Source organism: Uranotaenia lowii, chromosome 2 (genome assembly GCF_029784155.1).
Source record: "Uranotaenia lowii strain MFRU-FL chromosome 2, ASM2978415v1, whole genome shotgun sequence".
Lineage (NCBI taxonomy): Eukaryota > Metazoa > Arthropoda > Insecta > Diptera > Culicidae > Uranotaenia > Uranotaenia lowii.
In genome coordinates this window covers 32723702-32867880 of record NC_073692.1, presented here as the reverse complement: position 1 = coordinate 32867880, position 144179 = coordinate 32723702, and the positions used below count along the sequence as shown (strand labels likewise).

Sequence of the window (144179 nt, the reverse complement as noted above, 5' to 3'; positions counted from 1 at the left end):
CAATACACCGAGCAAATTTAGAATTTTGTGCAGATTTTTTAGGTGAAGGTCAGATACATGTTTCTTTAATAGGAAATATTTTTCATAAAGAATCAATTCCATAATGAAAATCCAGTAGATGATTTTTCTAAAATAATTTGAGATATTATGTATTAAACAAAACTTAGTAAATTAACTCAAATTCTACTTTATATTTGTAATTTTGAAATTGAACTTTGAATCCGTTACCGAATTTCTAAACGATTCCTGAAATGTATAAATAAAAATACGATTTCTGAATCTTAATTCCAGATCAGAATTGTTTGAGCCAAGTTTTAGAGCCTTCATGAATCTATTATTTAAATTCTGTAGTGCTGATTTAATCTTCTTTCTTTTTTCAATTATTTATTTTTAATCTGTATTGTGAATCTGAATTGAAATGTGAATTTCAAATGATGAATCTGAATCTGAGTTTTCAATTTTGGATTGTCGCTTAGAAGCTTTAAATGTTTAAGTTTTGTTTAAGGTTGAAGTTTAAGAACTTCGAATTTGATTGTTAAACCAAATTTCTATTTTCTTTATTTTCGAAAAACTATTATCAAAATATTGAAAATGCATATGATTTTCGATAAACATGATTAAAATTTGATATGAAATGCAAAACCGGGTTTGAACCAGAGTTTCAAAGCAGCTTTTCATTCCGACTTTTTTAAGATTATCCCAACTGAAAATCAAGAATCCTAAACTAGATACAGAATCAGAAATAATAGAATATGTAGAAATAAAATTTTGGTTATGGGAATATGGAACCAGAACCTCCAAAATGGGTTTGATTTAAAATTTAATATTCAGACCTGAATTTCTATGACAAGGTTACCAGATTGCCTGGCTTTAACCGGGTTGACCCGGATTTCATTGGAAAAACTCGAGTTATGCCCGGGTTTGTTCTCATTCTCATTCTTCAATTAAACTAAAAAAATATTATGTTTTAAATTTTGTATTATTCACGCGTCCAAAATTTTTAGAGCAAGTTTCAAAAAAATAATCTGTAAGGTTTTTTTTTAAAATTCTTTCTTGATTTTGATGAGAAATGCGTAAGTTTTAATCGAAATTGCCCAGTTTCGACTGGATTTTGGTCTACAATTCTGAATTAAATACCCGGATTTTGCCGGGTTTGTCCGGCCAAGATACGTGCTGAAAATTTTTTGACAACCTTATTCTATGAACATATGAACATTTTTTGAAAAACTATAACAGAATTTTGAATTTGGGATGGGTTTTTGAGGTTTTGGCGTTAGTTTTTAGTCTAGATTTGAATAACTTTGCTCTTGAATAACTTTGCTCTATTATTACAATTTGATTATAAATTTAAAATTTTGAGTGTAAAGTAGAATACCTCGCTTGCTTTTTTGGACCCTCATGGCCATGCTTGAAGATCTTTTTTACCACTTTAAAATGTTTTCCACACGAGAAAATTATTATGAAAATATTTACTCCAATATGTTAATTGTTAGAGGTGATTATTCTTAATGCCATTTTTTCAGAGCAATAAACTCTCAAATTAAAAAAAAAAGTTTTCCAAAATGTATCTTATGGGTTCGCTTGATATCTCGAGTCTAAAAAGGTTTTTTTTTTTCTAAATGTATTATCCTTGACTAAAAAAAATACTCAAAAAAGGGCTTTTATCGAAAAAGAAAAAAAAAATGCGCCTTTAAGTATGCAATCAAGATCGGATTCTAGACTAACTTATTCCTTTTGTCTCACATTTATAAACTGTGAAATGAAAACTAATATGGCCAAATAAGTAAATGAAACTTTGGATTTTGCATGATTTTTGCCAAAGCTAAGTGCATCCTGAATAAAGGATCAAGTCTCCTTTAACTTGCAGAATATCACAATTGTTTTAATCCCACGAAAACGCTTCTAGCTCATTTATCGATCTAACTTTTGCAGCATTTAAACTACGCTGTCCAAAAAAGCAAAAGACAACTTACTGCATTTTTCTTTAAAAAGATATGCAGAAAATAGGAAAAGGAGATCAAGTATCCCCATTCTTCCCTACCCTTAACAGAGCTCGAGATTGATCGGAAAAAAGTAAAATAAAGATATTTGTCCATAGACCCTTGAATAAGGCAAAACTATAAAGATCTTTGAAAAATTACCTTTCATGTTCAATTCAAGATAAAGGTTTTATTTAAATTTCTTCGGAGAACGCCTTTGGTAAAAAAAAGTCTAGATTTTTTTTCCAAAATTGTTATGTTTAGAGTTGTGAAGATTTTTTTTTGGGAACATTCATAATAAATTTTTCTTCTGGGCAGTGCCTAAATAAACTGAATTTATTTGGGCTCATTTTTGAATTCCTCAAAACCTGGGGTCTGAAAACTTCGTTTTGGTTAGAAAAATCTACGATGGTTTTTTGCAGAATTTTTAAGTATCGTTTACTTGACTACATTTAAACTTTTAGGTTTGTGTGGGAGAATGGATTTTTTTTATTTTTTAAATAACAAATTGTCACAAAAACCATGAGTTGGTTCCACAGAAGAAACAAAAATGGTATTGATTTTTCAGTTCAAAATATTTATACAAACATCAAAGTTTGAATTTATTATGTAAACGTTACTTAAAAATTCTGCAAAACAATCATGAATGAGTTTTGAGCCAAAACGAAGCTTCTAAGATCCCAGTGTTTGAGAAATTCAAATATGACTCCAAATCGACTCAGTCTAGTACCTAAACCATTAATAATTTTACTTTCGGTTTTTAAGGAAAAACTAAATTGGAAAATTCACTAGCCTCAGGAATCCAAAATCAGACGTCTTAGAAAATGTATCTTCATTGAATTTATTGTTTAATGCTCTGGGAAATTCTTCCCTCAATTCCTTAGCCTACACGCAACTTTAAAAGTAAAAATAAAATTGTAAGACTTGAAAAACGAGGATGAAGTTATTTAAAAAGGTGACTTTTTTTTGCAAAAATAAAAATAATTACAGAAAACAAACCTGTATCAATCAAGAAAGGAAAAAAAATACTTTTGAGATTACATCCCTGTTTTCGTTTTCATCGAAACGTTCAAAGCTCGCAATCAGCTGATTTCTGGTGTAAACTTTCGTCGACATCAACTGAGAGAATGAGTTGCTGTGAAAAGCTTTCAGCCGATTTTCCCCTCCGGAAATCGCTTTTTACTCTCTTTTCGTGAGCGACCCGAGAAACTGGTTAGTGTTTCGGAATGTTACAACCGTTTCAACATTGAAACTTTGAGTGTCTTTCGTTTGAGTAGGTGTTTGAAAAGGAAATACAAAACTGTAACCTCGACTGATTGAGAATCCTCCGATTCCCTTTCGCTTGTTTTCTGACTTTTTCCTTATCCTTGCTGAGTCGTAAGTTTTGGTTGATTTTGCTTATCAGCAACACACATACCCTTTGCTACCACCTACAAACGTCACCGTCTACAGATTGCCGTGGCCGATTTGCAACGCTTGCCACTCACTCAACTCGAGCCGCCGCCGGAAATGGAGCTGATCCGTTGAAATGGTCGGAATAGATCCGCTTAATTTGGACTCCGACCAATCGAGTGATGGTCAATCAAGATTGATTGGATTTGTTCCCGACTGACTAACAGGATTTATCGTTTTCCTCTATTTTGCTTTGCCGAAGAACGATTTTGGGATTAGATCAACACCGAGGAATAGTATCAGAGAAGAGTGTTCCTTTGTAAAAGATACTATTTTATTGCTTTTTTTTGTGTCTTTTTTTGTGTCCTTTTTTGAGTCCTTTTTTGTTTATTTTTTTAGTCACTTTTGGCATTTTTACTATTTTTCTGATTTTTGTAATATTTGTAATTTTTGTAATTTTTGTAATTTTTGTAATTTTTGTAATTTTTGTAATTTTTGTAATTTTTGTAATTTTTGTAATTTTTGTAATTTTTGTAATTTTTGTAATTTTTGTAATTTTTGTAAATTTTGTAATTTTTGTAATTTTTGTAATTTTGTAATTTTTGTCATTTTGGTCATTTTTGTAATTTTTGTAATTTTAGTAATTTTTTTGTCATTTTTGTCATTTTTGTCATTTTTGTCATTTTTGTCATTTTGTCATTTTTGTCATTTTTGTCATTTTTGTCATTTTTGTCATTTTTGTCATTTTTGTCATTTTTGTCATTTTTGTCAATTTTGTCAATTTTGTCACTTTTGTCATTTTTGTCATTTTTGTCATTTTTGTCATTTTTGTCATTTTGTCATTTTTGTCATTTTTGTCATTTTTGTCATTTTTGTCATTTTTGTCATTTTTGTCATTTTTGTCATTTTTGTCATTTTTGTCATTTTTGTCATTTTTGTCATTTTGTCATTTTTGTCATTTTTGTCATTTTTGTCATTTTTGTCATTTTTGTCATTTTTGTCATTTTTGTCATTTTTGTCATTTTTGTCATTTTTGTCATTTTTGTCATTTTTGTCATTTTTGTCATTTTTGTCATTTTTGTCATTTTTGTCATTTTTGTCATTTTTGTCATTTTTGTCATTTTTGTCATTTTTGTCATTTTTGTCATTTTTGTCATTTTTGTCATTTTGTCATTTTTGTCATTTTTGTCATTTTTGTCATTTTGTCATTTTTGTCATTTTTGTCATTTTTGTCATTTTTGTCATTTTTGTCATTTTTGTCATTTTTGTCATTTTTGTCATTTTTGTCATTTTTGTCATTTTTGTCATTTTTGTCATTTTTGTCATTTTTGTCATTTTTGTCATTTTTGTCATTTTTGTCATTTTTGTCATTTTTGTCATTTTTGTCATTTTGTCATTTTTGTCATTTTTGTCATTTTTGTCATTTTTGTCATTTTTGTCATTTTTGTCATTTTGTCATTTTTGTCATTTTTGTCATTTTTGTCATTTTTGTCATTTTTGTCATTTTTGTCATTTTTGTCATTTTGTCATTTTTGTCATTTTTGTCATTTTTGTCATTTTTGTCATTTTTGTCATTTTTGTCATTTTTGTCATTTTTGTCATTTTTGTCATTTTTGTCATTTTGTCATTTTTGTCATTTTTGTCATTTTGTCATTTTGTCATTTTTGTCATTTTTGTCATTTTTGTCATTTTTTTCATTTTTGTCATTTTTGTCATTTGTGTCATTTTTGTCATTTTTGTCATTTTTGTCATTTTTGTCATTTTTGTCATTTTTGTCATTTTTGTCATTTTTGTCATTTTTGTCATTTTTGTCATTTTTGTCATTTTTGTCATTTTTGTCATTTTTGTCATTTTTGTCATTTTTGTCATTTTTGTCATTTTGTCATTTTTGTCATTTTTTTCATTTTTGTCATTTTTTGTCATTTGTGTCATTTTTGTCATTTTTGTCATTTTTTGTCATTTTTGTCATTTTTGTCATTTTTGTCATTTTTGTCATTTTTGTCATTTTTGTCATTTTTGTCATTTTTGTCATTTTTGTCATTTTTGTCATTTTTGTCATTTTTGTCATTTTTGTCATTTTGTCATTTTTGTCATTTTTGTCATTTTTGTCATTTTTGTCATTTTTGTCATTTTTGACATTTTTGTCATTTTTGTCATTTTTGTCATTTTTGTCATTTTTGTCATTTTTGTCATTTTTGTCATTTTTGTCATTTTTGTCATTTTTGTCATTTTTGTCATTTTTGTCATTTTTTGTCATTTTTGTCATTTTTGTCATTTTTGTCATTTTTGTCATTTTTGTCATTTTTGTCATTTTTGTCATTTTTGTCATTTTTGTCATTTTTGTCATTTTTGTCATTTTTGTCATTTTTGTCATTTTTGTCATTTTTGTCATTTTTGTCATTTTTGTCATTTTTGTCATTTTTTGTCATTTTTGTCATTTTGTCATTTTTGTCATTTTTGTAATTTTTGTCATTTTTGTGATTTTTGTCATTTTTGTCATTTGTGTCATTTGTGTCATTTTTGTCATTTTTGTCATTTTTGTCATTTGTGTCATTTTTGTCATTTTTGTCATTTTTGTCATTTTTGTCATTTTTTGTCATTTTGTCATTTTTGTCATTTTTGTCATTTTTGTCATTTTTGTCATTTTTGTCATTTTTGTCATTTTTGTCATTTTTGTCATTTTTGTCATTTTTGTCATTTTTGTCATTTTTGTCATTTTTGTCATTTTTGTCATTTTTGTCATTTTTGTCATTTTTGTCATTTTTGTCATTTTTGTCATTTTTGTCATTTTTGTCATTTTTGTCATTTTTGTCATTTTTGTCATTTTTGTCATTTTTGTCATTTTTGTCATTTTTGTCATTTTTGTCATTTTTGTCATTTTTGTCATTTTTGTCATTTTTGTCATTTTTGTCATTTTTGTCATTTTTGTCATTTTTGTCATTTTTGTCATTTTTGTCATTTTTGTCATTTTGTCATTTTTGTCATTTTGTCATTTTTGTCATTTTTGTCATTTTTGTCATTTTTGTCATTTTTTGTCATTTTTGTCATTTTTGTCATTTTTGTCATTTTTGTCATTTTTGTCATTTTTGTCATTTTTGTCATTTTTGTCATTTTTGTCATTTTTGTCATTTTTGTCATTTGCATTTTTGTCATTTTTGTCATTTTTGTCATTTTTGTCATTTTTGTCATTTTTGTCATTTTTGTCATTTTTGTCATTTTTGTCATTTTTGTCATTTTTGTCATTTTTGTCATTTTTGTCATTTTTGTCATTTTTGTCATTTTTGTCATTTTGTCATTTTTGTCATTTTTGTCATTTTGTCATTTTTGTCATTTTTGTCATTTTTGTCATTTTTGTCATTTTTGTCATTTTTGTCATTTTTGTAATTTTTGTCATTTTTGTGATTTTTGTCATTTTTGTCATTTTTGTCATTTGTGTCATTTTTGTCATTTTTGTCATTTTTGTCATTTGTGTCATTTTTGTCATTTTTGTCATTTTTGTCATTTTTGTCATTTTTGTCATTTTTGTCATTTTTGTCATTTTTGTCATTTTTTGTCATTTTTGTCATTTTTGTCATTTTTGTCATTTTTGTCATTTTTGTCATTTTTGTCATTTTTGTCATTTTTGTCATTTTTGTCATTTTTGTCATTTTTGTCATTTTTGTCATTTTTGTCATTTTTGTCATTTTTGTCATTTTTGTCATTTTTGTCATTTTTGTCATTTTTGTCATTTTTGTCATTTTTGTCATTTTTGTCATTTTTGTCATTTTTGTCATTTTGTCATTTTGTCATTTTTGTCATTTTTGTCATTTTTGTCATTTTTGTCATTTTTGTCATTTTTGTCATTTTTGTCATTTTGTCATTTTTGTCATTTTTGTCATTTTTGTCATTTTTGTCATTTTTGTCATTTTTGTCATTTTTGTCATTTTTGTCATTTTTGTCATTTTTGTCATTTTGTCATTTTTGTAATTTTTGTCATTTTTGTCATTTTTGTCATTTTTGTCATTTTTGTCATTTTTGTCATTTTTGTCATTTTTGTCATTTTTGTCATTTTTGTCATTTTTGTCATTTTTGTCATTTTTGTCATTTTGTCATTTTTGTCATTTTTGTCATTTTTGTCATTTTTGTCATTTTTGTCATTTTTGTCATTTTTGTCATTTTTTGTCATTTTTGTCATTTTTGTCATTTTTGTCATTTTTGTCATTTTTGTCATTTTTGTCATTTTGTCATTTTGTCATTTTTGTCATTTTTGTCATTTTTGTCATTTTTGTCATTTTTGTCATTTTTTGTAATTTTTGTCATTTTGTGATTTTTGTCATTTTTGTCATTTTTGTCATTTTTGTCATTTTTGTCATTTTTGTCATTTTTGTCATTTTTGTCATTTTTGTCATTTTTGTCATTTTGTCATTTTTGTCATTTTTGTCATTTTTGTCATTTTTGTCATTTTTGTCATTTTTGTCATTTTTGTCATTTTTGTCATTTTTGTCATTTTGTCATTTTTGTCATTTTTGTCATTTTTGTCATTTTTGTCATTTTTGTCATTTTTGTCATTTTTGTCATTTTTGTCATTTTTGTCATTTTTGTCATTTTTGTCATTTTGTCATTTTTGTCATTTTGTCATTTTTGTCATTTTTGTCATTTTTGTCATTTTTGTCATTTTTGTCATTTTTGTCATTTTTGTCATTTTTGTCATTTTTGTCATTTTTGTCATTTTTGTCATTTTTGTCATTTTGTCATTTTTGTCATTTTTGTCATTTTTGTCATTTTGTCATTTTTGTCATTTTTGTCATTTTTGTCATTTTTGTCATTTTTGTCATTTTTGTCATTTTTGTCATTTTTGTCATTTTTGTCATTTTTGTCATTTTTGTCATTTTTGTCATTTTTGTCATTTTTGTCATTTTTGTCATTTTTTGTCATTTTTGTCATTTTGTCATTTTTGTCATTTTTGTCATTTTTGTCATTTTTGTCATTTTTGTCATTTTTGTCATTTTTGTCATTTTTGTCATTTTTGTCATTTTGTCATTTTTGTCATTTTTGTCATTTTTGTCATTTTTGTCATTTTTGTCATTTTTGTCATTTTTGTCCATTTTTGTCATTTTGTCATTTTTGTCATTTTTGTCATTTTTGTCATTTTTGTCATTTTTGTCATTTTTGTCATTTTTGTCATTTTTGTCATTTTTGTCATTTTTGTCATTTTTGTCATTTTTGTCATTTTTGTCATTTTTGTCATTTTTGTCATTTTTGTCATTTTTGTCATTTTTGTCATTTTGTCATTTTTGTCATTTTTGTCATTTTTGTCATTTTTGTCATTTTTGTCATTTTTGTCATTTTTTGTCATTTTTGTCATTTTTGTCATTTTTGTCATTTGTGTCATTTTTGTCATTTTTGTCATTTTGTCATTTGTGTCATTTTTGTCATTTTTGTCATTTTTGTCATTTTGTCATTTTTGTCATTTTTGTCATTTTTGTCATTTTTTGTCATTTTTGTCATTTTTGTCATTTTTGTCATTTTTGTCATTTTTGTCATTTTTGTCATTTTTGTCATTTTTGTCATTTTTGTCATTTTTGTCATTTTTGTCATTTTTGTCATTTTTGTCATTTTTGTCATTTTTGTCATTTTTGTCATTTTTGTCATTTTTGTCATTTTGTCATTTTTGTCATTTTTGTCATTTTTGTCATTTTTGTCATTTTTGTCATTTTTGTCATTTTTGTCATTTTTGTCATTTTTGTCATTTTTGTCATTTTTGTCATTTTTGTCATTTTTGTCATTTTGTCATTTTTGTCATTTTTGTCATTTTGTCATTTTTGTCATTTTTGTCATTTTTGTCATTTTTGTCATTTTTGTCATTTTTGTCCATTTTTGTCATTTTGTCATTTTTGTCATTTTTGTCATTTTGTCATTTTTGTCATTTTTGTCATTTTTGTCATTTTTGTCATTTTTGTCATTTTGTCATTTTTGTCATTTTTGTCATTTTTTGTCATTTTTGTCATTTTTGTCATTTTTGTCATTTTTGTCATTTTTGTCATTTTTTGTCATTTTTGTATTTGTCATTTTTGTCATTTTTGTCATTTTTGTCATTTTTGTCATTTTTGTCATTTTTGTCATTTTGTCATTTTTGTCATTTTGTCATTTTTGTCATTTTTGTCATTTTTGTCATTTTTGTCATTTTTGTCATTTTTGTCATTTTTTGTCATTTTTGTCATTTTTGTCATTTTTGTCATTTTGTCATTTTTGTCATTTTGTCATTTTTGTCATTTTTGTCATTTTTGTCATTTTTGTCATTTTTGTCATTTTTGTAATTTTTTGTCATTTTGTGATTTTTGTCATTTTTGTCATTTTTGTCATTTTTGTCATTTTTGTCATTTTTGTCATTTTTGTCATTTTTGTCATTTTTGTCATTTTTGTCATTTTTGTCATTTTGTCATTTTTGTCATTTTTGTCATTTTTGTCATTTTTGTCATTTTTGTCATTTTTGTCATTTTTGTCATTTTTGTCATTTTTGTCATTTTTGTCATTTTTGTCATTTTTGTCATTTTTGTCATTTTTGTCATTTTTGTCATTTTTGTCATTTTTGTCATTTTTGTCATTTTTGTCATTTTTGTCATTTTTGTCATTTTTGTCATTTTTGTCATTTTTGTCATTTTTGTCATTTTTGTCATTTTTGTCATTTTACTTTTTTCTGTAACTTTTTTTTAAATTTTCAATTTTTTCCTATTTTTTTTTGTAAGATTCGCATAAATCTTCACTCTTTAGAGATAATGTTTATTGCAGGCGTTTTATCTTCTTGCCTCTTGGGACTCCAGTAAAAAGGGGACGAATTCTTCTCAATTCAGCAAGACGCCAATTTCAGCAGACGACGACGACGACGAGAATGACATTTAACGATGTCATTGGCACTGTCATCGGTCTATCTCAGTTATTTTATCGGTTTCTTGCATTGGCATTGTACCGACTGAACCACCAACAATATTCAACACAGCATTCGATTTGGTTTCTAACTATGGATTGTTGTAGATTGGGTGCTGTTTTACTCGCTGTAACGAGACATTTTCTCGATTTTGGTGAATGAATTTGTGTGGCAATATCGGATGCGGTGATTGTGCGGGAAATGGCTCATGATGAGGCTAATGGTTATTGCTAGCTTTCTCTTTCTCTTTTTTTTTTGTGTCTCTTCACTTTCGGGAGACTTTCGGTGCTTATCGGTTGTCGACAAGCGACCAGACCCATAACCCGATTGATGATTGACTGGTGCTAATGGATGTCGAAATTGATGGAATTTGATGAAGTAATAATGGCCTGGCTGAGAGTTTTCCCCAATGGACTCATCAAATCATTCAACTTCCAGAGCTTAAAGTTTTTCGAGGCTTCAGTGTCAGTAAAATACCAAAGAAAGACTTTAAATGATAGTAAATTTTAAATTCTTGAAAAGGATGATTCTGGAATTTAAATAACAGACCAAATCTAAGTTCACAATCAGGGAGTTTAAATGTCACCTGTTGTGGAAATGGATGAACGAAGCACGTCTCCCTTGGAAGTAACTGCCAGCTAACACCCACTCATGATGCAAACCGAAGTCTATTTGTTGTTGGGGTTTGTTGGAAAAGTCTGCTTCCGTTCGAGCGTTTGATATTCATGGCACGTTGCTTCGAAACAGGAGTTGCTGTTGGTTGTGATCAGGTTTTGGAAATGATACGTACTATGGTAGTTCATTTGTCAAAACATCGAAAGAAACGTTTTTTTTTGTGATTGTTGCGAAAATGTTAAAGATTAAAGTATCTGTATTGAAGGACAAATTTTAAAACCTCATCGCTTTAAACTTCACCCAGAAGCTTAAAGCCCATTTGGTAGTTTACTTGGAGAAGTTTTCAAACCATCTGCGAGTATAAGGATGTTAAATATTTGTAACTATAAATGCTTTACAATATTCAACAGGGTGATTTATTAAGGTTGCCAGAATTTATTCAGGACGTATCCGGGCCGGACAAACCGGGCAATTGTTGTATAAAAACCTGGCAACATCCGGGTATTCGACTTCAAATTGACGATCATAAATCCAGGCAATATCCGGGCAAATTTTCTCAAAACTTAGAAATTCCTCAGCAAAAATCAAGAAAAAAAATTAAAAAATTTTTTTTTTCATCAAAATTGATGGATAGATTTGGAACCGTATTTTAGGCTTCCGAAAAACCTTTCATGATTATTTTTATAAAACTTGCTCAAAAAATACGTTTTGAACATTTTTGTTGTTTTTGTTTTGTTTAATTTGCCAAGTAAAGTGAATAAATCCGGGCAAAATCCGGGCATTTTTCAATGAAATCCGGGCAACCGGGCCGGGCCGGATTGTTCTCAAATTTAGTATGAAATATCCGGACAAACCCGGATAAAACCGGGCAATCTGGCAACCTTATGATATATCCATTCGTTGATACCACTGCGACCACTTGTTAGATCTTTTGTAGCATTACTCCGCGTCATTTCTTTTAACTATTTGCTTCCAGATACACTGCCACTATTGCCAAGTATCAAGCGAACTCAGGTAGAGCAATTAATAAGCACAAACATATGTGAGATCTGAAGTGCAACCTTACGTTACCTTAGTTAACAAACAAAAGACGTCCAAAGGTCCCAAGTAACAATTTTTGCTTTATTATGGTCAGCAAAACATCGTTTGGACTATAGTATTAATCTTCATAAAATGCTAAAGTGCATTCTATAAAATCACCAGAACTCTAATAAAGCTAAAATCTGGCTATTCGGCTATATCCTAAAAAGTCACCATGACCAAATTTTATATGCTTCGATAAAATCATTATGTTGTAAAATTTTGGTCACCAATGCTTTAAAAAAGCTTCCATCAACCTCCATCAACATGGCATCATTCTGTGCCCTTCGATTTAGCAATCAACATGGCGATATTAAATTCAAAAATTTAAAGCTTTATTTAGGTCATGGCTTATTAGTTTTAAAATGGTTTTATAAGAGCCATATAAAAAGCTAAAATTAGTCGTTTCTCTCGCAAGCCAACCAATAACACGCTTAGAAATAGTTTCTTATTTCTGAGTTGTGACAGACTTTTGGAATGAAAAGGGATTGGTTGTGCATGACCAGTGGAATAACTCATGAGTTGAAGTCAAATTTCTTTGTCTGGCGCCATCTTGAAATCCAAGATGGCGGCTTTCGCTGAATTTTGCAATGTTGTAAATGACTTAAAATCGCATGAATGGTATTGGGCTAAACGACTAGAAATCGAATTTCACTCTGAGACACCATCTTGAAATCAAAGATGGTGGCTTCCGCTGAATATTTAAAATGATTTTAATCACTGAAAATTTCCACATTATGGGTAATGCGTGAAATTGATAAATGAGAACAATTGCTCGTTGATCTTTTTCAACTAATACCCATATTGTAAGGGTTTTATGCGATTTTCAGTCATTTACAGTATTTTAAATTTGAGTGGCAGCCGCCGTCTTGGATTTCGAGATGGCGTCGGACAGCGAAATTCAACTTCTACTTGTTTGGCCCTTTCACCTTATCACCTTATACCCATATTAAAGATGTTTTATGAGGTTTTCGGCAATTTATAGCTTTGCAAATAAAAGAGGAAGCCGCAATCTTGGATATATGATGGCGTCAAGCAATAATTTTTTCCTTACTATTTTGGCTCTTTCACTCAATACTCATATTGTAGAGATATTCACTTCCGGTGTTTTGAAGTTTTCAAAAAAAAAAAATATTTGTATTTTTTTTTTTCATTTTCACTCAAAACCCACAAACATAACTTTTCAAAAATACGCATTAATGGGAATTCGAAATCAAATATATGCAATCTGATCTGAGCGTGTTCTTTTTTGACACCTTGACCGAGAACTGTCTCTAAGTTTTATGGTTAAACTAAGTTCAATAATTAAGCACTGGGTGCTTTAATAAAACATGAACAAGAAAGCTTGGAGCAATTTTCTAAGTTTGTCTTTTATTTAAGTTTTAACAGAGCATTGATAACTATTTCGGTATGTTTAGTAGAAGCTTCATTAGCGTTTTCAAAACTATCTGAAAACAAATGGTCGATACAAGAACATTAGCATTTTGCATGACTATAATAAAACTGTGGCTGGTAAACGGTGGATAATGTGCAACACGAGACCCCATAGTGGTCATATCACCTCTTATTCACAACTCCTATCTCTACCTCCCCGCGGTGCCGGCTGGGGTGCGAGTAACCTAAGCGGAGATCGGGTACCCAACCCCGGTGGATGCTTTGGTCGCATGCAGACTGAGAAGGTGGCCGCACGCGTCTGTTCCCCAGGTCAGGGGCGGCGTGCAACAACAACCGAGCGTCTGTTCTCCAGGTCAGGGGCGGCTCAAGCAGCGTCTGTCTCGCAGCGAGCGGCTGAATCTATGAAATGCGGCTCCCGCCAGCTAAGGCCAAGATGGCAGCCCCATCGCGGGATAGGGACTTTAGGCTAACAACCTACTGTTCCCGACTTGAAATTGTTACGGAATCCGAAAGAAATGACCGACCTGGAACTTTGGCAACGACTTTTAGCATGAAAACACGGACACGAATTGGAACTTGGAACGTTTTAACCCTTGCCCAACAAGGCAAACTGGAACAACTTGCTAGAGAGGCTAGCCGCCTCAAGCTTGAAATTCTGGGACTGAGCGAAGTCCGTTGGCCTAACACTGGAGAACACAAGACACAGTCCGGGCAAGTCCTGCTCTACTCTGGCATACGAAGAGAACATGCTACTCGAGAACGAGGAGTTGGTTTTCGGTTAAGCCCGCAGGCCTACGTGGCCCTCATTAGATGGGAACCGATAAACGAAAGAATAACCGTAGCCAGATTTAGAACACGGGTTAGAAACCTTACAATGGTCCAGTGTTATGCGCCAACTGACGTTGCCGATTTGCAGGAGAAAGAGCAGTTTTACAGTCAACTGAACAGCGTGGTAGAGAGAATTCCGAAGGGTGACATTCAAATCCATTTGGGCGACTTCAACGCAAAGATTGGCTCCGACAATCAAGACCTTGAGCGCATCATGGGGCGCCATGGCCTAGGACAGATGAGCGAAAACGGAGAGCTGTTTGTAGAATTTTGTGGCAACAACAACATGGTGATCGGCGGATCGCTCTTCCCCCATCGACCAGCACATAAGGTCACTTGGGTATCCCGAGATGGCCGAACAGAAAATCAAATTGACCACATCTGCATCAGCCGAAAATGGAGAAGGAGCCTTCTTGATGTCCGCAACAAGCGAAGCGCTGACATTGCATCTGACCATCACCTCGTCCTTGGCGAGATACGACTGAGAGTTGCGCGTGTCCAACGGCGCGATGAGAAAGTCGGGTGTCGATACGACGTCCGCCGGTTGGAGAATCCAGAGGTGAAAAGGGCATACGTTGAACAGCTAGAATCCCGAGCCTCAGAGCTGCCGACAGACGGAACAGTCGAAGAACAGTGGTGTGGAATCAAGAATGCCTTTATCACGACGAGCCATGGTACTCTCGGTAAAGTTTGTGGAAGAAGAAGTGAATGGATGTCGGATGAAACTTGGAGGATGGTCGATGATCGGAGAAAGGCGAAAGTCGGAATTGAGCAGGCATGTACCGGGTCAGCCAAAGCAGCCGCCCGCTTACGATATGCGGAGCTGGAAAAGGCAGTTAAACGAGCTTATAGACGAGACAAGAGAGCCTGGACAAACTCCCTAGCCGAAGAGGGGGAAAGAGCCGCCGCCAATGGAGATATCCGATTACTTTATGACATTTCTCGCCGCCTCAGTGGTGCAAGGACTAATGCAAGAATGCCGCTGAAAGACCGAGCAGGTCAGTTATTGACCGATCGAACAGATCAGCTCAAACGATGGACTGAGCACTTCGAACAACTCTTCCGAGTCACGAATAGCAATGGCCAACAGAACCCGCAGCTTGAAGCGCCAACAGTAAGCCGCATAAATGGCGTCAACTCGGAAGCGCCCTCGCTGGCTGAAATAGAAGCGGCAATCAAAAACATGAAATCCAACTGGGGGCTAGTGATATAGCTCAGTTGGCAAGTCTGTTGTCTCCTGAGCCGATGTCCGTGAGTTCGAGCCCAAGAGTAAACATCGAACACAGTTGTACCGGATAGTTCTTCAATAACGATCCGCCAACTGCAACGTTGATAAAGTCGCGAATGCCATAAAGATTGTAAAACGACTATAATCGAAACAAAAAAAAAAAAAAATATGAAATCCAACAAACACCTGGGATCGATTGCATCCCTGCTGAAATGCTGAAAGCCGACCCTGCCCTATTAGCACAAATGTTGCACCGTCTTTTCGCTGACATCTGGGATACTGCAACATTCCCGACCGATTGGATGCAGGGTATCCTCGTAAAGGTCCCGAAGAAAGGAGACCTGACAGAGTGCGGTAACTGGCGAGGCATAACGTTGATCTGTACAACCCTCAAAGTACTCTGCAAAGTGATTCTGAACAGGATCCAGGAGAAAATAGACGCTACACTCCGACGGCAACAAGCTGGATTCCGATCCGGACGATCATGTGTGAACCACATCACTACGCTACGAATCATACTGGAACAAATCAACGAATTCCAGGACTCTCTTCTGCTGGTGTTCGTTGATTTCGAAAAAGCATTCGACCGACTTAACCATGAAAACATCTGGGCGGCTCTAAGGCGACGAGGGGTCCCAGAGAAACTAGTCCATCTCATCGAAGCACAATACGAGGCATTTTCGTGCAAGGCCTTGCACGACGGTGTCTTGTCTGATCCAATCCCGGTAACTGCTGGAGTGAGACAAGGATGTATCTTATCACCGCTGCTTTTTCTCATCGTAATGGATGAGATTCTGACTGGATCGATCGACTGTGCACCGAACCGAGGATTGCCGTGGAAACCTTCATCAATGGATCATCTGAACGACCTTGACTTGGCTGACGATATTGTTTTGCTCGCCCAAACGCAACCGGATATGCAGAGCAAACTCGACGACCTCACCGAAAGTTCCAAGGCAGCAGGTCTCAAAGCCAAGACCAAGTCGATGGAGATCAACAAAGCAAATCCCTCCAGTTTCATGGTAGCTAGGCAACAAGTTGAGAAAGTGGAGTGCTTCCAGTATCTTGGTAGCCAGATAACGCCTGATGGTGGTACCAGGAAAGACATCGAAACCCGGATCAGAAAGGCCCGATTTGCGTTTGCGAGTCTCCGAAACATCTGGCGGTCACGCCAGATCTCTCTACGAACAAAAATCCGAATCTTCAACTCAAACGTCAAATCCGTATTGCTGTACGGGTGTGAAACTTGGTGCACATATGCGGTGACGACGCGAAAACTGCAAGTATTTGTAAACCGCTGCCTGCGGAATATCATCCGCGCTTGGTGGCCTGGAAACTGGATCTCGAATGAGGTATTACATCGCCGGTGTCATCAAAGGGCGCTAGAAATCGAGATTCGGGAACGTAAGTGGAGATGGATTGGGCACACGCTGCGAAAAGATGAAAACGAGATTTGCAGAGAGGCTCTAGAATAGAATCCAGAAGGTCATCGAAGAAGAGGCAGGCCCAGAAACTCGTGGCGGCGAAGCCTAGCCGCTGAAATCCGAACTGTCGACGAAAATCTTGACTGGGACCAGGTGAAGACGCTGGCTCCGGATCATCAACAGTGGAGGTCTTTTACCACGGCCCTATGCACCGGAGGATCGGCGCGGGAGCATTAAGTAAGTAAGTAAGTCAGCTAATTTTTATCCATCTGAGTGCACTGCTGATTGCAGAGAGAACATGACGATGATTTAGGATGACAAAAGAAGAAATTGATATTTATTCCGGCCTAATGAGTTTAGCTCCGATTTTGCCAGTGCCCCTAGTGACAGGGTTTGACTTGAAGGTGCTGAAAATCAGTGTCGCAAGTACGCTAGTTCAAGCTACTAGTGTTAGATTTACTAGAAATTCGTTAAGCTTTCATTTCAATCTCGATACTTACACTAGTAGTTTGTACTAGCGAGTTCGCGCCACTAATTTCGGTCACCTACAGTCAATCCCTTTAAAAAGACCCCTCTTTTTGAAATCTAAGCTTGACGATTTCTAGCGGTTCTATCACCAATAACTTGTACTAGCGTACTCGCGACACTAATTCCGTCACTTACGAATTAAACCCTTCCACAAGAGGACTGATTCTTTTCAGAATTTGTCCTGGTATTAAATTGTCTGTTTGACTTATTGTATTGTCAGTTTCTAAAAAAAAAATCAAGTTTGTGCTGTCTTTGATGCTTATCAATAGATTCAGAAGTCATGTTTGAAGCCTTCGGCGAAAGTTATAAGATACATTTATCCAAACTTCAATCTAATGTCAAAGTCCGCTTATTTGATAAGTTTTTTTTGTTCGTTTAACGCTCAAGAGAATATTTTATAAATAAAGTGAAAGATAAAAAGAATATTTTATAAATAAACTTTGAAAGTAAAGTCAAATGAAGTTTATTTGATTTGAAATTGAATATAGTGTTTGAACATTAAAAAAAAAAATAGAAATACGGAACGTTGACAGCTTAAATGCATATGAATTGTTAGATTCGTTTCCGATCTTATTCTTCTTAACGTGTGGAATAGGATGTGGTACATACCAGTTAATAGGAAGGAAGAATAAGAATAAATGATTTAGAAATCCGATTAAAATGATACCAGTTTCGGCTTATATCTGCTGAATTGTTCGGTATTTTAAGCTAAATATGGTTTGTATGTAGCCTAATACTTCAAGCTTTTCCTTGGATAACTTAACGTACATAAATTTAGCTCTGTATTAGAAAATATTTAGAGAAAACGTTCGAAATCACTAATCGAATTCCTACAAAAAAAAGAGGTTTTCGCGATGCACTTGGAGAGAGTGTCTCTATCACGGACATCTCTTTGGTTGAACATGCAGGGTGTGACCAAGAAAGGGATTCTTGTAACAGTTGAACAAAATTATATTAGTGAAAGTGTAAGATGGAGTGTTCCAGCAAGATGGTCAGCAAACAGTCGGTTTCTAGCAATTCGGGTCCCAGCCATCCAGGTTCCAGCCAGCCGAGTTCCAGCCAGCCGATGAAATCGATGGCATCCCGCAAGCTGTTCGAGAGGGTGCTTTTCAGAGAAACCGACGACATGGACATTGAAGACGGCCCTGGTTACGACATAGGAAAGTCAAGATTCCTCTCTACACGTTGCAAAATTTGCAAAGTTACTAAATCAATGTCGTTCAACCCCTAAAATGATCGCGATTCATTCACCTTTTCTGTTCATGAAAAGCATCAACATTGACGGTATGGTAGCAAGCAGCCAAGAAGTGATTTTGGAAAAGGATGAAAACGGTGGGTATGGAAAAAAGCTACAAGATGAAAGCACAATTACCGTTGATGCGGGTCCTGCACTTCGTAAAAATGTCAATAAACATCTTGAAGGAATTTTTCATACATCATTTCATCGGGTTTATCCGGTGATGAGGGTGTTTTAGGTATGTAATTTGTTTCAGATGAACCGGCTCTAATCGTGCATCAAAACATTTTCGTTTCAGCTCACACCTTTTTATGTGAGAATATTAAGCTTATTTGAATTCGACTCTTTTGATGGATGAAATTTCAAAAAATTATAAAATAAACATTCAATATAAGATTATTCATATACACAAACCAGTTTTTATTTAAATTTATTCCTGAATATACACTTACTTGAAAAGGGTAGCTCAGCAAAAAGATTGATGGTTTTTATTACCTGTAAGAAAAGAAATGAATAGAGAATGTTAACTTTTCCATTTTGATTATCTATTTCCAAAACCCAAAATTAAAAATCTTAAAGAAATCATACAAAGAATAAAAAATCATGAAAAAATAACTCAATTTGTTTCAAATGGGCTATATTCCAAGCATTATTTTAATTGTAAATGGGGCGACCGGAAAAGTGGTGGAAAGTAAATCACTTTAAGTCAAACTTTCTCTGGTTGAATGCTTCTGATCGTGACTCGGGCATTGCAGTTCAAAAGGATGAAAATCAGCCCCCCAACGAAGAGCGACTGCAGCAGCGATAAACGGAATCCCGATGTGGGGGCAAATGTCGGTCAACGAACGGAACCGGAAGCACCCGGCTTGTCCGTTTGCCTTTCTGTCCCCAACAAACGAAAAGTCGTCAGTCATCGGGCGTCGGGCCAAATGTTGGCTGGATCGAGGATGCAAACTGTTCGCGACATAGCGGAAATGGAAATTTAATTAGGGTTTTTGCTTCCGCATTCGAAACTCGGCGCTCGGCGTGTCGTCGTTGCGCCGGCCGTCTGAATGCCGGAGTCCGGGTTTCATTTATTTCAATCTTTTTCAATTTATGAAAAGTGCTCGGTATTTATCATTTGCCTCCGGGCGGAAAATTCAATTGTGTTTGATTATACCTTCATTAATTACGGTGGGAGAATAGAACGTTAGCTAGATAAATGTGGCGGCAAAGATGGTGCGTCTAGATTTGAGATGTACCGAAATGAAAACGGATTATGAATTTACTTCAAATGAAAAAAAAAAAAAGAAAAAGCATATTATTTGATCAGTTTAGATTCCTTGACATGACTTTTTTTTTTAATAAATTCTATTATTGAAATGTACATACACACTTCATCTTTTCTCCTGTGGTCAGGACGATTTTGTTCTGTATTTTTAACAGAAAATAACAGGGCAATTTCAAGACAGCAAGAGTACAGAAAATCAACAGTCAAATATACCTGTAGGATGTTTTTCATAGTTTGTGCGGTATTTTGCCTGAAAAAAACGTAGGAATTATTTAAGATCACTTACGCCTTCACCACGTGGTCAGCGATTCGTAAAGTTATGTTAGTCGGAACTTCAACGGCACAATGTTTTGTTTCGTTATACAGTTATTCCAGAAATTACTAAGGTTTTTTGGAATCCACAATTAGCTCCTTATAAGATACGGTCAAAATTTGGTCAAGGGAAAACGCGTGTAAATCGGTGAAATTGTTTATTCCGAAAATCAAATTAAATTTCTTTTTCATGTTTAATTAATATAAAATTCAGGAAAAATATTCAGTTAGGCTTCCACTTTTCCAAATCCGAATTGCCGAGCCTTACGCTTAACCCCTGCCATCAGATTTTGTACAGCCACCTTGTCCACCTTCTTCGCCGCAGAAAGCCAGTTTGCCTTGAACTGCTGCTCGACCTTAGCAGTTTATTTTGGTCTTCTTTAGGTTCCGCTTGACAATAGCCCAGTATTTCTCAATTGGGCGAAGCTCTGGCGTGTTGGGAGGGTTCTTGTCTTCGGGAACCACCTGCACGTTGTTGGCGGCGTACCACTCCATGGCCTTTTTACCGTAATGGCAAGATGCCAATCCGTCCAAAACAGTACGGAACAACCGTGTTTCTTCAGGAAAGGCAGCAGACGTTTATTCAAACACTCTTCTTTCACATAAATTTCTTGGTAGACAGTCCCGGAAGCTATGAAAATGCTGCTTTTCAAGCCACAGGTACAGATGGCTTGCCAAACCAGATATTTCTTCGCGAAGTTTGACAGTTTCATATGCTTGAAAATATTTGCTACCTTTTCCCTTCCTTCTGTCGTATAAAACTCCTGTCCCGGAAGCTGCTTGTAGTCGGCTTTGACGTAGGTTTCGTCGTCCATTACTACGCAGTCAAACTTCGTCAGCATCGTCGTGTACAGCCTCCCGAAATTGCGCTTTGGCCGTCGTATTTTGTTTATCATCGCGATTTGGAGTCACTACCTTCTTGTAAGTCGATAGTCCGGCTCGTTTTTTGGCTCGATGCACATATTCTGTAATGAAATTTGGCTCAAAATTCTGTGAAATTATAGATTTTTCTGTGATTTTGGGAACCTTGAATAACACTCGGCCACTAAATTCACATTTTTCCAAGGTGCAAAGAATTTGAGAACCTATTACGAATAATTTGGGTGCCCTGAATTCAAATATTGAATTAGATTTTTTTTCTATTGGATTTTATTTTTTATATAACGTTTGAAATAGAATAGAATCATTTAACAAATTTCTGCATTTTTTTTTTAAAAACCTACAAAATTTAAAATGAAGTTTTTTAACTAATGATCTAATTTCTTCAAGACATCAAATGATTCTGTGACAAAAGTTTTTGAAAATTTCCATTTGTTTTCTCTACCCCATTTGGTTTAAAGCGGGAATTATGAAGATTGTCAAAAAAGTTTTTAACTTAATTGAATTTTGGATATTTTTCAAAGCAAACATCAAATCGTTCTGCAGGATTTAATGAGTTTGTTGAATTAAGTACCTTTTATCAAATATAAGTTATATTTGATTTTCAATAAAATTAGTTAGTTATATTTGATTTTCAGTAATATTAGTTATATTCACTGGTGATAAAAGTTTTCAATTTTTTTCAAACCTGTAAAATTTTACCGTTTTAGATCATTTTTCATTATTTTCATGAAAGTTGTATTCCTTAATTGAAAAAAGTATATTTCAGTTCGGTTTTCTATTGATAATTTTCAATGATTCATTTCACTCAAAAGTCAACTAAACTTCATTCTAAAACTCATAAACAGCATATCTCCAAAACAAAAGGTGACAGACAAACTCAGGCAAAAGAAGAGCAGGGACGTTAAAATCTACCAAATTTTTGCAACAAAAATTTGGTCCAAAATGAAATTCTTTAAATAAGACTTTCAAATGAAAAGATATTTTTATTGAAAAATTTCCTTCTAAACTATTTAAGACATATGTTTATCATTTCCATAATTATTAAATTTATATCCGAATGTTAATGAATCGATTTTTAAAACCGATTTTTAAATATCGATTTTTTTATGTCAAACTTTTGAACATTTTGTAATATTTTTGATAAGTTAGTTATTGTATTTCAATCAAGGCTGATAAATTTCAGTCAATTTCGTTCTACCCGACCAACGTCTAGTAGTCAATATTATCGAAAGAATATCAAAGTCATCTACGAGTTGAATGACCAAACTACAATGTCGGTCAGGCAGCAATGTCAATATTGAATGACATTTTAGCACTCCACTCGCACCACACATACAATCATCTTTCTATTTCAATTTCTGGTTGTTTTGGGAGAGATTTTACGTTATAAGTTGCGTAAAAGTTGAAAAAATGTTGCTGTTGGCCGTAAGAAGAAAAAAGTCGAAGCAAGCATGATGTCGTTCATTCAACTTGGTCATGACATTGTAAGCATATGTCGCTGACCAAAAATCAGTATCGCATGACATAGACATGCAAAGCAGTATCAAAGTCGGCTGACATCGGTTATCTGACACTGATAATTTGCAGCTCTGATTTCAATGCTTGTTTTTGTGTTCTGAAAATATAATCTTCTTGGAAGCCAATAAATCTGAATTTTGGATGAGAAAAGCAAAGTTTTTACATTTTGTCCCTTCCAGGCCCAAAAATATTGGGCCAATATTCCAGAAGAGGGCGACAAGTGCTTAAAATTTTAGACTGCAAAACTCACGCTCAGAAATTTAAAAATGGTTTACTGTTTTTCGTTGTTTTAAATCATCGTTCTTGAATTGATAATTTTATTAATTAATTTATAAATAGTTTGGAAAATTACTCGAATTAGCAGCTGTAAAGCTAAATTTTTAGGCGCAATCATAAGTAAATTAGTAACTATATGTAACAATAGACTGAGTCGAATTTGGGTCATTTTTGAATTTCTCAAACCCTGGGGTCTTAAAAGCTTAGTTTTGGTCCAAAACTCACCCATGATTTTTTGCAGAATTTTTAAGTAACGTTTACATGAGTAAATTTGAACTTTTCGGTTTGTATGGGAAAATTGAATATTTTGTACTGAAAAATCAACATAATTTTTGTTTCTTCTGGTGAACCGAGCCTGCTAATGGTTTTTATGCCAATTTATAAATTTCTTACAGGACATTTTCCGCTGAACAACTTTGTCGAACATCATAACTTCGTATCTTTTTAGACAAAAAAGTTATTAGCTCTTTAACAGGTGTATGTCTTTTGGCATTGATAAACAAGAAATTCAATTGACACCACTGCTGGGTGCCTAGCGAAGTATTGCAAGATCACTTTTCATACCATACTTCGTGGGGCACAAGCAGTGGTGTCAATTGAATTCATGGTTTATCAATCCAAAAAGACATACACCTGTTAAACAGCTAATAACTTTTTTGTCTAAAAAGATACGAAGTTATAGCATTCGACAAAGTTGTTCAGCGGAAAATTTCCAGTAAGAAATTTATAAATTGGCACAAAAACCATTAGCAGGCTCGGTTCCACAGAAGAATAAAAAATTATGTTGATTTTTCAGTACAAAATATTCAATTTTCCCATACAAACCTAAAAGTTCAAATTTACTCATGTAAACGTTACTTTAAAATTATGCAAAAAATCATGGATGAGTTTTGGACCAAAACGAAGCTTTTAAGACCCCAGGGTTTTAGAAATTCAACAATCACCCCAAATCGACTCAGTCTAATGTAACAATAACAACAAGTAACTATATTTATAACAAAACTAGGAATTCCTTTTTTTCTATCAGTTCCATATTAATCATTCGAGAAATCACCCATTATAATTACAACCTGTTATTAGTCAATGATAATTAGCTGTCAGTGATGCATTGAGTATGTTGTTTTACAAATTTTTCAACAATCATTAAAAAGAAATTTAAATGAGGATAATCAATAATCAATAATCAACAAATATTATTAATATTTTGCTGAACAATGAGGCCGGAACAAATTTAAAATCCTTCTTTTGTCACTAGGAGTTGGAACATCGCGAAAAACAAACACAATGGAATAAATTGCACGAAAGCTTGTATGCAACAAAATTGAATACTATATCATTGCATAAAACCTTTAAATCAAGTAATTTTTTTAAAGAAAATCCAATAAAATCAAGAATACAAAAGGTTAGAAAACTCCTATCTTCCAAAATATGTTTTTTGGTCTTGTTATCTTTCGGATATTTGAGATTTGTTTTCGAAATTTACATTAAATACATCAAACTTTATTAATTTCTCCTTCGGGTTTTTTGAAGATTTCAAAGGGAAGGGGGGGGGGGGGGCTGTGTTGACAAAAGAAGAGATTGAAATTTGTTTCAGTCTTATTAATCAATGCTAACTTTTAAAATGAACTTTATTTTTTAATTGGGGTATGATTTCTTTTCAAATCTGGTGTAATATTTGATACATTAAAATTGATTTGAATCGTATCAGTAAAACTTATTAATTTTAAGAGCATATGTGAAGGTCATACATAAGTAAGAAACTGATTTCAGAAATCAATTTGCTTATAAGCTGTGAATTTTTGATATTTTTATTATTTCTAGCTAAATTTGAATTTAGAAACCATTTCGCTTAAATAAGCAAAAATAAAAAAGAAATATTTAAAAATAAAAATAAAAATAAACTAAAAAAACTAAATGACAGTTTTTTGTTTGATTTTGCGAGTGAATGAATTCAGGCAAATTCCGGGCAACCAGGGAGGACTGGACAGTTTTCAAAAATTTGTATCAAATATCCAGGCAAGTCCTAGTTAAACCGGGGACAATGACAAGTTTTCAGTAAATCGGCTTAAAAAATGACTAATTTTGGCAATATGCTCCTTACCGGCTAATTGTTTTTTTTTTTATCCCATGAGATCAACAGAACAACATCCATTTCATCTGAAAATGGGCGCCAAAATTTCCACCATAAAGATAGATGAGCATCATGAGCTTCTTGCACCTTCCTTCTCTTGGTGATTTGAATGAAAAATAAATTTATAGGAAATTGGCTGCCAAGACTTCAAAAAAATGCATGTTAATCGGATGAACTCTGCAAAAGTAGTCGTGTACGTACATTATTTAGGGTGGCAATGTATGAATGGGAAGAATTCAATTATCGAATTTCGAAAATCAACCATACATATTTGGTAGATTGACCCAAAAACTGACCTCTGTTAAATTTCAGCTCATTCGGACTTGATCTAGGGTGCCTCAAAGCGCTAAAAGTTTAGGTTTTTTTGACCCTCAAAATAACCAAAGGAAATCGGAAACATCGAAATTTTTATTTTAAAGCCAAATGATTTAGAAATTCATGAATCGTAGAGATCTGGTGTTATCTCAAAATAACTTGTTTGGCCAAAAATAGACTTCCTGAGATCGATCGTTTTTTGAAAATTCGGAATTTGGAAGTCCCAAATAGTCGATTATTGTTCATATTATTTTTTTAGGTAATACCAGATTGTTCGTTAACGAATGCTAGTGGACTGTAAAACTAGCTATGAACCACTTTGCTTCTTTTCACTGGAGAACACTTTGCTCCACTTCCACTTTCCCACCGTGGGGGAATCAGTTTTTTTCTCCCTTCTACGGGGTTTCGGACGGGTCGTAAATCACGACGTTTTCGATTGGTGGTTGGAACAGAACTTATCATTTATTTGCCGTTTGTTTATTTCTTCCAGTTCGGCTCTCTGGATCTCGCTCTTATGCTCTAACGGTGTAGCAGTGAGACGTGAGAAATTGAGTAGTTAGACCGTTAGCACGTCTCACTGCTGGGGGTTCTACAAATTACGAAATTAAATTTCATTCCAGAACACAGATCTCAACTTTTTATGCATTTCTTAGTCATTTGGCATCAAAATACAAAATTTTGACTTCCAGATTTTCTTTAGTCCTCCCTTTGGTGATTTTTGAGGGTCAAAATGAATTCCGATGGAGCTAAAACTTTGGATAGGTCGGTTTTGGGCCAATCTATAAAATGTATATGGTCGGTTTTAGAAATTTGACATTGATGATCCATTTGGCTGGTATCCTAACGCACATACACTGCCGGCCAAAAGTTTGGGATCACCCACTAAAAAACATGCAAATTTTGATCGTTCCTATCTCAGCCGTCTTAGGTCATATTGAAAATCTTCTGATCTTATTTGAAAGATAATGAGCAATATCTATCTCGGAGGTATTTTGCCCAAATATAATGTTTTAGTTTTCAACTTAAAACTTAACCTAAACTTATAACATTTTCAAAAAATCGCACTCAATATTCAAAGCCGATCATCTCAGGATAGGGTGGACCAAATCTCAAAATTGGAGTGGGATTAGAATTCCTGTTCTTTACTTCTCAAAACACAATCAAAAAAATTTGAGAAAAAATTCAAGAATGTATTTTTAATTAATAAAATAGACACTTGAGTTATCGTCCAAAAGTTTGGGATCACCTCTTTGTATGGCGAGTTTGGGATCATTCTTATAAAAACATGCAAATTTATTTTACTCATATCTTTCTCATCTAACATCGTATTGCAGATCTGAAGGGTTCATTTGGAAGCTAAGGAATTGTTGTTTTTTAATAAATTCATTCAAAAATTATATTTTGAAGTGATAACCATAAAAAAGTCACCTAAAATTAATTGTTTTTTTGAAAGTTCCCGGATTTTTTTTATAGTTCTCACCTTAAAATATAATTTTTGAATGAATTTATTAAAAAACAACAATTCCTTAACTTCCAAACGAACCCTTCAGATCTGCAATACGATGTTAGATGAGAAAGATATGAATAAAATAAATTTGCATGTTTTTATAAGAATGATCCCAAACTCAACATACAAAGGGGTGATCCCAAACTTTTGGACGATAACTCAAGTGTCTATTTTATAAATTAAAAATACATTCTTGATTTTTTTCTCAAATTTTTTTGATTGTGTTTTGAGAAGTAAAGAGTAGGGATTCTAATGCCACTCAAATTTTGAGGTTTGGTCCACCCTATCCCGAGATGATCGGCTTTGAATATTGAGTGCGATTTTTTGAAAATGTTATAACTTTAGGTTAAGTTTTAAGTTCAAAACTAAAACATTATATTTGGGCAAAATACCTCCGAGATAGCTATTGCTCATTATCTTTCAAATGAGATCAGAAGATTTTCAATATGTCCTAAGACGGCTGAGATATGAACGAAAAAAATTTGCATGTTTTTAAGTGGGTGATCCCAAACTTTTGGCCGGCAGTGTATATCTATACGCCTCTATTTTTTATTTATAAGATTATCAGCATGTTACATGATGATACATCTGGAAAATAGCAATAGAACTGTACCCTCCTTACCATTTATCCTATAGATAACTTAATGCAATACCATGGGCTGTTGAACTTTCAAGATCAAACTGTTCGAACTGTTTTCAGAGTGCCAACCCCGGGGAAAAACAAAACCAAATGGCGCCAAATGAGTGTAATAATCTGGCAGATCAACAATCCTGTTAATGGGGAGCAGCGCCCCCAACTCGAGCGTCGAAAGTAACCTAAACGCCCTATCAGCTGTAATAATGTTCGGTAAATAATGACAATCGCAGCCATAAAGTACGGTTCGATGAAAATGGCGAAAGTTTTCTGCAAGCTTCAGCGAAGCCGAGCTGAATAAATGAAGCGTAAACAAACACAAAAAATAAAGAGTGAATCACGGTCGCTCCTGCTGGGTTGTTCAGACTCCGAAAAAAAGGATGGCAATTTAGCGAAGGATATAACCAAATTTGTACCGTTCCAAAAAGCCCAAAACATTAGTTTATTCAAGCTTTCCCCTTTTTGCAAATACGTACTACGACGAGACCGGAAAATTTTGACTTCACTCGTCGCGATTTACGCGATTTCCCGCCGCGCCGGCAGCCAAAAGTTCTTCTTCGGCAAATAGACTGCTCAAAGTTTGTTAATCTTCGACCTCCCCCGGGCACACGCGTCTGGGGTCGGATTGTCGTGCTGCTGCTGCTGCTCTTTAGCAACCTCTCAAAGTCCTGCTTCCAAAACAAGATCACAAACTAAGAACAGCCTGGCAGCAGCAGTTTATTTACTTAAGAGATTGAGATTGGGTGCTTGCTGCTGCCGGGGGTCTTTCAACAATCTCCGGATTTACGGCAAAAGTTGAATGTTGAATTCTTGAATGGAGGGGTGATTTTTTTCTGGTTTTCTACTGATGTTGGCAAAATGTTGATGATGTTTTTGCGTTCGAGCTGCCCATTGAAATCCGATTGTTTGATGAATTAGCCAATAAAAACGGGTACCAGCTGGTTCATATCTCGGTGGTTCTGGTATTTCAGTTTCTGGTATGTTGGAGGCTGACACCACGAAGAAATCTTTAGCAAAATACTGAAACATTTCACGATGGGGAAAAAAGTGAAGAAATTCAATATTTTCCCTCCTACGTGTCCGTGTAATGTCCGGAAAATCGATTGGATATATTTCAAGACGCCGACGGAACTTACGAACGGGGATATAGTGCCTGATACGTCTAGATGTGGATAACCTTCTCCGGAATACTTATTAAAAACTCCGACCACTTGTTTAAATCAAAAACCAAGTTTTATTGTAACAAAAAACTGACTACTTTTATTTTAGTAGACCACGATGTAAGAGGAAACCTTTGGGCGATTAATTGGAATCGGTTGAGACGATTTGTGGGAACGTCTGACCAATTCAAATCCGGCAGGGCTTGAAGCGATGTTCCAGTCAAGAAGTGACCTGGAGCTAACACCTCGTAGTCGTTTGGATCCTCGGACATTTGGCAAAGCAAGCCGGAATTCATGCAGCTTTCAATCTGCGTCAGGATGGTCACCAAATCTTCGAAGAAAAGCATCGTAGTTCCAACTTGACGGATAAGATGCAACCTTAACCGCAGCCTCCCACAATCCTCCGAAGTTGGGAGCGCGCGGCGGAATCATGTGCCACTGGATGCGTTCTGATGCGAGACTGGAGGCTATTTGTTTTGCTTCGATATCATTGTGAAGCATGTCGAAGAGGGCATTGAGCTCATTTTTGGCTCCCTAGAAATTGGTGGCATTTTCGGAATAGATGTGGAGAGGTCGACCTCGTCGAGAGACGAAGCGGCGAAGTGCGGAAGGGAAAGAAGAAGTGGTAAGGTCACCGACCAGTTTGATGTGAACTGCTTTGGTCGATAAACACACGAACAAGGGGGCAACTCTAGACTTAGCTGCAATAAGTAAAACTTTCTCATGTCCCATCGGATTTACAGTTCTCGCATAAATGCATGCACCAAATGCAGATTCGGACGCATCCGCAAAGCAAAGCAATTCAATTTCTCCCTCTTGAAAAGCATAACGATAAATTCGGAAATCAGCTAAATTAGGCAAATCTTTCAGAAAATTAGTCCACCTTGATTGAATTTGTTCTGGTACTTCATCGTCCCAATCAATAGAAATTGTCCATAAATTTTGTAGCAGGATCTTGGCTCGTACTACAATGGGTGCAATAAGGCCAAGTGGGTCGTACAGGCGCGCAATGGTGGAAAGAATGCTCCTCTTAGTTATGAAACCATTATGAATATTCGGATTAAACTCGCAACGAAACTGATCTGTAGAAGGAACCCAAGACATTCCTAACGTCTTAATCGACTCCTCAGGATCAAAGGTGTGTGGAATTTGTGATGCCAAATTTTCTAATTCAACTCCCACCAGAACAGCCGCTTCATTTGAACACCATTTACGTAGAGGGAATCCCCCCTTCAAAGCTAGTGCGTCCATATTCTCGCGTAGCTGCACTGCTTCTGCTATCGATGCTCCGCCACTGATGAAATCGTCCATGTACATATCTTCCTTCAGGGCCACCGCAGCTCGTGGATATGAGTGACCATCATTGGCAGCCAACTGGTGCAGGGTTCGGGTTGCAAGGAATGAGGATGGGGCCAAACCGTAGGTGATGGTAGTGAGTTCGAATTAGGAGATTGGTTCTCGCGAGTCAAACCGCCAAAGTATTCTCTGCAGGTTCCGATCGTTTTCGTGGATATTGACCTGGCGATACATTTTTTCGATATCGGCCAGTAGAGCGAACTTGTGTTTGCGGGATCTCATCAAAAGGCAGACGAGATCGTCCTGGATAACATGTCCCACAACCAGGGCATCATTAGGGGAAAATCCAAAGTTAGTCTTTGCCGATGCGTCGAAAACACAACGAAGTTTTGTTGTTGTGCTCGACTCTTTTATTACCGCATGATGAGGAAGGTAAAATGTGCACTGAGGTTCAGGTTCGTCTTCGCTTATTTGTCTCATATTCATTCATGAATTCGTGGTATTTGGTTCGCAGTTCAAGGTTTCTGGACAGTTTCTTCTCCATAGAAAGAAATCGACGCCTGGCGTTTTCAAAAGATTCTCCTATCATGGAACCAAAACCTTCTTTCTTAGGATATTGGACTACATATCGACCTGTGTCATCCCTAGTAACAGTGTGTTGGAAAAAGTTTTCGCAAAAATCATCCTTTGGCATTGGAACCGCTGGGTCCACTTCTTCGATGCCCAAAATTTTTGCACGGAGCGATTTATTGACTCTAGCGAGGAAATATTGCACGAAATAGCTTATATTGTATGGTGACTGGAATTTTTACCAGAAATTAACCATCCGAAAATACTTTCAACTAGAATCAAGGATGAATTTTCCAATTGAATCCGGCCACCTTTCAGGAATTCGAAGAAATGCTCTGCGCCCAAAATCAAATCCACTTTGTGGGAAATATTGAAGTTCGGATCTGCTAACGTAATTTGCTCTGGTATGGTGCAGGTGGCTGTCACAGCAGGAATGTTAGCAGTGAGGTTACGGAGTACCAAACAGTCCAGTGGAATCTCAAAATCGCCCAACCTAGTTTGTAGTTTCGTTTTCGAAGAGCAAACTGCTTCTACTCGTGACTCATCAACACCAAAAATAGGTACATCTATGGGAGTTCTTGGGAGTCGAAGATGACAAAGCCTTTCACTCATGAGATTGCATTGAGATCCGGAGTCCAGAAGTGCGCGCGCAAAATGTCGTTTGCCAACAGCATCCAGAAAAACGACGACCGCCGTGGATAACATTACGTCAACGCCAGGTGGAACGGTAGCGGGGTGCGCGGAAACCGTTGAGTTGGGGGTGGGATTTCTAGAATTTGCTTGGGATCCCGTGCGACCAGGTTGAGGATTATTTTGATTGGTGGTTGAAAGATTTTCAAATACAGGGTGTAGCAAAGTATGGTGTCGTTTTTGGCGAAGACGACACGAAAAATTCGAGGTACAATTTCGTACAAAGTGATCGCTCCTGAAGCAATTACTGCATATTTTGGATCGATTAACCAGGTTAAATTTTTCATTGATATGAAACCTTTAGAAAACTGGGCATTTGATCAATGCGTGAAACTGCTTGCATGCGAGGCATCCTGGACGAAAACCATTAGTTGCGGAAAAAGTGTTAACTCGGGAGTTGGAAGGGATTTGAGGATGTTTTGTATTTTGTAGTGAAGAAGCTTTATATTGTTTTACCGACGTTTGTGCTGAAGATATTGCCAACGATTCCAAGGTGCGTATTTGACGTATATTTATGATTTCCTCCTGTTTTCCTGTTGGAATACCTGGACAGCAGTGATTCCCAAGCCACCACATAATTGGCAGAAGTGATTGTAAGCGATTCTACCAAAGCCAATGCATCGCCTTTTAGTGCCAAGCGTAAATATTGGAACTTGTGAATGCTCGGAATTTCAGTGGAGGAATGTATGAGGGAGTTAAAAGAATCGTTGATTGTGAGCCAGTCGTTCAGATCACCATCGAAAGTTGGGAGAGAGATTGTGGGAAGTTTTACCGAAGGAATATTTACCGCCATTTGTGTTGTGTGTTGCGATGAGGAATTAGAGGTTGTTGGTGGAACTTTCGAGACCAATCCACCCTTTGTTCGGAAATATTGCTCTTCAATTTTTGCCCTGAGCAGTGAATTAGCCGCAATAAAACGCATCAGAATCATCCATAACTTCGTAGTCCGCTTGCACCTCTTCGAAGCTCTCCATTTTTAGGTCCAAAGTGTGAATCCGTATGGGTAGCTCGTTCACGTCGCGTTCCGCTTCGAAGTTGTGCAAGAAATCCTCAATTCGTTGAATCGATGCGATAATATTGCGCCTTTTCAGCTCCGTTTTGGCTAGCCTCTTCTCCACAGTTGTCGCCATGTCGACTCGTGATGCAACACTAAAATGGTATGGGAAAACCAGGAAGCACCTTTTGCTAACGGTGTAAATTTTTGGATAGACACTCACCTGTGCCTGACCAAAGACAGGCCTTGTATTTTATAATAATCCGGAACCAGGAACCAGGAATGTGATAAATATCACGGACAATTGTTGAGTTTGGGAATGAGGTTAGGGTCAAAAACCAACTCTTTCATACACCGGGGTACCATAGAAAGCAGGAAATCTATCCAATTCAGAATAATCACTTGGTATTGAAGACACGTGGTAGCACTCGATCGATCCTATATCGACCTTGTCCGATGTCAGATTTTTCTGGGAATAGTAATGAAAGGAACACAAGAAGCACCGCACAAAAGTCGTGAAGTTGTTGGAATGGTACTCACATGTACCCGTAATAAAACAGGCTTAGTAAATTATTAAATCCTTGGGATAGTGTTCCGATGGTCAAAGTGTGGTTATGGATTCTGAGTTTTTGTTCCGTCGGGTTTTCGGGACCAATCCTGGTCACGGCACCAAATTATGATACGTCTAGATGTGGATAACCTTCTCCGGAATACTTTTTAAAAACTTCGACCACTTGTTTAAATCAAAAACCAAATTTTATTGTAACAAAAAACTGACTACTTTTATTTGAGTAAACCACGATGTAAGAGGAAACTTTTTATTATGTCCGTATGGATAGATGATTGGAACGGAAGAGAGTCTTGCTTCTTTGCTCTCGACTTCTTTTTGACTTTACATTGACATTTAGAGTAATTCAAATCTAGATCAAAGCAACAACTGAACATAATTGGAGCACTTGAATTTCAAAGGTATTAGAACAGTTCAAATTGTGGAAAAATATAAAGTTAAGAATTAACAGTGCCTTTTATACCCCTAATGCCCTAATTCCCCTACATTTTGAAAAGATTCCAAAAAAAACTGATTAAGACCTGGGTGGAGCAAACAGAAATTCATTGCAGCATGATTGCACTTTTTTTTTTGGCAAAAAACTGAGTAGTTTTCGGAAAGAGTTGAAATCGTTTAAGATAAAAATTTATACCAGAACAAACAAAATCGACAAAAATATAGTTTTATGCATAAGGCATGCTCAGTTTAACGAATACTTTGTTCAAAGTTCCTAGTTGAACTTTAATTTTATTAAAAAATTTTGATGGGGTAAACACAAATGCGTGAGTCGCCCCAAAGTCATGGCTTACTTCATATCGCTCCAAATCATCTAAGAAATTTTACATATCAAAGTTATTTATAAGGCACACGTCTTTCAGCCATAAAGCTCAAAACTCACAGCCAACTGTTGCACCGAGGAAATCGTTCAAGAGAAGGAAATTAATTTTCCAGGAAACAGCAATTGCACAAATGTAAATAAATCGGTGCCTGAGCAAATTCTTTCCAAGTAATTACCATCGGACAGATGTGCAAAATTTTTCATTTCCGGAATAAATATTGCAGCAAGCTCCCGGAGATTCATTCGTACTGGAAAAGTTTCTGCTCCATTTGCCTTGCGAGGAGAAACGCATTTCAAGTAAAGGAATTCAACCCACATCCTCTCCCTGGCCTAGCACAACAATCTGCGAAAAAGCAATTTCCCCCCAAAAAACAGCCATCGCGTCTTGATGTTTTCGATGGGAGTGCCATAAATTAAAAACTCATTCATCATTTCTCACTCGTTTCCGGTTCGATTAAATGTGAACAACACTCGAGGAGACTGGTAAATAATTTTTCTCTGATGATAGATTTTTCCCTCCACATTCACTCTTTCCAGCTCAGCTACTTCTTTGAGCAGGGATGAAAAAGCTGTATAAACTTTGACGCGGAAGGTGTCGAATTATTATATTTCGTCGTTTTTAATCGTTTATCTGGCGCGAGTTTTTTCACCCACTTCCTTTGGCGGAGCAACTTTACCCTCATATTTCTGCAACTTCCAGCGAGGTCTGTTTCTGCCAGCTGATGATGGAATAAACTTTTGCGGTTTTCTTGTGCCAACATGACTGTCAGCTTTTTCCGCTTCAATGTTTTTCCCATCATCATAAAACAAAATGCTACGGTTAGTTTAATCTGGTGGAAAGGAAAAACATTTCGCTCCACACTTCATCAGCTGCTGCCGCTAGGAACAACTTGAAAACTTTAAATCATCTATGATTCCATTGTTGCAGTCATATGTTAGAAAAAAAAGAAATTTTATTGCTGTTTGACAACTTTAGCGATAAATTTACCCCGATTAGCGTCTAGTCTCATTAAATCATGTGTTGTGAAAATAATTTTAAAAAAAACCTATCTGATGAAAACACACAAGCTTCTTCAAATTTGCATCTTTAAATACGACAGAACAATGCTTGAAAGGAAGCAAAGATCGATTACTAATTTATGCAATGCTCCTCAGTAAATAATCCTTTTCAACTGTTCCCTCGGTAGATTCCGAACATGTAACGGAAAAGTACAATCCGTAGAAGGGAAAATGCTTGCCCAATATTATTCATTTCGGAGAAAGTTGCAAAAAAATTGCAATGAATTTTATCCAATCCTCCTCCTAACGATATTTACAATCAATGAAGAGGCATGAGGAAAGAAAAGTCGGATCAAATGAAACACTGTTGTATTTGCATTCTATGGGCGTTCCAGTCAAAGAGGGAGACTCTTATTCTTTTTTTTCCTGAAAAGGTCCTCTCATAATCTGAGGGTCAGTATTTTTTAACAAATTGAAAAAAAAACTCTGGCTTGAAAACAAAAAAATAACCGAATTTAACAATTTTGACAATTTTGACAATTTTGACAATTTTGACAATTTTGACAATTTTGACAATTTTGACAATTTTGACAATTTTGACAATTTTGACAATTTTGACAATTTTGACAATTTTGACAATTTTGACAATTTTGACAATTTTGACAATTTTGACAATTTTGACAATTTTGACAATTTTGACAATTTTGACAATTTTGACAATTTTGACAATTTTGACAATTTTGACAATTTTGACAATTTTGACAATTTTGACAATTTTGACAATTTTGACAATTTTGACAATTTTGACAATTTTGACAATTTTGACAATTTTGACAATTTTGACAATTTTGACAATTTTGACAATTTTGACAATTTTGACAATTTTGACAATTTTGACAATTTTGACAATTTTGACAATTTTGACAATTTTGACAATTTTGACAATTTTGACAATTTTGACAATTTTGACAATTTTGACAATTTTGACAATTTTGACAATTTTGACAATTTTGACAATTTTGACAATTTTGACAATTTTGACAATTTTGACAATTTTGACAATTTTGACAATTTTGACAATTTTGACAATTTTGACAATTTTGACAATTTTGACAATTTTGACAATTTTGACAATTTTGACAATTTTGACAATTTTGACAATTTTGACAATTTTGACAATTTTGACAATTTTGACAATTTTGACAATTTTGACAATTTTGACAATTTTGACAATTTTGACAATTTTGACAATTTTTACAATTTTTACAATTTTGACAATTTTGACAATTTTGATAAATTTGACAATTTTGACAATTTTGACAATTTTGACAATTTTGACAATTTTGACAATTTTGACAATTTTGACAATTTTGACAATTTTGACAATTTTGACAATTTTGACAATTTTGACAATTTTGACAATTTTGACAATTTTGACAATTTTGACAATTTTGACAATTTTGACAATTTTGACAATTTTGACAATTTTGACAATTTTGACAATTTTGACAATTTTGACAATTTTGACAATTTTGACAATTTTGACAATTTTGACAATTTTGACAATTTTGACAATTTTGACAATTTTGACAATTTTGACAATTTTGACAATTTTGACAATTTTGACAATTTTAACAATTTTAACAATTTTAACAATTTTAACAAGTTTGACAATTTTGACAATTTTGACAATTTTGACAATTTTGACAATTTTGACAATTTTGACAATTTTGACAATTTTGACAATTTTGACAATTTTGACAATTTTGACAATTTTGACAATTTTGACAATTTTGACAATTTTGACAATTTTGACAATTTTGACAATTTTGACGATTTTGACAATTTTGACAATTTTGACAATTTTGACAATTTTGACAATTTTGACAATTTTGACAATTTTGACAATTTTGACAATTTTGACAATTTTGACAATTTTGACAATTTTGACAATTTTGACAATTTTGACAATTTTGACAATTTTGACAATTTTGACAATTTTGACAATCTTGACAATTTTGACAATTTTGACAATTTTGACAATTTTGACAATTTTAAAAATTTTGACAATTTTGACAATTTTGACAATTTATATCAATTTTGCCAATTTTGACAATTTTTACAATTTTGACAATTTTGACAATTTTGACAATTTTGACAATTTTGACAATTTTGATAATTTTGACAATTTTGACAATTATGACAATTTAGACAATTGTGACAATTTTGACAATTTTGTCAATTTTGACAATTTTGACAATTTTGAAGTCTCCCTGTAACCCTTACATAATCAAAGCTTGCATTTTTATCATGAGTTTTTCTAGGACGATTCTATAAATGGTGTTTTTTTTTTTGAAATTCAATTAAAAAAAGACTCTTAACAACAAGAACGATGTATGTTATTTTTGGCGAAAAGCCAAAAGTTTCTCTACCCACCCTTTAATTTCATCCATCGAACGCCACTGTCCCCGTGCAGTATTATCATCATCCCGAGATTCAGGATCGTTCGGCTTCTCCACTAGTTTTTTTTTTTTTTTTTTGAGGTTCTCAATCTCGTATCAACCGTATCCGGTTAGGTTGGATTCCGTTTGGTGGTAGATAGGTACTTGGTGCAATTTGTCCCAAATAAGAGGATATTGCTTGAGCTAAATCATTCCTTGTCTCCGCCTTCTGCCAAAACTGATTGAATTGAATTTATTTAAATTTATTTGATTCGATTTAGTTCCATTCCTTTTGCCACTCGAGTGACATGATTCGGTAAATGAAGCTGGCTGGAGGTGGAGAAGGTGTTTGTTTTAGGGTACCAATTTCATTAGATTAGATTTAGCCGATATTGGATGGGGATGAATTGATTGGTGAAAATAATCTTTTCGAAATAGGATTGAATCAACGATCCCTAATTAAAATACAAATATTTATGAAAAATTCAAGAGAAAAAGAAACTAAAATAATTACAGTTCTAATAGTTTCAATGTATAAATGAAACATAATTTTCATAACAAAGAAAACACGTTACTGGAGGTCATCGTCATCCGAAACGAAAATAACGAATGACAGTTCCAGCAAAATCACGTTTCGTTTTCGTGATTCGTAGGTTCCCAGAATGTTGTTAAAGGTACACATATGGCAGAACAAAAAAAAGAAACAGAAGATGAGTTACCGTATATTGTCATTTTCGTTCCATGTTTACTGATGAGAAAAAAAAGCAAAACGAAATCAGCACAATGACTGTTGGAAAATGTTGCTCGGAATTGCCTAAACGAAACGGCAGCATCAACAGCAAAAACTCACTCCCTAGCAAATTCGGGCAATCGTAGGAGAAATGTTTTTGGTTAAGTTTTGCCTACACACGCTGACATGTCACTGATGGTTAGTAGAATTGAAGCTAGATGGCTCTAGCATCTTGTGGAAATTACTTTGGCCAAAGTTGGAAGTCTCAACATAGTATTTTTTCGCATTATTTGCTTTCTCATCATTTGATGGCATTCGTTCCGTTTGGGTAGATTTTTCATCCTATTTCCTAGATGAAAAGATAAATCCTGTATGAAAAATTGACGTGATACAGTTTTGTAATCTTGGTAAAATTCCTAACGTTTCTGACTAGCTTACATATTTTTTTTTAATTTAACTTAAAATATTTTAACCCTCAGTCGAATCATAAACTGATGAATCTAAAAAACTTAAAAAAAAGTTGTATCAATCGTGGAAAATCATTCAGGCAAATACTCAGAGGCAATGAAAGCTTCCCATTCCAAGCACGTCGTCTCGCAGTTTTCAATAGGTAAAATTTGTTATAGGTACATAGTATTCCATTGAATAGCTTTTTGTTCCCGTTTTAGCTCACTTACTCCCGCTCCAGTTCTTCTTGACAAAAATATTCAGAGAACGGCAGATAGAAATTGAGTGGGAGCAAAAAAGGCTCAGAATTACAAACCAAACACAGAATAATAATGATAACCAAACCGTCTTCGGACTTCGTCTTCGTCGTCGTCGTCCAAACAACAACGTGCCAAAGTGGATGGTCTCTGAGAACCGGAACGAATGTATCTCTTTATTCAACATTGTACCTTAAGGTCACCAGACTTATAGTAAGAGCATACAACACATAGAGCCACCCTTCTTCCGGCCACCCACAAGTGCACTTCCGCTTATCAACTGGGCCAGCAGCCCCAGTCAGACTAAATTGTATCGAAGTTTTCTATATGGTTGGGAAAATACATCCTTCGTTTCCACCCCAGATGAAGTCGAGTGACAAAAATTAGCTTCCCCATTCCACCCTCGGGAGCCGGAAAATGCAAACAATTACCGACAACCAGCATGGACATTGGCAGATACATCTGTAACGGAACGTGACCCATTCACTTTGGATCGCTATTTGTTGTTGTGGTTGTTGAATGAACATCCGCTGTCATTGATGGTTTGTAGAATAAGAAATCATGGACATTGTTGTTTGTTTTAAAAAGTTAACTACGTCAAACCGAAAAAGTGTCAAATAGTTTTTCAAACCATTTTTAAAATGCTCATAAGCCTTCACAGGCTTAATATAGGAAAAGTTTAAACTTGTACTTCATCAAATCATAATGATTGAACACTCCGGTAAAAGCTTTCTAAAAAAATTATTCATTCTGAGAAAAAAACTTAAAATGGATTTTAGAAACTTGAAGCTTGAATAATCACTTCAGCCACGCGTTCTTCAGGAAAAGATCGATTTTAAAAATCAATTCAGCCCGAATAATTTTATGTAAAAAATCGAACCCGGGGAATCCATCAACGTTATTAAATTGGATACTTGATAAAGCGTTAAAAATATGCACACAGATATATAAATAATACCCTTTTAGGAAAGTATCTTACAATTGTTACATTCTTTATCGGTTTGGAACAATATATTGAGTCGATTTCTGAGTTTCTCATACTCTGGGTTTTCAAAGCATAGTTCATTTTGAAATGAGACAGTTACGAATGCGTGCATCTAAAAAACCATTCGTTTGATCTAAATACTTTCTACGGAGAAAATAAAAGTAATTTTATGATAATTCATGAAAAAATTTAAAAACAAATTTTCGATTTTTGTAAGAATATTCTTTTTAAATCTCGATATCTCCCATAGACCGGGGCACACTTTTTCAGTCATGTCATTGATTAGTTTTTCCCACTAATACTTCGTAAAATCTGTACTTTGGGTGGCTACATCCTACATCCTCCTCCGTTTCGCTACTTTTTGGCCCAATACTTTTCATTTGACAGGAACTGAGGGCAATTCGGTGGATTCAGCAGTTTGGAAATTAACAAAACTTGGTAATTTTTGTGCCACTAAAAACGTTTTTTCTGGAATGTATGCCGGGAAAATCTGACGAAAACGAAGTAAAACCATCATAAGATTGAACTCAAAGTATTATCGGTTAGTTAAGAGACTAGCGAAAACCAAAGTTTCTGTTTTGAAATTTGTGGTTTTTTTTTACAGAAACAGAGTCTTGGAATTTGTTTGATATAAGATTTTATCATAAGTTTTGTCGTCCATCAGAAATCACCTGTCTCTTTGCCTCGGAAGCGGCTCACGAGCTCTGAAACTAACGAAATTTGTTGTTTGAGGTTATGTTTAAATGACTCATAGCTAGGCAACACTTTCAGCATATCGGAGAAAAATTTTAAGGTCATTTCAGCGATCTACACTTTGGTTTTTTTTTTGCTATTTCAATATTAAAAATTCTAGTATGAGCTGTGACTTCCCTGATGACCCTTACCCGTAGTTGCCGATCATGTGCTTCAATCCAACACATGATTCGAATCTTTGGGCCATTTTTGACAGTCTTTGCATATTTTTCAACCAACTTAGCACAGATTTTTTTTTATAATTATCAACACAGCAAAAAAAATGTAACGATGGTCGATGTAATTTCTGTGACCGACAGGATTTTCGCTAAAATATTACATCAAAATGATGTACACAACGCGAACAAGTCATGTAGTGTAATATCTCAACCTTCTATGTAATACTGCATCAAGTAGTCAATGTTATTTTCAATTGACGTTTGAAATTTTATCAATATCAAAAACTGAGAAACGGATTGCGGGCTCAGAAGGATTTGTTCTGCTGGTAAGTACTATCAAATTTCATTAAAATTCTTAGCAAAACCACATCTCCGAACTGATTCTTATATTTTTATCGTTTTTAGGCTATTTGCCCAAACCATCAATCCCAAACAAATTCGAGGCTTTTAAACATCCGGATATGAAGATAAGTATTTTGTGGTGTTCATTCTCTCAGTAATTTTTCTATCAGTTCTAGCTTGCAAACACGAGAGCTTTGTCATCCAAAGGACGCGGATTGGAATTTTCTGATGTATGAAACGCTGACCAAGAATGATTGAATGTCTATTCATTGTTCCATCATCGTGTAAGAGGCCGAAACTCAAGTTATGTTTTGAAAAGGAAGCTGATTATGTCAGAAGTTTTCAGAACTGAGGAAGTTGCAAAGCAGACGAAAAGAATTCGTGTTCTGGACGTGTCCTCCCTTTCAAAAGGTTAATCGATCGCTCAAAAAAAACATTTTTCCAGACAGCCCAAGAAGAACAAACCTATTTCTAGATTTAGATAATGATGTTAAGATAATGTAGGTGATAGTTTGACTTATATTGTTAGGCTCGAGGCTTCTCAAGTGACAAATAATGTATACAAAAATTAAACTTTAACACCAAGCTCATCTGATTAATGACAAATATTCAATCAAAAAATTATTGATGAGTGTAAGTACCTAATTCTGATTTACTTTTCAAATCCCTGAACTCCTAGAAACAAACCGAAGTCTGAACTCTGAAAATAATATTTGAATATGGACAAATTATCCTGAATCAATAAAAATTTATCCAAAAAAAGTTATGCTAAATCTAAACGACTCGTTTAAAAAAATTTAAATTATAAACAACTTTGAAAAATTGCTTGGCTTCAAACAGCAATCAAGGTTTGTTAGAGTTTATCACCGATTTTTGACATTAAACATAACATCATTCGATTACACTGATCATAGTAATACCATAGCTACGGAAAGAGAGCACGTTTTCTTTGACCTTTCTATGAGAAATGAAATTAATAATATACCAGAACACATGAAACGGTCAGTCATACCCGGTCTATTTAGTAATAAATACAGTCAAATCGATCCACGTTACATGTTCTACACTGATGGCTCAAGTATTGATGGAGGAATCGGATTCGGAATTGTGAATACTATGTATAACGAATTCCACAAACTTGCGGAGCCAGCTTCAGTTGCTGAGTTAGCTGCAATCAATCGAGCTCTGGAGCTTATCGAAGAGTTGCCAGCGAATCACTTTTTTATTTTCACTGACAGTCTTAGTTCGATCGAATCCATTAAGAACATCAATTTTGTGAACCGTCAAACGTATTTCGTTCTACAGATACGGAAAAGGCTGACAGATCTAGGGTTAAAGCTGTTCAAGATCTCGCTAGTATGGGTTCCTGCACATTGTTTCATTCCTGGGAACGAACTTGCCGATGAATTGGCAAAAAAAGGAGCAACACATGGTGCCATTTTTGAACGTTTTATTGCATACCATGAGTACTTTGCAATCGCCCATGAAATGGCTATGAGCGAATGGCAGAGTTCATGGGACGAAAGCGAAAAAGGAAGGTTTCTTTATTCAATTCACCCTAAAGTTAAAACAAAAGCTTGGTTCAAGGGATTGGACTTGACAAGAGATTTTATCCGTGTGATGTCTCGGATTATGTCGAATCATTATAGATCAAATGTACATCATTTTCGTATAAATAGGTATATCGGACACAAACATTTGCGGTTGTGGAAATTCTTATGACGACATCGACCATGTCGTGTGGGTTTGTCCTCAACATATGAATGCCAAATCGAAGTTTTTAGCTTCCCTCCAACATTATGGGAAAAATACGGATACACCAATTCGGGATATTTTGGCCCGACAGGACCTTGAGTACATGAAGCTGTTGTACGATTTCATAAAATCAAGCAAAATTCAATTGTGATGAGCATTTCTGACCCAATTCAGGTCGTCGATTGAAGGAAATCCACAAAACAATTTCTTCAACTCTCATCAAAAAGTTAATTCCTATTGAACAACCTTTTCTCATCCTTTCCTTCTTTCTTTCCTATCAAATCTTGTTTGCTTGCGTTTGTACGATTGCTTAAGCTTTGTTCTACGAGTTTCATCGATGGTTCCCACTGTGCAACATCAGCCGATCGAGGACAGCTTTCCACGGCAAGTTGGAACGCCTAGCGTTATTGGAGGTTGGCGATAAATGGAAGAGTGGATCGAATCGTTAACCAAGAAAAGGTTTCCCATCTGAAAGATGTAAAATATCACTCGGCTCCTTAGGCCTTACTGCAAATGAGCCTTCGAAAGAAAAATAAATGATTGAATAAAAAAAAAATAAACGACTCGTATCAAAAGCCTTCTATTTTTTGTATGCTCGAATCCGTCTACTACGTTACAATCATTTCGTGTAATTTTGTACATCCTATGTATGCAAAAGCTTGAACATCAAAATGATGTAATATTAGGTACCATTTGCGACTCAAGTTATGTGCACGTTTTCAATGTAATATCACAATACTTTTTTTGCTGTGAACGGTTCTAATAGGTATCGATTTAAAAATGATGAATTATGATGGAAAAGCGTGAAATCTAATGTTTGAAAAAATAGGTCGGATAATATTTTTCACAGGCAGCAAAAAGCTCAAAATTATGTATGTACGATAACTAGGAAATAAGCTATCAACAAAAGAAAGTACCCCATTTCTATATGAACTAAGTTTTAAGAGCTTCGTTTTGGATCAAAGCTCATCCATGATTTATGCAAAATTTTTAAGTAACGTTTACATTACTAAATTTCAACTTTTATGTTAGTGTAGGAAAATTTAATTTTTTGTTTTGAAAATTCAACATAATTTTGGTTTCTTCCATGGAACCGAGCATGATAATGGGTATTGTTCCAATTTTGAATTCTCTAAAGAAAATTTTCCGTTGAACAATTTTGTTGAAGATCATAACTTCGTACCTTATTAGGCAGAAAAGTGATTAACTGTTGAATGGGAGTATGTCTTTGAGCATTGGGAATTAATCAATTAATTTGACATCACTGCTGCTGTCTAACGAAGTATTGTTTGAAAAGTAGTCATGCAATACCTCGATAGGCACCAGCAGTGATGTCAAATTAATTGATTCTTTTTCAATGCCTAAGGACATACCACTGCATAACAGCTAATAGTTTTTTTTTGCCTAATAAGATGCAAAGTAACGATCTAAGACAAAGTTGTTCAACGGAAACCCATTATCAGATTCGATTCCACAGGAGAAAAAAAAGATGTTAATTTTTCAGAAAGAAAAATTAAATTTTCCCATACAAAAACAGCAGTCCAAACTTACTCATGTAAACGTTACATAAGAATTCAGCAAACAATCATTAACCAGTTCTGAACCAAAACGAAGCTTTAAAGACACCAGAGTTTGAAAAATGAATAATGAACCAAAATCGACTCAGTCTATTGAAAAAACAGCAAAAAATGTTACGAAGGACCCTGTAATTTCTAGAGATGATGTAGTATTAGGGGTTTCTGTTGCAGTTATACATCTAAACGATCTACACAATATGATTACGTCGTGTGGTGTAATATCATAACTTTCTATGTGATATCGAATCAAGTACTGCCAACTGGGGCATCATGCAACAATTTTCAACCTTAATGGCTTTTGAAAACATGAAGTCCACAAATTATCATAGCACTTGTACATCAACATTTTTAGGGTTAATGGGACATCAAATTGATAAAGTCAGAAAAATTATTGATTTCGCCAGTTTTTTTTAATTTACAAAAACATGCGATTTACATCCTAATAAGAAAAGGGGTAAGTTGCAACAAAAATTTTTTTTGATGAAAAATCAAATGAAAACGTTTGAAAATTTATAGTTTTTTTATATAGGGGAGAATGAGGATACTTGATCCCTAGGGATACTTGATTCCTTAGCTATATCTCGAAACTGGAATGTCTTACAAAGATCAAATGTTCTAGAAAAATGTGTCAAAATGAGCAAAATAACAATGCTTGTAGTTTAAAATTTTTTAACAAAATAATTGTTTGAGTAATTGAACTTTGTTTGAAAAATTTCACAAAATGTAACTTGAAGATCTTTTTTCATCACTTTAAAATGTTCCTTACATGGAAAATTTATGAAAAAAATATTTGTTCCAATATATCAATCGTTCGAGCGTAAAATGAACTTCATAATGCCATATTTTCAAAGCAATGGAAAACTCTCAACTTTTTTCAGAAAAAGTTTTCTAAAATGTTGATTATGGGTACAACTGATCCCCTAGAGTTGGGTACAATTGATCCCCCTTCCAAACAGCATATTCTTCTTCTGAATTGATCGTTATAATTGCTGATTACGAAATTAGTAATATTTATCCAAAAACTTATATTTATCAAACAATTGTCTGAAGGAAACATTAAAAATAATTAATTTTCTCTTAATTATAAAAAAAGCGCCTTTAAGTATGCAATGTTATTAGCGTTGAGACAAAGTTATAGAATTTTCTTATTATGTCTGCTATAAATTGTGAAATGAGAACAAACCAGACCAAAATAGTCAATTAACATTCTATCTTGGGGTTTTGTTTGATTTTTATACAAGGATTAGGGCTTACTGAATAAAAGATCAAGTCTCCTTCAACAGGGGATCAAGTCTCCCCTAACTTCAGAAAAATCGCAATTATTTTACTCCCACGAAAATGCTTCTAGTTCATCAACGGGTTCAAGTATCGATCTAATTTTTGGAGCATAGAAATTTGAAGTTACAAGCTGTCAGAAAATGTCAAAGATGGCGAGTTGCTAAATTTGTCCAGAAATATATGGTGAAAATAAGAAAAGGGGATCAAGTATCCCCACTCTCCCCTATTTGTGATGTCATTACCTCTAAAGTACCAGTTGCAGTAACTTTTGGTTGTTTTTGAATTAAATTTTACATTTTTCTGTCAAAAATGTTTTTAAAGAAAAAGCATATGTGTGCTGCATACATTTAGGGGTAATCAATATTTCAAAAAATTCTACTGGGTTAAATCATACAAAATTACTATTTGGATCAATATTCGGATGAATTAAATTTTGAAATTAACAAACGCGTGATGCAATACAATCATATTCCAGTATATGGAAACGAGATTTTAAAGGTCATTGATTTGCGTTTTGATGCATTTTAGCCCAGACTGGCAACTAAATTAAAAAAATATTTATTACAAAATTTGATGATTGCCCGAAAAATGATTTTATACTAACAGTAACACTAACACTACACTAACAGGATAGTAAAAAGAATATACAGTTTGTAGATGATATCATAAAGCCAATCCGTCATACTGGGTAAAGTTTTTGCTTGAGCTTGAGCTTGAGCTTGCTATCAACTACGGTCCACCTGCGACCCTTCCTGGCCAATGGCATAATGGTTGCACTCCGTGATTGGTCCGAGATAATCAACATTGCACAATGAACCAAATGAAAGATTGCTGGGAACAAGCAATTCAATCTCACTGTACAGTTTTGAGAATCTCATCCTTTAAATGAACCAATAATGACGCCGGCCAAGTCCGTGTAGTCGATAGGGGGAAGGGAAGTACAACATATGTGACGATTTGTCTGCGGATGCCGGCTATACGCCATCCCTCCACAAATCTTACGCTGAATATTTGGGGAGAAGGGAAATGTGGCATGGAAATCACTTTGATAAATGATGTGGCCACTTGAAACTTTTCCTGAAATGCCAAAGTTTCCTATTGAAATTCCTGAAGATCCTAATGAATGATAAAAAGTATCATACTGGTGTCTAATCTGAATGGCTCATAATAATATTTTGTGTTAAATTATCTATCTATCTATATATATAAAAAGTAATTTCCGTTTGTTTGTTCGTTTGTATGTTTGTCTTCAATAGGCTCAGCTGCCTTAAGGGGGGGGTAGGGTCTAACGGGTATAAAAAAAACACCATTTTCACGATTTTTTCTAGAGCTATCGTTCAAACAAATGTATTCAAATTTTTTGCATTATACAAAGCATTGTTAAAAGAACATTTAGTAATTTTTTCGTAGAAAAATATTGAAAAATGAGCCGGTGACGGAGCATTTTCGAGGATGTCTTTTAGAAAACAGAATTTGCGGTGGACACTGTATCTCAGCACAGAATCATCTGATGTCAAAAAATCAGAGCAAAATATTTTCAATAGATGTTTTTCTGGACCCCAACGTTTTTCTTTAACTTAAAAATATTTTTATGAAATTTTTGTGGCTGTTTGAAGTAAAAACTACGATTTTTCACTTAAAAATCCGCCATTTTTCACCTCTAAAATCTCCCCAAAGTAAAAAAATCAAAAAAGAAAAACGTTGGGGTCTGGTATTTTATATGTAGAAAATATGTTCCAAATTTGAAAAGAATCGGATAAGTAGTTTTCAAATGACGATGTCCACGGACTTTAAAAATGTGCTTTCGAGAAAAACGCGTTTGAAGTTTCTGCTCTTGCTTTCTTGCAGTATTATATAGGAGGAGATAAAGGCCTATAACTTCTACAGTTTTGCTTCAATTGACTTGAAAATTTGACACCACATTCTTGAAATGTTTTACAATAAGAAAATAAAAAAATAAAAAAATCGATTTTTTGAAAGTGTTAGACCCTACCCCCCCCCCTTAAGAGCTAGAGAGCTGAAATTTGGCATGGGTGCTCATTAGGACCAGGAATGATGAAAAACGGTTTTAGATTTTCGGATGACCCCTTTTGAAGGGGGTCGTCCATACAACAACGGTTTTATTCCCACGAACCAAAAGTCATGGCACCCATTTTGTGAACCGACTTTCGTTTCCGTTCGTTTCGTTGGCGGGATTATTTTCACCATCACCATATGCAGGCTATTAGAAACGACTATCCAGAGCTCACATGTACTGGATAGCAAATCAAAGCTTGCTCAGCATTAAAATTTTGAAAGTGAAAATTTTGGCGGGTGTTTTTTGTTCCTTCTACTGTTCAAAGCACATGCTACCGGTACGAGATATTTGGATGCAATTATAAGCCTACATTTTGTTTGGAAAATAAAACTAGCCTGTAGGAATATATTGACTTGAATAGTAGTGGCTTTCAAAGTGCTCTTTACCGCCGCTGGGGGGCTTTGAGGATCAACGATTTTTATATTTTTGGAATTCCTCATAGAGAAAGAAATTTTTTTTAGATTCAGAGTTATAAGTTCAAGGCTGTGATTTTAACGCTCCAATTGGAATGTTAATGGGGGATTAGAAAATTGATAAGATAATTAAATTTGAGGTTTTGAGTTTTATATAATTTGATTTCACTGGCCAATTTCTAACTTTTGAGTTATCATTGATCTATTAATGGGATGTTTGTGTCCATGAAAAAAACAGAACTAAAAAAAAACCTTTTTCATAATTTAAAAATGGTGTTTTCAGGATGATTTGCTTTCGATAACTTCTAAAAGCTATTAGTTGAACTTTCAACATTTAAGGTAAACTAATAATAAAGCAGGGCGAAATTGAAAAGCGAAAAAATACTCACATGCAATTGAAAACATAGAAGTGAGTTTTCAACATGCTTCAACAAAGTTCGGAGGTTTTTTTTAAGAAATTTTTAATTAAATGAAACTTAAATATACCATTTTACAGGGAGATCATCCATATTGAAAAGTGGGATAATCTTCAACAGATATTTTCATTAGATAGGGGATGGAAATAATAAAAAAGCAGTTTTATCTTTTGAAGATAAAACTATTCAGCCAAATCTATTCAAGCTTCCTAAAAAATGATGGTTGTAAAAAATGTTTTTCATGAAAGGATGAAGGATTGGGATGAAAATTTGTATACGAGAGTTTTGAGGCAATCAATTTCAGGTATTGAATTTAGTGTAAGGGGCCGGCAAAAGGTGGGCGTCCATATTAACGTTTCAATATTGTTGCAATATCGTCGTTACCATACATGCATCGGATTGGGATGAAAATTGGCACACGGTAGTTTTCAGGGACGAACAATCGATTATAGATGTCATATGTTTTGCCAGGGGTCTACGACAGGAGTCGTCCATTAGTTTTTTACTGCTTTAAGCAATATTGACGTTACTATGCAATAGATTTCTTTGAAAGTTTGCGCACGGGAGTTTTGAGGGAAGGAAATTAATTTCAGATATCAAAGATTGTATAAGAGGCCACCGAAAGGGGTTTAACTTTTTGGCAATAATTGCGTTGTTTTGAAACTGTCGAGTCGAAATTCATACACAGGGGTTTTTTGGCACGTTCAATTGATTTCTGATTTAAAATTTAGTAGCATACGACAGAAAAGTGAACGTCCAATATTTTTGCAATAATAACAACAATGATTTCGGAAGTGCATCTGGAAAATGCTTGACAATTGGCGTATTCATACAACAAGTTGAAAGCGAAACGGAGTTCGTATGGGATCAGCTAGTTTTATATAATTTTTTAATTCGATTGAAACATTTTTATTGAACAATTCTTAGATTCCATCAATCATAGCTCCTATTTTTTAAAAAAAATGAGCTTTCTACTGAACCTCTTATTAATACAGTCTTGAACCATTGAAGCTCCTGGAAAATAAAAATGAAAAGAATCAATCTTGTTAAGACTCGTCAACTCAAATATCATTTCTTAAAAAGCCCTCAATCGGAATTTATTTTGAACCATCAAACTGTTAGTGGTTATGAATGTTTAATTTTTTTATCTGAGTTACAAACTTTTAAAGTTTTTTGGTATTTTTTTATTTTGATCAAAACAAAAAAACCATTTCAACTTTAATTTAAATTTTAAATCTGATTGTTATCACGCGAACATGATCAACGGAATAAGTTCGTGGAAACTAAAATTTTTAAACAATTTTCTATTCTCAAGATTCAAACTTTTTTGATACTTATAAAAACTATCTTGTTGTCTTTAGTTCAGCATTTTTTATGAAAAATCTGTGTTGCAAACAAATTTTTTGCTTTTTTTGTCGATATTTTTTTTAACTGTAAGCTTCAATGTCAAAAATAAAAATTAAGATGAATAATAACTGTTTTTAAAGAATTTTTAAAAAGCTTGGTTATTCGCTGTCATTTTAAAACTGATTTCAGACTTTCTGACAACTAAAGCTAGTCAGTGTATCACAAATTAATCAATCAAATTTCCTTGATTCCTCTTTTAAATGGTCATTCTTCTACCTGAATTTAAATATTGACTAGGGATAAGTGTTCAAACTGATGGAAGGATATTGTTGGAATATTTCTCCAGTGTTGAAATTAAAAATTAAAAAAAGCAACTTGCTGTTCAATTTTCAAAAAAAAAAAACAGAATTGAAAATTTAAAGTTTATCTTAATGTTGAATATTCTCCGGAAAATGTTTTCTTCCGCTAAACAATTTCGATCCTTAGAATAAACGGTCCAAATCGTTTCAAATATGTAAAAGAATTCTTAAAAAAAACCTTTTTGCAAGCACTAAGAATTAATGCTTCTTTATATTTTCCACCAACCGCCTATTGAAATAATAAACCTATTCTATTTATATTCTATTTTGATTATTTATAGAGGATTTTTCCCAACATGGTCATTTGTCCTCTTATAGCTAGTCTTTTCTCTAATCATATTCATGATAACCTCTCTTCATGAATCTTTAGACGTAATAGATATTAAGGTAGCATAATTTTTGGTAGCTTTTTAGAAAGAAAGTCATTTGGCCGAAACGTATCCCGGAAACAAGTGGACTGTCTCACCAGCCGTCAAATATCCAAGTTTAAAAGGACATAAAGATACTTAGCTCATATTTTCCGCAAATTCTTGTGCATTAGACTGCCCCAAATGACCAGACTTTTGAAAAAGTTATCATCTCATGCCAAATTTGGGCCAGATCGGACCACGGGAAGGGGTCGCTCAACGAGCCTGAAATTTGTATGGGATTTTGAGACATTTTGTTCGAGAGGAACATGTCTCCTTCGACCGATTTCTTTCAAAAATGGGTTTTCTTGAAGCCTAAATTATGACAAATATTTCATCAGAAGGTTGCATTTCAATTAAAGTTAAGGTGAAAAAGTTATTAAGCTTAAAAAATTGCCTAACTTTTTTAAGGGTGACATTCATCACTGTTTTCATGGAGCGACTACATGTCCGACCAGGACACTCAATGTGAAATGCAAGCTGTTTCGTCAAATAATGACCGATTTTAACCATTGTTGTTGCGCTCGATTGCAATTTTTAATTTTTTTTCAAATATTTGAGTTTGGATGATATTCACTTGATAGTTCGGAAAGAAATAAGGGTGAAAAAATGCTTGACAATTTAAAAAAAATTGCATAACCACAGGGGCTTAGAAACATGACTGGACGGTTTGTGATGCCTATAAAAAGAATCACCTTCATTCATTCTCTATCAAAAGAAAGCTACAGCTAATATAATAAAGAAGTAAAAAAAATGTAAAAGGACCTTTTTTTGAAAAATTATCATTTTATTTGCACCATAAAGCGTTGGTCAATGTGTTTTTCGATCTAAAAAAATGTTGGCGGTTGGGTCTGAGAGTAACAACCATTCTGAATAGATTTTTTGAAAAAAAAAAAAATGATCCTGAATTAGGCGGAAATATGTACAAAAGACTGCCCCAAATTTGTATGGGAAATTCAAAACATGTGAATGTTATGCAGGCTAAAATTGATTCAAGTCCTAGTACAGGATCTCATGCCAAATTTTGGCCAGATCGGATCACGGGAAGGGGGGCTCAACGAGCCAGTTTTTCATCAATAACTTTGGTCGCTGTAATAATATGTAATGAATACCACCGTAAAAGGTTTAGCCCATTTTCGAAGCCTAATAAATTTTATAATCTTAATTCTTATCGAAATGGAGTCTTCAGATGAAATATTTTTCATAATTTAAGCTTTTAGAAAAATTGTTTTTAAAAGAAATCGGCTGGCGGGAACCAAAGCTTTTGATAAAAAACTGTTTTATTAGCATCAGAAATCGTCCAGTCATGTTCCTAAGCCCCTGTGGTTATGCAATTTTTTTAAATTGTCAAGCATTTTTCCGCCCTTATTTCTTTCCGAACTATCAAGTGAATATCATCCAAACTCAAATATTAGACAAACATTAAAAATTGCAATCGAGCGCAACAACAATGGTTAAAATCGGTCATTATTTGACGAAACGGCATGCATTTCATATTGAGTGTCCTGGTCGGACGTTTAGTCGCCTCATGAAAACAGTGATGAATGTCACCCTTAAAAAAGTTAGGCAATTTTTGAAGCTTAAACTTTTTTATCTTAACTTTAATTGAAATGCAACCTTCTGATGAAATACTTGTCATAATTTAGGCTTCAAGAAAACCCATTTTTGAAAGAAATCGGTCGAAGGAGACAAAACTTGTAGACGAAAAACGGGTTTTTCATGTTCCTCTCGAACAAAATGTTTAAAAATCCTATACAAACTTCAGGCTCGTTGAGCGACCCCTTCCGGTGATCCGATCTGGCCCAAATTTGGCATGAGACCTTGTACTAGGCCCAGGATCAATTTTAGCCTGCAGCGTATAACATTTCACAGGTTTTAAATTTCCCATACAAATTTGGGGCACTCTATTGTGTATCTTCTATTTAAATGTCGGAAGCTCGGAAGTGCAAAAGCGTTCTCCTCGGCTTTCTCTTAAGGTCATATCCGGATCGTTTTCAAAACTGATGGATGGCAGTCTGCTCTTAATGTGCACAGAACTTAAAAGAATTATTGTATTTTTCATATTGTATTTCAAAACATCAAATTACTTTCACGAATTTTGGCAGCAGAAAAAATTTTCGCTGCTAGCTAAACCCACTGGGTGAAGTTTTATTCAGCTTCGAAAAATTTAAAAATTTGTACGTCATTTGCTTGATTTTATAAATTTTCTATGAGAATCAAAAACTTTAAAAAACTATTTCACGATGTGAGAGACTATGTCATCCTCATTCAGAAACTGATTATAAGTTTGTAAAAAGGTCAGGTTACAATAATGATTCATATATCGGATTATTCGTTCGTCTTATAGGCAACACTTCCCTAATGACTCCCTCTCTGTTCAACTGGCAACAATTCCAGTGGAAACTACGAATTCTCTCTTCGTCGATTCTAGCAGGGAAAAACACACACGCACTGCAAGTTTTACTCTTGTGGGGCAAACCCAGGACCCGGCAACGTTACACGATTTGTCTATGTATCGTGTGACCAACATCTTTTAAATAAGTGGTCGTGAATCTCGTTTTTAAGCTTTTTTTCCTCAGATTTAAGCTTTTTTGCCTTGAGCGTAGGAGATGAAAGCTCAAATCTGAAGAAAAAAAGCTTAAATCTGTCAAAAAAGGGGAAATCTGAGGGAAAATCTGAGTGATGTGCTCCATACGGTTTGAATAGCGTTGCCGCCGCCTGGGCAAACCACGCATGGCCTACTATCAGTGCTACTATTGTGTGGTGGTAGCTACAATTCTATCTGTATCTACCACTGCAAGGTAGCGAACCCGTGAGGAACAAAAAGATGAACTGTGATGAAAAGTTTTTCAAGTTAAAATTACCCTTTCGCTCCGCATCTTTCGCCTTATTCTAATCTTCTATCCCTCTATAATCTTTCAATTCTAAAAATATTTTTTTTTTCAAAGAATATAAAATTTCCCGATATAGCCGGTTAAAAACTTCCATAAAAATAAATTTACGGTGATTAACTCTTCAGTTTAAAAGATTTTTAAGGATGATTAAGTGAACATTGATGTGTTTTGTATGCAAAAAAAATTCGTAAATAAGGCGTTGGATAGAAGAAAATTTGACAAATTTCCAGAGATGCCGAATTTTGTTTTTCCTCAAATTGTTTTTAACAGACACCGTGGATTGCATGGTTATGGTAATTAAAAACCCATTCCTCATGAATAAGGCTAGAATTATGTCGAAGAACGAAGTTTTTTTTAAAGTCGTTATGAAACTTGTGTCGGTTATGAACAATAAAGACAGAATGCTACTTCCGGGAGAGAAACCCAAATAACAAGAAAGTTTACTTCCTTGATGACGAACATACGAGATGGAGACTCCTGGTCCAAGAACGTAAACTATCATTCTATTCAACAGAGATACCACCGATATGGATGTCCCGTTTTGCTTTTCATCTTCACCCAAGAAATAGTTTCGGTTTGCCTATCAGGCGGCAAGCAATCTAGCAACGAAACCGGTCCGGTCCGGGTTCATAACAAGTTGCTGTTCTTCATGTTGTGTCCCGTTCAATCTGAGGTTATCCTGGGATAGGGGAGGAGCGGGCTATATGCGCCTATTAAGCAGAACACTGATTTAATGAAATATCACATCGAATATGTGTACAAAAACTATATGCACGTGTGCAGGAATCTGTTTTCTATACATTGGAGTAATTTTCATGTTAAAATTTTCTTTTGTTTCCAAGAAAATGATTTTATTGTAAGTGTTGTCTAAAATGTCGAACCTCAAACCGTGCGGGCTAAATGCGCCTATTTGTGTTTTGAACAAAATTTCAGTTTTTGGGCAATATTTCCGTATAATTTCATTGAAACTGCTAGAAAGTAATAATTTCCGTACGACAAAGCTGAAGTTTTATAAAAATCTATGTATATTATAATTTTATGGAATAAAACAAAAGTTAGGGTTGCCATACTATGGAGGCAGTTCATCCATGAGAAAAACTTTATCAAATCTGTTTTTAGATATTCAATTCTCTCTTAAGATGTTATTCAGAGCTTATATTTGAAGGTTCATGAATAAAAATCATTTATTTATTCTATTTAACCTGTTATTTTAGGATGGGGGCATTTTACAAACATGATGGGGGCATACACAAACACTCTATTATTCCACTATATAATCATTATTTAACCTCCACAAAAGCTGAAATATGTTTAATTTCAAAAGTTCATTTCAGTAAGAAACAAAAACCATACTAGTTTTTGTTTTAAGCTTCTTTATGTATAATTTTTAAAAGTCGAAATATTACATCAAAATGTATCAAAACCTTGTATGATTTTTTAAATTTTTTCGAGTTTGTAAATTCATAAAATTCTTTCTTGCCTTATGTTCTAAGCGTATCACCCTCAAAATGCATTGGTCAGATAAGCTGTCTAGTCAGCCATTTCATCAAACAGCCATAGGGTCATTTAACCCGATAGGCCCATTTAGGAAACCTTTCCCCTAGTTTAGTATAGAAATGTAGGTATTTTTTCTGCCTTCCATTCTCCCAGCTCAGCTCGACCGAAAGCTGACACTACTGTCAATACGAGCGATGGATGGACACTGACAGTTGGACAGCTTTTCTGTCAGTCTAGGAACGAGATTGGAATCAGTCAATGGGAGGACTCGAAAAGAATGCCGATGCTATCCGGTTGTTTGTAGAACTTGGGTTCAATAAAAGACTATGAAAAGCGGGGAAAAGAATTTCCAGTGCTGTTTTTTCCCCATTCAATAGAAAAAAAAATGAAAATCTGTGATGAATTACCGACCACAAGAATTTGCGCCAGTTTTATCTAGCGAAAATGATTGAGGTATGTTTTCTTTTAGTAATGAAAAATCTTCAAATGAATGATTTCTGAATTTAATACAGTTAACACAGAGGTTCCGAAAACTACTAGAAATTCAAATCGATAGATTTTCAAAAACTGGGAAAAAATCGAAAATTTGTAATTTAGTAGAAAGTCCGGAAGCAAAACTGCTGTGAGGTGTAGCATTTTTTTCGACCGGATTTCGTTGGTTCAGTTGGAATAAGTTATTCATACCAAGACCTTTTTCATCGACAAGCACGAATCATGTCGATGATAGTCAAAGCTTTCAGGGACGTGCTGTAGTAGTGCATTTACTTCATCCAGAAGTTTTTTTTTTGCTTCATCTTCTATGCACAATTCCCAAAAGCGTCCTCAAATTACAAACAAACGAATGCCAAACGGATTCATTTGTATGCAGCATGGATCCGAAACGTTTACTTCCATGTTTATCAGTTTACTTTTGTGGACTCTTGACAATGCAACAGCTGTGTTCGGTGTACTCACTTTCAAATTCGGAAAAAAAATATTCTTTGTTACACTCTTTATAGAAGGTTTCAAAATGATTAAACATAAACAATTCGGTCTACTTGTTGTTTTGTAAATTCAACCGATGCCAATCCAAAGACATTGAAAATTAAATCAAATGGCTCATATTTTTACGAGGATATAAACTGTTTTATTTGAGCACGAGATGCTATTCGTGATTGCAAAATAACTACCATTAAAGTGAATGATGAAATTTTAAAAGTTTAGCATTTCCATTGTCGTCCATCATCGTCAACGGGACACTTGTCATCATAAAGCTCAACTATCACTAGTGTTTTAATGGTTTTTGTCACGCCATTAAAAAATTGCCGTGCAACAGAAAGCACAATTCCGGGAACACAATCGTCGACACACTGTTTTGGTTTTCTTACAGAAAGGTATAGTTATCAGTCGATTTAGGAGATCATTCATTATGGGACTTAGATATATTTACCTTTAAAGGTACCCGATCAGGAGAGCATATCAAAATTATAACTCAAACGTATCTCACCAAGATATTTACATCTGATTCAGTTATCATTAAGTACTCAAAATTTTCGATTTTAAGTTTCTCCAATCTGAATTATATCTTATTCCGATTGACAAACTTGAATGGGGTTGAGCGCATATTCAATGATCAAGATTTTTTTTCGGATTGTCCTAAAATAAAATCATTATATCTTATTTTGATATACGTACAACTTTTTCTAAAACACGGACATCGAAGTCAACGGCTCAAACTTACATTAACGAGTTTCGCTCAACAGATTCATAAAATTGAATCAAATTTTTGGGAAACCAAAAATGGGGCATCGTTTTATCAAATAATGTGGTTTATTGACCTTCCACTAGAAAATTTTCTCGAAGCACTTATATCTTGATAAGTTATAATTTTGATATGATTTGTTCTGTCAAATATCAAACTATGCTATCTGAACGAGATATAATCTTGATAGGAGCATATCAAAAACTGATATAATTTAGCTATGATTGTATAGATTTTTTTATATAATTTGAGATATTTTAACATCCTACGAGTACTGAATTATAACTCATTTAGATAGAAAAAAAATAAGTATCAAAATATCTCATTTTGATATTATTTTGTTTTTCCCTCCTGATCGGGTACCTATCAAATCAGCTCGGCGAGTTCTGACAGTGGCTGTGTATTTGTGTGTATTAGTGTGAATTTTCACAACATTTTTTATCGGCATTTTTGCGAAACTAGGCCACACAATTAAAATGATTTTTATATTGAAAAAATGATTTTTTTCTCTCTTCAATCTATTAAACATAGAAAGAAAAACAAAATAGTTTACAAGAATTTTTTCATAGTAAATATCATAGAATGATCACTAAAAAAACATGTTCATTTGGCTTGCTAACAGCATCCAGCAATCACTAATCAATCACAAATTATACATGACGTCATAGATGCGATGGGCACACCTTACAATGTGTGGGAGGGCGAAGCTAACAGCCTTCACTCCCACTCAGATTTGCTGTCATCATGACGGAAAACTGTGTAGGAGGAAGGAGAAAGTTTCTTTTTTCCCAGACCTAATAATTTAAATTTTTAACTGATTCTGTTTACACCTGAAACGCTCCAAATCTTAAAATGTTAATATGGTTTATCACCAAGGGGTACGACCCTGAAATTAGAACAATAAATCATTGGGACTTGACTCCCACATCGTATGCTACTAAAGCGATTGTAACTTCGATACTTCGCTCAACTCTATATTCGCAAGCAAAGGTTGGCTCTGAGAAAGAGAAAACGCCATAAGGGAGGCGCGAGGACGAAGAAAACCATCTCATTTTTTTATGCCCCTCGTGCTCAGAAAGCCTCTTCAAACAAATGCAAAAAGCTCCCTGAGCACGAGCGGCATGAGAGAATTTGGTTCATAGAAGCAAATTCACTGAAACAAAATTTTATTAAAATGGTCAAATTTACAAAATTCGAAATGACAAAATGACAAAATGACAAAAGTTATTAGAAAATTCATAATTTAAAAATTGATAACCTACGAAAAAGACAGAATGTACGAATAAGACATATGTATTTGATAAATTTGATAGATCTGAAAAAAATGTCAAATTCCCAGCAAACATTTTTGTAGGTATATTTCTCAACAACTTTGTTATACGTTTCATATATATTTTAGAATAATCGTATAAAACTCGAAAAAAACAGCATTTACCCACCAAAATGGAGGCAATATATGTACATTTTTTCAATTTCTGGCTTAAACGATAAGAGTTTACGATATGGGCGATATTCAACACAATGTTCATACATACTGAAAGAATGCAAGAGAGCATAAGTTTTTTTTTTCTCTCAATGCATGCGAACCGTTGCCAGTGACCATATTTACTGCCTCTGTTATTGGGACATTCTTGCAAATACAGCATCTGATTTTTAGCAATCTGGTTGCACTGCTGGTCGCTGAGAGAACAACAAAGCTGTTTTCTCACTTGACCCAGGCGGGAGAAAGCAAAGGAACGAAACCGTCTTCAGAATCTGCAAACATGGCGGACTTTTTATCATATCCGATTTAAACCATTTAATCCGACTTCGAGTAACGATTTTTACGACCTTTAACTTGCGTTAGTAGGAATTACGCTGGGTAAGTTAATAAGGTAAAAATAACAAAGATGACATAAAATTACAAAAATAACGTAAGTTGATGAAAATTGATCTATTATTACAATTACGTCAATGACAAAATGGTCTAAAATAATAAAATTCACTATTGGACCCGAGTAAACACATGATCTAAATTTATTAGTATTATTCACCATACTCTTTTAAACGTGAATCAAAATTTATCGGAATATTGCGAAAACTGTATGAATAAAAACGAAACAGATTTTCTGAAACAAAAATTCATTAAAATTTATAAGTTCCAAAAAATTTTGATGATTTTGGCACCGTTGGGCATCGTGAAAAATCAAAACATGAACATCTGTGTATTACTTTTGAAAACGGCGAATTTAGCAATATTAGTCTAAAAACAAGAAATTTTCACCTTTCTTTTGCTAATCTCTTATCCTCTTCCCATTTATCATTGGTTCAGATTGTTGTGGAAATGGCCGTAGGTTGGCAATGAAAACACGAAAATCTTTCTAAACTAAACGCGTGTATATTCTTTGCTCGATTTTCTCTGAATAACGGAAGCAGAGATGCCTATGAGCCTGATTTTTCAGAATTTGCCTGATTTTTTAAGGTCCAGCCTGATAACCTGTTAAGCTTCGTTTTTCCCAGTTTTTTTTTCTAAATAAGCCTTATTTTTTTAGTTTTTACAGAACATTGAATGTTCCAGTTAGCAAAACTTTGTACAGATTCATTCGAAACTCAATAGAAATTCGGTGCTTGCTTATCGTCACTCCAACTTTGAATTCAATAGCTTCCTACCTCTATTGGATTGAAATCTTATAAAGTTTTATAACAAGTTTTTGAAGATTTTGGTGTCCTAAATTCGAAATTTTAGTCTGAAGTCAGTTTAAATCGGATATGATAGAAAGTCCGCCATGTTCGTAAGTTTTGAAATAATTTTTTCAGGTTTCCAGACTTCCAGACAGACCAAACACGTAACTGATAGTGACAGGAACAAACGATTCGTGGCTATCTGCAACATTGAGATGGGCGACCAAAAAAAAAAGGTCACCACTTTCTAAGGTAAGCTATCCAGACATTTATAGACATTTCCAGACATTTTTGCAAAATCTTCCAGACTTTTTCGAAAAACAGTTGGCAACCCTGGGTACGGTACCTACCGCCAGTGATGTCAACCTTCCAGATTTTTTCTGGATCTTCCAGACTTTTTGGACTTTTGCCAGACTTTTTTTTCAGGTTCCCAGACTTCCAGACTTTTGTCATTTCTTCCAGACATTTCCAGACTTTTGAGTTTCGACATGAATGTTCTGACAAAACAGTAAAAATTCAAAATTTTCGCTGCAAAATGGCAGGAAATGATTCGAATTAGTAATTGAAGAGTGAGGAATGCCACGAAGTTGGTAGTAAAACAGGAAGTAAAGCATAAAACGTAGTACCGCAGACATCACCACAATAGTCTCAGGCATTGATAGTGTATAGAATGTATGATTATGATGAAGTAATAAGTAATTTTTGTAATTTGTGTTGTATCAACATCTTTTATATTCCATAATTTGACTTTTATATTCTCGACTGTTTTCTCTATAACAGAACTTTATTTCTATTTAAATTTCCCTGTTTTTTTTAAATCTCATTTTAATTCATAATATATCTCTTCTCTCTTCTTTTTTTTATTTTTTTTCTTGCCTTTTCTATTATCTTCTTTGTTTTTGCTGTTATGTTCGATATACCATCAAACTGGTTTTCTCATTATTTTATATTTTTTGATTTTTTTTATTCCTCTGTTTTATTAATCGAAATATTTTGGTTCTGTTCAGTTTTTTTTTACTATTCATCTAACTCTTTCATTTTAGTTTTCTTTCTCTTCTCCAATTATTGGTCATTTTTCCTTTCTTCATTTTATTACTCTATTAATTGTTTGTCTTTACTTTCCTTTTCATGTATTTTCTTCTTCATTTCGTTTTTTGTGTGTCTCCAACATTTATTTATTATTTTTCTGTTCCTTTTGTTCAAGAATCTCTTCCATATTCTCTATCTTTTTAATAAAAATCAATTCTCATATTTTTTTCGTTTTCTGATTATTTTTTTTTGTTTTGCTTATATCTTTTCTTCACCTTGTTTTTTACTTTCCTTCATTTTATTATTCTTCGTTTGTCACTGTGATCATCTCTCTTTAAGAATTCTTTATTTCTATATTCATTCTTTTCACTTTTTTTCTGTTTCTCCCTCTTACTGAATTGAATTTCAAAAGTTTTAGAATCTTTTTGTTCACTCTTTATTAAGTCAACCACCAGGAAGGAGGTAGTAGTGAAGTCACCTAACAATTTGAAGTCTTTCATTCATAAATTAATATTTTCTTTCTGCAATATCATCATATCAACAATAAAAAGTATCAGAATCTTTCGGCCAAAAATCATCAAGTCCAAATCTTCCAACGAAATATTCAACCACCCGGTTCTATCATTGTTTCAAATTACATACCGAGCCTTTCATCTTTGGAGCAGTAACAAAAATATTCGAGTCTTTCATCGAAATTTCATCCAATAATAATAATCTTATATTCGGATGATCCGAGTCTTTCATCGGAATGTCAAAATTTATCCGAGTCTTTCATCGGAACAGCAAAAATAATCTGAGTCTTCCATCAGAATATCCAAAATTTTACACGAGTCTTTCATAGGAATAAAAAATTAATCCGAGTCTTCCATCGGAATAACAAAATAATGCGAATATTTCATCGGAATAACAAAAATAATCTGAGTCTTTAATCGGAATGTCCAAAAATTTAGCTGTATCTTTCATCGGAATAACTAAATTATCCGAGTCTTTCATCGGAATATCAAGCCATAACTCGCAGTCGAGATTTCTATCAGGTGATCCGAGTCTTTCATCGGAATTACAAAAAAAATCCCGAGTCTTGCATCGGAATATCAAAACGGACCTGAGTCTTTCATGAGAGTGTCCAATCATCATGCTGGAAAACTGGTAAGCCGTTCACAAGAAAAAATGTTGTTCACTTACCAACTACACCATTGTCGTGTTCTTTTACCAAACTTTTCGGATTTTTTTTTAGTAGTATTTCACTTTGTTTTGTTCGCCACAGCACAAACACAACTTTTCGTTCCAAAATTCGTCAACAGACTGACTCGATTCGTCCGTCATAGTGATCTCTTTCTCTGACTCGTTGTTTTTTGGTGGTGGAAAGAAGGTGATGAAGAAACACGCACACTAATACAGAACTTGTTATTCAAGAAGTAAAAAGGTAAACAAAGCCTAAGTCACTTGCCAGGATGTTTATGTATCCTAGGCGAGAATCGTAAACAGCAGTTGGCAATGATTTTTTTCTCTATAGTTTTCGCTGTTGGTTGTTTGTTTGGAAATGCAACTGACGTCACGAATTGTCATGGTTTCAATGTTTACAAAAAAAAACTTTTACTAACACTTAGCACGGGATTTTCATCGCCACCTGAGATGTGCATACAGGTAGCGTTCACACAACCTTTGAGTCATACACGTTAAAATGAGCTCACTGCATATTCCCTAATATACACTGATAAATATTGTTAACAACAATTTCATGTTTTTCTTGTATAATCTCCACCACAGTAATAAGTATTATTCCCTAGACTAAAATATTGCAACCTGGCGACCAAAAAAAAAAGGTTATCACCTATAAAGTTCGCCATCCAGAATTTTCCACACTTTTCCAGATATTTTTTCAAAATCTTCCAGACATTTCTGAATAAAAATGACATCACTGCTCCCGTGTTGACTTCAAGTGAGGAAATCATCATCATGTTCTCTCTGTAGCTAACAGTGCTTCCAGATATAAAAAAAATCATATGAATATTGTGTAATATTGACCAATACGAGAACTGTAAAATATTGTCGCTGGAAACGATTTTAAGGGTATGAGAGCAAAATCATGCGATCTCTTGCAATCATCCGGTAGGTAGGAATAAGGTATCGGATAACGCCCTATTAGTGTAGATTTCATCGCTTTAGAAAGAAATGAAATGAAGTACTTCCACTTTGGTAGGTACTGCTTTTTTTTTGTTTAGCTTTCATACGATCATTCTATAATGTATATGAAACGTTTATCAAAACAGTATAAGAATATAGCTACAATACGAAATTTATCATCGAAAGTTTTAATTTAAACGATTATAAATTGTAGAGATGAGATAAAGGATATGCAGAAAATTAAATAAATTTAATAGAAAATGAAATTATAGTTGCAATCGGAAGCACTGAAGATATAGTTGTGTTCAAAAAAGAATGAAATCGCGTGAAACTGCGCACTTCCAACTTTGACAAGCTGCCATTTCTCTCTCGAATGATATTTTGTCATGAACATTTCACACAATTTAGTTCAACTATCCAACTATCACTCTATAAAATTTGAAATCTTTGCAAAGCCGGGAACAAAGATACAGCTATTCCCGTAAAAAAGGGAAATTTGAAATTGCTTCACTAAATTTGCTGTATCTTTAACAATTTCATTGATAAATCTTGAAATTTGGTCCAAAGATTTAAAAATGTTTGATCTAATATCAGGTCAAGTTTCGTCAAAATCAATAAACGTGATCAAAAATAGGGCCGGGTAGAAAATGAGGTTAATTATCGCCCAGCAGACGATTTCATTCTTTTTTGGACGGGTGTTTGTATGGAAAATATCGTAATCCATGAATTCTTGATTGTTTCTTTCAATAAATCAAAGTTTATCACAAAGAATGTTGTAAATTGATAGGAACTTCATTCGTGCTTTGTTTAGAAATAGAAACTGTTCCAACAGAGCTGGTATTAAAACACAAGAACGAATTGAACACGCTGTAATTGTGTATTAAATTTGTTTATTTTTATAATTAACAGGTCTTTGCTGAGAAACTCTGTTCTTCTTAGTTTGAACTCTGTTGAAACATTTTCTCTTCCGAAACAAAGCACGAAATAAGTTTTTATCATTTTACAACATTCTTTGCAATAAATTTTGATTTTGAGATGGATTACGATATTTTCCATACAAACACCCGCCCAAAAAAGAATGAAATCGTCTGCTGGGCGATAATGAACCTCATTTTCTACCCGGCACCATTTTTGATCACGTTCATCGATTTTGACGAAACTTGGCCTGATATTAGATCAAACATTTTAAAAACCTTGGGACCGAATTTCAAGATTTTTCAATGAAAATTGTCAAAGATGCAGTAAATTTAGTGAAGCAATTCCAAATTTCCCTTTTTTACGGGAATAGTTATATCTTTGTTTTCCAGCATTGTAAAGACTTTAAATTTTGTATGGGGTGTTAGTTGAATAGTTGAACTAAATTCTGTGAAATTTTCATGACAAAATATCAACCGAGAGAGAAATGACAGCTTGTCAAAGTTGGAAGTGGAAGCGCAGCTCACGCGATTTCATTACATTATTCTTGTGAGTGACAGACGTGTTTGAGTAAATCTCTGAATTGAGAATCGTAAAATCTGACAATGGCGTGGTTGGCAGAATAAGGGCAGAGAGCACAGATTTCAAGGACTGCTGCTTCGATCGGAACTGTTTCTGATACGGCCCCTGAAAAATGACGGGTTGGCATAGAAAGCACAGATTTTAAAGGGTGCTGCTGATTGTTTGTTATGATTTGGCCTTCCGGTGGAAAAAGACGGAATTGGCCTGGTAAGCGTCGATTTTTAAGGCAGCTTGGGTTGATTGTTTACTTTGATTTGACCTTCCGGTGGAATAAGACGAAATTGGTTTAGGAAGTGCTGATTTTTAAGCCAGCTGCTGCTGATTGTGTGTGTTGATTTGGCCTTCGGTAAAAAAGACGGAACGGCTAAGAAAGCGCAGATTTTTAAGGCTGCTGCTCATTGTTCGATTTGGTTTGACCTTCTGGTGGGAAAAAAAACGGAAATGGCTAAGGAAACAACGATTTTTCGGGCTGCTGCTGCTGATTGTTAATTATGATTTGGAATTCCATTGGAGTAAGACGGAATAGCTTTAGAAGCGAAGATTTTTAAGAATGTTGCTGTTGATAGTTTGTTTTCATTAGGCCTTTTCATTAGGAAAAAGAAAGAATGGCTTTGGAAGCGCAGATTATTTAGGCAACTTCTGTTGATTGTCTGCTTTGAATTGGCCTTCCGGTGGGAAAAGACGAAATTGACATGGGAAATGCAGATTTTTAAGGCAGCTGCTGCTGATTGTTTGTTATGATTTGGCTTCCAGAGGAATAAAAAGGAATGGCTTGGGAAGCGCAGATTTTCGGGCAGCTTCTGCTGATTTTCTGTGGTGATTTGGCCTTCTGGTGGAAATTGACGGATTTGGCATAGGAAGTGAAGACTTTGAAGGCTGCTACTGCTGATTGGTTGTGTTGATTTGACCTTCCGGTGGAAAAAGACGGAATTGGCTTAGGAAGCGCAGATTTTTAAGGCTGCTGCTGCTGTTTGCGTTGATTCAGTAGAATTACTAAACCATGTAGGCATACAACACATATTAGATTGTTTGTTTTCATTTCGCCTTGCGATGGAAAAGGACCGATTGGCTTAGGAAGCACAGATTTTCAAAGGCAATTTCTGCTTATTGTTTTTTTTTGGTTTGGCGATGGAAATAGACGAAATTGGTTTAGAAAGGGCAGATTTTCAAGGCAACTTCTGCTGATCAATGTTCCGAAAATCAATCATTTTCGATCAGCCATGCTTTACTGCATTCAGAGCCAAAAAATCGAAGCAGTCAGTTTTTCCTTCTTCAAACAAATAATATAAACAATCATGCATGACAACGACGCTTCTGTATTTGAAACATTCCCGCAAAACATGATGTGGTAAAGAAGGACGCAGACTATCAGCAACGAACGTCTTGATGGTGATTGCCTTCATTGATGGTTTTCAACCTTCTAGGATCACAACTGATGTGTATCAGTTCTGAGCGATGCGTAAAGGTTACAATATGATTTTTAATTTTTCACTTTGCGTAGAAGAACAAAATCATTACTAAGTAACCGTAATGAACTGTCCAGCATGTGCTACGGCTTTTTTCAACATGTGGTCCTGGTATTGCTTCAGATTTTCCTTCTGAGACATTCATGATCGTCTATCAATAACGAACGATAATGTTTGAATGTTTGAACAATGATTGAAGTACAGGCGTTAGTGAATGATTGTGAGAGCGACGTTCAAAGTGTATCATCAAGTCAATGTGGTACAAAGACAGGTGATGAACAAACACGTATACTATTACAGAACTCGTTATTCAAAAAGTAAAAAGGTAAACAAAGGCAACGTCACTTGCCAGGATGTTTATGCATCCTAGGCGAGAATTGTGAACAGCAGTTGGCAATGATTCCTTCTCTATAGTTTTCGCTGTTGGTTGTTTATTTGAAAATGCAACTGACGTCACGAATTGTCATGGTTACAATGTTGACAAAAAAACTTTGACTAACACTTAGAACAGGGTTTCCATCGCCACCTGGGATGTGTATACAGGTTGTCATCAAGTATGTCGATCACCGTTGATTAGCCACGTGACGAAAAGCAACGTTAGCCCCCGATGGGGCATGGTATATTTTTAAGTATCTAGTTAGTGTTGATGTTCGACAAATATTTAACGGATACGTTCACCACGTGCGTATCACAGCACTCGGAGGTGTAAGTATTCTAGCTTGATACGAATCCTGATTGCTTTTCTTGAGCGATTTTCCGAACATTGCGTCTGATTGTTTGTTTTGATTTGGATTCCGGTGGAAAAAGACGCAATTGGCTTAGGAAGCGCAGATCTTTAAGGCAGCTTCTGTTGGTTGTTTGTTTTGATTTAACCTTCTGGTTAGGAAGGCTGTTTTCAAGAAAACTAACAAAATATTTCAGCTCTCGTAAACAGAGACAGAGTGGCAAGAAAAGCACAGTTTGGGAAAGCTGTTGCTGAACAAAGACGGAGCGACAGAAGAAACATAGCTGTTGCAAAGAATATTTTCGGATTGGATGAAGAATATGCAGAGACATAAAAAAATTAGATTTGAAAAGCTTTTGCTGATTGCTAGATTTGAGATGACTGAGATGAAATGAAGGATATGCAGAAATTAAATTAAATTTGTAAGATGGAGAATAAAGTTGTGGAGTATGAAATAAGAAATGAATGATGTTTGGTAAATATAATTTTATTTTAGAGAAAATGAACCAAAGTGAATACGTTAAAAGTTTCAATTGAGAATAGCGGTGAAAAAGAATAAAGAGATGAGATGAAAGATATGCTGAATAGAAAATAAAATCATAGTTGCAATCGGCAACACTGAAGATAAATAAATTACAATAAATGTCTATGGCAACGTTCGTTATTTTGGCAACACTAGGCAAAACAAACAAAACAATGTCTCAGTTTCTCATGCAAAGGTAGCTAGTGTGCAGAGCAAAGGCGTCACAATTCAATGGGAGCTTTTCACTAACATGTCCTCTAGCCTAAAATTTCAACGTCTATCAAGCTAGCTTCTATCGGAGTACTAATGCCTGTCTATCCACCTTTTTTTCATATTCTATGTAGATAAAAAATTATCTCCAGAACTCTGCTGTATTAAAGGATGAATTGGGTTCCATTTTGACATGGTAAGATTTTGGCACTTTAATTAAAATTAAAAAAAATTACAAATACATACATACAAAAAACCAAAAAATACAATAACTAACCTAGAAAAGATGATATTTTAAAATAAGAATTAAAAAAAAAGCAAAATAAAATAGTTTATTTCCAATAAAAAACACGATAAAAAAAAGTAAGAAAGGCAAAAAATGTGAGAAAAAAGCCGATCAAAATGAAATTGTAGGTATAATTCGATGTAAAATTTGTTATTTTCCGGATATCTCGTACTTAGTCTTAAACAATAATTTATTTGTCATATGTGTGAGAGTGAGTAACTTCTTCGAAAAATTCTTCATTTTGTTGATTTAAAAAAAACACTCACCTTAAAGGGATCCCGATCGTGTTGCGTCTGGTTGATGTACATGGAAGTTCTGCGCCCGATAATCGACCGACATCCGATGGAGCTGCTCCTCCGATCTCTCCTATCCGATGTTACTTGCAGCATTTTAAATTCCTTTTTATGAGACTGGTGTAGTTTAACAACTTTTTCTTCTTCGCTGTTTCAGTTACACTTTAAGGGGGTTGATGTATCAACACTTTATTTTAAGAACTCACTTAACTCGATTTGCTTTCGATCCTCGAATGTTAAATTCCAATCAAATCAACACTATATAAACTGGGAGAAGGATTTTGAAACCAAATTAAATGAGACCCAACCATTCCTAGAGTGGAAAAACAATAAACCAATCTTTCAAACAAGCTTATCGCAGGTTCTGTCGTCGAATTGAATACCTATCCATTTGCGATTTCTCACGGATTGGTACGAAAATATTTTCACAGAACAGCTTTTGCTTCTTTTCTTCTGCAGCAAAGCTTTCGAAACGAAAGATAAAAATGGGAAAAAAGACCACATCGAACAGCCACATCCACGGGAAGATAGAATGTTTACCCTTTTAACACCTCGAAATGGCAGCAGGATTTTGCGGACCATTCCAGGTGTAAGGGATATTTCATTCCTCCACTTTCTGGCTTAGAACAGAGTGGAGAGTTACCGAGACTCGCAGAGATACCTAGAATCAGCCAGCTTAAGCAAACTAATGGCCAAATGGCAGATACCCACACTTTCTTCTCTCTCACACGTGAAATGAAGCGACTGTGAAAAAAAACCCTCAAGAAACAACCACCGGATTCGAGGGTGGGATTTTCACTTCACTTTGCACCCATTTTCCACGTTACCCACCTCAATCGGCACGAGGATGACACTACCCACTGTTATCGGTGGCTTCCGGTTGGAAAAACTTCCGCTTTCCGGGGCTCTATTCTTTCAATTTCAGAGCCACACTCTGGAGCTCAGCGGTTGGTTTTTGGATAAAACCATATTTCACTTACGCCTTACTGCATATGAAGGTAAACAGAATTTTCCGGAGGATGGTTTAAAAATTGAAAAAAAAAAACAAAAAACTTTCACTCCCACCGATTCCGCTCCCAAGACCGGAAGTGAATGTGAAATGTTGCCTGGACCGGATGCTGCACACTGATGTCTCACCAACAACGATCGACCAACCGGTGTGCAGAAGTTGTTTCTTTTCTCTTGTATCCCGGTGAAAGTTTACATTCGGCTTAGCAGTTTTGATCTGGAAGAAAAACCAAGAATGGTGGAGAGAGAAAGAAAAAATGAAAGGATGATAAGTTTAGTGGAGTGCTGGAGTAAAATAAAAACGATGGATGGGATTTTGTTTTCCATCACTTCATGCCAGTCTAGGTGCTGTGAATATTCCTATAACACAAGCCAGCTCACAAAGACGTCGATTGATTGATGATGCAGGAAAAGAGGAGATTTTTTTCTCTAAATTCATATTTAAATCAGAATTTATCATCAATCGATGAACTGATTGTGCAGGTACCAAGAACATGAACACACATTTTTAAAATTTTTTCCTCCTATTTTCGAAACTATCTCAAATTTATATTCCCTGTAGGTATATCGTTTCTATTTTTTTAAATTCGGGGTTTTATAAATGTCTGCTTTCTCTAGAGGTGACCTCAGTCAGTCGACAAAAATCCATAAAATCTTTAAAAAACATTCTAGGATCAAAAATTTAAACAGTCACTTTGACAGTTTTTTCATCATTTGTAGAAACGAATTTGGACATCGAGGACAAAATTTGAATTGTAAAAAGTTTTTTCGAAAATGGGCACAGAAAGAGGATTATAACACCAGTAAGAACAACAATTGTTAAGATGTTGACAGGCAGTTAAAATGACTGGAAAATATTTTTTCGCCATAGGTGCACGGAATCATCTCATCTAGGCATAGTTGACAAATGCGTGTATGTCATAAAATGAATATCTAATCTTCTAATATATAAAGATGAGTTGGACTATATATGTTTGTTTGTTTGTATGCACCTTATACAAATCGACACCGCTTAACCGATCAACCTGAAATTTGGTACAGAGATGTATTTGGACCAGGGTAAGGTTTTAGTGATAGTTCTGAGCCCCTCCCACCTTAGAAAAGGGAACCTCCCATGCCCATACAACTTTCGTTTTTATTCCCACAAATCAAAAGTCATGGCACTCGTTTTGGCAAACCGAATATTTTTCCTTTGGCGGGGTTATTTTCACCATCACCATGGGCCGGGCATTAGAAACGACCATCCAGAGTTCACGTGTACTGAAAGCAAATCAAAGCTTGCTCAGCATTTAAAATTTGAAAGGGGAAATTTTGACGCGTGTTTTTATCCCTTTTTCTGTTCAAAGCACGTGGTACTGGTACGAGATATTCGGATGCAATAATGAGCCTACATTTTGGACAACTAGCCTGTTAGTAATATATTGACTAGAATAGTTGTAACTTTCAAAGTGCTCCCTATCGCCGTCGGGGGGGGGGGGGGGGGGGGGGGGGGGGGGGTGTGAGGTTGTGGGGTTTTTGAGAGTCTTCAACAATATACAATGAACTTACCAGTGAATTGACTTTTTTAGCTGAATAACTTTTTGGACTGAGTTCTGAAAACTAATGAACCGATTTTCATAAATTCCAGCTTTTTTTAAGAACCAACCATTTTCATATTCTTGGAATTTCTATAGAGAAAGAAAAATTATCTATTTGGATTCAGAGTTATAAGGCTGCGATTTCAACGCTTTGATGGCCGTCGAGGAAACCAAACGGCGGATTAAAAAGTTGATTAGGTAACCAAATCTGAGGTTTTGAGTTTCATACAATTTAATGTCATTGGTCAATTTATAACTTTTGGTCACCAATGTGTTGAATTCATCCAGTTCTAATAATCTATACATTGACCACTATTCACAATAATCCTGTGTCCAAAAAGAGAAAACTTGAAAAATTACTCAAATAAAACTTTTATCATAACATTATTAAATGGCCGATTTTGGTTCCAAGATGATTTGTTTTCGATAACTTCATAAAATTTTAGTTGAAATTTTAACATTTAAGAAAACAAATCATACAACAGTGTGAAATAAAACAGCGAAAAAAGCACACATACAATTGGAAACATGCAAAGTGAGTCTTCAACAAGGTTCAATAAGGTTTGGAAATTTGTTTTGAGAAATTTCTAAGTAAATAAAACTTGAACATACCAGTTAACGGAGAGATTATCCATGTTGAAAAGCGGGATAATCTTTAAAAAAAGATTTTCATTAGATGGGGGATGGGAAAGATAAAAAAAAAACAGTTTTCTAATTTGAAGATAAAAATGCCAAATAATGCCCATTCAATTCAAGCTTTCTTAAAAATGGTGAAAAAAACTCATAACGTTTAAGTATTTTAATTATATGAAAACAATAAACACAGTGAATAATCTCAATCCAAACTTTGAAGAAAAACTAACAAAACTTATACGGCCTAACATGGGCCAAATTTATTACAATAATGAATATAAAGCTTTCAAAATTTCTAAAAGTAAAACGACTCAGTTTGATTTAGATTTTTGAGAACCCGAGCAAGGCCGGGTAAAATCAGCTAGTTTCTAATAATTATCAAAAAACAAAAATCACGAAAATCAAGAAAATCAAGAAAATCAAGAAAATCAAGAAAATCAAGAAAATCAAGAAAATCAAGAAAATCAAGAAAATCAAGAAAATCAAGAAAATCAAGAAAATCAAGAAAATCAAGAAAATCAAGAAAATCAAGAAAATCAAGAAAATCAAGAAAATCAAGAAAATCAAGAAAATCAAGAAAATCAAGAAAATCAAGAAAATCAAGAAAATCAAGAAAATCAAGAAAATCAAGAAAATCAAGAAAATCAAGAAAATCAAGAAATTCAAGAAAATCAAGAAAATCAAGAAAATTAAGAAAATCAAGAAAATCAGAAAATACAAGGAAATCAAAAAAATCAAGAAAATCAAGAAAATCAAGAAAAACAAAAAAATCAAGAAAATTTAGAAAATCAAGAAAATCAAGAAAATCGAGAAAATTTAGAAAATCAAGAAAATCAAGAAAATCGAGAAAATCAAGAAAATCAAGAAAATCAAGAAAATCAAGAAAATCAAGAAAATCAAGAAAATTAAGAAAATCAAAAAAATCAAGAAAATCAAGAAAATCAAGAAAATTAAGAAAATCAAGAAAATCAGAAAATACAAGGAAATCAAAAAAATCAAGAAAATCAAGAAAATCAAGAAAAACAAAAAAAATCAAGAAAATTTAGAAAATCAAGAAAATCAAGAAAATCGAGAAAATTTAGAAAATCAAGAAAATCAAGAAAATCAAGAAAATCGAGAAAATCAAGAAAATCAAGAAAATCAAGAAAATCAAGAAAATCAAGAAAATCAAGAAAATCAAGAAAATCAAGAAAATCAAGAAAATCAAGAAAATCAAGAAAATCAAGAAAATCAAGAAAATCAAGAAAATCAAGAAAATCAAGAAAATCAAGAAAATCAAGAAAATCAAGAAAATCAAGAAAATCAAGAAAATCAAGAAAATCAAGAAAATCAAAAAAAACAAGAAAATTAAGAAAATCAAGAAAATCAAGAAAATCAAGAAAATCAAGAAAATCAAGAAAATCAAGAAAATAAAAAAAAACCAAGAATTTCAAGAAAATCAAGAAAATCAAGAAAATCAAGAAAATCAATAAAATCAAGAAAACCAAGAAAATGAAGACAATCAAGAAAATCAAGAAAATCAAGAAAATCAAGAAAATCAAGAAAATCAAGAAAATTAAGAAAATCAAGAAAATCAAGAAAATCAAGAAAATCAAGACAAACAAGAAAATCAAGAAAATCAAGAAAATCAAGAAAATCAAGAAAATCAAGAAAATCAAGAAAATCAAGAAAATCAAGAAAATCAAGAAAATCAATAAAATCAAGAAAATCAAGAAAATAAAGAAAATCAAGAAAATCAAAAAAAATTAGGAAAATCAAGAAAATCAAGGGAATCAAGACAATTAAAAAATCAAGACAATCAAGAAATACAAGGAAATCAAAAAAATCAAGAAAATCAAGATAATCAAGAAAATCAAGAAAATTTAGAAAATCCAGAAAATCAAGAAAATCAAGAAAATCAAGAAAATCAAGAAAATCAAGAAAATCAAGAAAATCAAGAAAATCAAGAAAATCAAGAAAATCAAGAAAATCAGAAAATTAAGAAAATCAAGAAAATCAAGAAAATCAAGAAAATCAAGAAAATCAAGAAAATCAAGAAAATCAAGAAAATCAAGAAAATCAAGAAAATCAAGAAAATCAAGAAAATCAAGAAAATCAAGGAAATCAAGAAAATCAAGAAAATCAAGAAACTCAAGAAAATCAAGAAAATCAAGAAAATCAAGAAAATAAAGAAAATCAAGAAAATCAAAAAAAATAAAGAAAATCAAGAAAATCAAGGGAATCAAGAAAATTAAAAAATCAAGACAATCAAGAAATACAAGGAAATCAAAAAATTCAAGAAAATCAAGATAATCAAGAAAATCAAGAAAATCAAGAAAATTTAGAAAATCTAGAAAATCAAGAAAATCAAGAAAATCAAGAAAATCAAGGAAATCAACAAAATCAAGAAAATCAAGAAAATCAAGAAAATCAAGAAAATCAAGAAAATCAAGAAAATCAAGAAACTCAAGAAAATTAAGAAAATCAAGAAAATTCAGAAAATTCAGAAAATCAAGAAAATCAAGAAAATCAAGAAAATCAAGAAAATCAAGAAAATCAAGAAAATCAAGAAAATCAAGAAAATCAAGAAAATCAAGAAAATCAAGAAAATCAAGAAAATCAAGAAAATCAAGAAAATCAAGAAAATCAAGAAAATCAAGAAAATCAAGAAAACCAAGAAAATCAAGAAAATCAAGAAAATCAAGAAAATTAAGAAAATCAAGAAAATCAAGAAAATCAAGAAAATCAAGAAAATTAAGAAAATTAAGAAAATCAAGAAAATCAAAAAAAATTTAGGAAAATCAAGAAAATCAAGGGAATCAAGAAAATTAAAAAATCAAGACAAACAAGAAATACAAAGAAATAAAAAAAATCAAGAAAATCAAGATAATCAAGAAAATCAAGACAATCAAGAAAATTTAGAAAATCCAGAAAATCAAGAAAATCAAGAAAATCAAGAAAATCAAGAAAATCAAGAAAATCAAGAAAATCAAGAAAATCAAGAAAATCAAGAAAATCAAGAAAATCAAGAAAATCAAGAAAATCAAGAAAATCAAGAAAATCAAGAAAATCAAGAAAATCAAGAAAATCAAGAAAATCAAGAAAATCAAGAAAATCAAGAAAATCAAGAAAATCAAGAAAATCAAGAAAATCAAGAAAATCAGAAAATACATGGAAATCAAAAAAATCAAGAAAATAAAAAAAAATCAATAAAAACAAAAAAATCAAGAAAATTTAGAAAATCAAGAAAATCAAGAAAATCGAGAAAATTTAGAAAATCAAGAAAATCAAGAAAATCGAGAAAATCAAGAAAATCAAGAAAATCAAGAAAATCAAGAAAATCAAGAAAATCAAGAAAATCAAGAAAATTAAGAAAATCAAGAAAATCAAGAAAATCAAGAAAATCAAGAAAATCAAGAAAATTAAAAAATCAAGACAAAAAATAAAGTAAAAAAAATGATGTGTAATTTTTTTCAATTTTCTTAACTTTGTTGTTGACTTCAAGTCTGAGAAAATTAGATTTTTTAACTGTCACGCTGGTTTCAAGATTCATTGCTTTTGTTTCTTGATGTTATTTTTTCTGTGAATTGTGAATTTTTCCTTTGCCATTTTATTTTTGTTATTGCCTTTCTGCATCCTGAAAATTTTTTGAATTTTTTAATGTTTAAATTTCTCTCAAAAATAATTTTCGCCTACCCCAATTTATGTTTATTAAATATTTCTAATTTTATCGATTCTGAATCTGTCAATTCTCTCGAACTCCACCACGAATTCGAAAAATCCCTTATAGACCCATCAATTAACCTACATGAAGCACATCTCAACATAAAACCGTTTGTGGACAATCATTAAAAGACTAAAAATTTAAGATCAAGTTGGGGCAAGCAAAAATACAGTATCTTTGCTATACTGTTTTGAGTGTAGAAATGTTGACTTTTCAGCACTGAATTGCATAAAATAGATTTATGCAATTCAGTGCTTAAAAGTTTAATATTTCGACACTGAAAACAGTATCGAAAAGTTGGAAATCATGATCAGAAATTTTCAGTATTTGGCATGGTCGTCGACATGCGGTGATTTGTTCAAATGCGCTTCGTGTAATTGTTTGCATAAAATTGTGTATGCTACTCGTTGCAAAACTCGAATATTGCAGTACTCGACGTTATTGTCCAACTCAACTAGCTTCGTTGGATAAATTTACGAATCGTGCAGAAAAATTCACATTTTGCGACTCGTTGCTTTAATAACTACTTAAGATTCATGAATTAGTCCTTTTCTTATTTTAATCTTTTAATATTAATTTTTTTTTATTCTGATTAAAAAATTTTGGAAAATCAACACGATTTTTAACATTTATTTTCCAAATTTCCATTTTTTTATTCATTGGTTTTTCAAGATTTGCCCAAATTCCTTTATTTACATTTTATGTTGTTTTATGCAGCAATGCTCAAGATAGTTTTCCCACATGTTCACACATGTGAGTTGAAGTTAGTTGTGCTGTTTGTTCAACAATACATTTTCCAGTAGCCGCCACGGTCCAGTAATCAGGCTAATAGGGTGTCAGTTAAATCGAGCAGAAAATGAAGGTCCATTTTGGACCACACTGATTGTAATCCCTGCCTACCGGAAACCGACTGGAAAACAACATGTGCGTTCAATGTTTTAATAATCTTCTGAACCAATTGCTAATCCAGTGAAGATCTATTCCTTTCCACGAAATACACAATTTTTTATTTGATTTTATACCTGAAACTTTATGCATTTTTCAAACCGTTGACAAGATTGAGTTGAAAACAAAAAAGGGAACACAAGGATACTTCCGAACAATTTCCATACCAGGCGTGACAAATTAAACCTTGATTTGCATTCCTTATCCTTATCCCTCGGCTCTCATTTTTTCCGGCAGCCACCCCGAAATCCGTCCAATAAATCTCAAATGCCCTCACATTTTCACTCACTTCGAGAAATGGCCGTTTGGAATGAAGTGTAAAATAGAACCCACACAAAACTTCATGGAATGGGAAGAGAAACCTCACATTTTTCCTCAACACGGGTTTAACAGACAGAAAAGTTGCAAACATGTGAGTAGAATAAATTGAATGTCATTTCTTGCTTCTGGGGGGAAACTCCGGGCATTTTTGGGATGGATTTCAAGCCAGCGCTGCAATCCGAGAAATTCAATTGCTTCATAGTGGGAAAAAGTTGCCTTTACCCACAAAGTGATAATCACTTCCCTTCCCCACAACTCCCCTTTTATGGTTCCGGGTGAATGTCTTCTGCTGAATGCAACTCGAAGGGAAAACTTTTTGCCGGAATGCACAAAATGGGAAAAGTGAATTTTTACAACATCGTAGCTTTCAACAGTTATGGTGCGAAAAAGTTAGCTTACACTCATCCCCACTTATTCGCATATTTGGTTGCCGGGGGAGCAGAAAAATCTCACCCCAACCTGCATCGGTTTAAAATTTTCATCACTCAACCCCGAAAGCATCCATTTGAGCAATCTTCGGAAGATGAGCTCAGAGCTAGTAAAATACCGACTCAAGTGGAATCATCAATCTTTTGGGTTTTTTTTCTCCTCCTCCCCAGAAGTTGTTCATTTTTCAGTCGAGGTAGGAACGATTTTTAACCATCATTCTTTGAGAAACAAAATTGCGAGCTACTCTGAGGTTGAGAAAATTTGAATAAAATACGGGGAATCGTTTTTTTTTTTTTCAAGAAAACAAATTTTATCAATGTTAAACAATGACGATGATTTCGAAACTATTAATTACATTTTGCATCATTTGTCTTTTTTGGCTGATCCTATTTTATGTTATCAATAGTTATCAAGAATTGTTCTATCTAAAAATCTTGAAAAATACTCAAAATTTTGCATACCATCAAAAAATTTGCATACCAAGATTGTTTCACTGATAAATTTGAGTCATTGTACATTTTCACATGAAATAATTAAATTTTATGAAAGTTTTTCGACTGTACGTTGTTTATTCATAATAATAGCCAAGCAGTCTTTAAATTCCGAATATATAAATTTATTATTTGTCCAACGTTTCGGTGCTTGTTGGCACCATCTTCAGGGAAATTGAGATAGTGATATATTTTTGGTTCAAAATCGATGGTTGATCGTATCTATACAAGGCTATGATCATTTAAAATCCGGGCAGTTTCAAATGCATGTATTTAAAAAACTGTTCGTCTGATCGAAAAACTTTTTATGAAAAAAATGAAGGTAATAATATGATATTCAATGAAAACAATTATTTATCGTTGATAACAAGAAATAATCTTGTTTTATCATAAAATCTCTTTTTAATTTTGGCACCCTTTTTTCAGTCATATAATGATCTTTTATTTTTACCACTGAAACAGAATCGTAGGAAAAACATATTATTTATTTAGAAAATCATCTGCAAAAACCATTTGAATGAAACCTTTTAATGGGCAAATAGCAACTTTAACCATAGTTGTGATCAAGGGTTCTACTTCGATGCTTGGTTTGAACTTCATGAGCCTTTAAAGAGAGTCGGGCCAAAAATGCCAGAAAAAAAAACAGTTCGTGAGTTTTCATTTCTAAAATGAAGGAGGTCCGAGGTGATTGTGCCAAATTTTTTGACCATGTCCTTTTGCATCGTAAATATCTAAAAAAAACTCGTAAATTTCAAAATCTGAAAAAAATACTGGCGAGGTAGTTCATTATTTCTATATTTTCGTTCTTTACTTTGCACTTCAGAAGCTTATATCACGTTCACTTTTTACTTTTAGATTATTTTAACTTTTTACTTTTCATTTTTCAGTTTTCACAATTTTTTTTCACTTTTTCTCCATCTCTAACTTGTGATTTTTTAGTTTCCAGTTTTCATTATTCTTATTTTTCCTTTCAGTTAACACCACTTTTCAATTTTCTATTCATTTTTTTGCTAGGTATTACAAAAAATTTAATGTCATAATGTTGAAAGGTCCTTCAACTTTAATGGAAAAAAACCTGATCTGAGTACAAAACGAAATTGGCAAAATATTTTTACAGAGAACACAAAAGGACGATGCTTCCTGGTCCGTTTTCAGACAATCCCAGCTAAGTACGATGGATGAATGTTAAAAAATGTGACATGACAGTCGGCTAGTGTCCCCTTTTTGCGAAAAACCCGAAAAACAGCTATTCATCGAAGCTAATCAAGCAATTATCTTGATTTTCTTGATTTTCTTGATTTTCTTGATTTTCTTGATTTTCTTAATTTTCTTGATTTTCTTGATTTTCTTGATTTTCTTGATTTTCTTGATTTTCTTGATTTTCTTGATTTTTTTGATTTTCTTGATTTTCCTGATTTTCTTGATTTTCTTGATTTTCTTGTTTTTCTTGATTTTCTTGATTTTGTTGATTTCCTTGATTTTCTTGATTTGCTTGATTTTCTTAAATTTCTTGATTTTCTTGATTTTCTTGATATTCTTGATTTTCTTGATTTTCTTGATTTTGTTGATTTCCTTGATTTTCTTGATTTGCTTGATTTTCTTAAATTTCTTGATTTTCTTGATTTTCTTGATATTCTTGATTTTCTTGATTTTCTCGATTTTCTTGATTTTCTCGATTTTTCTGATTTTCTTGATTTCTTTGATTTTTTTGGTTTTCTTGATGATCTTGAATATCTTAATTTTATTGATTTTCTTGATTTTCTTGATTTTCTTGATTTTCTTGATTTTCTTGATTTTCTTGATTTTCTTGATTTTCTTGATTTTCTTGATTTTCTTGATTTTCTTGATTTTCTTGATTTTCTTGATTTTCTTGATTTTCTTGATTTTCTTGATTTTCTTGATTTTCTTGATTTTCTTGAAATTCTTGATTTTCTTGATTTTCTTGATTTTCTTGATTTTCTTGATTTTCTTGATTTTCTTGATTTTCTTGATTTTCTTGATTTTCTTGATTTTTTTGATTTTTTTGATTTTCTTGATTTTCTTGATTTTCTTGATTTTCTTGATTTTCTTGATTTTCTTGATTTTCTTGATTTTCTTGATTTTCTAGATTTTCTTGATTTTCTTGATTTTCTTCTGTTGTGGTATGAGCCTACTTGGTTGAATGATTCGACTGAATCAAAGCAATCGAAAGATTCCTTTTAATTCAACCACGGTAAATGAAAAGTTCATATACCAGTATTTCGATAGCAACTTACTACCTTCTTCAGTGAACGTCGAAAATCGAAAACGTTCACTGAAGAAGGTAGTAAGTTGCAATCGAAATACTGGTATATGAACTTTTCATTTACCGTGGTTGAATTAAAAGGAATCTTTCGATTGCTTTGATTCAGTTGATTGTCTTGATTTTCTTGATTTTCTTGATTTTCTTGATTTTCTTGATTTTCTTGATTTTCTTGGTTTTCTTGATTTTCTTGATTTTCTTGATTTTCTTGATTTTCTTGATTTTCTTGATTTTCTTGATTTTCTTGATTTTCTTGATTTTCTTGATTTTCTTGATTTTCTTGATTTTCTTGATTTTCTTGATTTTCTTGATTTTCTTGATTTTCTTGATTTTCTTGATTTTCTTGATTTTCTGGATTTTCTTGATTTTCTTGATTTTCTTGATTTTCTTGATTTTCTTGATTTTCTTGTTTTCCTTGATTTTCTTGATTTTCTTGATTTTCTTGATTTTCTTGATTTTCTTCATTTTCTTGATTTTCTTGATTTTCTTGATTTTCTTGATTTTCTTGATTTTCTTGATTTTCTTGATTTTCTTGATTTTCTTGATTTTCTTGATTTTCTTGATTTTATAGATTTTCTTAATTTTCTTGATGATCTTGATTTTTTTCTATTTTCTGAATTTTTTTGGTTTTCTTGATTTTTTAAATTTTTTGATTTTCTTGATTTTTTTAATGATTTAATCTCTTTTATTTCTTGTTTTTTGTGATTTTCTTGATTTTTGTGATTTCATTGATTTTCTTTATTTTCTTCATTTTTTTTAATTTTATTGATTTTCTCGATTTTTTTTTATTTTAATGATTTCCTTTTTTTTTTATTTCTTAAATTTTCTTGATTTTCTTAATTTTTTTAATTTTTTTTATTTGCTTGATTTTTAAATTTTCTTGATTTTCTTAATTTTTTTGATTTTCTGTCTTAATTTTCCGATTTTCTTGATTTTGTTTCAAATTTTCTTAAATTTTCTTAAATTTTTATTTTTCTTGATTTTCTTGATTTTCTGTTTTTTTTTTATTTTCTTAATTTTCATGATTTTCTTGTTATCTTGATTTTTTTGATTTTCTTGATTTTCTTATTTTTCTTGATTTTTCCGATTTTCTTGATTTTCTTGATTTTCTTGATTTTCTTGATTTTTTTGATTTTCTTGATTTTCTTGATTTTCTTGATTTTCTTGATTTTCTTGATTTTCTTGATTTTCTTGATTTTCTTGATTTTCTTGATTTTCTTGATTTTCTTGATTTTCTTGATTTTCTTGATTTTCTTGATTTTCTTGATTTTCTTGATTTTCTTGATTTTCTTGATTTTCTTGATTTTCTTGATTTTCTTGATTTTCTTTATTTTCTTGATTTTCTTGATTTTCTTGATTTTCTTGATTTTCTTGATTTTCTTGATTTTCTTGATTTTCTTGAATTTCGTCATTTTCGTGATTTTCTAGATTTTTTTGTTTTCTTGTTTTTCTTGATTTTCTAGATTTTCTTGATTTTCTTGATTTTCTTGATTTTCTTGATTTTCTTGATTTTCTGGATTTTCTTGATTTTCTTGATTTTCTTGATTTGTTTGATTTTCATGATTTTTTTGAATTTCGTCATTTTCTTGATTTTCTTGTTTTCTTTTTTTTTTGGATTCTCTTGACTTTTTTGTCTTCATGATTCTTCTACATACTTTTTATTTTTTTTGAATTTCTAGGTCTTGATTCTCTTGATTTTCTTTATTTTTTGGATTCTCTTGATTTTTTTTATTTTGTTGATTTTCCTGATTTTCTCAATATTCTTGATTTGTTTTATTTTTTTATTTTCTATATTTTTTTAAATTGGTACTCTCTGAAAACACTGATTCAGTTTCATGTTGTTAAGATCAATTTCCATTGCGGATAATTTTTTAACAAAACTGTAAGCTTCGTGTTTGATAAAGTTAATTGCGCTTGTAAGTTCATTCCCATTTTTCATTTGAAAGTATCATTGATGCAATTCAAGATAACTTTGCTCATGATAACTAGCTCTTCGTTCCTTTCATCTCGAAAACCACTAAACCAAGTGATGAAACAACTTGGCGTAGTAATAAAGCAGTTGGATGTAACAAGATAAAAATCAGCTTTATTGAACGTAAAATTTGAAACAAAATTGAAAAGAAACTCGTTTCAAGCTTCAACAGAATTTGCTGCTGCCATTACCCCAAATTCACGGCTTATCCGACCAATAATGCCACATTATAAAATTAAACCATTTCCTGGAAAACGCTTCATTTTGTTTGAGCCGAGATTTTCTCTCTGACCTTTGCCCCTCTTCCCCTGCGCTCCTCCTTCATTCAGACGAACCAAAATCTCATTATCGAGGAGAAAACCGACGAAAATATTTTTGTGTAGCTTTTCATCCCCATCTCTCGTTGTTTGCAACCGGGGCACTGACTGGCTCTTATCGGCTTTTGAATAAACCCCAGTGAGATAGAGAAAGAGAAAGAGAACTGAAAAAAAACCAGCAAAAATAATAATCCAACAGTGTGAAATGACACGGATAAAAACGCCGATCTACAAACGACTGGAAAAGCACTTTAAAGCCCACTTTAAATGATCGCATTCGAGGTAGCAAAAGGAAGACAACACAAAAAAAAGTGCCCAACCAAAGGCGGTTTTGGTTTGAAAGGAAATTTGAAGGAAATTTCTCGCACTAAGGCTGGGCCAAATTGGTTTGTTCCGGCAAAATCTACTAGAACTAATGAATTCATTAGTGGTGATGGCCACATAGTGAGTGCAAAAGGGCCACTTCCTGTTTATCGAGTGGGCTTGACTCCTGGGCAGATGCTTCTTTAAAAGTTATTGCTCGGCCATGCCGCCGTTATCGGAAACAGTTTCGAATCACCTTCTGTGCAAAAGCGAGGGAAGGATATTTTTATGCCTCAATACAGGTGGAAAAAAGATGAGTTAATTTTATTTGTTGAATTTATATGGATATTGATGAAATGATAAGAAATTTATGTTTATTAACTCAGAATTAATATCCATTAACTCAAATTTCAGTTTTAAAAAGCTCTCAAATATTGAGAATTATTCTTGTTCCACAGCTTTTAGAGATTTATAACAATATTTCTCGAGTGAGCTTTTATTACGCCGTATGAACTTTCTTACGAATTCACAGAACTCTGCAGCAAAAGTAATCAATACAACTTATCAAAAGAAAATTTATAAAAATATACCAAAACTTTAGGAAAATCTAATAAATAGGAAATTAAAAATATAGTCAATCAAAAAAATCAAGAAAATATATTTTTTTTAATTAGAGAATTTAAGACAACAAAGGAAGTGAAACAAGAAAAAAAAACACTAGGGGAAAGATTTCCTAAATGGGCCTTTCGGGTTAAATGCGCCTACGGCCGTTTGACGAAATGGCTGACAAGACAACATTTCTAATCAACAGATGAGGGTAATACGCTTTGAACATAAGGCAAGAAAGAATTTTATGAACAAAGCAACTCAAAAAAAATTAAAATTTCATACAAGGTTTTGATACCTTTTGATGTAATATTTTGACTTTTAAAAATTTTACGTAAAGAAGCTCAAAACAAAAAGTGGGGTGGTTTTTGTTTCTTATTCAAATGAAACTTAGAAGTAAAAATAATTTAAGCTTTTATGATGGTTTCATAATGATTGGAAAGTGGAATAAGAGAGTGTTTTTGTATGCCATCATGTTTGTAAAATGCCGCTTTCCTAAAATAACAGGTTACATAGAATAATTGTATGACTTTTATCATTAAAACTTCGAATTTAAGCTCAAATTAGCAACTTCAAAAAGAATTGAAGATCTCAAATAAGATTTGATAAAGTTTAACTGCCTCCATAATATGGCAACCCTAACTTTTGTTTTATTCTATAGAATAATAAAAGAAATAGATTTTTATAAAACTTCAGCTTTGTCGTATGAGTTTCTAACATTTCCAATGAAATTATACGGAAATATTTCCAAAACATCAGAAATTTTGCCTAAAGCAGGGTCGAACCTCAAGACAATTTAAACAACAGTTATAATAAAATCGATTTCTCAAAAACTGAAGGAGATTTCAACATAAAAACTACTCTAATATATATAAAACCGATGTCTACTCATGTGTATATAGTTTTTGTACACATATTCGATGAAATATTTGATTAAATCAGTATTCTTCTTAATAGGCGCATATAGCCCGCTTCTCCCCTATGTGTTTTGCTTGTTAAAACTTGAATGATTGAAAATGTAATTCCTTCCAGGTGACGAAATTTTAAGAGCATTTTATATGTAAATATTGTTAAAAACTTACGTTTGATTGTGCACAAAACAGAAAACCATGTCTATAGATTCGAATTTAAAACGATACATTTTAAATTTAAAAGATCCTCTTGAAAAATGATGAGTGATATATTGATTTGATTAAAGTCACACAACGCGCCAATTTCAAAATGATTTGTCATTAAAATGAAACAATTTTGAAGCCTACGTTTTCTTGATTAAGTGAGGCCGAAACAAATTTCAAATTCTTCTTTTGTCACTCGGAGTTGAAACATCGCGAGGGGGGGGGGACAATAAAAAATAATGTGAAAAACAAATAAATTGGAATAAATTGCACGAAAGCTTGTATGCAGACAAATTGCATACTATATCATTGCATAAAACCTATAAATCAAGTATTTTTTTTATCGAAAAATTCAATAAAATCAAGAATTCAAAATGTGAATTAACTTCCATCTTGCAAAATTTGGTTCTGGGTCTTGTAATCTTTCGAATAATTGAATTTTTATTTGAAATTTACTTAAAATACTTCAAACTTTATTTATTACCCCTTTCGGGATTTTGGGTTTTTCGAAGGGGGGGGTGACAAAAGAAGAAATTGATATTTGTTCCAGCCTTAATGAAATATGTTATTCTAAAAATGATGTCTAGAAAAATGACTTTACTGTGTGATGTTTTTCTGTAAAGAATGAAAAAAGAACAGGGAGAATGAAGTTTGGTTTGTTTATATTATTTTGACTTCGTTTACAATTTAGTCAGTCAAGCCTTAACCGGCTAAGACGGTGTATTTCTTTAAAAAGAAAATGAAGAACATCGAACCTAAAATAAAAATTAAAGAATTATCTGAAATCAAAAATATCAAAAAAAAAAAACTCGAGCGAATCAAGGAAAAAAAACAAATTAAAAAATTCAGAAAATGAAGAAAAAAATTAAAAACTTACGAGGAGAAACGGAAAAAAGAAAATGAAATCGAAATCAAGCAATTCTAGAAAATCTAGATAATAAAGAAAATCAATAATATAAAAAAGTCAAGATAATCAAGATATTTGAAAAAGTTCAGAAAATTAAGAAAATTAAAAAAAAATCAGGACAATAAATAAATCAATAATATTAAGCAAATTATTGAAAAGCAAAAAACTCAAGAAAATCAAAAAAATTAAGAAAATTAAGAAAAATCAAGAAAACCAAGAAAATCAAGATAATCAAGAAAATCAAGAAAATAAAAAAAACTAAAGAAAATAAAAAAAAATCAAGAAAATCAAGAAAATCAAGAAAATCAAGAAAATAAAACAAATAACGAAAATCAAGAAAATAAAAAAACTCAAAAGAATAAAAAAGATCAAGAAAATCAAAAACACCAAGAAAATCAAGAAAATCAAGAAAATCAAGCAAATCAAGAAAATTACAAAAATCAAGAAAATCAGGAATATCAAAAAAATCGAGAAAATCAAGAAAATCAAGAAATTCAAGAAAATCAAGAAAAATCAAGAAAATTACGAAAATCAAGAATATCAGGAATATCAAGAAAATCAAGAAAATCAAGAAAATCAAGAAAATCAAGAAAATCAAGAAAATCAAGAAAATCAAGAAAATCAAGAAAATCAAGAAAATCAAGAAAATCAAGAAAATCAAGAAAATCAAGAAAATCAAGAAAATCAAGAAAATCAAGAAAATCAAGAAAATCAAGAAAATCAAGAAAATCAAGAAAATCAAGAAAATCAAGAAAATCAAGAAAATCAAGAAAATCAAGAAAATCAAGAAAATCAAGAAAATCAAGAAAATCAAGAAAATCAAGAAAATCAAGAAAATCAAGAAAATCAAGAAAATCAAGAAAATCAAGAAAATCAAGAAAATCAAGAAAATCAAGAAAATCAAGAAAATCAAGAAAATCAAGAAAATCAAGAAAATCAAGAAAATCAAGAAAATCAAGAAAATCAAGAAAATAAAGAAAATCAAGAAAATCATGAAAATCAAGAAAATCAAGAAAATCAAGAAAATCAAGAAAATCAAGAAAATCAAGAAAATCAAGAAAAACAAGAAAATTAAGAAAATCAAGAAAATTAAGAAAATCAAGAAAATCAAGAAAATCAAGAAAATCAAGAAAATCAAGAAAATCAAGAAAATCAAGAAAATCAAGAAAATCAAGAAAATCAAGAAAATCAAGAAAATCAAGAAAATCAAGAAAATCAAGAAAATCAAGAAAATCAAGAAAATCAAGAAAATCAAGAAAATCAAGAAAATCAAGAAAATCAAGAAAATCAAGAAAATCAAGAAAATCAAGAAAATCAAGAAAATCAAGAAAATCAAGAAAATCAAGAAAATCAAGACAATCAAGAAAATCAAGAAAATCAAGAAAATCAAGAAAATCAAGAAAATCAAGAAAATCAAGAAAATTAAGAAAATCAAGAAAATCAAGAAAATCAAGAAAATCAAGAAAATCAAGAAAATCAAGAAAATCGAGAAAATCAAGAAAATATAGAAAGTCAAGAAAATCAAAAAAATAAAAAAAAAACAAAAAAAAAAGCAAATCAAGAAAATAATAAACATTAAAAATCCATAGGTCAAGAAAACTTAAAAATCCTGAAAATTGAAGAAAAATCAGCAGCTGAATAATTAAAAAAAAACTGCAAACAAAATAAGTTGCTTTGTTATTGATATCTTATAAAAAATAAATTGAATTCGAATGGAACAGGATTGAAATATTTTTCTGACTATGATAGAGGCTTTCTTTATTATATTAATTAAATCAATTCTGTCAATTTTGTCAATTTTGTCAATTTCGTCAATTTTGTCAATTTTGTCAATTTTGTCAATTTTGTCAATTTTGTCAATTTTGTCAATTTTGTCAATTTTGTCAATTTTGACAATTTTGTCAATTTTATCAATTTTGTCAATTTGGTCAATTTAGTCAATTTTGTCAATTTTGTCAATTTTGTCAATTTTGTCAATTTTGTCAATTTTGTCAATTTTGTCAATTTTGTCAATTTTGTCAATTTTGTCAATTTTGTCAATTTTTTCAATTTTGTCAATTTTTTCAGTTTTGCCAATTTAGTCAATTTTGTCAATTTTGTCAATTTTGTCAATTTTGTCAATTTTGTCAATTTTGTCAATTTTGTCAATTTTGTCAATTTTGTCAATTTTGTCAATTTTGTCAATTTTGTCAATTTTGTCAATTTTGTCAATTTTGTCAATTTTGTCAATTTTGTCAATTTTGTCAATTTTGTCAATTTTGTCCATTTTGTCCATTTTGTCCATTTTGTCCATTTTGTCGATTTTGTCAATTTGTCAATTTTGTCAATTTTGTCAATTTTGTCAATTTTGTCAATTTTGTCAATTTTGTCAATTTCGTCAATTTTGTCAATTTTGTCAATTTTGTCAATTTTGTCAATTTTGTTAATTTTGTCAATTTTGTCAATTTTGTCAATTTTGTCAATTTTGTCAATTTTGTCAATTTTGTCAATTTTGTCAATTTTGTCAATTTTGTCAATTTTGTCAATTTTGTCAATTTTGTCAATTTTGTCAATTTTGTCAATTTTTTCAATTTTTTCAATTTTGTCAATTTGGTCAATTTTGTCAATTTTGTCAATTTTGTCAATTTCGTCAATTTTGTCAATTTTGTCAATTTTGTCAATTTTGTTAATTTTTTTTAATTTTGTCAATTTTGTCAATTTTGTCAATTTTGTCAATTTTGTCAATTTTGTCAATTTTGTCAATTTTGTCAATTTTGTCAATTTTGTCAATTTTGTCAATTTTGTCAATTTTGTCAATTTTAACAAATTTCAATTAAATTTCATATTTATATTATTCAGAATCAGAAAAGGTTCGAAAAACAGCTGCTTTTGAAAATTCGTCAAAAAAACCTGTGTTTCGTATTTTGACAATTTTAAAAAGCAAAAATGTGCTGAAATACGACAAATTTTCAATCCTTTTCTCAAAATTTATCTGGTGTGATTCAATCAATTTTGACGGTTCATTGATTGGAAAGTATGGTTTCTTCCCTACTTTCTTACATTTTTGTAGTCATGATCTTAAAATTTTTCAAAACAATTATCCTTATGTACAACTTTTAGCTTCAAACTATTAAACACTTACTCACAGATATTTTCTCCATGAATTGCACCTAAGGCAAATTCTATAAGATTTCTCTGATGGTGGCTCCAGAGAGTGGACAAAATTATACTCTGTATGATTTTGGTTCATGTTTTTAAAGTTTCACGATGTTTCTTATAGAAGGAATTTGTTTCATTGAATTTTTCTTATTATTCATAAGCATTTAATTTGTATCAAAAACCATTTTACGAATTTTATTATTTTATTTTATTTATTTTATTAAGCATACTCTAGATTGTTCAAATTTGGTTTCTTAAGAAAAGTTATTCTTCTGGGAAACTTTGAAAAATGTTAAAATGTTTGATGAGAATGTTGTTTGAGTTTTTTTTAAATTTATCCTCAACTTCAACAGTTCTATGTCCACTTTAAATCATCCACACTTTGTATTCAGATTGTTTGCCTATTTGAATAGGATTCCAGCAGAGAATCCATACATAAGGAAAGCAACAATGCACACGCCATCAGAACATTGCAATGTCAAACGTATTAAATTTCAATTGGAAACCATTTTCAAAGCACCGGATAACGGAAGGATTAAGCAATATAAATATGCAACCGAATCGCATAACCACGAGTCCGGTCGATATTTAGTTGCACATATTGATTCTAGTTCTTTTGAAAATCAAATGGTTGTTGTTGTAAGCTTCCAGGTGCCATTTTACTTATTGAATAAATGTGTATAGTGAGGATTTTTAAGATTATGTGTTTTGTGGATATAAACATTATTTTAAAAATCACCTACCCAGCTTAATGATGATGACCACCTGTGATGTGACATTCTAATGATTGAAAAGTTGACAGAACATTTGCAATTGATGCCTGCTGCTGAAACTAATCAATCAACAGCCCATTTTGTTTTACCTGCTGCTCCTGCAAATGGAATAACATATCGATGATTGATTGAAATGTAGACACACGCTATGCATGGTTGAATATACAGTTTTTGTATTATAGTCGAAAAATAATTGAAAACTATGATTTCAGTAAAAGCACCAGAGCGAAAATATTGTTTGACATTGAAATCAAGTATAAAGATTATCATTATGGATTAAAATATTAATTATCCTTCATGATAAATGCGTCAACAGCAGAGTCAAAACAGTGATCAATAAGTATACCTTTCTGTACTCTTTGATCTATCAGAAACACATGAAACGCTGCTAGGGACGAAATATCGTTTGTTCGACAAAAGTTTCCCGCTTCGATATTGTATTCAATCGGGAAAATTGCTTTTATATCTTGCGAAATTTTGAGCGAAACAAAACCGTTGTTATTTGGCGTACGCAGCATAACCTCAAAAGGGTACCCACAATTCCCATCGATATTTTACTCCACCGATTTATTGATTCACAAATTGAGCTTTGCATGCGGAGGCTTGCTTATGCCTTAATACAATCCCAGTCTTTGCTTGTCGGTGCGAGATTCGGAATTGAAATTTTGCTTTCCAACATCAACAACAACAGCTCAGTCTCAACCGATTGACATTTTCGCAGGTTCCAATTAAACCAGGGTAGCTTTTGTTTCTGACAAAGCTGTGTTGAAAATCTAAACTCATAATTTTTGTTTCAATCTACACACAGAGCTTGAAAAAAAAAATAAAAAGTTTTTTTTCTTCTGCTTCCATCGCACAAATAAAAGCTACCACCCACCTACCGGCTTCTGGATGTTGATGGTGTGAATTTTTCGCAAGAGCTGTGATTTTAAAAAAGTTCAACCGACCGACAATGGCTCTTTCTATCTTTCTACATTCTGCCGAGCGCACTGATTTGCATAGAAATTAGCTTTCAAATTCTTTCACTGGAACAAACGATAGACAGTTAACGAGCCAAAAGGGAAGAGAGCAAGCAGAAAAATGAAAAAAAAAATGAAAAATAAAATAAATATGAATCCATTGTGTTTGCTTTCGCAGATTTCACCATTTGGTCCTACCCCACGCAGTTTTTCTCCGGTTGTTGTTCTTCTTCTAAATGGGGAAGCGTTGACGTTGTGAATGTATGAGGAATCATAGAAAATACCGGTCATATTTTTATTGGTGGAAGTGCCATCACTTCTATTATTTTTATGTTTAAAAAATGTATTAATAATTGAAGGTACTTTCGGCAACAATAAATATCAACATAATTAAAATTACAATATTTATTCTAAGTTAGTTTAGCATTCGGACGGCAAATCTAAGGGATCCAATGAAGAAATGCCAACCTTCATTCAAATCTTTGAAAAAAAAATCACATAAAATGAGCATCACTGTGCTCACCGCGGGCCAATGCAGACAACACCAGTTTAACTCTTTTGAGAAGTTTAGTTAAAAAGAGTGTAAGATCCCTGTTTTGCTCTCATCTGTAGCTTGGAACATTTTAATTATTATCTAGCCAAATTGATTGATATAGAGATAATGCAATCTGAAAGATCTTCATTATTTTATTTACATAGTATTCCGTCTCACGACATAACTTGACGAACATAATTCCTAAAACTCTCTCGGTCCATGGAAACCGTTCTCCAATATCTCGGGCACTCCACGTTCGCCAGATCACGCTCCACTTGGTCTAACCACCTCGCTCGTTGCGCCCCGCTCGTCTTGTTCCTACCGGATTCGTAGCGAACACCTGTTTTGCAGGACAGTCGTCCGGCATTCTCGCAACATGTCTCGCCCAGCGTATCCGGCCAGCCTTCACCACCTTCTGGATACTGGGTTCGCCGTAGAGTCGCGCAAGCTCGTGGTTCATCCTTCGCCTCCACACTCCGTTCTCCTGTACGCCGCGCCGCCAAAGATGGTTCTTAACACTCGTCGCTCGAATACTCCGAGTGTACGCAAGTCCTCCTCGAGCAATATCCATGTCTCGTGCCCGTAGAGAACAACCGGTCTAATGAGCGTCATATACAATTCGTGCGAGGGCTAAGTCTTCTTGCCCGTAGTTGCTTGTGGAGTCCATAGTAGGCACGACTTCCGCTGATAATTCGCCTCCGGATTTCACGGCTGCTGGTGTCATTGTCTGCGGTCACCAGTGAGCCGAGATAGACAAAGTCTTCGACTATCTCCAGCTCGTCGCCGTCGATCGTGACCTTGTTATTACTGGACAAGCGGGTTCGGTCGGTCTCGGATCCGCAGGCCAGCATGTACTTCGTCTTGGACGTATTAATCATCAACCCAATCCTTCCTGCTTCGCGTTTAAGTTTGCGGTAGATCTCCTTCACCGCCGCAGATGATCTGCCGACTATATCAATGTCATCGGCAAAGCAGATAAGTTGACTGGATCTGTTGAAAATCGTGTCCCGCATTTCGCCCACCGCTCGTCTAATAACACCTTCTAGCGCCACGTTGAACAACATGCAGGATAGACCATCACCTTGTCGAAGCCCCTTGCGCGATTTGAATGAACTCGACAATTCACCCGAAATCCGCACACAGCACTGCGTTCCATCCATCGTTGCCTTGATCAGTTTGATCAGCTTCCCGGAAAAGCCGTTCTCGTCCATGATTTTCCATAGCTCGTTACGGTCGATCGTCTCGTATGCGGCTTTGAAGTCGATGAATAGATGGTGCGTAGGGACTTGGTGTTCCCGGCAATTTTGGAGGATTTGCCGTAATGTGAATATCTGGACCGTCAACAACAATATAAATGTTGTGATCATGCACGCTAAACTCAGCCAACACAGCTAGTGGTTATGAGTTACCCTGCAGTGTTGACAGTTTGTTCTGGGTGGTTAGCCCAGAATACGATAGTATTTAAGGAATGATTCAGAGTTGGGAATCACCTAGGTTAAGCGACAAGATTGTTATCGCTTTAGGTCTAAGTTAGCTTGTAAAGACTTGACGAACAGAAATGAATAAATGGTATTTCATTTCCAAACCAATTCCCTGTTGCTAAATCATTGAATTCAAAAGGTTATGGGCCCAGACACGTCTGGTGAGGAATGAAAGATAGCGTTAGAGGGGTACTCTATAGAAACTCATCCAAAACTTGCGGTTAGCGAGTCCAGGAGCATTCCAGCCAGCCAGAGGTCCGAAGAAGTCAGCCAGAGGTCCCACGAGGTCATCCCATGGTCCAGGAATCAGTCGAGGTCCAAGGTGGTCATCCAAGATGTCACAAGCCCAGGTCCCGAAGAAGGAAGCGAGGTCCACCAGGAATCCGGAGGAACCAGCAGCCAAGGAACGAGCCCGGGAATGGTCGGTTTTCGAGAGGGTTACTCTCGACTCCGCCAGTTGCCCAGCCCGGGGAGGGTCGTCTTTCGAGAGGGGTACTCTCGATGCCGTCACCAGTCACGCTGCGGGTAGCATGCGTGTCTTTCTTTTCGACGGCCGGGAGGAGACCTTCGCAGACTTCGGAGACCTTTGAGAAGGCGACTGCGCCATCCCAATGAAGGAGCCTGCAGAGGAGGAACGGCTTCTGGTAGCCTTCCGGAAGCGCAAAAACGAAGACTCCGAGGCACTGGACGAGATCGTGATGGCCGTCAACAACATCGTCCTTAACCGCATAATCGGGGTACGATATGCGAAGGAGGCCATGGACATCTTGGTGAAGACTCACCAGCGCGTTGGCACCTATTCTTGGATAGTGATGCGCGTCAGGCTCCATGACCTCAAACACTGGAGGAACATCAGATCGTTGAGTCATTTAGCTCCCGCTCCACTCGTCAAAGACGTTCTACATCACCCAGCTCTAGTGGTCTCACTCGGTGCCGCTAGGTTATATTCTCCCATTGAGAAAACGTCTTACTATAACGATTTCAAGAATATGGATTCCGAGGCTATATTGCGCGTTCTGGAATCCATACAATGGGAAGTCGAGCTCGATCTTTCTGATCCCAACGCAGCTGCAGAGAAATTTACGAATATCGTTAATTACACCATCGATCGCCATGTGCCGAAACGTAGCGTAGGTGCTAATCTACGGACTCTGTGGGTCACTGAAGAACTGCGGGAACTGAAGACAGCTAAAAAACGTGCCCTTCGCCACTATAACAAGCAAAAGTCGCTCTACGCTCAGAATGAATACCGCAAACTGAACTCGACTTATAAAAAGACCAGTAAGCGCTGCTACCAAAATTATCTTAATCGGCTCCAGCGAAACTTCAAGACCAATCCGAAAAAAATTTGGAAGCACGTAAAAAATCAGCGGAAAGAAACAGGGCTTCCGTCCCACATGTTTCTGGACAACAACACAGCCGCTTCCGACCCCGAAATTTGTGAGCTCTTCGCCAGGAAATTCTCAAGCGTTTTTACCACCGAGGGCATTTCTTCAGAGCAACTAGCCAGGGCTGTCCGGAATATTTTACCTCCGGGTTCATCTTTGAATGGATTCCTAATTAAAGATGCAGCCATCTTGAAAGCAACAGACAAGTTGAAAAATTCTACCTCAACGGGCCCGGACGGTATACCAGCAACTTTTTTGAAGCATTTTATGCCACTTTTGCTGATTCCCATCAAATATATTTTTCAATCATCGCTGGATAACGCAATTTTTCCCTCACTGTGGAAGGAAGCTCATATGTTTCCTGTCCATAAAAAAGGGGACAAGAGAGATTTTAGCAACTACCGTGGGATATCAGCTCTATGCGCTATATCCAAACTCTTTGAACTGGTCGTTATGGATCCTGTTTTCTCGTTTTGCAAACCTCACATTTCCAACGACCAGCATGGATTCATACCTAAACGATCCACAACTACCAACTTACTGAGCTTCACATCTTTCGTTCAAGACTGCTTTGCCAGGAAGACTCAAACTGACGCCATTTACACTGATCTCTCAGCTGCGTTCGACAAGGTGAACCATGATATTGCTATCGCAAAGCTCGGTCTACTGGATTGGTTCCGGAGTTATCTAACGGGACGGAAATTATCCGTTCGAACTGGTGAATCCTTTTCCAGGCAATTCCCTGCCCCTCAGCAGTACCCCAAGGAAGCCATTCAGGACCGATAATTTTCGTAATCTACTTCAATGACGCACTCTCGCTCCTTGAAGGCACAAAACTTGCTTATGCTGATGACCTGAAACTTTTTCACGCCATAAACAACCAAGACGATATCGACTTTTTACAGCAGCAATTTTCCGTATTTGCTCACTGGTGCGACATTAACTGCCTGCCGTTGAACCGCAGCAAATGCTCGGTTATATCTTTTTCCCGTAAGCGGCACACACTTCGTGAGGAGTACATCCTTGGAAGCGAAACCATCACCCGAGTAGAACACATCAACGATCTAGGAGTCATCCTCGATCAACGGCTGGAGTTCAAGACTCACACGAACTATGTTGTTGACAAAGCTTCTAGAAACCTTGGATTCCTGTTTCGCATGACCAAAGACTTCAAAGACGTGTACTGCCTTAAAAGTCTTTATTGCTGCATAGTTCGTTCCATTCTCGAGTACGCATCAGCTGTCTGGTGCCCCGTCTATCAGAACGGAGCTGAATGAATCGAGGCTATCCAGCGGCGCTTCCTGCGGTTTGCCCTACGTCACTTGAATCGGTACGATCCGTTTCGTCTACCAAGCTACGAAAATCGTTGCCGCCTTATAGACTTGGACACGCTTCAAGTTTGCAGGAACGCTACTTGAGCTCTGGTTGTGGCTGACCTGCTGACATCGAGAATAGACTCACCCACGCTGCTGGAGGAGGACGCAGAGCTAGCATTTCAAAGTCGAGGGGACTTTCCAACAAGGAATTCAGCACCAAACTGAAGGCTCGCGATGAAGGCTCGAAAGGCGGAGAAGATAAATTACTTCGGGTGTGGTGAACCGGGGCACTACAAAAATCGTTGCCCAGCCCAACGTAAAGGCCGACGTGGAAAAATCATGGTGGTTGTTGAAGCTCGACGTTCAATTGCACCCAGCACATGGTCCAGGATGAAGGACTTCTCCAGGACGTCAGAGACCTTGCCGAGCCCGTCATAATAGAAACGGATAAATTTGACGAGAGACTACGTGCGAAGAAAACTGGCAAAGTTGTGTTGAAGAGCGTAGTTGGTAAATCAATAAAACCAATAATACTGTACAACGTTCTTTTTTTACCCGAACTGGAAGAGAATTTACTCTCAGTTCGAAAATGCACCGAGAACGGGAAAAGGGTGATTTTTCTGGGCAACCAAATTCGGTTCGAGTATTTTGGGGAGGTGTTTGCTGAAGGAAAAAACGTTAACAGCTTGTATTGTCTTGATTTTCTGTGGTCTGGTCGGTCTCATCGGAAAGCGCTGCTTGGAAGCCATACGACGACACAAAAATGGCATATGAGGCTAGGTCATCTTGGTCTCACGTCAGTACAGCAGTTGGTTCGCGACAAAATGGCAGAGGGTATCTGTCATTTACCAGCCAAAATTGAAAACCAAGCCGTCTGCGAAAGCTGCATGGCAGGAAAACAGACAGCCAACAAGTTCAACAATGCAAAGCTCCCTCGAGCTTGTGCACTCCGACGTTTGTGGGTACATGGAGGTGCCGACGTTTGACGGATTCCGCTATTTCGTCACCTTTATCGACGACTATACTCACTTCATGGTCGTGTATCTACTCAAGCACAACAGCGAGGTCTTCGAGCGGTTTAGACAGTACGAGGCGATGGCTACAGCACACTTCGGTCAGAAGTTGTGCAACCTGCGATGCGACAACGGGCGTGAATACATCAGCAACGACTTTCAACGACATTGTTCTGAGAAAGGAGTTCAGATGGTATTCACGGTCCCATACACTCCGCAACAAAACGACGTCAGCGAACGAGCCAACCGAACTCTGATGGAAAAGGCAAGGGCGATGCTCCATGGCAGCAAGCAACCGAAGGCTATGTGGGGTGAAGCGGTCTTGTGCGCTGCGTACCTGAAGAACCGGTCACCAACACGGGGACTTGTGGTTAACAAGACTCCTTATGAAATGTGGTTTGATCGAAAACCAAGGCTGAATAATCTTCGGATTTTCGGGTGCCCAGCGTACGCAAAGATTCCGAAGGAAAAGCGGCAAAAGCTCGATGCTAAATCCATACGACTCGTTTTCGTGGGCTATGCCAACAACGGATTCAGGCTTTGGAACGGGTCGAGTCGATCCATTGAAATCCATCGAAACGTAGTCTTCGATGAAACCAGCATGATGGAGCCTGAACAAAACCACGTAGATCCACTCCCATCATCCATCGAGAAGCCCGAGATTTCAACAGAGCCAGAATCAACATTTTAGCGGTTAGTCAATGTACCAGAACAACAAAATACTGTCGAGCGGTTAGCCGAAGTGTCATCACCCGAACCCACAGAATTCCCAGACGATGAGGACGACGATGATGTACAAAATTCCGTCGATCCGGAACCGGCGCTGAGACGAAGTTAGCGAACTCGAGGAGTTACTCAACGGTACGTGGCCAACGTAGCTGCTGTTATTGATGAGGAGCTACCTCAAAACATCTACGAATTGAAGCGCCGAGACGACTGGGAGTCCTGGAAGACCGCCATTGACGAGGAGATGGTTGCCTTAGAAGAAAACAAGACTTTTGAAGCGGTCAGCTTACCCCCAGGTCATAGAAAACCCATTCTATCGAAGTGGGTGTTCACCATAAAGGATGACGCTCGCTACAAGACACGATTGGTTGCAAAAGGGTGTTCTCAGAGACCTGGACTGGACTACTGGGAAACCTTCGCTCCGGTGTTGCCGAAATGGAGAGTGTTCGCACAGTCTTGGCGTTGGCAAAGGAACTCCACATGGTCGTTCATCTGAAGGACGTCAAAACTGCCTTTCTTAACGGAAATTTAGAAAAGGTTATCTTCATGCAGTTGCCAAATGACGACATCGGCAAATCGAAGGTGGTTCGGCTGCAGAAAAGCCTGTACGGCTTGAAACAAGCGGATCGTGCTTGGAATCAGCGATTCGACGACGAGATACGAAAACTTGGTTTCGTTCCGTTGAAGAGTAACTGCTGCGTTTACCGATCCTGCAAGTAAGGACTCATTCTCATCCTGTACGTGGGTGACATCCTGATTGCCGGCAAAGATTTATCAGAGGTTATCTGGATAAAAACCGAGCTTGGATGGTTATTCCAAATGAAGGATCTGCTGGAGGTCAAGACTTTCTTGGGAATGACCATCAAGCGAGATTTCAGCAAGAGCATCGTCGAGATTTCAGCAAGAGCATCATCGAGATTTCGCAATCAGGACACGTCGAGAAGGTTTTGCAGCAATTTGGTATGGTCGATTGTAAACCCGTAGGCACACCGCTTGACACCAACGTTCGGTGGACAACGCTGGACAATGGTGAAGTTATCACCGAGCAGCCGTTCAAAGAATTGATCGGTTGTCTCCAATATCTGGCGACCTCTTCAAGGCCAGATATCTGTGCAGCGGTTAGCACACTGAGCAAATACCAGGCCATCCCAGCGGATAGTCACTGGCAAGGCCTGAAGCGTGTTCTGTGATACCTTCGAGGTACGACCGATACGGTGTTGGTATACCGCAGAAACGCGAAACCGGAAATACTCATCGGATATGCAGACGCAGATTTCGCTAACGATTCCGATGATCGAAGATCTGTATCGGGCTACGCATACATGATCTTCGGGAATTTGATTTCGTGGTCAACGAAACGTCAGCAGACGGTCAGTCTCTCATCGACCGAAGCTGAGATTGGAGCGCTGTGCCATGCGGTGAAGGAAGGTTTGTGGCTAACAAACTTCTTGGATGAATTAGGTGTGGTTAGCACTCCTTTCACATTGGTGGAGGACAACATCCCATGCATCCAGTACCTGCAGGAGGCGAGGACCCATCAGCGGATGAAACACTTGGATGTCAAGTACGCGTTCATCAGAGAGATCATAAGAAGCGGTCAGCTTTCTTTGCGACATATCACAACTAAGGATCAGCCAGCTGATGCGTTCACGAAGGCGTTACCAAGGGCGAGGCATGCGAAGCTGTTCAGCACTCTCAATTTGCGAATTGAGGGGAGGAGTTGATACTTACATTTTATCCCGGAGAAATTCCAGGACCCGTTTTCTCGCGGCCACGTTCGAGCGAAACCAAAACCGATTGTTTTGGTTTCGTCCTCTTTCGTCAATTCGCATATTGAGAACAATAGCGGTTGACAGTTAATGATGGTCAATGATGATGACAACAATATAAATGTTGTCATCATGCACGCTAAACTCAGCCAACACAGCTAGTGGTTATGAGTTACCCTGCAGTGTTGGCAGTTTATTCTGGGTGGTTAGCTCAGAATACGATAGTATTTAAGGATTGGTTCAGAGTTGGGAATCACCTAGGTTACGCGACAAGATTGTTATCGCTATAGGTCTAAGTTAGCTTGTAGGAAGCGTTAGAAGCGTTAGGAGAAATTTTACACATTTTCAAGTAATTCAAAAAAAAATTTAAATTTTGTTACAATCTACTGCGTACCACCCGTAAATTCCGACCTTTGGCTGAAAGCAAAGTATCATCAGCAAATAATCTTCTACCTTTTCCTTCTGGTACATCAGGAAGATCAGAAGTTAAAAATATTGTATAAAATTGGCCCAAGAATTCTGCCCTGAGGGACACCTGCTCTAATGGGTGTCCTTGCAGAGCATGAATTTTTATAGCTTACTTGTATGGTTCGGCTAGTCAAATAATTTTTAATAATTTTGGTGAGATATACGGGAAAATCAAATCGAGCTAATTTAGCTACTAAACCTTTGCACCAAAGACTGTCAAAAGCTTTTTTAATATCAAGAAGACCACCAGTTAATAACCTTCAGATTTGCTAGCGTTAATCATATTAGTTACACTCAAAAGTTGATGTGTAGTAGAAAGTCCATGACGAAAACCAAATTGTTCATCAGGGAAAATAGATTTCTGATTAATGTGAATAATCATTCTATTCAAAATAACTGTCAGCTCACAAGACTCGATAATCGGTTAAGCACGATTTTATAAATATTTTAATGAAAAACATTTATAAAATTCGCGTAGTGATCAAAAGAGCCGCAGTTTGTCGACCTATGCAATAGACAAAGAGAACACTTTGTAGTAGGAATTCTTGGTTTTTAATAGCTTCCGTCAAATTAAAGTTCATTTATTTGTTAACGACTTTGAAACACGAATTAAAACATATTACTGTAACATTTCGGTGTGTGACAAGGATAACTTTAATCACCCTTAAAAACTTCAAGGTTCCCGAACCCGAACAAATCCACAATGGTCCGTCCCCTAATCTAAGAAAAATCTTACTACTGTTGTCATCTTATCCCGGGGCAAAAAGAAAGGTCCCTCGAAATACTAACGACCGGAGACAATCAAGATAATTTGCAGCCAAGAAACGGTTCAACGGGCAGGCACAAAGCATCAAGACCCTTTGAGTGTTTGCTGAAGATTCCCATCTGTTGGGACATATAATTCGTCATCCATTCAGCAGCAGCAGCTGTAGCTCAAATCTGCACCCCGGTCCGAGTTTTAGACGACCATATTTCATACTCCTACCGGAAAACCGGAACGGAATGGACTTTGTTCAGAGAGATTACTTTCACAACGCGCATAAATCCGTGTGCGCCCATCGAAAGGTTCTATCTAGAGCCAAGGGGTCCAAAGTTCCAAAGCGATGAAAAGGTAAAGATTGAACTGAGTGGTGAGGCTTGGTGCAGAACGGTCGTAAAATTAGGTGAAAAGTTGGACATCATCCACCCAAAGGAACACCACACCAACACCCCGTTTAGATGAAGAAAGATTCTCCTCTGTGTGGGGATTTTCATTCAATATTTTTTGGAACCGGCAGCGGCAATGAAAGAGAAAGCTTTCCAAGAACCCTAACCCGTTGTTCGTCGTCGTCATCGTCGTCATCGTCGTCATCGTGAGAGTTCAAGGGAAAAAGGTCAAAGTTTGGAAGCATTCAGTCTCATCTCAATTAAGAAAGGAAACAGAAGGTTGGTTGAATGAGTCAAATATGTTGCAAGATGTCTCCCGTTAATTAAACTGTGCTAGATGACAGTTTTCAAATTGTTCTTTTTGTTGAAGGATGTTGAATGACATGTTTAAGGATGAAATGGGAACCGATTGGAAGATCTCAAAAATCGTTATCATTTTTATCTTTTTTGTCATTTTCGTGTCATTATTGTGTCATTTTTGTGTCATTTTTGTATCATTTTTGTGTCATTTTTGTGTCATTTTTGTGTCATTTTTGTGTCATTTTTGTGTCATTTTTGTGTCATTTTTGTAATTTTTGTCATTTTTGTCATTTTTGTCATTTTTGTCATTTTTGTCATTTTTGTCATTTTTGTCATTTTTGTCATTTTTGTCATTTTTGTCATTTTTGTCATTTTTGTCATTTTTGTCATTTTTGTCATTTTTGTCATTTTTGTCATTTTTGTCATTTTTGTCATTTTTGTCATTTTTGTCATTTTTGTCATTTTTGTCATTTTTGTCATTTTTGTCATTTTTGTCATTTTTGTCATTTTTGTCATTTTTGTCATTTTTGTCATTTTTGTCATTTTTGTCATTTTTGTCATTTTTGTCATTTTTGTCATTTTTGTCATTTTTGTCATTTTTGTCATTTTTGTCATTTTTGTCATTTTTGTCATTTTTGTCATTTTTGTCATTTTTGTCATTTTTGTCATTTTTGTCATTTTTGTCATTTTTGTCATTTTTGTCATTTTTGTCATTTTTGTCATTTTTGTCATTTTTGTCATTTTTGTCATTTTTGTCATTTTTGTCATTTTTGTCATTTTTGTCATTTTTGTCATTTTTGTCATTTTTGTCATTTTTGTCATTTTTGTCATTTTTGTCATTTTTGTCATTTTTGTCATTTTTGTCATTTTTGTCATTTTTGTCATTTTTGTCATTTTTGTCATTTTTGTCATTTTTGTCATTTTTGTCATTTTTGTCATTTTTGTCATTTTTGTCATTTTTGTCATTTTTGTCATTTTTGTCATTTTTGTCATTTTTGTCATTTTTGTCATTTTTGTCATTTTTGTCATTTTTGTCATTTTTGTCATTTTTGTCATTTTTGTCATTTTTGTCATTTTTGTCATTTTTGTCATTTTTGTCATTTTTGTCATTTTTGTCATTTTTGTCATTTTTGTCATTTTTGTCATTTTTGTCATTTTTGTCATTTTTGTCATTTTTGTCATTTTTGTCATTTTTGTCATTTTTGTCATTTTTGTCATTTTTGTCATTTTTGTCATTTTTGTCATTTTTGTCATTTTTGTCATTTTTGTCATTTTTGTCATTTTTGTCATTTTTGTCATTTTTGTCATTTTTGTCATTTTTGTCATTTTTGTCATTTTTGTCATTTTTGTCATTTTTGTCATTTTTGTCATTTTTGTCATTTTTGTCATTTTTGTCATTTTTGTCATTTTTGTCATTTTTGTCATTTTTGTCATTTTTGTCATTTTTGTCATTTTTGTCATTTTTGTCATTTTTGTCATTTTTGTCATTTTTGTCATTTTTGTCATTTTTGTCATTTTTGTCATTTTTGTCATTTTTGTCATTTTTGTCATTTTTGTCATTTTTGTCATTTTTGTCATTTTTGTCATTTTTGTCATTTTTGTCATTTTTGTCATTTTTGTCATTTTTGTCATTTTTGTCATTTTTGTCATTTTTGTCATTTTTATCATTTCGCGTAGTTCGATTTTCGGCTATATTTGTATTCGTAATAAAACAGTTTTAGAAATTTATGCGAGTAGTGGATTGTGAAAAATTAATCCCATTTTATCCTTAATTGTCATTCTTTGTCTTCATTTTTATCGGTACTTCAGCACGTTGAAGGGTGAATCGATTCCAGACAGCTTTTTCATTCTACATATATATCGAGAAACGATTGACACCGTTCGAACTCTTAGTCAGTTATGTTCCCTTCACTGCTGTGTCGTCTATCTGACTGTCACCGAAGGCTCCACAATCGAGCACATTCAAAGTATGGAATGACACTTGTCAGCCTGCATCATCTTTCGAGAAAAAAAGTGGGCCTCCTCCATAAATCCAGCAGAGCTTTACACTTTCGGCAAACCGATCTTATCTTCTTCACCCGACACAACAATCAGCTGACGGGCAAAAGGCGCACAACTTTTAGGTAAGCACCATTTGAAAAGAGATGACGGTCCTTTTTTATATTTAAAAAAAAATGTAGTGAAATGCATGACGGCTCTCTGGGGCCTTTTTGCCTCATAATAAAAATCCAACCACCATCGGCGACATGTGACACTTAAGTCGACAAAAAAGAACGAGGAGAGCCATCCTCAGGATAAAGAAACAGATTGCGTCAATATTTCCTAACACGGGTTCCGGACCGGAGGAAGAAGCGAAATTTCCCATCTGCTGCTGTCTGGAAATGATGGACTGACTGAAATGATTGTAGATTTACGGTACGGTACGCATTTTTTGGGAAAAACCCCAAGGTATGGGGGCCGTTAGCGGTTGGATTGGGACTGCCGCAGAAAAAAAAATGCTGTCAATTCCGTTTCCGGGCTGATGTGTTGCCATCATTCATACCGAATGGATGGATGGATGGTGCGAATGAACCTTATTGGAAACAAAATTGGCATACTTATTCTTACCAATGGTTGTGTATCTAACAATTTTTCGCAGATGGATACCTAGCTAAGTGACTCAATAACAAATAGAAACGAAAAATCTAGAGAGGAGCACTAAGAACAAAGAACAAAGAACTAAGAACTAAGAACTAAGAACTAGGAACTAAGAACTAAGAACTAAGAACTAAGAACTAAGAACTAAGAACTAAGAACTAAGAACTAAGAACTAAGAACTAAGAACTAAGAACTAAGAACTAAGAACTAAGAACTAAGAACTAAGAACTAAGAACTAAGAACTAAGAACTAAGAACTAAGAACTAAGAACTAAGAACTAAGAACTAAGAACTAAGAACTAAGAACTAAAAACTAAGAACTCTAAGAACTAAGAACTAAGAACTAGGAACTAAGAACTAAGAACTAAGAACTAAGAACTAAGAACTAAGAACTAAGAACTAAGAACTAAGAACTAAGAACTAAGAACTAAGAACTAAGAACTAAGAACTAAGAACTGAGAACTAAGAACTAAGAACTAAGAACTAAGAACTAAGAACTAAGAACTAAGAACTAAGAACTAAGAACTAAGAACTAAGAACTGAGAACTAAGAACTAAGAACTAAGAACTAAGAACTAAGAACTAAGAACTAAGAACTAAGAACTAAGAACTAAGAACTAAGAACTAAGAACTAAGAACTAAGAACTAAGAACTAAGAACTAAAAACTAAGAACTCTAAGAACTAAGAACTAAGAACTAGGAACTAAGAACTAAGAACTAAGAACTAAGAACTAAGAACTAAGAACTAAGAACTAAGAACTAAGAACTAAGAACTAAGAACTAAGAACTAAGAACTAAGAACTAAGAACTAAGAACTAAGAACTAAGAACTAAGAACTAAGAACTAAGAACTAAGAACTAAGAACTAAGAACTAAGAACTAAGAACTAAGAACTAAGAACTAAGAACTAAGAACTAAGAACTAAGAACTAAGAACTAAAAACTAAGAACTCTAAGAACTAAGAACTAAGAACTAGGAACTAAGAATTCAACAAATTAATGCCAATCGTACTCGAAAACGAGAGTGTGGAGATAAATTGCTTCTGTTAATGTTTGAAAAACTTCAAGCTTCAAGATTTAGTATTTTGTTTATGGATCCAAATGCCCCATTTTACATTAGAACGTCGCAAAACTAAGGAAAAATAAATCTCTAAATTGCGATAACTTCGGAAGGAAAGGTCGTAGAGACTTAAGATATAGTGCAAAATGTGCGTATCAAGTGTCTCAACAAATGTTGTGAACATCCTATTTAATGTTATTCAAAACTAACAAAAGTTAAGTATGAAAAACAAATTTTAAGTATGTTTTGAACTAAAAGCTTTATAACTCTGCACACATCAATGATTTGGGCGTAATACTCGACTGTAAGCTGGAATTCAAAACACATACGAACTACGTCATCGATAGAAGCTTTATCGATCGAAGCCTCGGATTTTTATTCCGAGTGGCCAAGGAATTCAAGGACGTGTATTGCCTGAAGAGCCTGTATTGCAGCATAGTTCGATCCATCCTCAAATACGCCTCAGCTGTCTGGTGTCCTTACTACCAGAACGGTAATGAGCGGCTCGAGGCCATCCAGAGGCGCTTTTTGCGTTATGCCCTCAGACACCTTAACTGGCAAGACCCATTCCACATGCCAAGCTACGAACATCGATGTCGTCTTATAGACATGGATACTCTTCAAGCCCGAAATGCAACACGAGCTTCTTTTGTCGCCGATTTACTGATATCGCGTATCGATTGTCCTACGCTACTAGAAGCTATTCCTCTTAGTGTAAGACCTCATGGACTGAGAAACCAGGACCTTCAACTGTATGTCCCCATTCGATTGAACAACTATGGAGCCAATAGTGCATTCATCGGTGTAATTAAAACGTTCAACCGCTTTTCCGAGCTCTTCGACTTCGACGATTCGCGGAATGTTTTCCGAAGAAGTGTTTTAAAATTATCAAGAAATCATTAATTAGATGTAAATTTTATGTAACTTTAACTTTAAGTCGTCATTTGGACCTATACTTGGTCCGTTGATTGAATAAACAAACAAACAAACGAGAACTTTATCACATATAGAAGTCGTTATTTTACGATTCTTATGAATCTCAATTCAGAGATTCACTCAGACACGTCTGTCACTTACAAGAATAGATCAATAGTCCTATTTGCCGCAAGTAGTATTCGTGTCATAATTCAGGAAGTGTCACTAATACTTTTGGGAACATTAACCTCAAAAACGACCGAAGAAATGTCAAAAACAACTCTATGACTGATATTGTTTTGTTTGTTTTGCCTAGTGTTGCCAAAATAACAAGCGCTGCCTTAGACATTTATTTTATTTTATTTATTTTCAGTGTTGCCGAATACAACTATAATTCTATTTTATTGTTAATTAAATTTAGTTTATTTTCTGCATATCCTTTATCTCTTCTCTACATTCCTTCTCAACTCTCAATTCCAAATATCTCTCATTTCAATTCTACATTTCATTCTCTGCAAAAGCTTTTAAATCTTAAAAATTTATTCATTTTCTGCATATTTTTCATCCAATCCAGAGCCGGAACAATCCGAAATCTTTCGCAGCAACAGCTTTCTCAAACTGAGTTTTTGCCGTCACTCTGTCTCTGTTTACGAGAGCCGGAATAATTCGATACAAAGTAAACGAAAATTACCGAGCTCGGTAATTTTGTTTTTACCGAAATCCTAACATTTGTAAATCGTTAAACTGTTCGGTAATTTTTTCAGCAAAAAATAAACGAACATCACAACAATGAAGAATCGATTTACCGATGTTCGTTTAAATTTTACCGAAAAAATTACCGAACAGTTTAACGATTTACACATGTTAGGATTTCGGTAAAAAAAATTACCGAACTCGGTAATTTTCGTTTACTGTGTAGTATTCTTAGAAACAGCCTTCCCAACCAAAAGGCCGATTCAAAAAACAACAATCAGCAATAGTAGCCATGAAAATCCAAAAAAAAATCATCAGAGGCAGCAGTTTTGAGAATCTGCGCTTCCTAAGCCAATTATGTCTTCTTCCATCAGAAGGCCAAATCAAAAGAAACAATCGGCCACAACAGCCTTAAAAATCTGTACTTCCAAAGCCAATTCCGTTTTCTCCACCGGAAAGCCAAACCAAAACAAACAACCAGTAGCAGCAGCCTCAAAAATCAACACTTCCTAAGCCAATTCTGTCTTTTTTTCCATCGGAAAGCCAAATCAACTCAAACAATCAGCAACATTAGCCTTAAAAATTTGTACTTCCTAAGCCAATTCTGTCTTTTTTCCACCGGAAAGCCAAATCAAGACAAGCAAACAATCAGCAGAAACAGCATTAAAAATCTGCGCTTCCAAATCCATTCCGTCCTCCGGGAATACAAACAACAAAAAAACATACAGCAGCTACAGTCTTAAAAATCTGCGCTTCCAAAGCAATTCCGTCTTTTTCCACCGGAAATGAAAATCATAACAAACAATCAGCAGCAGCAGCCTTAGAAACTGCGCTATTTTAGCCAATTCCGTCTATTTCCACCGGAAAGCCAAACTAAAAAAAGAAAATCAGCAGCAGCAAAGCTTTCAAAAATAAATACACTCAAAAGATGGATAATGTTGCTGCATACATTTAGGGGCAATAGTTATAAACATTTCTCAATATTTTTTGGCTTCAAATACAAATTAAATATTACCTTCATGCAATTCCCTAGGTCCTCCCACTGTTCCTATATACTTTTTTCATTCAAACTTAACCATATGATGGGGTTTTTACAAGGAATATTTAAATAAGGTAATGCTGAGAGCAAGGCCGTGCGAACGGGGGGAGTTTTAGGGGTTTAACCACCCCATGGAGATTTTTTCCAAGTAAAATTTTCAGATCAAGAAATGAATTTACTACAGTATCCAGAAATTTCTTGATATCTGATCCCAAAAGGTGTTCAAAAATAAGTTTAAACAAATATGCTAGAAAATTGTATCGCCTCCGGCGGAAGTTTTTAGTAAATCTTACTAGGCGAAAGACCTTTTTATTTTACGAGATTATAAGACCTTCACGAATTGAAACTTTTTTTTTATTATAAGTTTAGGGTTGCGATTCATCAAATCGTTTTTACTGAAACTTAAATCTTGACACACACAAGTTCTCACCATAAAAAAGGGGTTTTTATTAAAAAGTGTAATAAAATAAGTTCATAATTTTAAATAAACCCTTTTAACTTCAAAGTTCATGCATCGAATAATAATTTTACACATCATCAAGTTATAAGCCATGTGATCGATGTTCAATACTCACAATAGTCAATAGAACTATCAAATAAAAAATCTAAAACGTAGCATTCATTACTGTATTACTAATCTCTTTGATTATAAAAAAAAAATCGTTTAGGTCATTACAAATTTTATTCTTGAATGAAATATTTTTCATGAAACAAATTTCAGACTCAATTGATTTTTTTTCCCAGTTCTTCTCAATGCTCAACTTCACATTCAAAAGGGTTTTGATGAATTACATAAGGCCACAAAATTCACATTTTTCCAAGTTGTAAAGAGTTTATTAACTGAATATGATTAATTAGGGTGCCCTAATTTCAAATATTCAATAAGTTTTTCTCTATTAGTTTTCTTTTATTTTTCAATTAACTTTTGAAAATAGGTAAAAATCATTTAAGAAATTTATGAATTTTCTGGCAAAATACTTAAAAATCTAAAATGAAGGTTATAAACTATTGATCAATTTTCCTCAAGCAAAGAAGTTGCGATTCGACGTTTAAAAATAGGAATTTCATGGGAAACTCACATATCCTTGATCGATAAAAGCGACATGAACTGCGAAGTTTGTGGCGTAAGAAGAACCGTAAAACACCTTCCATTGGACTGCAAAAAATACGAAAGTCAAAGGCAAGAATGCGAAATTGGAACAACGATGGGCAATATTTTGGCTTACACCCAAGAAGCAGAACAAAAACTAATAAAATTTATAAAATCAAGTGGTCTTATCAAAAAATTATAAAAATCTTAATATTGTGTTAGTTTTAAGACTTTATGTAATCAATTGTAAGTATTTTATAAGTATAGACTCGAATAAATACTAAATGTTTAAAAAGTCTCGAATAAAATTTAAAAAAATTTCCTCAAGACCGCAAGTACTATTAACAGCTACGAAAAAAGCAAAAGAGAATTTCTATTTATTTCCTTCACCCCATTGGGTAAAATACGGAAGTTTTAACGATTTTTTGAAAAGTTTTAAACCAAATTGAATATTTGATATCTTTTAAAGCAAAAATCAAATCGTTTTGCAGGATTTGACAAATTTGTTGAATGCAATAAAATCTGTTTTTCAAACTTTCTCCACTAATGTCAGTAATACAAGTGATGATAATTTTCGAATTTTACAAAACTGTAGAATTTAAATTTTAATGATCATTTTTCATTGAAATCGTCGAAGTATTATTCATTAATTAAAAAGGTACAATAAACAAATTCGGGATCATTTTTTATTTAATTCCTAAAAATTTGTTAATTCATCAGTTATCAATGATTGATTTCACTGAAAACTCAACCCAACTTCATTTTAAATCTCATAAACAACATATCACCAAAACTAGAGGTAGAAGACCAAATCTGACAAAAGATACGAGTTCAGGACGTTAAAATCGACCAAATTTTTCAAGTCATGGGCTCCAAAATGCTGTTCCTTGTTAAGATGTATTTTTTGATTTTTTTTTCTGAATTGTTAAAAAAAATATCTTTTTCATTTTTAAAATCCTGGTTTTTCGTGTATCGAGAAAATAATCTTGCTGGAAGCCTATAAATCTAAATTTTCAATAAGAAACACATAATTTCTATATTTTAATCTGGGACCCAGTTTTCCCGAGACGACGATCAAATATTCAAAGCTTAAAATCTTAAACTGCAACTACTGGCGCTAAAAAAAAACACATTTTTTATTATTTTAAATTACTTTTCTTGAATCGATCATATTTTTTTTTAATTATCTATGCAAAGTTCGAAAAATAATTCGGAAAAGCTAAGTTCTAATGCGCAATATTAAGCAAATTAGTATTTGCTTCATGCTTTTAATATTTATAACAAAACTGGAAATTCATTATTTATATTTCTATCAGTTCCCTCTAAATTAGTCTAAATCATTCAAGAAGTCACCCATTATCCAATCTGTAAATTGTCAATTGAATCTTCAAATAATGAACTGAAGTTTGAAATTTATTCTACAGTTGGTTTTTAATTTCTTTTTAAATCTGGTGTAAACATTGTTAAACATTGATTCTGATTGATTTTGAATCGTATCAGTTAAACTTATTATTTTTTCAAGAATTTGTGATGCCATACATGAGTAAGAAAATGGTTTTATTTATGAATGGAGCGACTATAAGGGTTTATTTTTTAAAGTATTTTTAACGTTTTTTTACTACAGTTGTTTTCACTTAAAAATCTGAGACTGATAGCCGTTAAAAATCCTTAAAAAGAAAAGGTTTTTTGAAATCAATTTTGTTATTTGCTCTGCATTTTTTGTATTGTTAATTGTTATTATTCCTAGCTGACTTTAAACATATTGTATTTTTCTAAAGTGACCTCACAAAACGGATTATATCGAAATTTTTTAACTGAATGTCACTATTTTTTAAGAAAAACACGTTTTGAAACGAAAATGAATTCACATTTTATTTTTATTGTGTTGTACGGCCTCTTATTGATCATGTTACGAAGTTTATTTGTCCTTAAAAGATTGCATTCTGTTTATCTTCCTATTTTATTATTGAATGTAGTGTTATCTTGAAGCTAAAACGTGTAAAAATGAATAAAAATCAGCTTTAAAAAGAACGAAATATCATCGATAAATGATTGTTAACTCAGTTAACTAAAATACCAATTAAGTATTGTGGATTCGGTAGTTAAAAGTGGTTTTTTGATTACTTTTTGTAGGAGCTAAAACTGGACTGACTTGAACATTTTCATGAAATATTTTGAACTAATTCTAAAGTTTTGCAAATTTGAGTTGGGCAAATTCCACCGTTTTCTCGTATTTCAATACTTTGGTTTATAAAAAAATTGCTTACAAAGTGGAACAGTGTTTTGAGTTTTGTTTAGTAATTAATTAAGTCATTTTTTAACGAAAAATCTTTTTGCATATCAAATATCATATCATGCTTATGAAAGACAATAAAAACTTTTACTAAATCTGTAAAATCTGTTCTTCAATCTGAATACTGTTGTACAGAGTTTAGGACAAAAATTCGTCGAAAATTATATGAAACTTCTATAATTTATGAAACTTCACAACAAAATTAAAAAATAAAATGACGATGATAAATATTATGATTATCATGAGGGTGATGATAGATTTATGACAAAGGGATAATTTAAAGGCACAGTACCATCTTTTTCATCTGAAAATGTAGCAGAATCTATTGCGTTATAAATTCTGAGCATTTTATGCCATTACTACTACAATTACACGAAACCTTTTCATGAATTTGATATACTTTGAAAAATACCGGTTTTACCGGTTTTACCGGTTTTATCGGTTTTATAAATTACAAATACCGAAATACCGGATTTGAAAAACAACCGGTAAATCCGACCACCCTAGTCTATACCAATACTAGAGCAGGGCTGCCTTGGCACAACTTTCTTTAAATATTGCTTAAAATGTTTAGACATAAGTTCTATACAGGCTTTATCATAGAAAAGGTTCGTTTTTTTATATTTAAAAATTATCATAGAATGACAAAAAAATAACTGTAAAACTACCTATAACAGGAAAAAAGTTAAACTTTCATAAAAAAACAACCCATTTGCTTCTAAATGCTATTATTTTATCAGGAGGGGTGTTTGTTTGTGAGTCTTCGAAAAAACAGATACTTTAAAATTACATTTTAAGTAATACAAAAAAAAATCTCCAACTACAAACCAAATTTAGCCTATTTGAAACTCAATTAATAATCGTAGAAAACAGATTTAAGATATTTTAACTTCAGACCAGAGCATACAAAATTCACCGTCATCAATCATAAAACTGTGACTGTGAAAAAGTTAAAGCAGTCGCATTCATAACAGACGCCTTCAAATGAGTAACCAAGCAAACAATCTCGCCTCAACCTTCAGTCAAATGAAGCGTCGGAATAATCATAGTCGCCTTCAGCCCGTCGTCGTATTTTTGACTGTGACGGAATAATGTTTAGATGAAAAAACATCCTAAGATGACGCCGAAAAACACAAGTTTCGTTATGGCCGTGGCTGAAAAAAATGTGAAAACAACGATCATCGTTTCCGTTTTTGGAGATCAGTCCAGGATAGTTCGGAACCGGGACATTTTCGAACGTAACATCAACTGTCACGACCGATGAGAATTCGCTAGGACAATATCGACTATGCGCAAAAAAATTGCCTTTCATAATTATCTATATAAAAAATCATTTACAATATTGTAATTCCGCAATTGGTAGTATTTTTTGAATCCTAATTTTATTTGTTTTTGACACTGGCAAATCGCCCAACAAGCAATCTAAAAAAAACAAAAAATTTCGAATCATACATAAAATGCTTTGAACCGACGCCGTCAACTTGCTTGACGACCGTCGTTTGAAAAATAACATCCGTCACGTGAACAGAAATCCATAACGAAAGTCAAGCTTTTCCAGTCCCTTGAAGCTTGACTAGTAGTCAAATGAGATTTGAAACGTGACGATGAAGAAAAATCAGCAACCATGTCAACTATGATGCTTGAAAAATATCTGCTCTGCTTCAGACTTAGTAAATGATGATTATCTGCAAAAATTCCATGTTGATCAAAGCTCCCCCAGTTTACGGTACCTAATTTATCACAAAAATTATAGGGTTTTCTTCACCATGTGATTGAATTCAATTTCTCAAAATATTCTTCAGCTAAATGAAATCATTGCATTCTTAAGCAGGTTTCAGCAATCGAAAACGACAACAATTTATTCTTGATTTGTGCCGTTAGCTTCCAACCGTTTGAGAATAAACGAAGTCCCCTGACGGATGTCAAAAACGGTGTCATTTTCTCCAAAGCGTCCGATAGCACTCTCTAAGGAGGGTTTTTTGATTTACTGCATCACATTCCCGAAGTTAACAGCCAGCTCCGAAAGCATCTTCTATTGTGATATGCTTTCCTTCATGTGTGTACAATTTCAGAAGTGTTTCTGTCTTATTTCCGGGGGAATTCCACTCAGCAGTTCAGCGGAATCGTAAAGAGTAACAATTTTATCAAGTCCTTGCCATTTCTTCCGTAGTAGCACCACAAAAGTGCTTTTGCCAAGATAAAATTTCTACGAAAGTGAAATTGTGTAATGTGCGTTCTTTTCCCTTTTTTCAAAGCTTTCTAGCGCTAGCTTCTCAACGCGATCGTCTTTCGAAGCAGTGTCATTCCACCGGAAATGATGACGAAGCACATACCGTACGGGCCGGAAATACTTAGTAACTGGGAGAGAGCTTTCTCTGTTTTGTTCTTCCACGAATATGGATGTATTTTGTAGCAAACATTCATAATTTACATACCATCATCGCCGACATAAATGTGCCCAAGCTCCGAGAAGCTCCTGCAGAGTGAGTCAAAGTGCATGGTCAGAGACAACGGAAGCATAAATTTCCACCGACATGCATATATGGTGGCATCGGTCTGGTAACCCACAGCCCTGCATTTCCGCGAAAAAAAAGATGCTGACTGAGTGATGGATGCAGTTTTTTCTCTCTTCCGTGGAAACACTTTGATTATGTCAAGATGCCATATTTTATGGGAATACATAATGCATGCACGTATTCCTTCTTATCATTCCTTGGGGAGCTATGAGCTAACATTATAAATGATTGCGAAGGAAATGTCCAGCCATAATGGTCCGGGAGAGTGCATCTCGATTTTATTATATCTTACAGTTAATGTTATCGGGTATAATTCCTACTTTGTGAAATTTGATGGCTTGGCAATTGATGTTCAGTTTGTACGCAAAGCAAAAACCCTAGACTTGAAATGAAATCCACAAACAATTTTGCTTTGACATTTACCGATTACCTAACCACCAAGCGTTTCAAGTGCCTACGCATCGAATTTGCCTGTTTTCCAGGGTCAAACAAATCAATTTCCCCTCCGACCTCGAACCCCAATTGCTTTCCGAAATTAATATTTTCGAGCCAAAACAACCCCACCCCCTCGAACGGAGCTTCGTGCTTCAATTTCACGATAGTTATGCTTTCCGGTGGAATACACTTGGTGTATTTTTTTCTCTCATTTGCATTTTGCCATTATTGTACAGTACTATTTGAGTTTTCGTCTTACTTCACTGTTGGTTTTATTGAAATGGATAACAACAACTGGAAGTTACTCATTGTAGTGGCTTTCCATTAATATTAATTTGTATAGTCGCTGGGTGCAATCATTATGATTGATGAAATTTTCAGTATCACCAATGGTGATTCATCATACTATTGCTTGTTGACAGCATCCGGAGACTGGGGTTTTATGGTAGCAATTTTACTATTACTTTGTTGATGATCGCATCGATAGTGGCAGCGAGAAGCGAAGCCATTTTATTGATTTGTTTTTATCGATATTGAATGAATTAAATTCTTGGAGTGACACTATGAAAAACATTTTTTTGCGAACTTCTGGAAATGCAAATAAAATCATACTTAGCTTCAGATAAGCTCGAGAGTTTAAACATAGTTTCGAGGGGAGCTGTAACGTAAATTTTCAATCAACGGGCCCTTGTGAGCTTACTCAGCCTTTCCATTTATACTACTGACACTGATGACATCGACAGGACACTAAGAACAGAAATTCGACGATTTTTTAGCTATTTTTTTTTTGTCAAATTTTGCAGGTTCGCAATAAGGATATATTGACAGTTTTACACGAACACCACCTTAGCAGGAGGCCTTAGAATCGATTTTTGAGAAGGGCGCACGATAAATGCGATTTTCCGGTCAAAATATCGAAAAATTCGCCATGTGCCGCTTGCAATTTTCCCGCAGTTTTCTATTCGAATGTGAAATTAAACGCAACATTTATCTGAACGAAATAATAACTTACTGTATCGCACACTTAAACGATGTAGCAAATTCGTGGATATGTTTAAAATAGTCAGAGCATGAAAGCTATTATTTTCATAGTCAACATAGACGGGGCTTTCATTAATTTAAATGTTTGTACCAGTTAATGATTTTGCATTCGTTTAAAAGTTAGAAACAACTCTTTTTCAATCTACCAAGCTATACATGAAAATATTTCAGATGTTTTAAATTCACCTTGAAAATTCATTAGCAAAAAATGTCTTATCTTCGTCCATTTAGGAACGCCCATCAATGAATTCAAACGTATAACTGTTGAAAGTTAGAAAATTTAATCAATTCAAAAATATTATAATTAGTTCAAAACATACGAATCCTGATTTGTATGCCTAGCATCACTGGTGAGGCCGCCACCACATCAAAATTTAATCGTCCGTATATACCCTTATACCTTATTAAAATGTACCTTTTTAGTACGATTTTATCGTCGAAATTGGCTGTTTTTTTTAAGTTGTGTGGCACTTTCTTACTGGGAAAGCATTTCTTAAAATCGATCGATGCGCACTCTGGAATCGATATTGCGTACTGTTAGAAAAATTATCCAACAAACGAAATCGAGTGTCCAGTCAGTATGGTCAGTGCTATTAACGAGCATCTTAGCTTGCTTTTGCCCTTGAAGTTTATTTGATTTACGCAGTAATCCGTCTCACGACATAACTTGACGAGCATAATTCCTAAAATTCTCTCGGTTCATAGCAACCGTTCTCCAATTTCTCGGGCACCCCACGTTCGCCAGATCACGCTCCACTTGGTCTAACCACCTCGCTCGTTGCGCCCCCGCTCGTCTTGTTGCTACCGGATTCGTAGCGAACACCAGTTTTGCAGGACAGTCGTCCGGCATTCTCGCAACATGTCCCGCCCAGCGTATCCGGCCAGCCTTAACCACCTTCTGGATACTGGGTTCGCCGTAGAGTCGCGCAAGCTCGTAGTTCATCCTTCGCCTCCACACTCCGTTCTCCTGTACGCCGCCAAAGATGGTTCTTAACACTCGTCGCTCGAATACTCCGAGTGTACGCAGGTCCTCCTCGAGCAATATCCATGTCTCGTGCCCGTAGAGAACAACCGGTCTAATGAGCTTCATATACAGGTTACACTTCGTGCGAGGGCTCAGTCTTCTCGACCGCAGTTGCTTGTGAAGTCCATAGTAGGAACGACTTCCGCTAATAATTCGCCTCCGGATCTCACGGCTGGTGTCATTGTCTGTGGTCACCAGTGAGCCGAGATAGACAAAGTCTTCCACTATCTCCAGCTCGTCGCCGTCGATCGTGACCTTGTTACTACTGGACAAGCGGGTTCGGTCGGTCTCGGATCCGCAGGCCAGCATGTACTTCGTCTTGGACGTATTAATCATCAACCCAATCCTTCCTTCTTCGCGTTTCAGTTTGCGGTAGATCTCCTCCACCGCCGCAGATGATCTGCCGACTATATCAATGCCATCGGCAAAGCAGATAAGTTGGCTGGATCTGTTGAAAATCGTTCCCCGCATTTCGCCCACCGCTCATCGAATAACACCTTCTAGCGCCACGTTGAACATCATGCAGGATAGACCATCACCTTGTCGAAGCCCCCTGCGCGATTCAAATGAACTCGACAATTCACCCGAAATCCGCACACAGCACTGCGTTTCATCCATCGTCGCCTTGATCAGTCTGATCAGCTTCCCGGAACAGCCGTTCTCGTCCATGATTTTCCATAGCTCGTTACGGTCGATCGTGTCGTATGCTGCTTTGAAGTCGATGAATAGATGGTGCGTAGGGACTTGGTGTTCCGGGCATTTTTGGAGAATTTGCCGTAATGTGAATATCTGGTCAGTCGTTGACCGTCCCTCCATGAAGCCGGCCTGATGACTTCCCACGAATCTGTTTGCTTGTGGCGTTAGGCGGCGGAGTAGGATTCGGGACAACACTTTGTAAGCGGCATTGAGGACAGTGATCGCTCGGTAGTTCTCACAGTCCAATTTGTCGCCCTTCTTGTAGATGGGGCATATTACCCCCTAGTTCCACTCCTCCGGTAGCTGTTTTATGTCCCAGATCTGGATTACCAACCGGTGTGTAGGCCATGGCCAACTTTCCCGGGCCCATTTCGATGAGTTCAGCTGCGATGCCATCCTTCCCAGCCGACTTGTTTCTATTCAGCTGGCGAATGGCTTCCTTAACTTCACTCATCGTTGGGAGTGGCTCCTCTTCGTCGTTGGCTACGCCGGCGATGTACCATCCCCCACCGTCTTGATCTCCTGCATGTGCGCCGTTCAGGTGTTCATCGAAGTGCTGCTTCCACCTTTTGATCACCTCACGATTGTCCGTCAGGATACCCCCGTCCTTATCCCGGCACATTTCGGCTTGCGGCACGAAGCCTCTGCGGGATGCGTTGAGTTTCTGATAGAACTTTCGTGTTTCTTGGGAACGATGCAGCTGCTCCAGCTCCTCGAGCTCCTCCTTCTTCAGGCGGCGCTTTTTCTCCTGGAAAATTCGGACTCGCTACCTCTTCCGCTGTCGGTGATTTTCCACATTTCGACGGGTGCCTCTTTGCACTACTGCCGCCCGCGCGGCATTCTCTTCGTCCATCATCCTCCTACACTCCTCGTCGAACCAGTCGTTCCGTCGAGATCGTTCCATATAACCGATGACGTTCTCCGCAGCACTGTTGATGGCTGTTTTGATGGTATCCCAACAGTCCTCGAGAGGGGCTTCATCAAGATCGGCCTCTGCCGGCAGCGCTGCTTCGACCGATTGAGCGTAGTCTGCCGCGACCACAGGTTGCTTCAGTCGTGCGATATTTAACCGAGGCGGGCACCGGTTTCGCGTGTTGTTCACTACGGAAAGTTTTGGGCGCATCTTCACCATCACCAGATAATGGTCCGACTCGATATTGGCGCCCCGACTGGATCTGACGTCGATGATGTCCGAGAAGTGCCGGCTGTCAATCAAAACGTGGTCGATCTGTGATTGCGTTTGGTACGGTGATCTCCAGGTGTACTTGTGTGGGAGGCGGTGCTGAAAAAAGGTACTACGTACGGCCATTCGTTTGGAGACGGCGAAATCTATCAGTCTGAGGCCATTTTCGTTGGTCAGCTGGTGCGCACTGAACCTTCCAATTGTCGGTTTGAATTCCTCCTCCTGGCCGACCTGAGCATTAAAATCTCCGATGACGATCTTGATATCATGTTTTGGGCAACGGTCGTATTCACGCTCCAGCTGCGCGTAAAATTCTTCTTTGTCGTCACCGGTACTTCCGAGGTGAGGGCTGTGCACGTTGATGATGCTGATGTTGAAGAACCGGCCCTTGATTCTCAACCGGCACATTCGTGAGTTTATCGGCCACCACCCGATCACGCGCTTTTGCATCTTTCCCATCACTATAAAAGCTGTTCCGAGCTCGTGTGTGTTGCCGCAGCTCTGGTAGATGACACGACCATCTGGGTACGTTCGTACCGTGGAGCCCTTCGAGCATACCTCCTGCAGTGCTACGATGCCGAATTTGTGGTTCTTCAATTCGTTGGAGAGCACGTGGGTACTGCCCACAAAATTTAGAGATCGGCAGTTCCATGTTCCAAGTTTCCAATCGCTAGTCCCTTTTCGTCGCGTGGGTCTTTGCCGATTTCCATCCGAAAATTGTTGTTCGTTGTTCGTTGCTTATGTTTTTTTGTAGTCACGGGCTCGCAAGGCCCGCAGCTAACCCCACTATCTCGCAGGAGGACCGTCGTGATGTTGCTGTTTTGGGTCCCGAACACCACCAGGACGATGTTGCACTCCGCACGCCGCCCCTGACATGGAGAACAGACGCGTACGAAGCCCCCTGACTCAGTCTGCATGCGACCAAAGCATCCACCGGGGTTGGGTACCCGATCTCCGCTAAGATTGCTCGCACACCAGCTAGCACCACGGGGAGGTAGAGAATCGGAGTTGCAGACAAGAGGTGATATGACCACTTCCCGAAGATTGGGTGCCCTTGAAGCTATCTTTGACTAATCGTTGCATTGAAGAATTGGAAATATACGCTTCCTTAGCCAGCCTACGAATGAATCTTACTGAAATCCACTTTACTTTCGCCTTGAACAATTTTAACCACTTTTAAAGCACCTGTATCCGTGATTCTTGGGTCTAATTTAATCAAGAATTCGACCAACGAAATAAGATTCAATCTAGTGTAACCAAGTGTAACCAAACCAAGTATCCATCAATTTTGATATTTGGTTCAACATTCTATAATTTTTTGCAGAATTTTGAAGCAACGTTTACAAAAGTAAATTTGAACTTTTTGGTTTGTATGGGAAATGGTCATACTAAATATACCTCGCTAGAAACCCAGCAGTGATGTCAATTGAATTTATTGTTTATCAATGCCAAAAGACATGCCCCCTAACACCTAATCACTATTTTGTCTAATAAGATACTAAGTTATGATCTCGACAAACTTGTTTAGCGTAAAATTTTCAATATAAAGTTTATAAATTGGCATTTAAACCATAAGCAGGATCAGTTCCACAAAAAAAAAATAAAAAATGATGATGATTTTTCAGTACAAAACATTAAATTTTACCATACAAACCAATAAGTTATCTACTCATGTGAACATTACTTAAAAATTCTGCAAAAAAAAATGGATGAGTTTTGAACCAAACCAAAGCTTTCTAGACCCCAGAATTTGAGAAATAAAATGAAAAAATAATCTCAAATCGACTCAGTCTTAAGCTACAGTTGCCGCAATTCACTTAGGAGATTTTTGGACGAGAAGCAAATCGATCACTATCTTCTTTGTGTACATCTTACCGATCTATAGACTGTTCCAGAAATTATAAGCACACTTTCAAAATAATAATAAAAATGTTGTTATTTTAAATTTTATTTGGTACACTGTATCATTATTTGTGTTCTTCCCAAAACTGTTCTCTTATTTGATAAAAATCTTTAATAATAAGCCAGACTTCGCACTTTTCCTCGAACATGACTCATAAGCTTCTGCACAGTTGCATTGCCCTCCATTTTCACCACTTTTGGCCAATCCATATTCAATTTTCCAGTTCTGCCTTGGACAAAGCCCAAAAAGTCTCAATTGGCTGTGTCTCGGGGCAATTCAGCGAATTAATGATTTTAACAATACCATTCTGTGTGTTTTTTTTTTTTTAAATTTGCCCATCAAATTTTTCTAAGGAAAACGGTGAGCTTGAAAACTTTGGAAAATGGGCAATCATTTTTATTATATTTTGGGGCCAACAAAATTGTCTCCATTGTAGTCACGTCATTTGACATTTCTGGAATAAATAAACCGATGAGATTTTAAGTGCCTTGAAAAGATTGACGTACATACATAAGTTGGGAGGGATAATTCATTTCGTATTGCGTAATATTTATACTATTTTTCAAATGGAGCAAAATTTGCTAAAATATGCAAGTAACAAAAACGACTTATAAAGATTAATCTATAATAAGGCTGCCAGAATCTTTTCAGCACGTATTCGAGGCGAAAAAATCTGTTTTCATCTAAAAACCTGGCAAAATCAGGAAAATGAAATGTTCTTTCTTTCGCGGATAAAAGACACATCGTTAGTTTATAGTATAAACTGTAACTGAGCTCAGCTCATAATTTTATTCTTATTTATAAAGATCCAATATCTCACTTCGGTAATTATTATACCTAAATGTTCGGACTCATCGTTTTTGGTGTAAGTCATGAAGGTCGAACATGCAATACATAGCAGAAAACTGATTTCAAAATTGTCGACCGAAACTCCAGGCTATATCAATAGTAAATCAGTTGTTTAAAACCTTGAAAAAAAATGTCCATCAAAAATTATCAGCAGATTTTAAATCATATTTTAGGCTTCCACAAAACCTTTCATGATTATTTTTATAAAACTTACTCAAAAATTCTCGTTTTGGATACATATTAAAACAATTTAAGAATACATTTCATGTGACCTAGGCAAATGTTTTTAGAGCGTTTTTAAAAATCTGTTAATTTTTAATTTTTTTTAAATAATCCTGAACAATTTGTTTTTTTTTGGCCCGGCAGCCAATCTCATTTCAGAAATTTGACCCACCTGTTGAAAATGTTGGTCACCCATGTTCTAAAGCTTATACTGTTCTAACTACTGCATACTGTATATGTATGTAATTTGCCAGCTGGCCAGATATATATACAATTGCCGAAATACCTGTAGTAAAGTAGCTCACCTAATTACTCGTTCTTCCAAAAGATACTTACATCCATTTTTCAATTTAAAAAACCATACAAAATTTTCATCAAGCATTTTTATTATTTCTCGCATGAGCTTTCATTACGTCGTATGAAACAAAATGTACCTAAACAAACAGTTATATTACGAAAAAAAACAGAAACTGACATAAACTTTTCGCAACTTCTTTCCATTAAGAATATTTGTAGCCTGGACATATGTAAAATACTAATTTTCAAGTTGTATCGATAACTTTTGAAGCAATTTTCTGTGAATTTTCAAGATGTTTCATAAGTTCACGCGAGATTTATTGACGAGCTAAAGGCCTTTCATCTTTATTAAAACTTAAAAAGGATCATCGACCATACTTTCATTTTATTTTATTTTTTATCAGTGACCAAGTGACCATCCTTATGGCATTCGTGTCGAGACCATACTTCTAATCTTATTTTAAACACTTCTTAATACTATCTTTGATTTGGTTTCTTCACATATTTAGATTGATTTCTTCAACGAATTCGTTGTTAAGTGCCATCATCCTGTACGTTAGAGTGCCCCAAATGACCTGACTTTTGAAAAAGTTATGCGCTGCAGGCTTAAATTGATCCTAGGCCTAGTACAAGATCTCATGTCAAGTTAGGGCCACATCGGACCACGGGAAGGGGTCGCTCAACGAGCCTGAAGTTTGTATGGGATTTTGAGACATTCTGTTCGGGAGAAACATGAAACACCAATCTTTCATCAATAATTTTGGTTCCCGTCGGCCGATTTCTTTCAAAAACGGGTTTTCTTAAAGCCTAAATTATGAAAAATATGATCAATTACGATTTAAGTTGTCATTTCTGAAACGATTTCATGTTTGCCAAGTGTTATGTCACGCCACCACCGCGATCACAAGGTACACAAGGAATCCATACCATTAGCGATTGAAATCACCAACTCATATGAGAGCCTGTGCCTTGAGATGTCATATTACATCCAGCGCTGCTCAGGCAATCTTGAATCTGACCCACATATCTTTGAACAGAAGCAAAGATTTCAGACGTTCAACATTGCTATTTTAACCTTGACGAATTCGGAGTTTGTCTCAAGAAACTCAAAATGAATGATGGAAGGTCTACGAGTCGATGTTTTATACACCGATATATCCTTCGATGTGATCAACATAGATAGACGCTCTTCCGTTGGTATTGTATAAAAATGGAATAAGCGTCACTTGCCATTGTAGACATTCGCTCGTACTTAATCGAAAGAACGCAATACGTTAAGGTAGAGAACTTGAGTTCTCTAGGGTGTGTGAGATACCACAAGGGTGTCATTTGAGACCCCTTCTTTTCATCACTGTTAAGAACGAGTTTCCCGAAGAGCCGCCTGATGTTTACATGTTCGTATATGCCGGTGATTTACGAATGTTTCTGCCTATTTGCCATTCAAAAGATGAAACGACTCTGCAAGATACACAGGTTCACGAAATGTTGATTTGAATTAAGAGTTAACGACTATAAATGCCATGTGAATACTATTTCTCGAAAAATGAGTAACATCATCTACGAATATCACCTGGGAAATGACTTGGCTAATGCACAACAAACTTCGAAAAAATTCTCGAAAGTTCAGTTCGACTCAGAGCTTAACTTCTCGAAACACGTTGGACAAGTGATAGCAAAGGCTTTCAATGTTTGTAACGGTAAGTAAAATTTATTCCGAGTTGAATAAACCCATTTTGTGTATCACGAATTCCACAGAATATGAAAGACTTGTTTGGAATGATAAGAATTGAAATACTTTAGAATTATGTTATTGAGATTATACTCTATGAAATAATGTAAAACGATGTTGCTCTTGAATTTGTTTTACAGAATTTATGAAATCAAAATTTACAAATGATGCTAAACGAATTTTAATCCGTGAGTACTATTTCAGCATAATCGAATAGCTATTTAAATTTTCTTTTTTATGGAACTGATTGAAGATTTGAAAGAAAAGTGTAGGGTTGGACTTTTGATGATAAGCCAGTCACTGCAAAGCTCATCAATGATATTCCTTAGGACACTGCTGTGAAACACACATCTTCGCGATTTCTAATGAAATTTCCAGTGGTCTTTATTCCAAACTGACTCGAAACTCAGTTTGTGCACGCCCACCAGTAATAAGTAGCAGTGTAAATTTGTTCGGAATTGCTCCAGCTGAGACTTCTAGGCGTGGCGTGGCGTGGGCTTCAACTTTTCCGATTGCGTGTCCTGCGGAACCATACAAAGAATAGAAGCAGCAACACAACCATTGAAAATATTCTGCTGCTGCTCGCTAGATTAGCCTTTCGTGTTTAAAGCTCACACGTAGTCCTCGTGTGGATTCCATAAAGCTACGAGAGTGAAAGCACACGATATCGGCGAAGAAGGACGTCTGCCTTTGCCGGATCCGTCATAGTCGTTCTGGAGAGAAAAATGCTAGGTAATTAAACTAGCGAGTTGAGCAATAAAATCCAGACCTTTGGATTATTTTCTGATTCGGTGCGGGTGCGGAAAAAAGTGGTTCAAAGTTCTTGAAGTTATTTCGTTTTTCACCCATTCTCACGCTTCCAGAAGCTTGATTTTTTTTCTTATTCTGAATCACGTGAAACATGCTACGGTCTATTTTTTCTGGCTCTTCGAGCCAAACAGAAAACAGTATTATGCCACCGGCAAATAATTCATTCGGAAATGTGCGAGTTGAGTTGAGTTGAACTCATTCGTTCGCTACACTTATTGGGGCCCTTAAACTGGCAAACGATTGGCGTGCCTTTATTAGCTGCCTAAGCTAATGGCTTTTGGCGTTTATGATTCGAATCGTGGCCAGGCGTAATGAGCCCGTTTTTTGGACGCCATTCCGGCAGATCATCGGGTCCAGGGCTCATTGCTGGGCAAGATTTATGAGTTACGAGTTTCATTTTTTTTTCTGGGACTCGTGCCGATTGTTTATTTCGACCTCCAAAATGGCTTGCCGGAATCAATTTGTTTGACCTGTTAAGAAAAAGGATCATTAGGTGAGGTTTAAAGGCCTATTAAACTTTACAATTTCGTGTTTGGAGCTGAAACTTTAATCGCAAATTTCCGGTAGCAAAAATAATCAAGAATAAATTTCCAATGAAATAATAATAGGTTTTCACAAAAAAAAACCTGCATATTGCTTAAACCTCAAAAAGGCGAGTGCAAAAACTTAAGAATGCCAAAATTACAAAAATTACAAAAATGGTAAAAATGACAAAAATGACAAAAATGACAAAAATGATAAAAATGACAAAAATGACAAAAATGACAAAAATGACAAAAGTGACAAAAATGACAAAAATGACAAAAATGACAAAAATGACAAAAATGACAAAAATGACAAAAATGACAAAAATGACAAAAATGACAAAAATGACAAAAATGACAAAAATGACAAAAATGACAAAAATGACAAAAATGACAAAAATGACAAAAATGACAAAAATGACAAAAATGACAAAAATGACAAAAATGACAAAAATGACAAAAATGACAAAAATGACAAAAATGACAAAAATGACAAAAATGACAAAAATGAAAAAAATGACAAAAATGACAAAAATGACAAAAATGACAAAAATGACAAAAGTGACAAAAATGACAAAAATGACAAAAATGACAAAAATGACAAAAATGACAAAAATGACAAAAATGACAAAAATGACAAAAATGACAAAAATGACAAAAATGACAAAAATGACAAAAATGACAAAAATGACAAAAATGACAAAAATGACAAAAATGACAAAAATGACAAAAATGACAAAAATGACAAAAATGACAAAAATGACAAAAATGAAAAAATTACAAAAATTACAAAAATTCCAAAAAAGACAAAATGACAAAAATGACAAAAATGTCACAAATGACAAAAATGACATAAATGACAAAAATGACAAAAATGACAAAAATGACAAAAATGACAAAAATGACAAAAATGACAAAAATGACAAAAATGACAAAAATGACAAAAATGACAAAAATGACAAAAATGACAAAAATGACAAAAATGACAAAAATGACAAAAATGACAAAAATGACAAAAATGACAAAAATGGCAAAAATGGCAAAAATGACAAAAATGACAAAAATGACAAAAATGACAAAAATGACAAAAATTACAAAAATTACAAAAATGACAAAAATGTCAAAAATTCCAAAAATTTCAAAAATGACAAAACTGACCAAAATGTCAAAAATGTCAAAAATGACAAAAATGAAAAAGATGACAAAAATTACAAAAATTATAAAAATGTCAAAAATTCCAAAAATTCCAAAAATGACAAAACTGACCAAAATGTCAAAAATGTCAAAAATGACAAAAATGAAAAAGATGACAAAAATTACAAAAATTATAAAAATTACATCACAGAAATAACGAAAAATGGTATAAATATAGCTCAGAATAAGATAAATTTCAAATCAAAACACAAAATAAATACAACAATAACAACAAAAATGATACAAAAATGACCCCAAATTTTCACAAAAGTAACACGATAATTTCACATAAATTACACAAAAGTTACTTAATAATTACACAAAAATTACACAAACATTACACAAAAATAACACAAAAATTATTCAAGAATTATACAAAAATATTACAAAAATTACACGAATTATTCTTAAATATAACACAACAATTATTAATACAAATTGTCATTAAAATTTCACAAATACGGCACACAAACACAAAAAAAGTACTCAAAAATAATACTATAATCTCAATCTCAATCTCACTCAAATGACAAAAATAACACAGAAACAACACATAAATTTCAGTAAAATTGCTCAAAAAGTACGCAAAAATCACACAAAAATAACACAATAAGTAAAAACTAAGATAAAATAGGAAAAAAATGCACAAATGCAAATACACAAAAATGTAAAAAAAATCACACAAAACATACACCAAAACTTCACTCAACTCACACAAGAATTACACGAAAATTGTTCAAAACTTACACAAAAATGACAAGGAAAAGTACTCAAAATTACTCAAAAATTACACAAAAATAATTCTTTAAATTACACTAAACAACTTCGAAACCAATAAAAAAATTCAGGAAAATCACACAAAAAGCACATATAAGACACAAAAATTAATCAAAAACTTCAATATTACATCAGAATAACACCGAAATCACACAAAAATTTACAAATTTATACAAAAATAACCCAAAAATACTTAAAATAAAATAACACAAAAATCACACAGAAATTACACAGAGTCACACAAAAATTTGCACTTTAATGACACATAAATGATACTTTAATTATACAAAATTACACAAACATAACATAAATTACCACAAAAATAATACAAAAAAATAAATACAAATTGAACAAATTGTTTTCATAAATAGCACAATAATTATAAACACAAAATAGCATGAAAATTACACAAATACGGCACACTTACAGCATAAAAATTACACAGAAATAATACGAAAAACTCCACAGAAATGAAAAAAAACACAGAAACAAAACACAAAAAAAAAGAAAAATATCAAAAAATTTCACAAAAAATACGCAAAAATCACACAAAAATAACAAAAAAATAACACATTAGAAAATAAATTAAACAAGATGAAAAAATGCACCAAAATTACACAAGAATTTAAAAAAAAAATCAAACATTTACACAAAAACTACCTAAAAATTTCAAAACAAAGTTATACAAATATTACACAAAAGTGAGACAAAAAAAATATAACCACAAAAATTAATACCAAAAAAATACAAAAATTACACAAAAATTGCATAAAAATAATACAACAATAAAGCAAAATTAATAAAAAAAATAGACAACATTACACGAAAATGACTCAAAATTGATGCTTAAACGTCACAAAAATAACACAAAAATACTACAAAAGTAACACAAAAAGACACAAAGAATGGCACATTTTCTATTTATTCATTTAGTGTTTAGAGTCGTTAGTTGAATATATTTAAATGTATTTGACAATCAGGGTGGGTTAATACCATAAATTTAAAAAAAAATAAAAAACAGTTTTTTTTTTAATTGAACTACTTTTTGAGGAAAATATTCCATCAAATTTATTATTTTATGCATTTACCAAAGGTATAGAAGCCAATGATTTCCGAACTTTTTTAGATCGATTCAACTTTGTATCCTCAAAAACAAAAAGACACGCCTCGTTCTGATTAGCGAGTTGACGACCGTTTTGAAAAATTATGTCAAATGTTTTCGTCAGTCATACGTTCTTGTAGTTGTTCCGCCGCATCAACACATTCCAAATTTACTGAGTTTGTATAGAGTTTTCAAAGCAGAACTTCTTATAAACAAATCGTACAAAATAAAAAAAAAAACCTCATCGAACTCCTGAATTCAATTATCAACTTTTTTGATTTTCAATTCAGCACCAAATTCAGACCCAAAATGTTTACCGAAGCTTCAAGTCATTACCTGTTCGACCGACGACAGAAGTGCGATGAATTAGATTTGGCAGATAACAGCAAACCATTCATTTTGGGTGGTTCCCGGAAAATAAAAAGAAAACGAACGAAACTATTTTTTTTCTCTCTCTTTAGGTCTTGAATGACCGACCAAGAGTGGCAAGGATTTCTTCGATTGTAAAGCAGAAAACTGTAACTTCGAAACGACTGGCAGTCCCCATTTTCCGCTTCTATCGACAGGGTATCAGTCCTTTTGTTGGACATGCCAAATAGTTGGAAAATCTTATATCTAATAAGATAGATAATTGAACACCTCCCCTATCGACGTTCGAATTGAATGGCGAAAAGCACAATTAGTTAGCGTCGGTAACTGAGTGTGCGGCGATAAATCAAGTGCATACTTGCTCGGTAGCACATCGGTTTCGAGGATATCGGTGTTAATTAAATGACCATGGATAACATTTGTTACTGAACTAACGATGAGGTTCACTCTACTGCAGTGCGATGTACACAGAAACTTTACGAATTGAATCCAGTGGGTATTTATGATTCTTCGGCTGACTCTTGCAATCACTAGCCCTAATGATTTTTTGTTGGATAGCACTTTTCTTTTTCCTTTTATGACGGTCGCCATGAAAAGACAAAAATAAACCAAACATATCTTAACAGTAACATTGAATAATTTATAAAGCAGTCTCTCAAAGAGAATGTAAACAATTATGTTCTGGGACGTTCTGAACTTGTTCCAGTTTTTTACGGTCGCCATGTAAAGAAAAAATCTCAAGCATTAAAGATATACTAACAAGTTACATAACAAAACAGTCCATCACGGTAAATGTAAACAATTTTTATCTGGGAAGTTCAGTGATTCTTTTCTTGTTTCGATTATAGTCCCATCTTTATCATCTTTTACCATCTTTATGGCATTCACGACTTTATCAACGTTGCAGTTGGCGGATCGTTATTGAAAAACTTATCCGGTACAACTGTGTTCGATGTTTGCTCTTGGGCTCGAACTCACGGACATCGGCTCAGGAGACAACAGACTTGCCAACTGAGCTATATCACAAGCCCCCCGGAAGTTCAGTGATCATGAAAAATGTTGAATAAAAAACCTCACGGCGATCATTATTCGGTTCACCGAAAAAGCCCTCCTTTAAATTCTTGTTTCAGCCTTTTCCGAATCCTGCAGTGATACCAAAACAAAAACAGATTTATTTTCTCGCATTTGTCAACAGCCGAAAAGCAAATTGATATCATACTTTTCCCGTTTGTTATCGCCCACAACAAAGCACAACGACGGGTGACGGGAGTGTTATTTGTTGTTGATTGGAAAGTGTCTTTGGGAATCTGGGCCTCTCTGTACCGAATTTGAATCCTTCGTTAGCGTTAGCTTTTTCTGAGTTTTTTTTTTGTGGGATATGAACTCAAAACCGGAACAATAAGCTCCCAAATTGATGGTTGCCATTCTGCATTTTTTATCGGGGCTCTTCATCACCATCGGAACCGAATCACTTCACACAATCTTTTCCTCATTTTTTCGGTCCCCATCGAAAGTGACCGAATCGATGCGATGGTATCGGACAAAAGTTTTTCTTTCCTCAGAAGGATGCAGATTTTTTTTCACGGGTCTTTGGAATCGACATCCTTCTCTGGTGTCAGCGAAAGATTGAAGGATAAATTTGAAAGTATAGAAAACCTTCAATGAAGGACGACTTTAGGGATAGGATTTTGAACCCGATAAGCTCTTGAAAATAGTAGATGAATGACGAAGATATGGTTCAAATTTTGTGGAAGGATTTGCAATTTCATCGAAGGATCAAATTTCCCTTTGGGTTAAGCAGTGATTTCAGGTCGTTGATTTAAAGCAAGATTCAATGAAATGGTTTGTGCCACTAAAACTAACTTTCCCAAGTTTGATTGTATTTTTGTCATAATTTTAATTTGGAAATTTTTGTCATTTTTGTCATTTTTGTCATTTTTGTCATTTTTGTCATTTTTGTTAATTTTGTCATTTTTGTCATTTTTGTCATTTTTGTTAATTTTGTCATTTTTGTCATTTTTGTCATTTTTGTCATTTTTGTCATTTTTGTCATTTTTGTCATTTTTGTCATTTTTGTCATTTTTGTCATTTTTGTCATTTTTGTCATTTTTGTCATTTATGTCATTTTTGTCATTTTTGTCATTTTTGTCATTTTTGTCATTTTTGTCATTTTTGTCATTTTTGTCATTTTTGTCATTTTTGTCATTTTTGTCATTTTTGTCATTTTTGTCATTTTTGTCATTTTTGTCATTTTTGTCATTTTTGTCATTTTTGTCATTTTTGTCATTTTTGTCATTTTTGTCATTTTTGTCATTTTTGTCATTTTTGTCATTTTTGTCATTTTTGTCATTTTTGTCATTTTTGTCATTTTTGTCATTTTTGTCATTTTTGTCATTTTTGTCATTTTTGTCATTTTTGTCATTTTTGTCATTTTTGTCATTTTTGTCATTTTTGTCATTTTTGTCATTTTTGTCATTTTTGTCATTTTTGTCATTTTTGTCATTTTTGTCATTTTTGTCATTTTTGTCATTTTTGTCATTTTTGTCATTTTTGTCATTTTTGTCATTTTTGTCATTTTTGTCATTTTTGTCATTTTTGTCATTTTTGTCATTTTTGTCATTTTTGTCATTTTTGTCATTTTTGTCATTTTTGTCATTTTTGTCATTTTTGTCATTTTTGTCATTTTTGTCATTTTTGTCATTTTTGTCATTTTTGTCATTTTTGTCATTTTTGTCATTTTTGTCATTTTTGTCATTTTTGTCATTTTTGTCATTTTTGTCATTTTTGTCATTTTTGTCATTTTTGTCATTTTTGTCATTTTTGTCATTTTTGTCATTTTTGTCATTTTTGTCATTTTTGTCATTTTTGTCATTTTTGTCATTTTTGTCATTTTTGTCATTTTTGTCATTTTTGTCATTTTTGTCATTTTTGTCATTTTTGTCATTTTTGTCATTTTTGTCATTTTTGTCATTTTTGTCATTTTTGTCATTTTTGTCATTTTTGTCATTTTTGTCATTTTTGTCATTTTTGTCATTTTTGTCATTTTTGTCATTTTTGTCATTTTTGTCATTTTTGTCATTTTTGTCATTTTTGTCATTTTTGTCATTTTTGTCATTTTTGTCATTTTTGTCATTTTTGTCATTTTTGTCATTTTTGTCATTTTTGTCATTTTTGTCATTTTTGTCATTTTTGTCATTTTTGTCATTTTTGTCATTTTTGTCATTTTTGTCATTTTTGTCATTTTTGTCATTTTTGTCATTTTTGTCATTTTTGTCATTTTTGTCATTTTTGTCATTTTTGTCATTTTTGTCATTTTTGTCATTTTTGTCATTTTTGTCATTTTTGTCATTTTTGTCATTTTTGTCATTTTTGTCATTTTTGTCATTTTTGTCATTTTTGGCTTTTTTGTCATTTCTGTCATTTTTGTCATTTTTGTCATTTTTGTCATTTTTGTCATTTTTGTCATTTTTGTCATTTTTGTCATTTTTGTCATTTTTGTCATTTTTGTCATTTTTGTCATTTTTGTCATTTTTGTCATTTTTGTCATTTTTGTCATTTTTGTCATTTTTGTCATTTTTGTCATTTATTGTCATTTTTGTCATTTTTGTCATTTTTGTCATTTTTTGTCATTTTTTGTCATTTTTTGTCATTTTTGTCATTTTTGTCATTTTTGTCATTTTTGTCATTTTTGTCATTTTTGTCATTTTTGTCATTTTTGTCATTTTTGTCATTTTTGTCATTTTTGTCATTTTTGTCATTTTTGTCATTTTTGTCATTTTTGTCATTTTTGTCATTTTTGTCATTTTTGTCATTTTTGTCATTTTTGTCATTTTTGTCATTTTTGTCATTTTTGTCATTTTTGTCATTTTTGTCATTTTTGTCATTTTTGTCATTTTTGTCATTTTTGTCATTTTTGTCATTTTTGTCATTTTTGTCATTTTTGTCATTTTTGTCATTTTTGTCATTTTTGTCATTTTTGTCATTTTTGTCATTTTTGTCATTTTTGTCATTTTTGTCATTTTTGTCATTTTTGTCATTTTTGTCATTTTTGTCATTTTTGTCATTTTTGTCATTTTTGTCATTTTTGTCATTTTTGTCATTTTTGTCATTTTTGTCATTTTTGTCATTTTTGTCATTTTTGTCATTTTTGTCATTTTTGTCTTTTGTGTCATTTTTGTCATTTTTGTAATTTTTTTCATTTTTGTCATTTTTGTCATTTTTGTCAATTTTATCATTTTTGTCATTTTTGTCATTTTTGTCATTTTTGTCATTTTTGTCATTTTTGTCATTTTTGTCATTTTTGTCATTTTTGTCATTTTTGTCATTTTTGTCATTTTTGTCATTTTTGTCATTTTTGTCATTTTTGTCATTTTTGTCATTTTTGTCATTTTTGTCATTTTTGTCATTTTTGTCTTTTGTGTCATTTTTGTCATTTTTGTCATTTTTGTCATTTTTGTCATTTTTGTCATTTTTGTCATTTTTGTCATTTTTGTCATTTTTGTCATTTTTGTCATTTTTGTCATTTTTGTCATTTTTGTCATTTTTGTCATTTTTGTCATTTTTGTCATTTTTGTCATTTTTGTCATTTTTGTCATTTTTGTCATTTTTGTCATTTTTGTCATTTTTGTCATTTTTGTCATTTTTGTCATTTTTGTCATTTTTGTCATTTTTGTCATTTTTGTCATTTTAGTCATTTTAGTCATTTTAGTCATTTTTGTCATTTTTGTCATTTTTGTCATTTTTGTCATTTTTGTCATTTTTGTCATTTTTGTCATTTTTGTCATTTTTGTCATTTTTGTCATTTTTGTCATTTTTGTCATTTTTGTCATTTTTGTCATTTTTGTCATTTTTGTCATTTTTGTCATTTTTGTCATTTTTGTCATTTTTGTCATTTTTGTCATTTTTGTCATTTTTGTCATTTTTGTCATTTTTGTCATTTTTGTCATTTTTGTCATTTTTGTCATTTTTGTCATTTTTGTCATTTTTGTCATTTTTGTCATTTTTGTCATTTTTGTCATTTTTGTCATTTTTGTCATTTTTGTCATTTTTGTCATTTTTGTCATTTTTGTCATTTTTGTCATTTTTGTCATTTTTGTCATTTTTGTCATTTTTGTCATTTTTGTCATTTTTGTCATTTTTGTCATTTTTGTCATTTTTGTCATTTTTGTCATTTTTGTCATTTTTGTCATTTTTGTCATTTTTGTCATTTTTGTCATTTTTGTCATTTTTGTCATTTTTGTCATTTTTGTCATTTTTGTCATTTTTGTCATTTTTGTCATTTTTGTCATTTTTGTCATTTTTGTTATTTTTGTCATTTTTGGCATTTTTGTCATTTTTGTCATTTTTGTCATTTTTGTCATTTTTTGTCATTTTTGTCATTTTTGTCATTTTTGTCATTTTTGTCATTTTTGTCATTTTTGTCATTTTTGTCATTTTTGGCATTTTTGTAATTTTTGCCATTTTTGCTGTTTTTGTAATTTTTGCCATTTTTGCCGTTTTTTCCAGTTTAAAAGTATTTAATTAAGTAGATTTTAATTAATGTTCTTAATTGATAACAACAAATTTCATTTTGATTAATTTTAGATTTTTGGAGAATGAGTCGATAATTTTCGTTCGCGGTAGACCATTTTAATGCGGTTTTGACATAATTTTCATGGTAATTGGATGAGAATATCATAGAAATCGACTGATATAATTTTGAAATAACATTTTTTAATTAACGAAATCAGTCTATCTGTCTCTCGTATCTAGTTTTGGTTCTTGCTGAACTTGCAGACATAGTGTTTGACATTTTTGCCGCTTGAATGGTGGAACCTAGCCCCGGAAAACAATAAGTAAACAGCATTTTCGCCAATCTTACCAGATAAGCTAACTGGTTTTCCTCTCTGCACCGGACCGGAGTCAAAGGATGAATGAGGGTGGTCGGAAAAAGAGAAAAAATAAACAATGAATGGAAGAGCGACTCGCAGCACATCTCACTCAAATTACCATTTTCCACCATCCATTCCCATTCACTGGAAACAAAACTCCTACACAAAGCAGCAAGAAAACTGGCGCGGAAAAAAATGGCCACACTGATAAGGATCCGGTTTTGGTTTGGCTTTACGGATGATTAATTGCGACAGGTTCAGTGTGTGTGCGTTCCATTGCTGCGTGAGAAAATGATCCCATCCGGCTCAATGACAAGTTGGGCCTGAACGAGAAAAACAGCGGAAAAACAATCACCAAACCAGCCAGCCACTCAGCCAAACTTTCGGCTGATGGCGGTTTTGTTTATTCGCATTTCTTTTTTTTTCGGTGAAAAAGGAAGGGGGCATTTTTGCTTTCACTCTCATCCGGCCGGGAAAATGTTTAACCAGTGGAATGCCACTCGCGTGGAGCAATATTATAAATCATTCTCCGGTGGAAAAAAGATGACACAATCTGCTGTTTTTCTGTGGGCACTCAGCTATACAAGACTGTGATTAAATGAGATATCACGTCGTTGTTTTTTTTACATTCGAATGGAAGCGACAGACGCATCTTGACGGAATCTTGACGATGGACGTTTCAATTTAGTATTGAATGTATTATTCAAACTTAAGAAAGGGCTTTCCTGCAGAAAAATAGAATTTATATGAAAGTTATCTTAGGCTCACAGGCTCACAGTTTATTTGGTAAGGTTAGTAAAACAGACAGTAAACAGTAGTAAACATAATTAAAATCAATGATGCTTGGGATTTACAAGCCATTCTCAACACCCCACACATGGTCCTTTTTCTCTTTTCGACTGATCAAAAACGGCGCCGGCCATCTCTTCTTTGAAGAAAACTTTTTTTTCCGGCTTGTAATAAAGCTCTCGCGGCTAAGTAGTTTCTTTCTGAGCCGATGTTCATGAGTTGAACCCAAGAGTAAATATTGAACATAATTGTAAGGGATAAGTACATCTATCCCCCACTGCATCGTTGATATAAGTCTCGAATGACATGAAGATGTAAAAATGACTATAATCGAAACAATTTTATTTGTAATATGCAGAGATAAGGGGTTGAGTAAAAAGAGAATCTCACTAATTTTTTTTCCCTTAACCAACCTTGTCTTCTAGGACGTGGCCGGCGCCGTTATTGATTATTTGCAAAGGGTAAGCATGAGTTTAGTGCACTGAAAATATATTGCTTTACCCAAGTATCTATTTATTGGCCTTTACGCAAAGCTGATGGCCTTGATCAATCACGGAGTAGCAACGATTAGCAATGTGGAACTTTTTGTGGTTAGGCACACCAGCAATCGTTGAATTCGGAGTGCCTGAATAAAAAATATAGTTTTAAAAAATATGAAAAGTAAAAAATGTTAAGAGCTATGTTCTTCTCTAAACTCAAAATTTCAAATTACTTATCAAATTTTTATAAACGGAAAAATAATTCTAGAGTATTAATTTCAACTCAGGACTAAAGCCATAACCTAGAGATCTTATCCCAAGTCCACAATTCTATTACAGTTTTTTTTCTCCCTTGTTGCGATTTTTTCCAAATTTTTTTTTTGCAAAATAAATCAAGAATTTGTATAATTTCCAATATTGTTTTAATTTTATTTTTAAATAATTTAGCTTTGCCTTGAATAAAAACCAACACCAAATGTCGAAACATCGAGCACATTATAAATTTTGTTTTTGCTTTCTTTTGACTGAAATGCAAATTAAATTTAAAAAAATGAGCATGTATTTTGAATTGTATTTAAATGAATGTTTTTTTGGAAGTTTTTAAAATGATTGATTGATGTGTTTCGATAAAAAAAAACAACATTTCAACTGTTTTTCTTGGAAATTTCAATCGAATAATATGAATATTAGCGAATATTGAGGAATTCCGCCCGGATTCACACGGCTCAGATACTTGCGTGAAAATTCTTGAAAGCTTAGGACGTTGTCACTCAACCTCTCAATTCTCTTGATAAGGTCATCCATGGCATTCCAACACTATTGTTAGGTTTTGAGGGAAGTGTAGAAATCACCAAATCACGACAGAAGACACAATTCGTATTGATCAGTCTCGAGCTGTCATTTATAGATTTGCTAAAAATATCATTCTTATTTCTGATTAAACAGTCTCACAAATTTTGGTGCAACTTAGGAGTTGACAGAAGGTGAGTCGATTACGTCAACGTGGTAGTATTTTTAACAATTTATTGTTAGCGAGATACAATCAAAAATTATAGTTAAAACTAACAGTATAAGAAACTGTTCCAAATCAAGACAGAACCATTTTTCGTATGGAGGTACTCTTCTTATACCCTCTGATCATGTCATATATGATTCCTTTCGCTTGATCATTTTTTTTTTTTAAACGAACACACACATATAGGATCTCAGTGAAACTTCATGTTTCTTTGAAGAGATCTAAATTCTACTTAAGACTAAGCGTACATCTTTCAAGGATATAATGGCTAGCATTTTAGTTATGCTAACACCACCAACCCAAAGAAAGAGTACTTTGTTTGCCGTGACCAAGACTTGATCTCATGACCTCTGGCTTAGAAGACTTGAACGCAATCCTCTAGGCCACGGTCGGCGGCTAATTTCTCGAGGTTTTAATGATACGGAAGCAGGCACCCTTGCTATTTACCCACTCTGCTTTGGAAAGAGGGAGAGGTCTCGAATAATCATAAAAACATTTTTCGAAACAAATTACCGTCTTATGCCTAAATTGGTTCCGAAAAGGAAGCCCTTCTCCTTCTTTATCAGTAAACCACTGTAGGTTGAGAAAGCCTTAAATTATGAAGCAGATAATATTTGCACCCAATTATCCTCCAGGAGGCTTCGAGTAGTTAAAAGAAAGGTCAGGCCTCGAATCTTCAAGAGGAGAGGTTTATGTGGTCAACAAGAGTCAACAAGTATCAACAAGAGGAGGGGTATACATGAGTGGTTACCTCGAGTTATTACATGGAGAGATCAGATCTCGAGTCGCTAAGGAAGAGATCGGGCCTTGAATCGTGCTGAGGGGAGGTGTACGCCAAACTCGAAGCGATGCGAAGAGGGGTCGGATCTTGAATCGTAAGAGGAGAGATCAGACCTCGAATCGCGAAGAGGAGAGGTTTATGTAGGAATCTGTGTCCACGATGAAATTGCTACACATAAAATTTATTCGCAAAATTCGAGTTTTCATCCGATTGACATCAAATTTTTCACAACTATTAAACTTAATTTTACCATTTAACTCGTATTTTATTTACAGTCCATACGCCCGCACCTTGGCCTTTACCCCGGCGATAAGATTCTGCACAACCTATGAATCAACCGTTTTTTGCATGTAAACGCATACATTTCTCATTTCCTCGACTGTCTTCACTACCTTAGGTCGTTTAAGAAGGTGCTGCTTCATAATCGCCCAGTACTTCTCTATGGGTCGGAGCTCCGGAGTGTTGGGAGGGTTGAACATTTTCGGCACGAAATTGATCTTATTGTCCGCATACCACTTCAGCACGTCCTTGGAGTAGTGGTATGAGGCCAAATCTGGCCATAAGATTGGTGGGACGATGTGAGCCTTCAGGAGAGGAAGCGGCCGCTTCTGAAGGAACTTTTTCATGTACACCTGTCCGTTCATCGTGTCCTGGGTCACGAAAGGTGCACTCCGGTTCCCGTACGTACAGATGGCTTGCCTAACCAGGAATTTATTCGCAAATTTGGACATCTTCTGAGTGCGGACATGCTCCGAAAAGCTGAACTTATCTTTGGCCGTGAAAAACAAGTTGCCGGGGTTCTGTTTGAAATCGGCCTTCACATATGTTTCGACGTCCATGATGCAGCATTCAACTTTCGTCAGCATGTTGAGGTACAACTTCATGGCACGAATTTTGGCGGACTTGTTCTACTTTAGCCTTAGTTTTGGTCTTCTGGACAAAATTTCGGCTTAGGTGCAGCTTCTTAGCCACATCCCGAACGAAGGCCTTCGGGTTTCGGTTGAAGGCCCCAACTAGACGGTTGGGATTTTGGGTGTTGAATGGAAAATTTTTCCTTCACTTCTGGGCTTACGATCGGTGGCCAATATTTCCTCGAACCGCTCAATCACACGCGACACCGTGGAATTCGCGATTCCCAACGTTTTAGCGATGGAACGATGCGAGAGATCCTTGTTCTTGTGATGAATGCGCAAGATTTTATCACACACGAGCTGTTCTTTCGACTACACATACAATAACATAAGGCAGGGCCATAAGAAGAACCGGCTCATTTGATGGCAATTTTTTTTTCTGAACCATTTTTGCTAAATGCATGCATAATGCACAAGTGAAAAAAAAAGTAATTGTGCTATGTACAAATTATTCAGGTTAAAGTTATTTTGCATTATAAGAACAATAAACTAGATACTTACTAGATATTTTTCCGCAAAGTTTCCGGACTGGGACAATCCAGCAAATTTTATCTTAAAACATGCGAAATAAGAGCATATTGTTTGAAATTATATCTTTGAAATCCAGCCAATATGCAGACAAATTGTGGAATTATTCCATTCAAATCAAGATGAAAATCACGTGAAAAACTGTTTTTATTTTATCCAAACACATCCGCCGATACAATGTTTACCGATACGATGTTTATTTTTGCAAATTAAAAAAAAAATTGGGCGCAGGATACATAATCCAAAGGACTCAACTGAATTTTTCGTTTGATTTTGCAAATGGAGTGAGAAAATCTGGTTAAAATCCGAACAATCTGGTAAGCTTAGTCTAACTTTATTGGGATTCAATATTTGGGACTCAACTAAAATCAACAAGTGAGAAATGTTTTAAAGAAACTATTGTAGAATTGTGGTGCTGGAATGAGATTTCGAGGTTTTGGAGTTGAGATTGTTACACTATTGTTACTCTTTTTTTTTTTTTGTTTCGATTATAGTCGCTTTACCATCTTTATGGCATTCGCGACTTTATCAACGGTGCAGTTGGCGGATCGTTATTGAAAAACTTATCCGGTACAACTGTGCTGCGATGTTTGCTCTTGGGCTCGAACTAGCGGACATCGGCTCAGAAGACAACAGACTTGCCAACTGAGCTATATCACAAGCCCGCATTGTTACTCTTGATTAATTTTAGTTGTTCATCAAAATTTAATTAGAAATGTCAAATTGAAAAAAATCACTTGGCATTTTTTTAACCTTCTTGAGGGGGGTGGGGTGTATAACCCCCAAAACCCAACCGTTCCTACGGCCATGACACAAGGTGATATATTCCCGGTGATGACGTCATTGCTATCCATCTAGTTGGCCTCGGTGTCTGCTGCATTATCTTACTTTTTTTCCTGGGATTATCTTAAGCGCCCAAAGCTTTTTGACTTGCACGCTGTTCGAAGATAGGAATAACATCACTTGTTTACAATCAAACGATTTGTTTACTCATGGGAGTAGGCTACCATGTTTTATTTTTACCGTAGATGAGAGGTTTTGCTGACAGTGGTCTCGTCTATGAGCATTGCCTTGGAGCGCACTAGTGTTAATAAATCTACCACTATTAAACCATAGTGTGTCAAACAGTCCCAGGTAGGAACTAGATCTGTGGCCCCAGGTGGATTCTAGGGAGTAGGAGGTATAAATACACGGAGTATATCATGTAAACGGTAGGTAAATTTCGCCCGTCACGCTTGACCCGACTAGTTTTGTTCCATCAATCGACCGGCAGCGTACACAGCAAAAAAAGTATTGTGATATTACATCGAAAACGTGCACATAACTTGAGTCGCAAATGGTACCTAATATTACATCATTTTGATGTTCAAGCTTTTGCACACATAGGATGTACAAAATTACACGAAATGATTGTAACGTAGTAGACGGATTCGAGCATACAAAAAATAGAAGGCTTTCGATACGAATCGTTTAGATTTAGCATAACTTTTTTTGGATAATTTTTTATTGATTCAGGATAATTTGTCAATATTCAAATATTAGTCTCAGAGTTCAGACTTTGGTTTGTTTCTAGGAGTTCAGGGATAGGAAAAGTAAATCAGAATTAGGTACTTACACTCATCAATAATTTTATTAATTGAATATTTGTCATTACCTAAATCTAAATCTAAATCTAAAAATAGGATGGTTCTTCTTGGGCTGTCTGGAAAAATGGTTTTTTTGGAGCGATGGATTAACCTTTTGAAAGGGAGGACACGTCCAGAACACGAATTCTTTTCGTCTACTTTGCAACTTCCTCAGTTCTGAAAACTTCTGACATAATCCACTTCCTTTTCAAAACATAACTTGAGTTTCGGCCTCTTGCACGATGATGGAACAATGAATAGACGACATTCAATTGTGTTCTTGGTCAGCGTTTCACACATCAGAAAATTCCAATCCGCGTCCTTTGGATGACCAAGCTCTCGTGTTTGCAAGCTAGAACTGGTAGTCTCTGTTAGAAATTGATTGAAAAATTACTGAGAGGATGAACATTACAAAATACTTATCTTCATATCCGGATGTTTGAAAGCCTCGAATCTGTTTGGGATTGGTGGTTTGGGCAAATAGCCTAAAACAATAAAAATATGAGAATCAGTTCGGAGATGTGGTTTTGCTAATAATTTTAATGAAATTTGATAGTACTTACCAGCAGAACAAATCCTCCTGAGCCCCGCAATCCGTTTCTCAGTTTTTGATATTGATAAAATTTCAAACGTCAATTGAAAATAACATTGACTACTCGATGCAGTATTACATAGAAGGTTGAGATATTACACTACATGACTTGTTCGCGTTGTGTACATCATTTTGATGTAATATTTTAGCGAAAATCCTGTCGGTCACAGAAATTACATCGGCCATCGTTACATTTTTTTTTGCTGTGTACTCAATTGACGGAACCTCACTACTCGCATGACGGATAAAGCACGTCAAATGAAACATGTCTCCGTCACACGACTAGCAAAGCTCCTATTTATACATGGTCAAATTTCTCCTGCGAGTGACTGACAAAGCTCTTCACACTTCAATCGGCTGTTGACGGCAGGTATACAACTAATTGAACGACTTGCTGGCAGAGAGCAACAATAAATAGTAATAAAAATTGAAAACGGGCTTGCTGACAGGACAAGAGCAACAATAATAATAAATGCGTTTCTTTTTTGTCTTCGGTCGTTTGAATGCGATTGGTGGATGCTTGACTACGAAATTCTTTTAGCTTCAAACGACGGGGGATACGTGACTGGCAAACGAAGTGACTGGCGTATAAGGAACAGTCAATTGAATTTGACGGACCAAGTGGCTTCACAGTCACAGTTTTTTGACTAATGACGATGACCTTTGTCAAGCCTGATCATGAGTCTTCCCATGGACCAAATGCAGCAAACTGGGGGGACGCGGTGGCTCGCCGTGCCTTGGAATACAAACCGTAATCCGGGATTTACCACCTGGGTAATCAACTAGTAAAAAAAACTTGAAGATGGCTCTGGGCCGTAGTTCCACCTACCCGTGGTCTACAGTGGCATGGCCAAGAGAACTACACGTCACACTTGGTACAGTCATCTCGCCGACAGCCTGCGTACCGAGTGTGGCACAAACGAAGTGTGACTGGGTGCCTTGGTACCAGTGCAGTGCTCAGTTGCAAGCAAAGGAAGGGGTCGCCACCAAGGTTGCCGAAATCACAGAAAAATCTATAATTTCACAGAATTTTGAGCCAAATTTCATCACAGAATCTGTGTCACAGAACACAGAATTTTTGGAATATTCACAGATTTCACAGAATTTTAAGATTTTGAACGTTTTTTTCAAAATTAATTTTTCATGTTAATTAAAATTTTGGATAATTATCTTTGAATTGGAGAAATATAATAAAATTGATAATGTTAATGTAAAAAATGACGCAATTTGATATCACTTTTGAATGAAATTAATGGAAAAGCATCACAGAAAATCGTCACAGAATTTTTGGGTAAAAACACAGAAAGTCAGAATTTTTTTTCGTCAAAACACAGAATTTTTTTCGGCAACCTTGGTCGCCACGCGTGTCGGGAAGTCGTGAACCCGATATACGGAGCGACCAAACGTGTGTGCGCGGGTGTTGATCGTTCTGCCTTTTCAGGAGGTTCCTGGCCTCGATTAGCGGATATGATCGAGGGCCGTTCAGATACTACTTGGACAGAAAAATGAGATTTTTGACCCCCTCCTCCCCCTCCGTGGACAAGCGTGGACATTTGGCAAACCCCTACCCCCATCCCCGGATTTCCACATGGACCGATTTGAAATAGTTTTTTTTTAAATACCTATAATTTGACAGTTAGAAAACACCACTTTTTTTGTTATTGAAATGGCTGATTTTGAAAAAAACTGAATAATAATTCCGTGATAGAAAATAATTTTTAAAATTTTAAATTTCTAAATTATCATATTTATCACTTGTAGCTACTAATTGTTTAAACTTAAACTGGAAACCATTGAATTTTAAGATTTTGATTCAAACATCTTAATATTTATTCACCTTTAGAAAATATTTTGAAAGTAAGTATATCCACGTGGACATGACTCAAACCCCTACCTCCCTCTCCGTGGACAAGCGTGGACATTTCCATACCCCCCCTCCCCCCTTACTAATCCTATTAAACCCTCCCCCCCTCCCCCTAAGTTGTCTACGTGGTATGTGAACGGCCCCTCGACACACGACAGGCAGAGTAGAGGGTCTTGTGCCGGAAACATGTGGCGCCCTGACCTCAAGTCTTATGAGAAGAGGTGGGGCCTCAGATTGAGTCTCAAAGAGTTGAGACAGAGAACACGTTAAGTGGGAAAGGTGTGGATCTCCAGACACGAGGAGAGGCGAGTCTTTTCATCTCTAATCGTATCAAGAGACGGAGCGAAAGAGGGTTTTCAGGACAAGAGGAGATACGACATCTTCTCGAAATGTGACAAGAAGCCGAATGTCAGCCTCGAGTCACAAGTAGCGGCGAACGACAAGTTGACCTCAAGTTGAGTCTTGAATCGTGACTGTGACGTCAGATCCTGTCGAGGCGGATCCAACATCGAGTCAGATCACTTTCTGATGATGGTGAAGATGCGTCCAAAACTATCCAGAGAGAACGAAAGAGTAGTGCAATGAGCCAATCGTGGAAACTCACTGACAGGCGGAAGGGAGTCCGAATTTTCCAGTATAAAAAGCGCCGCCTGGAGGAGGAGGAGCTCGAGGAGCTGGACCAGCTGCATCGTTCTCAGACACTCAAACACGGAAGCTCTATCAGAAGCTCAACGCATCCCGCTAAGGCTTCATGCCGCAAGCCAAAATGTGCTGGGATAAAGGCACTTCGATGACCACCTGAACGGTACACATGGAAGAGACCAAGACCAATAAGGGGGTCTTGACTGTGAAAACTACCGAGCGATCATCGTCCTCGATGTCGCCTACAAAGTACTTTCCCAAATCCTACTCCGCCGCCTACCGTGACAAGCAAACAGATTCGCGGGACGTCATCAGGCCTGCTTCATAGAGGGACGGTCTACGGTGAACCACGTCGGAAGGATTGGGTTGATGATAAATACGTTTGATAAAGGGTGTCCACTATGAAATTGTCACACTTTGAAAATGTTCTAAATGCTCCGTTCGCAATGTGACTAAGAAGCTGCAACTAAGCCGAAGTTTTGTCCAAAGGCCAAAATTAAGGCTGGGCTTCGATCGATCAAGTTACAAAAGCCCCCAAATCGTGACGAGAAGCAGAACAAGTCCGCCAACACCCGTGCCAGGAAGTAATACCTCAACATGCTGACGAAAGTTGAACGCTGTATCATGGACGACGAAACATATGTGAAGGCCGATTTCAAACAGACCCCCGGCAACCTGTTTTTCACGGCCAAGGATAAGTTCAGCGTTCCGGAGTTCGGATTCCTGGTTTGGCAAGCCATCTGCACGTGCGGGAAGCGGAGTGCACCTTTTGTGATCCAGGACACTATGAACGAACAGGTCTTCATGAAAAAGTGCCTCCAGAAGCGGCTGCTTCCTCTCCTGAAGGCCCACATCGTTCCAACAATCTTCTGGCCGGATTTTGCCTCATGCCACTACTCCAAGGACGTGCTGAAGTGGTATGCGGACAATAAGGTCAATTTCGTGCCGAAAATGTTCAACCCTCCCAACACTCCGGAGTTCAGCTCGCCCCATCAAGAAGCACTGAGCGAGTATGAAGCAGCATCCTAATCAACGACCTAAGGTAGTGAAGACAGTCGAGGAACTGAAGAAAGAATTGGTTTACATGCAAAACATTGTTGATTCACAGGTTATGCAGAATGGCCTGGGTAAAAACCAAGGTGCAGGCATTTGCTTATGGACTGTAAATAAAATACGAGTAAAATGGTGTAATGGATTTTAATAGTTATTTTTCAATCCCTGAAAATTTGATGGCAATCGGATGAAAACTCGAATTTTACGAATCAATTTTGTGTGTGGCAATTTCATCGTGGATACCCTTTAAGATGATTGTTCGGTAAAAGAGGTCGAATCAAGGACCAACTTTTGCTCGACCATGGGTAGGATCATCTTCGGTGCCGATGATACCCGATGTTTTTGGCGTTCACAGTTGTCTTTAAAGTCAGAAGCATGGATGCTTCTACTTGGCCGTTTTGAAGCTTAGGGTAGTACAGAGCGACCGGTTCCAGAACAAATGTATTGACCCTCCTGTCCCGTGTTTAGCATGGATTCTTACAGGTTCTCGCACAAACTGTCAATTTTATCAAAATCAATCAAATTACCTTTACAACACAAAAAAAATCCACCCCCGCATCATCACCAAATTCGTCATGTACTTCTACCAAAGTTCTTTATATTCGATTGAACATAACAGTACTAGATGCCTGGAATTTCAATTCAATTCTTTACTCCCTTTCCTTTTGAAGTCCTTAAAACAATTAATTTTAAACTCCTGACTATCCATTGCGATGATAAAGAAATAATCGTTACCGTTTTTATTTTCAACAAGCAATTTGGGTTCCCAAAGGGAAAATATCCTCTCGGCTTCCAGGAGCACCAGCTATTTGAGATTCAACCGTGCTTTTGGAAAATATGGAGAAGCGAGATGGGTTTACATAGATGTCAGCACCGATGGGCATGATTCATTTGCATGATAAAGCGGTTGAACGTGATCCGGCCTCATTGTCATCGGTTCTAGCTGGAATTAGAAGCCGCCTCAGCCTCGAGCAAGCTTCGGATAAAGGATGACAAATGTTGCTGCTAGACTCAAATTTAATCCATAACAGCGAAGAGGAAACGAGAAGATGGGGAGTTTTGCGGGTGAACACTCTCTCAAAATTGTGAATATTTAAGTTGAGGTTTGGAAACAATCGGTAAGGTTTCTTTATCAAATATTGTATCAATCGTATGGCACTTAAATATTCTACTCACCTCACACAGTGATTTATGGAGCCTGAAGTGCTATGCTGAAGAAGTCTTAATCCATTAAGCCGCACGATATCACTTGCGCGTTATTGTAAGAAAGCGTCAGCTGAATGCGGTGTGAAAATTTTCTATTACCCGTAGCAGGGTACCACTTTTTGATCCCTAAGAGCACAAACTATGTCGCAACAATAATAGGAACCTCTTGGTTTTCCGGAGCCATAAATCGTCGTCTTGTCGACTGTAAAACGGCTCTTTTATTCTTCCGGCTCTTTCACTTTATTACATGAATGGGATGGCATGGCAGCGCGGCTTCAGATGGCGTGAAAGTGAAATATTCGCGCCTCTTCTTCTGTTTTTCTATGACCCCCACCACATTCATACATTAAAAGGAAGAACGCTTGACATAGGCCACTTCACACCTTTTTCTGTATGAAATCGTCCTTCAGCTTAGTTTTGCTCTGCTGCAACTGTCACTATTGTAACGTTAAGCACTTACTCAAAAACCCTCCCGAAGACGACGAAGACAACGACTAGGACAAAGTTAATGACTTCCACTTTTAGCTGTTTCTCTCTTTCAGAAATACACCAGCTCGGCAATTTTGCCGCAAGCATTCAACCCTAAGACAACCGCCTTGAGGAAGTCACGCAGAAAAACTGACAGGACCAAATAAACTTCCAAAAAAACCACCCCCACTTGCTAGGCTGTTGTCGATCGCTCAAATAAGCCACAAAGCATCATACATCTTGGGCCACGTTTTGAACCCCTTTTCTTCTCCTCCAGCTCAACTCACAGCAACACTTCACACGGTCGCCATACAATGGGTTATTCTTTGTAATTTTGCGCGCCACCGCTCGATTCTGTTGACGAAGCAATTTTTCTTATTTTCCTCCTACGGCGGCCGACCACACATTCATATATTGTAGCTCACGAGGCATGAATGGAACCCCCACCGGGTGTGACACCAAACCGGATTCCCACCAAAAGCACGCTCGCGTCCCTTCAATCCAAGAGGAATTCAACGCAAAACCCAAAAGATTATCCTCCGGCAGCCGCGGCGGGTGGACCAGAACAATTGGTCGTCGTCTGTTGTTTGACTGGGTGTCGTCTTCAGAAATCACGGACGATATATCCTGCTTTGAGAATTGTAACTCACTGTGTTATCACTCAACGTAGAAACACTCACCGAGCCAGCTGAGTGACCACCCACGAGAGTGACTTCTGTTATCAGCGAGTAAGGTGGCGGGAAACGACGAACCGAGTTTTAGAAGCTAGCGATAGGATATACCCGGAGCTTTCAAACGGCAAGGAAAACAAACGACGACGTCTGCTTCCGATGGTGGCCAACGCAGAACTGATTGGGTCGGGACCACCCCGAGCAGCAGCTGATGGTTGAAGCACGGTAACAACACACAAGTGGCGATTCTGCTGTTTCTCTGGTGCTTTGACAGCAGCAGCACCCAACCACCCACAAATTGGTGGTCGGGCTGGAGTGATCAGAGGTGGTTTGGGGGTATACATTTGGTTTAGATTGTAACATTTATCGTGAAAAACTTTCTTCAATCTTCAGTAATTTTCTTGATTGTTTTGAAGTTGATAACTTCATTGATAA

At 34.8% G+C, this 144179-nt stretch overlaps 1 long non-coding RNA gene across 2 annotated transcripts; it reads right to left on the bottom strand.

The window, feature by feature from the left end:
• Positions 1 to 67215: 67215 nt before the first annotated feature.
• On the bottom strand, positions 67216 to 143905 carry LOC129747264 (uncharacterized). Of its 2 annotated transcripts, none has more exons than XR_008737477.1 (3): positions 142576 to 143905; positions 67880 to 68461; positions 67216 to 67503 (listed from the first exon to the last, which is right to left on the bottom strand). It is a non-coding gene; the product is annotated as an uncharacterized LOC129747264 (long non-coding RNA). The 2 variants fall into 2 exon arrangements; XR_008737478.1 differs by having other exon boundaries at positions 68068 to 68461.
• Between the last annotated feature and the right edge of the window lie 274 nt (positions 143906 to 144179).